The 144179-nt window shown below is 39.9% G+C and overlaps 1 protein-coding gene across 3 annotated transcripts; it reads left to right on the forward strand.

The window, feature by feature from the left end:
- Positions 1–3788: 3788 nt before the first annotated feature.
- Positions 3789–95809, forward strand: RYK (receptor like tyrosine kinase). 3 transcript variants are annotated; one of them, XM_033212636.1, is made up of 15 exons: positions 3789–4261; positions 32671–32792; positions 44197–44296; positions 45964–46098; positions 48253–48306; positions 52609–52753; positions 59404–59504; positions 62599–62733; positions 65661–65747; positions 71714–71783; positions 76805–76937; positions 78513–78622; positions 78785–78944; positions 93559–93695; positions 94671–95809. In XM_033212636.1, exons 1-15 carry the CDS (start codon positions 4021–4023, stop codon positions 94780–94782), a joined length of 1842 nt encoding a protein of 613 aa, XP_033068527.1. In that variant the 5' UTR covers positions 3789–4020; the 3' UTR covers positions 94783–95809. The 3 variants fall into 3 exon arrangements, with proteins under 3 accessions (XP_033068527.1, XP_033068528.1, XP_033068529.1); XM_033212637.1 differs by having other exon boundaries at positions 3821–4261; positions 62608–62733; positions 94671–95787; XM_033212638.1 differs by lacking the exons at positions 3789–4261; positions 32671–32792 and adding an exon at positions 39090–39206.
- The last annotated feature ends 48370 nt before the right edge of the window (positions 95810–144179 follow it).

Below are 144179 nucleotides of genomic sequence, written 5' to 3' on the forward strand. Positions count from 1 at the left end.
AGTGGGTAAGAGAGATGAGGGTGTATGTGGAGGGACATATTTATATTTTGCTTCATGTACTTCTGTGCTGCTTGACTCTTTTACAATGCAAATGGTTTAATATATTAGGTTTACAGCGAGAGCCACATTCCCAACTGCTCCTGGCAAAAGAAGAAGCTGATTTCAGGACTTGGAGCTACCCCTTCTCCAACCACCTGCCCCCACCCAGCTGAGTGGTCGGGTCAGGTCCACGTTGCTGAGTTGTCTCTGGGTGTCTGTCCTTGTGGGCACAAGGTATTCTCAGCCCACACCAGAGGTCAAACATGGAACACCCGTCATCTCTGTGTAGCTATGACCCCACGCTCCCACCTACCCATCTACCCCTTGGCATCTCAAACCCAAGACTGGCTTTTTAAAGTACAAGTCCTGCTGATGGTATTTCCTGGCCATGCTGAAATATGTCTCCTGGAGGAGGAGAATAAAGTCAACCACCGTGACAAACAAAAGCAAGAGTGGAGGGCCAGTGTGTGGATTGTGTTGATGACTGTGGCTTTCATTTCCCCAAGGCAAAGAAACCTCAGGAGGCAGTGGTCAGGGTTTCTCATTTTCATGCTGAGGCTTTTTGGGAAATTTCAAAAGTTGCCACCCCCACCTTGTTAGGGGAGGGAGAGGAAACTTCCTCTTCAGGATGGGTTGGGGATTGTGGGAAGACCTTTGTGTGAGACCAAGTGTCATGCAGAGACAGCAAGAGAGAGACTGGGAATCAATTCCTTCTCGAGGGTTTAATTAAAGTGTGGGGAAGTTTGCAATCTTATTCAGAAGTTAACATCTGAGTATAGATTTGAAGGAGGTAAGAGATAAAGCCATGTGGGTGTCAGACAGAAGAGCGTTCCAGAGACAGGGAACAGCAGTGCAAAGGCCCTGAGGTAGGATTGCGTCTGGTTTGTTGGAAGAACAGAAAGGAAGCTTTTGTGGCGTGGCAGGAGCTAAGGGAGTAGGCAGTGAGCAGAAGAAGACAAGGTCATAGGGAAGGGAGAAAGGTGGAGAGTGAGAACTACCTTGACATCTTGGAAAGACTTTGCCTTTTATTCTAGGTGAGTTGGGGAACCACTGGTGGTCTGAAAGCCAGAGAGTACATGATCAGGTTGACGTTTAACAGGATGCCTGTCTGCTGTGTTGGAAACAAACTGAGCGAGTAAGGGAGAAAGTGGGCAACTGCAGCCGACTAAAAGAGAGACAGGAGTGCTGAGATACTAATGGAGTGACCAGCAGCATCAGGAGGCTTGGGAAACAGATTGCTGGGCCCTAGTCCTGGAGCTGCTACCTGTTAGTATGGGGGGTGTCCAAGGAATTTACATTTCTATAAGTTCCCAGATGATGATGATACTGCTGGTCTGGGGGCCACACTTTGAGAACTTGTCTTTGTAGCACTGATGAAAACATTTGTTTATCAAAGTTCTCAAGGAAGCACATTGCTCGCTCCTGTGTCCCCAGCGCCTAGTGTGATGCCTGGCACCAGTCTTTATCAAGCTCAGGCTCTGGGCCATGCGTGGTGCTACTGAATGAGGTTCATGAGGATCCCAGGTTTGAACTGTTTGGAGGTAAATGGTGATGAAACTTTCACAGGAAGTGGTCATTAAAGGGAAAGGAGTCCTTGTAATAACAATAGCAACAGGTGTGACACCTACCCAGTGTCTGCCTAGGTGTTTTACTTGTATCTCTCTCCAATTAAATCCTGTAAATGCCCTGGAAGTCGGGCATTATTCTGGGATTTTTATGAATGAGAGAACCAAGGCTTGGAGAGTTTAATTTTCCCTGGTACAAGATTAATAAGTACCAGAACCCAGCCAGGCCTAAATGTTTAATCACAGGCCGCCTCAAGAAGTCACTGACAAGACCTAGTAATTAAAGAACCACAAGAAGATAGGAGTTTCTTTCTTTGAGGACTGAGAGCCTTTTTAAAAGTGCAAAGAATATGCCATCCTTTAAAAACAAAATGCTTCCCATCTAAATTGAGATTCCTGTTCACACACGTTTCGAGCCTCAAGCCCTTCCTGGCAGAACCCTGGTAGCAGTGGCCGTCCCAACAGAAGTATTTTTGCTTTTTTGCTGACTTTTGTGGCTTTTAGCCTTCTCTGATGGAGCACTTTTCCTTCCCTCTCCCTCTTCTCAGCCTCCTTCGGTAGGATGAAGGGTGTAAGATTTTGTGCTGAGGAGCTGAAGCTTGACAAATTGAGGTCTAAACGGAATCCGTGTATCTTGATAGGGAGGAAGAAAATCAAGTTCCAGCACTTCCCTCCTTATCCGCCTCTCTTTTTCCTTCTTGATAGGGAGGAAGAAAATCAAGTTCCAGCACTTCCCTCCTTATCCGCCTCTCTTTTTCCTTCTTGATAGGGAGGAAGAAAATCAAGTTCCAGCACTTCCCTCCTTATCCGCCTCTCTTTTTCCTACTCTTCCCTGAGGATAAAAATAGCCGCTTCCCAGGGCCTCACTGCAATCGAGCAACTGCGTGCTGAAGCAGGGCCTAGCGTGAGAGCAGCTGCTCCCCGAGGCACGGGCTCCGTGAGAGCCCTGGGGTCAGGACGGGGGCCTGTCCGCAGGGACGAGGTGTCCCCGGACAGGGCAGGGGCCCTTGGAGCCTCACCAAGAGATGGGCCACTGGTGCAAGTTTGACCCCGATGGTGGGCGGCTCACAAAAATACATCAGGAGGCCCGGAAGTCCATGCACTGGCCGGCTCCACCGTCTTTAAGTACACGAGGTCTATCTGCAGTTCTTAACCTCTTTGAGGGGACAAGGACTCCCTAGAACAAATGATGACATACCACCTCTCTGTGTGCACTCAAGCACATATACAACACACAGAAACATGGACGTGGACACAAATACACACGGAGACACATACATTTTTGCACACAATTTCATATTATTGGAAGGCTGTTGAAGCCTGGTGTGGACCACAGATTAACAACCCCAAAGGCAGGTGGATTATAGTGATGCCGAATGATTATTAAAAAATAACAATTTGGCCGGGCGCAGTGGCTCATGCCAGTAATCCCAGCACTTTGGGAGGCTGAGGCCGGTGGATCACGTGAGGTCCGGAGTTCGAGACCAGCCCAGCCAACATTGTGAAACCCCGTCTCTACTAAAAATACAAAAAACCAGTCGGGCATGGTTGCGGGCGCCTGTAATCCCAGCTACTCGGGAGGCTGTGGCAGGAGAATCACTTGAACCTAGGAGACAGAGGTTGCAGTGAGCCGAGATTGTGCCAGTGCACTCCACCTTGGGCGACTTCTTCCCAAGCAAGACTTCTTCTCAAAATAAATAAATGAAAATATGAAAATAAACAAAATTTTGTAACATGTAAAAATAGGGTTACTAAAGCGTGCTAAGATCTTTCTGGAAAACAAATGTACGTAGTATAAATTCTAGTAATAGATACGGAAATGATAAAGTTGATCACCGATGATAAGCTAAAGGATGGTTTCTATATAATTTGAGTTTTCCCACTAAACAGGAAAGCATGCTGCTCTTTCGCAACCAGAACGGCCGCATCCAGGCGTTTCCGGGGACCTGTGGCGCCCACTGAGCTGCAGGCGCGGCCGGTGGCTCCGGCCTGGCCCCTCCGTCGGGAAAGGAGGGTTAGACAATAGACAAGCAAAAATCTGACGCGGTGACCGCGTGGGGCGGGACCGGCTCTTGGGGAGAGGGTGACCCGAGCCCTTCGCCCGCCGAGGCACTTTAAAATCCCAGCGCGATGCCCAGCCCGGCCCGCAGAGAACGGTGCGTGCGCGCTCCCGGGGAGGCGGCGGCGCGCACGGGCGCGTCTCCGTGGACAGCCCCCTACTCCGGACGATGCCGCCGAGGAGGCGGCGGCGGCGGCGGCGCGCTCTGGAGGTCTGAAGCCACTGCTAGCTGCCACGGGCCGGCGGCGCGATGAGCTGGGCAGCCGCCCCCGGCTCGGGGCTGTGAGCGGCTCGGGGCCGGGGGTGGGCGGCGGTGCGGCGGGCGGCCGACGCTCCTCTTCGGCGGCGGCGGCGGCCATGCGCGGGGCGGCGCGGCTGGGGCGGCCGGGCCGGGGTAGCCTCCCGGGGGCCCGCGGCCTGAGGGCCCCGCCGCCGCCGCCGCCGCCGCCGCTGCTGCTTCTGCTGGCGCTGTTGCCTCTACTGCCCGCGCCTGGCGCCGCCGCCGCCCCCGCCCCACGGCCCCCGGAGCTGCAGTCCGCTGCCGCGGGGCCCAGCGTGAGTCTCTACCTGAGCGAGGACGAGGTGCGCCGGCTGATCGGTGAGTGGGGCCGCCGAGGCCGGGGCGGGCAGGTCGGGCCGGCGAGGGCAGCTTCCGGCCGCCGGCGGCTCAGTCTGCGCTCCGTGGACCGCGGGCGAGTGCCCTCCCCGCCCCCCGCGCCCGGATTTGCCTCGCGGCCGGGTCTCTGCCTGCCGTGCTGGCTGGGAGGTGTGGTCCCTACCCTGTCCCCAGCTCCGGGTCAGCCTTCGTGCCGCCCTCTCTGCCCCGCCGCGATAGACCCACATTCACCCCATCCCATCCTCCTTACTGCCTCCTTAGCCCTTTTCCCTAGAAGAGTCAAGCCCCCTTACAACTTTTCTTCCTTGCTACACAAAGTTTTTTTGACCCTTTCTATGCGTGTCACTCTAGGGTCCTCGATTTTGAATACCTCGAAATTTACGTTTTAGACTGAACTTGCAAACCCTTTGCTGTGGTTTTGATGCCCCAGTAGAGGCCACGGTCTGTGCTTACCCTTTTACAAAAAAAAAAAAAAAGAGAGAGAGAAGGGGGGAGGTTATAAGGGCACCAAATGTTCGTGGCAGCCTCCAAATCTTGGAACGTAGATTTGGAGCATATGCTTAGATTCTAAGCATATTTTTAGTGAATGAATCGCCAGGTAGCAGACCTTTTTAGTTTCAATACCTTTTTGGTTTTTGCATTGGGTGTGTTGGGAGTTTGGACTGATTCTGTACTTCTGGGCCACTCTCCTACTTTGAATACCTTGAAGGGAAGCAAGAACTTAATCTTGGGTCGGTTTGTGGTTCCATTTACTTGCTTAGCTTTGTTGTTTGGGGAATTAATTTGAAAAATTGCTGGGGTCTTATGTTAAGACTTTGTGGATTCTGGAAATGTCCCCTTAGAGGAAGATCTGACAGGAACGACCCCCCCCCAAAAGAAAGTCCTTGGTACCTAGACATTTGCATTCTTTTGTTATTATGGCAGTATCTTTATTTCATCTCAAGGTGGTGCTTCTGAGTGTTTGAGGGGAAAAGTTATTCTCTGTTGCATCATTTGTCAGTATTATTTTATTTTTTTAAGTAATAAGACTTTGTTGAGGTGTGTTGAGATTGACTCAATGTAGAAATGGAATTACTTATAGCAGACTCTTCAGACATTACATGTACGGATTTGCAGTTTTTAACCAAAGAAGAATGCTGTGTTTTTATAAAGTCGTGCCATTCTTAATCCTTCTTAGTCTAGCTGAATTAGCTGAATGTAGTTTAGCTGAATTAAAACTGCTAATTGGGGTAGTACTTGGAACACAAGACTAAGACTTAGGAAAAATAATACAACACGACTCATATCACATTAATTTTAGAAATATTACCGTATTATCCGGGCGCGGTGGCTCACGCCTGTAATCCCAGCACTTTGGGAAGCCGAGGCAGGCGGATCACGAGATCAGGAGATCCAGACCATCCTGGCTAACACAGTGAGAGCCCGTCTCTACTAAAAATACAAAAATAAATAAATAAATAAATAAATAAATAAATAAATAAGCAAGCCGGGCGTGTTGGTGGGCGCCTGTAGTCCCAGCTACTCCGGAGGCTGAGGCAGGAGAATGGCTTGAACCCGGGAGCCGGAGCTTGCAGTGAGCCGAGATCGTGACACTGCACTCCAGCCTGGGCGACAGAGCGACACTCCCCGACTCACAAAAAAAAAAGAAAAAGAAAAAAAATTAACGTATTATGCATGGTTTTGTAAAGGCTTTTTAGTTAAAAGCACTTATATAGCTTATGAGTTTGTTAACATGAGTAAACAAAGTCAGAGGTGAAGGTAGGGGACAGAGGACAACCAGGGACTGACATTGAATTCTTGCCATATACCTGCCCCTACATGCTTTATACACATAATTTCTTCTAAATTTCTCGTGGCCCAGTGAAGTAGGTGGCATTATTCCCATTGTAGAGATGAGGAAAGTGGGGTTTTTAAGTAACTTGCTCAAGGTCACACAGTTCATAATTTTTTTTTTTTAAGACGGAGTCTCGCTCTTGTCGCCCAGGCTGGAGTGCAGTGGCGCGATCTGGGCCCACTGCAACCTCTGCTTCCTGAGTTCAAGCGATTCTCCTGCTTCAGCCTCCCAAGTAGCTGGGATTAGAGGCGTGTGCCACCACTCCCAGCTATTTTTTGTATTTTCAGTAGAGACAGCGTTTCACCACATTGGTCAGGCTGGTCTCGAACTCCTGACCTCGTGATCTGCACACCTCAGCCTTCCAAAGTGCTGAATTACAGGTGTGAGCCACCGCACCTGTAATCGTTTTAAAAAACGAAACAGTGTTGACATAGGCAGCAAAGTTTTATTGAATGAAATGAAGATATTATCTATAGAAGTTTGATTATGGCATGGTGGAAAATAAATCATTGCTAATTAGCATTTGAGTTATGTATCTGTTACCTTATTTGGCCTGGAACTAATTTGCTTAGCAATATTTGCAGCAGAGGAAGCTCCTGATTGATGAGCATCCAATTTATGACCAGAAATACTGTTGCTGGGAGGGTAGGAAGCATTGTTTCCATTAACTCCCTTGTCTACCCTGGGGGGCAAGAGAGACTTCTAGTAGTATTTTCTCTAGTGCAAATAGGGTTGACCTGTTACAGAGGATCTCTGGTCACTTCATCCTGCCAGATTCACGTCGTTTGTTCTTTCCATCCCTTCCCATCTCCTCCATACATTCTACCTTTAAAATAACTCCTTGGCTCCTCCAGATAGGGAAGAGCCAAGTGGGTAGGACTGAGATGTATACGAGGCACTCCGAGTTCTCAGAATACAGTCTCTCACAGAAGCTGTTCTGATCCTTAAGGCTTCTTGGAATAGTAACTTGGCACCGTATTTTAGAATCACTATAGAGTTTGTGCCTTCTGAATGCTGGCATGGGAAATGAACCATTATTTTATAATATTTTTAAGACAGTTTAGAGCTCCAAGTAAGAAACTTAGAAATGAAGTTGACAGTGATAACTTTATAACTTGAACTAATTACCATTGATATGAGAATAAGTTGTTTTAATCCAATTAATATATGCATATAGTTTTAAGAAAACCCAGTAGCACTAAAAGGCTTTTTATTTTTTATTTTTTTGAGACAGAGTTTCGCTCTTGCTGCCCAGGCTGGAGTGCAATGGTGTGATCTCAGCTCACCACAACCTCTACCTCCCAGGTTCAAGCCATTCTCCTGCCTCAGCCTCCCCAGTAGTTGGGATTACAGGCACACATCACCACGCCCAGCTAATTTTGTATTTTTAGTAGAGATGGGGTTTCTCCATGTTGGTCAGTCTGGTCTCGAACTCCCAACCTCAGGTGATCACCCACCTCAGCCTCCCAAAGTGCTGGGATTACAGGTGTGAGCCACTGAATCTGACTTAAAAGGCTTTTGACAAACACAGCAGGCTCTTGCTTTTGTCCTTTTCATCCCCCAGGCTCTACTTTCCAGGGGTAGCTACAACCTCAACTAGGTCTGTTTATTTTTTCTTCCTCTTTTTTTACTTTTGTAATTCTAAATCAATGTAGAATAAGTCTTTGACTTTCTAGTATGGTAACTGAACTCTTTATCATTTCTCTCTTAAATCCTCCAATGTAGTTACATAACTTTTTTGTAAAAATAGTATTTACATTATTGTGTACACATGTATTGCTAAATAGGGACTTATAATTCTGTTTTTTTAATACATTTTTGCTTTTCCCAGAGCAAATAATTGCATTTTATCAAAATTGCATTTTGATTCATTATCTATTTATCTTTGGCTGTGTTCCCTCAACTACTCCAAGAAGTATGTTAAATGCCTTTTGGTTTTTTTTTTCTTTTTTTCCAGGTAGCACATTAAATCATCTGTCAGTTCCACTTGGTTTCCTCTTAGAGACTTCTTGGTCTGGAGCATTCCATTCTCTTGCTCCAATCTAGATAGTAGGATTATTTTTTCTGGGATTTCCTGTTACTTCTTTCCTGTCTGGGAACCTCTGTGTCTTGGATCTCCTGTCTTCCTTTTTCTTGGTTTGCTTCATTTTGCTACTACGTATGTATCCTCAGTAGCTTCTTAAGAAGGAATGATGGGCGATAAATTACTTGAGGCCTTGAATGTTTGAATATGTCTATCTTATCCTCATACTTTATAGATGGTTTGGCTGAATTTAAAATATTAGGTAGAAAATACATTTTTTCATAATTTTGATGGCATATTCACGGTTTTCTGTCTTAAGGGTTTTTGATGAAAAGTCCAAAGCCATTCTGATTCCTCTTTTTTTCTCTTGTTTTTTTGAAGCTCAGGTTCTTTTTCTCTGGCATTCTGAAGTTGTATAAGTTTTTGTGTGGTTGGTTGGTTGTTTCTTTCCTTCCTTTATTCCTTTTCTTTCTTGTATTACCTTAGTGGGTCCTTTCAATCTAGGGACGCCTATCTTTTAGTTTCCAGAAATGCCTTTTAAAAAAATTTTTTAAAAATAATTCCCACTCTTTATTTTTTCTCTCTCTCTCTCTGTGTGTGTGTGTGTATGTGTGTGTGTGTGTGTGTGTGTGTGTTTCTGAGATGTCTGTTGGTTTGCTTATTGAACCCCCTACAAGTGATCTTCAGATTTTCTTAACTAATCTCACCTCTTGCTTATTTCTTTGTACTGGAAAGAGTGGGCAGGGGGGGAATGGTTCTTAATTTTAATGATCATGTTTTTAAATTTTAGAATCTTTTTCTGTTTCCATTTCATTGCATCTTATTTTATGGATGTATTACCTTCACTTACCTCTGATGTGTGTATTTTTATTTTTTCTTTGTGTTTAATATGTTTTTAATATTTCTTCTGTTTCCTCCAGTGTGGCTGTTCATTTCAGGAATCTTTTCTTTGTTTAAATCATAAATATCTGGTGATCCTTGACTGTCTATAATGAAGAGAAAGATCCTGAGGAGTTGATTGCAAAGGAGAGAACATGTGTGTATTGGTGGTCTAGTGACTTGTGAGTTCAGGTGGACTTTTCATTGGGAGTCTGCCCTGAATATCAACACCTTTACATCTCGTTTGGGGCCAGTGTTTGCAACGAACAAACCGTCATCTCCTGCCTCTGGTATGAATGCTTGGTGATATGCCAGCTGCCAGGGTTTGGGTTACCTGGCTGAGGGAGGGTTGGAGGCTGTAGCCTTTGACTTCTGGGTACACTTTTCCTATCACTGTGATTCAGTTCCTTCAGAAAAAACTTTGGGTCTCCTGCTGGAATTGGGGGTCCAGAAGCTTTGAACACCTCTTTCAGTGGCTCCTGCCTTGTCTAGGCTGAGCCTCAGATCGGCCTTTGGCATCTCCTTGGTGCCTCAAGACGTGAGCCTCTTAGAGGCCCTGAGGGGCAGTGACCATTCCTTCAACTACTTTGCCATCTCGCAAAAGTTTGTTTAAAAAAGTATGTTGTCTTTCCTTTTCTGTTTGTCCTTGTGGTTTGATGTCTTTGTGATTTTTTTTTTTTTTTAAACTATCATTTTAGAGGAAGTTTGGAGGTAAGGGATTATGGTCATTTCACAATGTATAAATGGCAGTTAGGGTTTGGGTTTAACTATTGAAGATGATGTGTGTCTTTTTGTATGAACAGTATTAAGAATAGTTAGTGGTTGTAGTAGTAGTTGACACTTTTAAAAGCGCTGTCTTTTATCTGTGTGGGGCATAGAGGTCATCCCTGTGTTATGTACTGTCATTTCTATTTTACAGATGAGTGTTAGTCTGCTCAGGCTGCTGTAACAAAGTACCATAAATTGGGTGAATTGTAAACAACAGAGATTTATTTCTCACAGTTTTGGAGCTGAGAAGTCCAGGATCAAGGCTCTGGTAGATTTGGTATCTGCTAGAGCCCTGTTCCTGGTTTATGGATATGTCCTTCTCCCTGTGTTCTCACGTGGTGGAGCTCCCCTGGGTCTTTTTATAAGGGCTCTAATCCCATTCGTGAGGACTACTCCTATGAGCTAATCACCTCCCAAAGGGCCCTGCCTGCTAATACCATCGCCTTAGGGGTTAGGATTGAACCTAGAAATTTTCAACAGAGAAATGAGAAAACAATAATCTTAGAGTAGGTATGTATTAATAACTAGCCTGGTTTTTTGGTAGTAGCAGGGCACGCAGTCCTGATGGAAGTGTATCTGTTGTGAAACACCAAAAGTTTCGGGAGCTTTTCAACTCTGGTTGGCCTTCCTGTGTTCCTGGGCCCTGGTTCATCGCTTGCATTTACTTCTCTTAACAGGCTGCAATGTAGGCATTCATTTCTGCATTGTACTGATGAGGACCCTGATTCAGGGCCTTTTGGACAGTGAGTAGAAGGCCAGGTCTTGACTCAGTCCTGCCTGAGACCTGAATTCATACTGCTTCTTTATCAGCTCTGGAGGAGGGCAATTAACCAAAAACTCAAAGAGTAGAATCTGCAAGCCTGCAGGTGCTTGTTTGTGGTCTTTATTATTATGCTAATTATTCTCGCATCCTCCCATGTTCTCTAATTGATAATTTTCATAGTACTGAGCTCTGTGGAATTCCAGAACCTGTGAAGGTGGCATATGGCTGGGCAGTGCCAGAAGCTTGGGAAGAACATGCTGGTGGGTGGGGGGAATGATATAAACTGGTTATGGCAACAGTGGTGGTGGTGATAGGGGTCGGGGGGACTTTTGGGAAGAGACCCCATTTCCTACCAGCTAGAAATTCACTTTGGATAACTTGCTTCTCCTTTTAAAATAAATACCTTCTGAAAAAGTAAAGCATGTTCACATTTTATTTAAAATCAAGTCAATACTAGTTGGGATCACTGTGTCCCAAATCAGTCCAGAACATTTTTTTTTGAAGCTAAACCAAGTACCATATATTGTGGTAGAAAATGACAATTCAAAATTATTACATTCCTTTCCCTGAAGATCTCGGAATTTTGTAGGGGAGACTTGCATTTATGACTGCAACAGAGAAAAGTTGCTGATTGACATAAGTTATTGTAGGAGTACTTACTTTTGACTGTGGAAAGGGCGGAGGAGAGAGAGGCTTAGAGAGTTTACGAAAGTTGTCCCAGGGAAAAAAAAGACATTTGAGCCTCATCTTGAAGGATGAATTTGATAGGCAGCAAAGAGCAATTCATACCAGGCAGAGAAAGTAGTGTGAACAAAGGCATAGAGCTGTGGAAGCAGCTGTGTGAAATCGTGGGGTAGGAAAAATCTAATGTGGCTGCGGTGAAAAAATTAGCAAAGCCATGGAGTGTCACAGGATAAAGCTGGAAGGTAGGCTGAGGTTAGAGTAGGAATTTGAACTCTTATAGGTGAATTCTTCAGTGAGCTGCTGAAGAATGCAGACTAGGAGAGTGCGCAGTCAGGTCTGGGTTATAGGGAAGATAACTTTGGCCCCAGTGAAAAGGATGGTTTTGGAGAATGAAATGCTGGATCTGGAAAATGGGATAGAGCCAACCTTGTGATGATAAGAGGGGTCAACTAAGGCAGTTGAAGGGGTGGGATGGATTTGTGAGGAATTTGGTGAGTTTGGAGAAGACTTAGCAGAAGAGACTTTAGGGCTAAAGAAAGGGGAGGAGTCACAGAGGAATCTAGGGTTTCAGATTTGGGCAACTGAACCAAAGGACACTTTCCTTTTGGGAGAAGTGGTTGGTCGAGGGAAAGAGAAAGGAGACGAGCCATGTATTTCTCTCCTCCCAGCACCCCTGTTTCCTAAATCCTGGAGCCCATGCTTGCTTGGTGTGGGGGAGGGGTGGAGGGTTGAAGGCATCCTCTGCCCATGAGTCTGGCATAACCCACCAGAGGGCCCAGATGCTGGGTGGGTTGTTGGGAGGTTAGCACTCTGCAGCAAACCCTTAACCGTAGGCATTTTGGTGGAGTTGGTATTTATTTGAATTCATGTGTTCTTCATCGGGAGACAGGCAGAGACATTGTGCAATTGTGGATTTGAGGGTTGCTGTTTTTTTTCCTTATGCTACACATGTGAGAGAACTCTAACCAATTACAGCTAAACCTGTCCCCTGTGAGTCACATCCTGAGTTGACTGGTCAATTCCGAAGGTGCTGCCTAAAATGCTATTTGGATTTTAAGGATCACTTTTGGGACAAATCAAACATGTGGGTGTTTATTCAGGCACCCGAGTTGAGAAGTTCCGTAGCATTACTTTTGGTGTTTTGATGCAGTTATGCCAGTGTTCTGAAGAATCTTGCCAGCTACACATCCTAAAGCAAAACAAAAACTTGTACATGAAACAGAACCATTAGCTATTCTAAAATTATATCACACTTAAAAGTATACATTTTTGTGCATTGTTGATGTAAATCAAGTACAATCTTTTCTAATAAAAATTTTATTAAACAGCATTTATGTGTGCAGGACCTTTTAAAATGTGCCAAAATAAATGTGTATTGCTCAGTTACATAATAAACAGTTGTTGAATGATTATTCTTGTGTGTTCAGCAGTGGTAGTGCTGAGTGGATTTCATAGGTCTTATTCTTATCTTTTTTTTTTTTTTTTTTTGAGACGGAGTTTTGCTCTTGTCACCCAGGCTAGAGTGTAATGGCTTGATCTCAGCTCACTGCAGCCTTTGCCTCCCGGGTTCAAGCAATTCTCCTGCCTCAGCCTCTCGATTAGCTGGGATTACAGGCGTCCACCACCACTCCCAGCTAATTTTTTTATTTTTGGTAGAGACGGGGTTTCACCATGTTGGCCAGTCCAATCTCGAACTCCTGACCTCAGGTGATGCGCCTACCTCATCCTCCTTTCAGAGTGCTGGGATTACAGGCGTGAGCCACCTCGCCCGGCCTCATTCTCATTCTTATATAAATTTTAAGCTGGAATAGACAGCACACAAGTCTCTAGTTAGGGATCACCTGTAATTTAGGGAGGAGGAGGAAGAGTGTATCTTGCTGTATGCCAGGTACTTTACATGTGTTCTCTTTTATCAACCGTAGGTAGTCGGTGGCATTGACTGTTTTTTGTTTGTTTGTTTTTTAAGCAGATAAGGCTGAGACGCTGAGGTTGTGGGCAATTACAGAATTTGCTGTAGGTCACAGAGATGTGTGGGGTTATGTGACTGCAAAGTGCATGCTTTCTCTACTGTGCTGCCTTTGAAGGTTAACAATTTACTTAGTCTTTAACCAAAATCATCTGAGAAGCTTTATCAAAATACAGATTCCTTGACCTACCCCGAGCAGTTTGTTGAATTGGCCTGAGATGGGGCTCAGGTCAATTAACGTTTTGAATGCCATGTTTAATTGATTACAGGATGTACAGTTTTTCCACATTTGAACATCTCTGAAATCAGAGCCATGTTATAATCAGTGGTGAGTCATCAGGCAGTTGATAGCTTTTTTCTTTCTTAGTGACGCAAAAAATAATGATGTACTTTAGATTAAATGAAATATGATAGTATAAAAAGATGATACTGTAAAGGGAACTTAAATACATAGTTTGTCAGCTTTCTTCCTTTCTTTTTTGAGAGAGAGTCTTGCTCTGTCTCTTAGGCTGGAGTATAGTGATGCGATCTCAGCTCACTACAGTCTCTGCCTCCCAGGTTCAAGCGATTGTCGTGCCTGAGGCTCCTGAGTAGCTTCGGACTACAGGCATGCACCACCACGCCTGGCTAATTTTTGTACCTTTTTTTTTTTTTTTTTTGGTAGAGATGGTGTTTCACCATGTTGGCCAGGCTGGTCTCGAACTCCTGACTTTAAGTGATTCCCTCCCTTCCAGCCCCGTCTCGGCTTCCCAAAGTGCTGAGATTACAGTCGTGAGCCACCATACCAGGCCTCCACCTTTTTTGTGCGCGTATGCGTGTGCTTGTCACAACTTTCAGAATTGTAAAATTCACTGGTGGTATTTATTATTTGCTTATGGCAATAGCTGTGTAGTAATGCCCTTCCGGGGAAACCATAAAATGAATGAGATATTGTCATTAGATTAAGAGCAATACCAAGGTTACTTTTCAGCCAAGAAGCTGCAGGCAAGGAGAAATGTCAGTGGTTCTCAACCTTTTTTTGTGAAAGCCTTAGGCCCTTTCCCTAGAAAAAGGCGTGAATGTCCACACATACTAAATTTTGTATACTGTGCGAGGACCTCTTAGACTTTTGGGACCTTTGAGGGACTCCTGATGAAAAGCTTAATGGGTATACCTGAGTGTCACAAAAACTGGTATATGTCATATTCTATTTTACATCCTAAGATCTGACCTCCTACATGAATTTTTTAAAAATTTGCATATATTAAGATTTACTTTGTTGTAAAGTTATATAGGTTTTGACAAATGCATAGTGTCCTATATCCACCACAGTATCATAGAGAGTAGTTTGCACCTTTAAAAAATCCCCTGTGAATGGGGCATTTGTGTTTATAAATACTCCCTCCCTTTTATTTTAAATGAGGTGCTTTAAAAATGTATTTATTATGGAAAATTTCAAAAATTCAAAATAAGGCATAATAATATAATGAACTTCTATATACCCGTCATCCAGCTTCAGCAATTCTCAACTCGTAGCCAGTGCTGTTTCATCTCTACCACCTACTGTTTCATCTCTACTGCACTCATTTGCCCTCACTCTCCCTATCCTCTTCTTAGATTATTTTGAAGCAAATCCAGACATAATTTCATAAAAAATATTCCAATATGTATATCTGAAAGAAACTTTTAAAAAATCTAAACCATTATTGCACATTATTAAGAAATTAAGAATTTATAAATATCAAATATCTAAGCTGTTGAGCTTTTCCTGATTTATAAATATGTAAATGTATATATAGAGACTCTTGCCTACCACCGGGATCCACTTTTATCCCTGACCCTCCCTGCACCAGTCACTTAGTTCCCTTGGTGCCAGACTGCTGCTCACCCTGGAGTCTACATTAGATGACACCTCTGCCTAGGGTTCTTTTCCCAGATCTTTACATGGCTGGTACTTTCTAGATCTCAACTTAAAATGTCAATTCCCCAGAGAGGCTTGTCTTCCTAGGGTTGATCCTTAGGGCCTCTCTGTGCTATCACACTGTTTTAAGCATCCGATACTTTTTTGGTTGTTTCCATCTCCTTTAGTGAAAGTTCTGTTTGAATAGAGACTGTTTAGGTTGTTCCACTTTATATTTTTAGCACCTAAAACAGTACCTGACATGTAGTAGGTTTTCATTAAAAGTGGAAAAAATGAGTAAACGAATGAATCATACTTACAAAAAAATTCACTGTCCTGTGCCTTACTGGAGTCATCATTCTGTTCGTCATTTCCCATTGCCTGCTAAGTTATTATCCAAAAGGAAATTAGACTGAAGCTATACTTACTAATGGAAGTTTACATATGTTAATTTTTTATAGCTGCTTTTCTTTTTTTTTCTTTTTTTTTCTTTTTTTTCCTTTTTGAGACAGAGTCTCACTTTGTTGCCCAGGCTCGAGTGCAGTGATGCAGTTACAGCTCACTGCAGTTTTGATCTCCCAGACTGAAGTGGTTCTCCTGTCTCAACCTCTAAATAGTTGGGACTACTAGGTGTGAGCTACCATACCCCACTAATTAAACAGATTTTTTTGGTATAGATGGTGTCTCCCTATGCTGCCCAGGATGGTCTGAAACTTCTGAGCTCAAGAGATCCTCCCACCTTGGCCTCCCAAAGTGCTGGGTTTACAGGTGTGAGCCACTGTGCCTGGTCTTGATAACTTACTTTCTTTGGAGTTGCCTAATTTGTCTCTCCCATTCCCTTGCTGTCTCTGGTGCTCCCATGTCAACTTCCATAGCTCCATACCCTACATAAGCAGACCTGTATCACTGCACCCATCATATTCTGTCTCTCCCCTCCTGCACCAAGGCTACCTCATGGCTTGGCGCAGAGCAGTCTCTCAATAGACTGTTGGCCCACACTACAACTGGAGGATGTGAAATATTCAAGAGAGATTCTGGCAGAAGCCTTTATCAGTAATGAAAAGCTAGGAAATACAATTTCTAATTTTTTTTCCCCAAAATGCCTAATCTGCTATCCTATCCAGTCTATTTTCCATCTTATATACAGTATGGTTTTCAGCCCTAGAAATTTGACTTGGGTCTTTTTATGTTTTCCATGATTCTACTTAACTTTTTAACCATGTGAAGACAGACCATACAGGTATAATAGTTGTTTCAGTGTCCTTGTTTGTATTCTAACATTTGTGCCTGTTCTGTGTTGATTTTGACGACATATCATGTTTACTTCCTCAGGTGGCACAGTTAGGAAAGGTTCTTAGTGCCTGCAGATTCCTGGTTTTTCCTTGGGAGGAACAGGAGATTCCCTTCCATGTCTTCTTGAAGCTGATTTCTAAACCACCTATCAGCACCAAACGGGTGGGCCTACCTGCTTTTCCTTGGGCAGAAAGAAGGCAGTCTGAAGGAAGGAGGGGAAGACGGGGTATATTTATGTTGTCTGCTATTGTTGATCATGCATGTGTTCTTTCTCTGGAAAGCCCTTTTTAATCCTTCTGTGTGAACATACACTCTCAAGACAGTTCTATCAAGACACTTAGGGTTGCAGGACAAACGTGGAAAATGCTGAGGAGTGTGGCAGAGAATTACATGAAAAATCGCATTTAATCCACAGATTATTGCTTGAACAGCTATGGGATTGAAAATTTACGTGCTTATTCAATTATGAGGAAAGGCTGCCCCTGTTCTATCTACAGTCTAATATTTTAATTCCTTGTCTTATAATGTAGTTAAACATTAGGTCTCAGCTGATTTTCTAAGTATAATATGACCACAGCTAGATTTATTAGATTCTGATGAACAAACTGTTATTTTATCGATTTCAGCTTGTAACTTTCCATAACCTAAGAGCATTTGAAATGAGAGCACCTTGTTTATTTTCCTTTTAGCATTCATTAACGTGTGTTCAGTGGTTTAATACATGTTAAGTGATTTTGCTTTTCTTCTCTGATTAATGGTTCATATTACCACTGTCCTCAGAATCTAGAAGATTATCTAGACTAAATGAATTTTTACTTAAGGTTTAACTGGCATATGGCAACTGTGGATGATATAATAAAATAATAGTGTTTTGGCTGACACTAGGAAACCATGGATGATATCATAGAGTAATAGAATTTTGCGGCTGAGGAGGGACATTAATATCATCTGGTTTAACTTTTTTGTTTTGTAGTTGAGAAAATTGTTGCCTAGAGAGGGCGGTTAAGTAATTGGTTGCCAAAGGTTATTCAGCTACCTAGTAGTGAAGCCAGGGGAGGAGAAGTAAGAACCATGAACTCTGCTTTAGTTCTCTTTCTACAACATCACTTTTTTTTTTTTGCCTTAACTAATGGTTCTTGACATTTTCTTTAAAGTACCATTTTCTTTAAAACCCATCTTTGATGTAGTTGACTTTTACCGACAGCCAGCCGTTCATGCATCTAATAGTTAAGTAGTTACAAGTAAACTAAGACCCCAGCCTTGTTGATAAGATGTGCAAGGTAATAGGAAGATGGACATTTGAAACAACTCCCTGAAATATGTTTTGTTAAGTGCTATAAAGGTGGCTTTTAAAATAAAGAGAGATGGTTTGCTAATTTAGCATGAATGAACCATGTGTGCAGCTTTGAGAAACCAATAGTCAACTTTTAAAATCATTTGGAAAAAATTTTTGAACTGTTGAGTTGTTAGAACCTGAGTTAAACAGGCCAGTTCATGTGGATCACAGGCCTTGAAATAACTTTGAACTTAAAATCGTCTAGGGAAAAATGAATTTTTTTTGATGAGCCTTAAGAGTTTTGCAAGAATAACTTTGGTTTTTTAGCTTTGAATTTGGGTTGTTTAAAAAAAAATTATGAAAAAATGCCATGCTTTCTAACAAGAGAGCAACATTTTTACTTTGCTGGAATTGGCAGTGGGAAATTTAAGTCTGGTTAATGTAACTGAACAGCTGAAGTATTGTCATTCCTAAATCAGAAGTTAGAAATTCTATGCATTCTAATGACAAAATGCTACCTCTTTAGTCCGTGGCTGTCCATTCTTGTTCTTGTCTGCTTTCCAGCAGAGCCCCCTTTTCTCTTGGCATCCTTGTCAAAAATCAATCAGCCCGGCCGGGCGCGGTGGCTCAAGCCTGTAATCCCAGCACTTTGGGAGGCCGAGACGGGTGGATCACGAGGTCAGGAGATCGAGACCATCCTGGCTAACACGGAGAAACCCTGTCTCTACTAAAAAATACAAAAAACTAGCCGGGCGAGGTGGCGGGCGCCTGTAGTCCCAGCTACTCGGGAGGCTGAGGCAGGAGAATGGCGTGAACCTGGGGAGGCGGAGCTTGCAGTGAGCTGAGATCCGGCCACTGCGCTCCAGCCTGGGCGACAGAGCGAGACTCCGTCTCAAAAAAATAAATAAATAAATAAATAAATAAATATTAAAAATCAATCAGCCCAAAATATGTAACTTTATTTCTGGACTCTCAGTTCTCTTCTATTGGTCTACATGTCTGTCATGCCAGTACTACACTGTTTTGATTAAAGTAGCTTCGTGGTGAGCTCTGAAACCAGGAAGTGTGAGTCCTCCAGCTATGTTCTTTTTAAAAATTGTTTTGGCTCTCACAATTTCATATTAATTTGAGGATCTGCTTTTCCTCTTGTGCAAAAATGGGAGTCAGAATTTTGGTAGGGATTTTGCTGAATCTGTAGCTCACTTTGGGTGATATTGTCATATTAACAATGCTGAGTCTTCCAGTCCATGAACATGGGGTGTTTTTCCATTTATTTAGGTCTTTAATTCTTTCAGCAGTGTTTTGTAGTTTTCAGTGTACAGTTATTCCTAAGTATTTTATTCTTTTGGATGCTATTGTAAATGGAATTGTTTTCTAGTTTCCTTTTTGGATTGTTCATTGAGAGACCAGCTCTTATTATGCATTATACCCCTCCTTTCCTACTTGGATTGTTTTGCCCCAGGACAGTGTCTCAGCATTCGCTTCTCTTTTGATTTCTATGATCTTTACTTACATAACCTTTGACTCATTTTTGGAGTCACCAGACATCTACAAAATGATGCTCAGTGACTTTATTTCCCTGACTCTAATTTTCATTTATTCCCTCCCTTTATCCCAAAGGGATATTAGAACCTACCCTGATTTTTTTTTTTTTTTCCTTTGACCATGCTGGTGTCCCAGTTCCCAGTTTTCTTTTTTTTTCTGCCCCAAATAAGGTACTCATTGGAATGACCACCTTAGACTCAGCCGTTGGAATTTCCTAACTGTAGCACCCCAACCTTCCTTCTCAGTCACTCCCTTCTACTGGAACCAGGCTCTGTTTCCTGGCCTCATAAAGAGTTACCCTGCTCCTGGCTTGTCTCAGAACTGGTTCATTAAAGCATTACTGAATAAATTGTTTCCCTCACTACCTCTCTAATCATTTCTCACTACTCACTTAACCTCTGTGACGCTTAACACTCTCTGACAGTAATAACCCTTGCTGTCCACTATCCCTGCTTTCAGGCTGCTTTTGATTGCTATTGTCATCTTTGAAACACTAATAATTAATAGCAATTAGAAACAAATAGGTTATGTAGCCCCTATCTTTATGTGTCTTTTACTTTTCCTTGAAATTTTTTTCAAGCATATGATGGGGAAGGAAAGAAAAAGGAGTTAAAATTGAGAGATAAAGCATGATATTCTCTATAGATTTCATCTTTTTCTAAAAATAAATTTGTTTAAAATTCTTTTATTTCATTAATTTTATTCCCTGATTATTAGGGTAAAATATACTCATTTATAGACTATTTGGAAAATATACAAGAAAATATATAGACTGGAAAATATATTCATTATAGACTATTTGGAAAATATTTGTAAAGAAGAAAAATACCATGTATTATTTAACCATGCATTGACAATTTTTGATAAATGTATTTTCAATGTTTTTTTTTTCATATTCTTGTTTTTTCTTTATGTAGTTGAAACCATTTGTGAAGGTTAAGAATATAGATAACTCTTTGAGATAGATGGTACTTAAAAATGTATATGTTCAGTTTTGCCTCACTCCCTGCCTTCTTCCCATTGACTGGTGGTCATATTGTGGCCTATACATTTTCTCCTTTAAGAAATTGATTATGCTTTTCCTTATAGCTGATAACATTTTGTAAATATCTTACAGATGATTTGAAGTAAGTCACATTTCCTATAGAGTACCATCTTGATGTATGTATTAATTATGGCTATACCTATAAACGATATCTTTTATATGCTAATATCATTCATAGACTGATAGTTTTGTACCATGGTCATACTTATATTTGGTTCTCCTCATATTTCTACTATTTTGGTTTTTAAAATTCTTTATAGTTTGATACAGAACAGTGATGATTCATGATTATTATACCTTCATCCTAAAGCATATCTCTTCTCAGTGTAAAACAATTCTCTATCCCCTATTAATCTCTCAGTATGTTTTAGAGAAACTTTTTGGGGAGAATACATAATTGAGGTGTTTCCTGAGGCGTTCTGAGTACTGTTTTTGCATATGATGAGAGTTTGTCTGGAAATAGAATTCCTTGCCTGCTTCCTCTTCTCCTGAAAATTAAAGCTTTGTTCCATTCCCTGTCGTCTTCAGGGTTTTCTGTTATTCTCATTCAGATAGCATGGGTAACCCAATAATTTTATTTCAGTCCCATTGTCAAATGTTGCATGTGGAAACTTTTTCCAAGTTTTGGTCTTCTCTTTTGTTCCCTCTCTTCAGTTTATAGTACTTTGCCAAATTTTGCTGTTTGATTTAACTGGGTATTTTAAGGGAAAGTGGGGGAAGATCTTTTAATCATTAATAATTTATCATTAATGGCGTTAACATTAGTATACCAAAGATAATATCTTTACACATATGATTTTTTAATTGAATTTTATTTTTGAGGGCCTTTTCTCTATCTCTTATCAACCTTCATGGATTATTTTAGACAGTAGTTGGTTGTATTTTTGTATCAATGAGTTGTTGCAGCTGTATGCATATTTCTTTAAACACTTTTCTTGTTTTTCCAGTTTAACTTTCATAGAAAATTTAAGAGAAGAAAAAGAATAAAAGCATATAATAAAAATCATCCATAATCCACCATTTATATTCAACCACTGTTAACATATTTTGTTATTTTCCTTTTTTTTTAAAGTGGAACACAACATGCATATTAATATATGTTTAACTTTGATTCACTGGATGTTTATTGAAGACCTGTTACATGCATGAACTATTCTAGGTGCCAGACATTGTTGAAAATTTGCTGTATACAGTTTGTATGTTGTAATTTTCATTTACTGTTATAGTCTAAGCAAAACTCATTTTACTACATTATTTATAACAGCTTTGTTCATGGCGTCATAGTCTTTTTTCAGTGTTTTTTAGTCACTTATTTGGTCATTAAAACCTGTCTTCAAAGAAGAAGCCCAGTATGTTAGATAGATGAACAGGGAGCAATTTAGTTGAAAGGATATTATGACTTGGGGTATCACCTCTCTCCTCCAAAGAAAAACTATTGAAAACTGTTGTTCTCTCTTGTGGATGTATTATAGTTTATTAATCATTGCTCTGTTACTGGTAGTTTATATTATTTCTTTTTTTCAGTTTTAATTGTTTCTATTAATATATTTGTACATAAAAATTTGTGTCTGTCTTTCATTTCCTTAAGATGGATTTTAGTAATGGAATTACTGGGTCAAAGAGTATAAATGTTTATAAAACTTTATATAGAATCACAAATTACTTGTCGTAACCTGTATAACACTCAGTATTATTTTTAAATAAGATAAACATTTCTGTTATAACATCAAATGCATTCCATAAAAAACCCTTCAAGTTTACCTAGTCACTAAAAATAACAGGATTTATGAGAAAAGTAAGGTTAAGGGCAAACCACTCAAGACCTCTGCAGTTTTCAAAGCAGAGCACTAACAAAAGCGTAATTGGTACCTTATGAGATGACTTGGGCAGCCCAGTCAAACCATTTAGCATGGCTTGTGTTGCCTCAGAAGAGAGTGAAAGATACTAACATACAAGGTGTGGTCTTGAGACAGTACAGATGAAAGTCATTTTCTAAGCCAATGTGGTTGCCATAAAGGTGGGCACCAGAGGAAGTGCAGCTTGCTGTGCAAAGGATGGGAATGCTCCTTTGGGATTCCTGGGTACAGGTGCTCATTTTAAATATTCTTGAAATAGAGCTGAGAGGTCTCCTGCTTGGCAGCAGCTGAGCTGAATGAGGATCTTTTTCTTTCTCGCTGAAAGTTATATAATTCTATTCCTGTCATTCCAGAGCCCCTTGCCTAGGAAAATTAATATGTGAACCCACTTCCTTGTTATACTGGAATGATCTTATTTACAAACCACTTAAAAGCTTGTGTTACAGAAACATGTCTCACAATATAACAGACCGTATTTGCTAATTTGATGCGTGAAAATTTGAATAGAATTTTATTGGTTTCGTTCAAACCTTTTCAAACTGGAAATAACTACCTTAGCTGATAAAGAATGGAATATCTGTTTCAAAACATGTTTTCAAAACCTATATTCAGAAAACAGCAACTGTGTTTAATGATTGATTGTATTGCCATTTCAACACCTTAGTCTATGGTAGTGAATTTTAAATTTACAATTTATTTTGGTGGTCATTAGGTGTTCATAGAGATTTGGATCACAGGGCTTTAAATTGTCAGCAGCTTATAAATATTTGCTGAGGGTACAAGCATCATCTTGTAGTGAGTCATTTGTGGCAATGGCACTATCCAGAATTATGCAGCGTTCAATTATAGCACCAGAGAGGACAGGAAGTAGAAGAGTGAGTTCAAGATTGGGTGTCTTTTTCTGAGCGGATTGTGTGTGTCAGACGTAGGCTGTGGTGGGAGAAAGTGGAAACCTCCACTGCTAAGAAAGTAATTGAAGTAATTGAGGTTGAGGCCTGTAAGAAGAAACTGAGGAAATGATTGGTACAATAGAACGGGAGAAACAAGAGGATTATAGATACTGGAGACAGAATGACCCTGGGAGCAGCTGTTGTAATAGTAAAGGAAAGAGCTGAGTAACTACTTATAGTTCAAGATTTTAGAGGCAGAGTAATTCGCATATTGCTGCTGTCCATAGAAATGAGTTTCTTTGGTATGGATGAAGGTTGTTGGAGTTGAGGAATAAAAGGAATAAAAGAGTCATTGAAGGGCAGATTGGAAGTGGGTTAGTCTCAGGGACATTGGGAGTCTGTCCTAATGAGACATAGAAAAGGAATGTATAGAATTTGTATAAACTGGTCCCAGAATCCTCAGTGAATGAGGTAGCTGAGATACTGAGAAGGATAGAGCGTGGCATAGTTTGATGGCATGATTCTAAAGAAACAGAACTTTTGGTAAGGATGCTCAAGCATGACTTCAGTCATCTGAGTGGCCATGGTGATCCAGGGCATTGTCCACTGAGGGTAAGAGAATGGGCCCTTTGGGCTCCACAGGGCCAGGGGGAAGTTGTACTTCAGAAGGATAAGGAGGTTGGTGGAAGTCAGAGTGGTGTTAATGGGTGACAGTATAGAAGCAGATCACTGAAGGGGGATAAGGGGTGGACAGCCAGGGTGCTAAGCCTACCAGCACAAGTTGAAGTCCAACTAGGTTTTAGAAGCCTGAGAAAGTTGGCTGACTGCAGTCTTTGCCCTGTCTTCAGTTGAAATGTTGTGAAGTTGCTCTGATATGTTGAAAAAGAATATTCTTTACTTAGGAGGCATAGTTTCTGTTGAAGTTGGTAGTTTCTGTTTGGGCTGGTAGAACTAGAGAGACCTTGAGCAAATTGGGGAGAACAGATGTTCCCAGGAGGCTGGGAAGAAATTGGTTCTATCCATCAGTCTACTTGACAGATAAGATAAAATTTCTAGTAGAACAAAACCATGAATTATCAAATGACTGCATGTATGACTTAAGGACGTGCCTGCATTTTTTTTTTTTTTTTCTTGTCTGGCTGCTTACAGGTCCTTTTTATCTAGCTTAACATGGAGTTGAATTTACAGAACTCCTAGATGCTCTTGATACTTTGAACTGTGTCTGGAAAACTTATTATTTTTTGTTATTATTACCAGTAATAACAATAAATTGTTATTTATTAGGAACAGAGTTCTTTATTTTCCTGGGAAAGGTGTTTTGAAGTTTAAATATGGAAGTTGGTGATCACTTAAGATTAATTTTTTCTAAAATTTTTTATGTTAGTACAAGTACTATGATTTTGCAAGCTTCTTAAGATAAGCAGAGAGGTAAAAACCGTTGAGTTTTCCATCTTGTAAAAAATTTAGGTAAACTACGTATAATGAAATACACAGATTTTAAATGTCCTGCTGGTTGAGTTTTGAAAAATGCGTACACCTAGTAACTATCACTCCAACCAAGATATAGGACATTTCCATCACCACAGAAATTCCATGATGCCTCTTTGTAATCAGTTCAACAGTTTCCCTTCCGCTCTCCTTTCCAGGGTAACCATTGATCTGATTTTTGTCACCGTAAATTACTTTTGCCTATTCTATAACTTTACATAAGTAGAAATACTAGTATATACTTTCTTGTGTAGTTTCTTTCACTCATACAGTCTATGAAATTCATCCCTATTGTTACCAAGTCTATTTTCATTGCTGATTAGCATTCCATTTATATATATGCCACAGTTGGTTATCTGTTCATCTGTTGATGGACGTTTGTGTTGTTTCCAGTTTTGGCTGTTGTGGCTAAAAGGGCTGTGAACATGGCCAGGCATGGTGGCTCACACCTGTAATCCCAGCACTTTGGGAGGCCGAGGCAGATGGATCACTTGAGGTCAGGAGACCAGCCTGGCCAACGTAGTGAAACCACGTTTCTACTAAAAATAGAAAAATTAGCCGGACGTGGTGGCAGGTGCCCGTAATCCCAACTGCTCCGAAGGCTGAAGCAGGAGAATCGCTTGAACCTGGGAGGCAGAGGTTGAAGTGAGCTGAGATCCTGCCTGGGCAACAGAATGAGACACCGTCTCAAAAATAAAAACGTTGGGGGGAGGGATATGAATGTTTGTGCATAAGTCTTTTTGTGGACATATGTTTTCTTTTCTTTTGGATAATTACTCAGAAACGGAATTCTTGGATCATAGAATAGGTGTATGTTTAACTTTATAAGAAACTGTGTTTTCCAAAGTAGTTGAAAGTTTTTTACACTCTTAGCAATGTGTAAGAGTTGTATAATAGTTACCCCACCTCCTTGACAACGTTCAATGTTATTTTCTTGGGTGCTAGTGGCTCTCATTGTGGTGTTCGTTTGTAGTTCTCTGATGACTAAAGATGTTTAGCACCTCTTCATATGCTTATTGGGTATGTATATAATTATGAAATGTCTGCTCACATCTTTTGTCCATTTTATCTAATTTGGTTAAAAAAGTTTTGGTTCTTTATATATTCTAGAAACAAATCATTAAAAAAATTTAACCAACATCTCTGCCTTCCCCCAGACAAGTTCTTTCTTAGATATATGTGTTGTGAATATTTTCTCCTAGTTTGTGACTTTAATTTCATTTTCTTAATGTTTTTTGAGGGACAGAAGTTGTTAATTTTGATGAATTTCAGTTTTTAATTTTGATAATTTTTAAATTTTGATAAGTTTTTAAATTTTGATAAATTTCAGTTTTTTCTGGTTGCTTTATGTTGTGTGTCACCTGTCCAGGAAATCTTTGCTTACCCCAGGTTGTGAAGATTTTTCTGTCCTACGTATTTTTTTTCTCAGCCCGAAGGGGAGCAAGGGAGAGAGGGAAGGAAAGACAGAAAGGGATGGGAGAAAGAGAGAGAGAGAGAAAAAGAGAAAGAGAGAGAGAGAGCGAGCAAGCAATAGAGAGAGTGCGAGGCAGAGGGAGAAGAAGAAAGAGAGAGGGTGAGGGAGTCAGAGAGCAAGAACGACAGGGCCCCAGAGAGGGAGCGCTCTGCTCTGGCAGACATGGCCTCTTCTATCCTACGTTTTCTTCTAGAAGCTTTATAGTTCTGGTTTTTACATTTAGGTTTATATCTTAGATTGGGTTTTGTATGATGGGTAAGATAGGGGTCAAGGTTTTTTTTGTTGTTGCTGTTGTTGTTTTTATAACCCTAGGAAGAGTTTTTTAAACATTTATTTTTTAAATTTTTATTTACACATTATAATTGTACATATTTATAGGGTACAGTTTGGTGTTTTGATACATATCTCTGCTGTATAATGATCCAATCAGGGTAGTTAGTGTATTCATCACGTCATACATTTATCATTTCTTTGTGATAATAAACTTGAAAAGCCTCTATTCTAGTTATTTTGTGATATACCGTGTTTTACTGTTAACTAGTCACTCTACTGTGTGTTAGAACATCAGAATTCATTCCTCTTATCTAACTGTAAGTTTGTACCCACTGACCAACCTTTCCCCATCCTCCACTTTCCCCTCCCCTCCTCAGTCTCTGGTAATAATTACTCTGCTCTATTCCTATGATACTAACTTTTTTTTTTTTTCTAAAAAAGATTCCACATATGAGTGATATCATGCAGTATTTGTCTTTCTGTGTCTGGCTTATTTCAGTTAACATGATGTCTTCCAGGTTCATTCATGTTGTAGCAAATGACAGAATGTCCATTTTTTTAAAAGTTGAATAATATTACATTGTGTACATTTACCATATTTTCTTCATTCATTCCTTGTTGGACAGTTAGGTTGATCTCATATCGTGGCTATTGTAAATAGTGCTACAATAAACATGGGAATGCAGATACCTCTTTGACATACTAATTTCATTTTCTTTTGATGTATACACAGTAGTGCGATTGCTGGCTCATATGGTAGTTGTTGTTGTTGTTTTCCCCCTACACAGTCTTGTTCTGTCTTCCAGGCTGGAGTACAGTGACACAATCATAGCTCATTGCCGCCTTGAACTCCTGGGCTCAAGCCAACCTCCGATCTCAGCCACCCAAGTAGTGAGGACTACAGGCATACGCCACCATGCTTGGCTAATTGTAAACATTTTTTGTAGAGACAATGTTTTGCTAATGTTGCGCAGACTGGTCTCATACTTCTGAATGGCCTAAGTGATCCTCTGGTCCTGGCCTCCCACACACTGGGATTACTGGCCTGAGCCATCATACCTGGCCTTACTTTTAATTTTTTAAAGAACCTCCGAAGTCAGGCCGGGCACAGTGGCTCACGCCTGTAATCCCAGCACTTTGGGAGGCTGAGGTGGGTGGATCATGAGGTCAGGAGATTGAGACCATCCCAGCTAACACAGTGAAACCCCGTCTCTACTAAAAATACAAAAACAAAAGTAGCTGGGCATGGTGGTGGGCACCTGTAGTCCCAGCTACTCGGGAGGCTGAGGCGGGAGAATGGCGTGAACCCGGGAGGCGGACCTTGCAGTGGGCTGAGATCGCACCACTACACTCCAGCCTGGGCGACAGAGCAAGACTCGTCTTAAAAAAAAAAGGACCTCCAAAGTCTTTTTCGTAATGGTGTACTAGTTTATAATCCTACCAGCAGTGTAATAGCCATCCTAACTGGAATGAGGTGTTATCTCATTGTGGTTTTAATTTTCATTTTAAGGTGTTTTTTTTCCTGTATATTTTATGCATCTAGTTGCTTTACATCTCTTGTTGAAAATATTAAAATTAAATTGCTTTGGTTCCTCTTCCAAGGCATTTTCATTTTCAAGATTGTTGTTGGCATGTACATTTTGTGATTAATTTTTTCAAAAAATCTCTTGAGATTTTGATTAAGATACTTTGAATCTGCAGATCAATATGAGAGACTTGACATCTTAACAGTATTGAGGCTTATCTAAGGAGAATTGTACAGTATGGCTTTCCACTTTTTAAGGCCTTCTCTAATTTTCCTTAGCCATGTTTTACAGTTTTAAGATCTATGTAGAGATCTTACATAGCCTTAGAGTTATTCCTAGGTCCCTGGTATTTTTTAATGTTACAGTATTGACTTTTTAAGTTTTATTTTCTAGTTGTTGCTAATATAGAAATACAATTGACTTTAAAGTATTGGCTTTGTATTCGGAGACCTTGCTAAATTCACTAGTTGGTTTTAATAGTATTTTAGTAGATTTCACAGTGCTTTCTATACATACCATTATGTCATCTGTGAACAGTGACAGTTTTACTTCATCCTTGTGCTTTTTATGTCTTAATACATTGGCTAGGACCTCCAGTACAAGGTTGAATAGAAGTTGTGGAAGTGGACATCTTTGCCTTGTTTCTGATCTTAGGAATAAGGATTTAATAATTCACCATTGAGTATGACATTAGCTCTAGGGTTTTTTTTTAATGTTCTTTACCAAACTGAGAAAGTTTCTGTCTGTTCCTAGTTTGTTGACAGTTTTTATCATTAACAGGCTTTGAATGTTGTCAAATACTTTTTCTCTATCTATTGAGATGATACGAGTTTTTATTTTGTTAATGTGGTAAATTATATCAATTTTTAAAAGGTTAACCTTTCATATATACTTGGTCATGATGTGTTAATCCTTTTATGTATTCTTGTATTGAATTTGCTAATGTTTTGTGGAGAATGTTTTAATCTATGTTCATAAGAGATGTTGTTCTGTAATTTTCTTTTCTCATAATGTTTTAGTAAGTTTGTATCAAGATGATGCTGCTGGCCTCATCAGATGACTTAGGAAGTATTCTCTTCAACTATTTTCTGAAGGAGTTTATGTAAGATTGGTGTGGTGTCTTCCTTAAATGTTTGATAGAATTCACTAGTGAAGCCATCTGGACCTGGAGCTTTCTTTTGGGATAGGTTTTTAATTGTTTGAAATTTTGGTAAATTATGTTTTTAAAGGGTTCTTCTGTTTCATCTAATTTGTTTATTTTATTGTCAAAGTTGTTTATACTAATCTTTTTATCTTTTTAGCATCTATAGGATTTTTAGTAATATTTCATTTTCATTACTAGTATTGGTAATTTGTGTTTGGTGTTTTTTCTCTTTTTTCCTTGATCAGTCTTGTGAAGTGTTTAAATATTTTATTAATCTTTTCAAATAATACTCTTTTGGTTTCATCCTTATAGTTAATATCTTTATCATATGGTGTTTGATCAAGGAAGGTAGCCTGTATGATTTTGGTTTGAATCTGTTTTTATATTTTAAAAAAATGTAAATGCATGTGTTCTAATTCATGATTAATCCCCCTTACTTTTTCATGTCCCATAATTATATGTTCAGATCATCTATGTCCACACTCAATTTGTATCTGTTTTGATCTTATTTTTTAAAGAGAGAGAGTGTTGTGTTACACAGACGGGAGTGCAATGGTATGATCATAGCTCACGGTAACCTCAAATTCCTGAGCTCAAGCCATCCTCACGCCTCCTGAGTAGTTAGTACTACAGGTGTGCACCACCACTCCCAGCTAATTTTAAAAAAGTTTTTTATAGAGATGGGTTGTTGCTGTGTTGCCCGGGCTGGTCTTGAACTTCCAGCCTCAACTGATCCTCTTGCTTCAGCCTCCCAAAGAGCTGGGATTACAGGTGTAACACTATGCCTAACTGTTCTGATCTTTTGATTTCTGAGAGGATGTTAGTTTCCATTTGTGATTGTGGATTTGTGTATTTCTTTTTGCCTTTTTGTCCTATTGGTTTTTACTTCCTATATTTGAAGCCCTTTTTTTTTCAGTTGTACTACTGTATCTTCTTGTGTTTTTTATTAATATGAACTCATTAATACATTTTATGTTTATACATTTATTATGAAATCCTTTCAACTTGAGTTCTAGTTCATCTCATGTCAGTACTGCCTCGTGTAACTTTCTTCTTTTTATTTATCTGACATATATTTCTAAGTAAACAGCACCTATCTAGACTAGAGTAAGACCCAGACTTAAGAAAAAAGGCAAATTAAATTATTTACAATTTTTCCTCTAACGCCTTTCTCCAACACCACCAATCTTCCATTCCTGGATATTTGCTAACACTCCTGCCAGCAGGGAGAGGCTTTTGTAGAAGGGTCTACATTTCTCTCTCTGCTTTCAGTATCTTTTGTAGGATAAATAAAAGCAGTACTACCCAGCTAGTGCTGTGGGTGGCAAGCCACCCAGGTGCTGGGGCAAGAGACTAAAGGCACAAGCTGTTCCAGTATAATAAAGAAAATGTATGGAACAAGAATAGTTATACTAGAAATAGAATATAGATATGATTACATATGAATATTATTAATCATTAGTTTGTAGCATTACTCTTTATTCCAATATTATAATAATCTGTCTTCTACAATTATAACCTAGGAAAAACCAGGCCATACAGAGATAGGAGCTGAGGGGACATGGTGAGAAGTGACTAGAAGATAAAAGTGTGAGCCCTCTGTCATGCCCGGATAGGGCCACTAGAGGACTCCTTGGTCTAGCGGTAACACCAGTGCCTGGGAAGGCGCCATTACTTAGCAGACCAGGAAAGGGAGTCTCCCTTTTCCCGGGGGAGTTAGAGAAGCCTCTCCTCCACCACCTCTTGTGGAAGGCCTGACATCACTCAGGCCCACCTGCAGCCATCTGGAGACCTGAATGTCTCCCTGCGATGCTATGCTTCAGCGGTCATGCTCCCAGTCCACTTTCATGTTCCACCCTGTACACCTGGCTCTGCCTTCTAGGTAGCAGTAGCAGAAGCAGAATTAGTGAAAATATTAAAATCTTTGATTTCTCCGACAAATGCATAGAAGAAATAACGACGTAAGCTGGCCCCTCTCTGTCTCCACCTAGGCTACCAAATAGGGAAGGGCCCCCTGTTCGTTGGACACATGACTCACGTGACCTTACCTATCATTGGAGATGACTCACACTCCTTACCCTGCCCCCTTGCCTTGTGTACAATAAATAACAGCACAGCCAGGCATTCAGGGCCACTACCGGTCTCCGCATCTTTGTGGTAGTGGTCCCCTGGGCCCAGCTGTCTTTTTTTCTATCTCTTTGTCTTGTGTCTTTATTTCTATGATCTCTGGTCTCCACACACAAGGAGAAAAACCCACAGGCCCTGTAGGGCTGGACCCTACAAGTGCAGCAGCTTCCCCCTATGTAGCATGCCTTAAATTTCATTTCTGCATTAATGATTTTATTACATCCAGTTCAGAAACAAGAAAACGAATTTTACAGGATAAATACCTGTAGCAGAGTGATTTGTTTCTAGGTCTCTATTCTTAGGAGGCATGAGATCTCCATCTTGACCTCTCTGCATACTGTGAGGTTTCAGACCCCATAGTGCCGGCTCAGTAAATGTGAAATTTGCATTTTGGCTGTTGTCCTCGTATCTTTCCCCCTCTAACTTGTGGAATATATATGTCATGTATTACTAGAGGGACACCTGGATAGAACTTTAAATAACAGTAAATCAATTCAAGAGAAAGTTACTCCCTGCTTTTAGTCTTTCAGTTCCTTGGATGATCATGGGGAAATCCTCCGTGTGAGGTTTTTTTTTTTTTACATTTCTCAAATGCTTGATTATACCTCCCTCCTCCCTTTTTCTAAACAATGAGCTAGGCTCGAGCTCACTGCCTTCTTGGTAGGCACCAGAATTGAGCTAGAATTTAGTACATTTGTTTTGTTTTTCTTTTGTTTTTGGATAACTTTTTTTTTTTTTTAACAGTACCTGTTGATTTGCCACTGAAAAGTCGTGTTTAAATTTTGCCTTACAAATTTTTATTTTAACAAATTAAATGAGTTTTAAATAAAAATATTAAATACAGGTAGGATAAAAGGGTGTGACAAAATTGAGAGCTTAATACGTTTGGGAGATTGCATGTGCCCTGGTTGAGAAGGTGGTATGGGAGTGAGTGAAACTTGGGAGTCACTTCTCAGGCATTCCAGGCTCTTCATTTATTTTTGTTTTGTCTGTAGTACTAACCTCTTGGTTAACAAGTGTTTATGTTTTGTGCAGAGAGCTGTGGCCTGCAGATACCGTGAAAAACATAGTGTTCTTCCCTTTGTAGTCTTGGTAGGGAAGACAGCATGTGCCTGCAAGACACCTGGTGCAAGTGTGTACCATGGTAAATGCTATCAGAACAGCAAGGACCTTGTGTTGTCAGAGGAAGCAGAGGTTATCTCTGGCTGGGGGCTTGAGGCTTGGCTTGGGCTTACGTTTTATCTGAGGCTCCTTTCTCCCTTTCATTTTGAATCTCCCTTCCTAAGTCTACATAAATTTTTTGGGAGAACGGGCATTTCTTTATAGCTGTTATTCTAAGAAGCACTGTGTCCAGAAGAAAGAGCATCACACTGGCCCTCGGAAGACAGAGTGGCTGCCAGAGTTCTAGTTCTAGCACCCCTGTTTTCAGCTGGATAACTGCTTATAATTGTTTCAAGTCTCAATTTCTTCATCTTTCTTGGTGATGATAAAACCGTGTGTCTTTCTTGCTTCATAAGGCAGCCCATGGGAGGGCCATTTGTGATGTTCATTTGCTTATCAATATTATCTTCACTCTATTATTTGTATTTGAAATACCGATAGGGATGATTTTGAGGGTATTTTAAATGTTTAATTATTTTTTTCCCATTTTTTTCTAGGTCTTGATGCAGAACTTTATTATGTGAGAAATGACCTTATTAGTCACTACGCTCTGTCCTTTAATCTGTTAGTACCCAGTGAGACAAATTTCCTGCACTTCACCTGGCATGCGAAGTCCAAGGTAAGAGAGTGACTAACCACAGACATCATGACAGGGTCACCCAGCCACAGGGGCAAGGGCTGTGTTTGAGGACTGGGCTGCCATCTGTACCGAAGGGTCGGCCGGTGATGCGATATAGTAGTACTGAGTCTTTTCAGATTTATATTTCAAATACTTGGCCTATTCTTCTAAAATTTCTCGAATCCTTTAAAACAAAAGTGGCTGTCATTTAATTGATTGGCATATGACACAACACTTACATCCTTTTAGGCTCTTCAAACAGAGATCCAGACCTAGCTTGAAAAGGGTGAAATTGGACCCAATAATGACAGTGCTGCTGTGGTGAAATGATACGGGTGTAGGGGTGGGGATTGGTAAGACAGGCCTTTTAGACATGTTGGACAGAATGGATACAGTTCTCCCACTCATGGAGAAACGGTTTAAGAAAGGTACAGCAGATGCAGTCACCCATGTGTCCTGTGGTAAGGCTTCTGTACTCCTAAGGGCTAAATCCGATCACTTAAGAATCTCTTGACTGGGCTACTTGTTGCTGAATTCTTCACATTTGCTCTGACTGCCTGGGTCCCTCAAACATAGTAAGTTTTCTCCTAAGTCAGAGAGTCGGAGGCTGAGCCTGGAGGTGCCTCCTATACCCAACCAACTTCTGTTTCTTTTCTTTTCTTTTTTTTTTTTTTGAGACAGAGTCTTGCTCTGTCACCCAGGCTGGAGTGCAGTGGCGCGATCTCGGCTCACTGCAAGCTCCGCCTCCTGGGTTTACCCATTCTCCTGCCTCAGCCTCCCGAGTAGCTGGGACTACAGGCGCCCGCCACCTCGCCCGGCTAATTTTTTGTATTTTTAGTAGAGACGGGGTTTCACCGTGTTAGCCAGGATGGTCTCAATCTCCTGACCTCGTGATTTGCCCGCCTCGGCCTCCCAAAGTGCTGGGATTACAGGCTTGAGCCACTGCGCCCGGCCGAACTTCGGTTCCTTTTATCAACTTTGTATATAGGCTTTTGAATAGGATTTTATTTAGGAAATAAAAATAGTCTTGCTACTATAAATAAGAATACCTATTATAGAGTTTTTTTTAAAAAGTACTATAGAATAGTGTCTGTCATGATATTTGCTGCAAGTTATTTAAATTGGCCACTTTAATATAGATTTTTAAAAATCTTCATTTTTTTCTACTTAGAAAACAACAATGATTTTGGAAAAATTCAAATATTACAAAAATGTTTTAAGAACTCTAAGACTAGGCCTGGCGTGGTGGCTCATGCCTGTAATCTCAGCACTTTGGGAGGTCGAGACAGTTGGATCACGAGGTCAGGAGATCGAGACCATCCTGGCCAACATGGTGAAATCCCGTCTTTACTAAAAATATGAAAATTAGCCAGATGTGGTGGCACACACCTGTATTCCCAGCTACTCAAGAGGCTGAGGCAGGAGAATCGCTTGAACCCAGGAGGTGGAGGTTGCAGTGAGCGGAGATTGCACCACTGCACTCCCGCCTGGGCGACAGAGTGAGACTCTATCTCAAAAAAAAGAAAAAGAACTGTTAAGACTTTGCAGTTGTATATTCAGAAGTAATTGTTTATGGTTTGGTATAACTTCTTCAAGGTCCCCTTTTTTTCCCTTTTTAAACAAAAAAGGGATTTTTAGACATGTATGTTGTATAGTACTTTTTCCCCTACAGAATAACTTACCTAGGCATCTTTCTTTTTCTCTCACTCGTTCTCTTTAGTGGTTTTATAATATGATATTGTACGGATGTATGCTATATTGCTTTCTGTAAAGTACCTCATTGATGGGACACATGGATTTTTAATAGCATTTTATTATTTCAAACAATACTTCCCTTTACTGTTACATAGTTTCCCTCATTTCATTTTGTAGGCAAAATCTAGGTAATGGGATGATGAAAACAGTTGGTAGTTCATCTTTTATTGATATTTCTACCTTTGCTATTTCTTTTATTTAAAAATTTTTCAACCTTTGCTTTTGATGAATATAGAAACACAGAAAAAAATGTGTTAATGTGCATCCCTGTGTGTGTATATGTACATATATATATGTGTGTATGTATATAGATATGTTAAGAACATATTTGTTCAGAAGTTTTTGTGCACTTATGGCTTTATTTCTGAATAGTAAATTACTGCTAAGAAGTGAAATGGCTAGCCAATGCGTGTGCCTGTTTAAAACTTTGAAAGGTACTGCCAAATGTACCAGTGAATAAGTGCTTATTTTTGATCTTCATTTCCTAATACCAACATTTTAAGTATACTTGTTTGCCTTCCAATCTCCCTCTCCCTCCCGCTCCCCATATGTCAGTGTGTATTTTCTAAGAAAAAGGGCATTCTTTATACGACCAAAGTACAATGATCAAAACCAGGAAATTTGACATTATTATGTTATTATCTAATCTACAGTAGTCACATTTTATCAATTATCACAACAATGTTCTTCATAGCTAATTTTTACTAGTTGATGTCTCTTAGTTCCCTATCAGTCTGGAACAGTTCCGTAGCCTTTCTTTATGTTTTTTGACCTTAACATTTTTGAAACATACAGGCCAGTTATTTTGTAGAATGCCCCTCAGTTTGTGTTGTCTGAGGTTTCCTCATGATTAGATTCAGGAATATCTCTTTGGCAGTGATACCACAAAGGTGCTGTCCTTCCCAGTGCACAAGGTGCCGATTTGTGCCGTGACTGGTGGTGGTAACTCCGAACACTCTCCTCACCACATTTCTCCCGTCGAGTTTTTCCCTTTATAATTAGTGAGTAATTTGTGGGGAGATAATTTGAAACTATCTTTTAACAAAATCTCGTTCCTCATCACCCTTTCAACCTCTCCTTTTTGCATCTGTTTTTGAAACTAGTTTTATATTTCAGCCTGTGCGGTGGTGAGGGTCGTGTGTTTCCTCTCACTGGAAGAGGCCAGACCTACGCTGGATAACCAAATATTCAGTAAGGCTGTTGTAGAAGGAATTCAAGTATTTGTGGAGTGGTTGTTACTGAATTTTAAGTTCCCTTGCAACTCTGTGGTCCAGTGTTTCTCTGAACATCTTTCAGGCAGAGAAGCTTCTTATAGTCTCCAAAAAATTGATAGCTAATTCTTTGTTATTATTCTTACCTTTGATGTTGATACATATAAAAACAAATAATAGATGTATTTCAAAATGGTGAAAGGTTTATTAGAGAATTCTGTTCTAGGCACTTCTATTGACTTTGAACAGAGTGTGAATATTTCTGGGCACACTTAGGAAAAAAGAATGCGGATATGAGAAGGTTTCCTGGGCAAGTGTATGGGTAGTGATTTGTGAGTACAAAGGCAATGTGGGAAGTGGCAGTCAGGACCAAACAAAATAAAACCTTCTTTTACTGATTCCTTTAAAGCAGTTAATATACACTGTTTGTTATTTGGAGTGAGCGCAGGGCCCTGACGTTGCTGGTAATGGGTGTCTGAGTCTTAGGAGCCTGTTACAGGAGGATGTTGGAGTGGGAGAGAGCAGGTAGGAGGGGCTCAGGTGAATATATATGTTTGAAGGGAAACCTGTGTTAGCGTGGTACATTGTGGGTCAGGAGAAGCCTTGGTATAGCTGTAGTTGTACTCCCATATCATTCACATTATTTTATAGAGCATAATTTCCAGGTTACTTCTTTGGCAGGTATAAATATCATTGTTAGTGCACATTTGGGCTGCCATGTGGTATGATATTCTTTGTGAGGCAGAAGTTTCCTGATTTTTTTGGAGGGTATGACCATTTATTTACATGTCCAGGTCAGAAATGTAGAAGGGATCCTAGTTTCCTTCTCCTACACTTTCTAAATCTAGTTGATTCTCTCTAATAATTACATCTTAAATTTGTTTCCTACCTCTGTTGTGACCCAATGCCTCACCCTTAGTTTGGGCCTTCATTGTTTCTTGCTGGATTCGGAAGTGGTCTTCTAACTGGTCTCCTTTCCTCTGGACTGACCTCTCATTGCACCCTCCACAAAGCCACCCTAGGCTTCTCTGTTGCTACCAGAATAAAGCTCTTGATTTCGTAGGAGGCCTTTATGGTCTGGTCTCGGCCTTTCTTTTCTGCCTCCTATCTAGTCATTTAGAGTCATTTTTTTCTGTCTTGGAATTTCCTGAATGCTCTGTGATCTGTCACAGTGCTGCTGTTTGCCACAAATGCCCTTCATTCTTTACCTGCATAACTCCTGTTTATCTCATAAAGCTGTGACCTGGTGTCACCTCTCCTCCAATGTGTCAGGTGCCCTTTTCTGTCTGCACAGTGCCCTTCTCCTCTCTTATAGCCCTAGTTGTACTTTAAGAATATTGTACTAGTTTGATTTTCTTTTCTTTCTCCCTCCTATATGCTGAGCACCTTAAAGGGTATCCCCTGTGCTTGGTATAGCACGTGGTACTTACTGCAGAAGAGATGTGCAGGTAGAAGCCACGGGGCCCGGCTCAACAAATGGGGAACTTCTGAGCAGTTAGGGCTTTTCAGAGTTGGAATGTGTGGCTTTAGGAGTGGTGACTTTCCTATTTCTGGAAGTGTGAAAACATACAGGCTGGGTACACTCGACAGTAGTTGCACAAATGGGATGTTTCAGATATTTTACTCTTAATAGAGTGAGATTATAAGTTTGGAAAAATGAGTGGGTTGAATATAAACCTAAACTGATTTATACCTGTAACAGGTATAAAAATTTAGAGGAAAGTAACCATCTTATAATTTTTTTAAGTAAAAAACTAAGGAAATATGTCTGTGTTCATCTAGTTTCAGGCTTCAGACACGATTGCAGTTCCCAATTCTAGGTAATAATCTCTGGTGATTTTAACACAGTTGATTACGTTTATTTGTTTTAAAAATTAATCTTATGAGTAGATAATATATGCACATAGTAAACATTTAAAAAGCATAAAGGGTATGCAGTGAAAAGTAAGTCCCCTACACCTTCTGGTACCATCCCTGAGCAATCCAGCCACTTAGGTCCCCTTGCCTGAGTCAGCCAATGTTGCCTGATTCTTGTCTTTCCTTTAGAAATAGTTTGTGTGTATGTAAGCATCCATGTGTATATGTATATATACATCTTTCAACAACTAACATACCACATACTTTTCTGCAGTTTGCAGAGCACTGAACAATATCCTGGCCAAGGATCTCTGTCACTTGATACAGAGTCGTACTTTTTCCCCCTTCAAATGGCTGTATTATTTATTATTATATGGTTGTACTTTGGTTATTGATCAGTTCCTGTGAGCAAATTAAGACCCAGATTTGGAAAGGGACTTGCTTAAGGTAGGAGAAGTAGGGTTAGAGGAAGCAGAAGATAGAGATGACCTGAAATGGGAAAGTCACACATGAGGGCAGGGGAGGCTTGATGAAGGGTATGTCACCTGATCATTTAACCCTGAGGTGTAATCATGAGCTTTCAGAAGGAAGGCCGTGCCTCTCAAGCTCCAATACTTTATCGGAAACGCTCGGTTCTTTCTTTAAGGTTTTGCCAGAAGGTGAAATATTTGCTTCCAGAGATCTCCTGGCTCCCTGGTATGTGTCAGTTCACCATTGGAGATATTTTAACAATAGTTTTCACATATCACAGCTTCTGGTAATAGTGTTTCTCAGTGTTTACACCGTTTTGTCTTGCCGCACAGATTGTGGTCTCTTCAGAGGCTTGAAGCTGTCTTACTCTTAGTGCCTAGGTCACACATGCCTTAGCGAGTGGTCAGGAAAGACCATTGTGTTAATTGCATTTTGAGCTGGGAGTAGAACTCTGGTGTTGCTTGTTTTTCACAGGACCACACACTTAAAAGCAGGCTACTGAGAGGCTTTAACAGCTAATTAGTTTCTTCTGTATTCCAGCACATTCCCCAATATCCAGGAAAAACATGTAACTGTGTCTGTTAAGTGTCAGTAGCTTTTTTTTTTTCCTTCTTTGAGACAGAGTCTCGCTATGTCACCCAGGCTGGAGTGCAGTGGCGTGATCTCGGCTCACTGCAAGCTCCGCCTCCCGGGTTCACGCCATTCTCCTGCCTCAGCCTCCCGAGTAGCTGGGACTACAGGCGCCCGCCACCATGCCCGGCTAATTTTTTTGTATTTTTAGTAGAGACGGGGTTTCACCATGTTAGCCAGGATGGTCTTGATCTCCTGACCTCGCGATCTGCCTGCCTCGGCCTCCCAAAGTGCTGGCATCACAGGCACGAGCCACCGCATCTGGCCGTCAGTAGCTATTTTAGATAATCTGAAAAGCAAAAATTTGCCAGGATGTAGCAGAATATTCCCACTACCCACCCTCACCCCATGGCTGTTCTCTGCTTTCAGGAATTCATCATCATTTTCTAGGAGTTGCAGGAACTTGTCCAGAGTTCCAGCAGACACCGCTGGAGGCCAGCGGCTGTGTCCTGTGCAGAGAGAGGTTTCTATGAGAAAGGCATTACTTCTAGTAAGTTCAGAGAAATTAAAAGGCTATTTAGCTGTAGACAAGTGTATTCACTTTAAATCTGTACTCTCTGTGTTCCAGAAGGAAATGGCTTTACTTGCCAGCTTCCTACTTGTAATTGCCATTTGTTTCCAAGTAAGGGAACATAAGCAAAATGTTTATTTTTCAGTTTATTCAAATGTTTATATTTTTGGTAGTTTCTGTTTTTTTTTTTTTTTTTTTCTTTCTTTCTTTCTTTTTCTTTTTCTTTTTTTTTTGAGACTGAATCTCACTCTGTCACCCAGGCTAGCATGCAGTGGTGCGATCTTGGCTCACTGCATCTTCCGCCTCCCGGGTTCAAGTGATTCTCCTGCCTCAACCTCCCGAGTAGCTGGGATTACATGTGCACACCACCATGCCCACCTAATTTTTGTATTTTTAGTAGAGACGGGGTTTTACCATATTGGCCAGGCTGGTCTAGAACTCCTGGCCTCAAGTGATCCACCTGCATTAACCTCCCAGAATGCTGGGATTACAGGTGTGAGCCACCACGCCTGGCCTGTGGTTTCTTTTCTGAAGTATTTTGGCTCACTCTACATTCTGATAAACAACTGCTGTTCACATTGCTTTGTCCCAGTAGACTGTACATTTAACTTTTGAGCAGATCTGTTTCTTTAAAGGATGATTGGCAAGTGAGAGTCCTTACAGATTGATACATGCCCAACTAGAGAAAATTGGACTTCAATAATTGGCAATTTCTTCTCTAATCCCAGAAACTGCAGTTTTAAAATTTATATCCTAGACTGCAGAGGAAAAAGAGAACTACCTTGTGGAATGCCCCCCATTTTTAGACAGTTCCTCAAAAAAGGAGCTAGCAAGCAGGCTTCCGCAGTTTCATGCTTCATATTCCTCTAAGCTGCTGATACGACCAAAGGAGCTGCCTTCTCAGACCTCCTCCTCAGCCCTTTGCACCTCTCCCTGTGCCCTCACTGGCCAGCTACACTCACAACCTCATTTCCCTCCCTTCTCTCCTCCTTTTCACCTTGCCCCACTGAAATGCTCACGTACCAGTCTTACCCCTTTTTTAACTGCAGTTAGTGCCCTGGACCCCTCTGCTTCCTTCGGGGTTCTGGTCTCTGGTCTGCTGCATCTCTCCTTGTGATAACTGAGACCTATGATAAAGGAGACAGCAAGTTTCTGGGGAAATAGTAAGTGTGGCTTTGAATTTGTTAGGTTGGAAGGCTGTAGGGTAATTAGGTAGATTTGCTTAATAGGTAATTGGACACTTGGGAGGGATTGAAGGTAAAAGAGAGTGAGAGAAATGGATGATTAAGATATTCCATCAGTGGTGAAATGGGCTAGAACCTAGTGTACTAGGAGAGAAGGATTTACATTTGGAGAGGAAAATGGACCTTTCTTTGGGAGTGGAGTGAAAAGAATGGATGCTCTAACAGATCTGCCTGGGTGTTGAAAAGAAAGGTGAAAATGGAGTTCCTCTGTGCTAGTGGAAAGGGACAAAAACATTGAGTGTGAGGAGGTGGGGAAGGTCTGTAAGGTTGGAATAAGACTAGGGAAGAGAGGGTCAGTGAGGAAGGCATTGCTGAGCGGAACTAAAGGCCTCCCCTGAGACTGGAGGTCATCATTGTATAAGAGCTCCTTCTCTGTAGGATGGATTTCCTTCAGCAGTGCTGAGCAGCAGAAGTAGAGTAAGGGGTGGTCAGGATGCTGGAGCTGCCCTTTGAGAGTTTGGAAGGAGTAAACCAGCTGAAGGTGCCAATATGACTGTCAGTAATGTTGCCTTCTTTAGGGCTTAGGCTGTGGGAAACATGAAACTAGGTGTTTGTGGCTATACTGGAGAGAAGGGAAGTGGCTTTAACTGGCTACTGTATCCTGTTAGGAACACAGCTCCTGGCTCATAAATGTGCCTCATAAACTTTGGCTGACTTGGAGTGATGGAGTCAGAGAACTGGTTTTGTAGGAATCAGAGGTGGTGATGGGATCTTTGATAGAATGGCATTTTTGCATTTGTTTTGGTTATGAAGTAGTTCTTTAGTGTGTCAGGATATTGAATACTGAATATTGAAGCCAGGGAAAACATAGCAGGACACTAAGGCCTCTGCAAGTCCTGTGTAGGTCATTGGTGTTGATGGCATGAGAAGTAGCCATTATGAGTAGAAGCTGTGAGCTTCGGCTGGGCATGGTGGCTCACGCCTGTAATCCCAGCAATGTGGGAGGTCAAGACAGGTGGATCACTTGGGGCCAGGAGTTCGAGACCATCCTGGCCAACATGGTGAAACCCCCTCTCTACTAAAAGTACAAAAATTAGCTGAGCATGGTGGCGTGTGCCTGTAGTCCCAGCTACTTCGGAGGCTGAGGCAGGAGAATCGCTTGAACCCAGGAGGCGGAGGTTGCAGTGAGCTGATATCACGCCACTGCACTCCAGCTTGAGTGACAGAATGATACTCGGTCTCAAAAAAAGAAGTTATGAGCTTCAGAGTAGAGGGGATTTGCATGAGGGCATGAGGAAGGGATGTCTAGGAAGGACCTAGTGATCCTAAAGAGTGCTGAGCCTACTGCCTAGGCCCTGTGGGTCAGGTGTTATAGGAACTGAATGATAGGGGAACAGATGACTTCTGAGGAAAGCTAGGTTGTGGGAGAAGGTGGGAAGACATTTGTGAAGAGGCAGAGAGTGTAGGAGGTTGTTCTGAATAGGGAGGTTCTCAGAATGGGGAAGAAACAGAAGGCCTGCAACAGTGTTCTTGACAGACCCAGGAGGTTTCGTGTCAGAATCCCTGGGGCCAGCAGTGGGCTGATGATTATGAAGTGCAGCATGGCAGTAAGGTGGCTGTTCTGGAATGACTGCTGATGCCGCTGATGTCTGCATTTATCAGAGGAGACTTGTGCCAGGCTAACAGTTAGGTGTGTTACATTAATGATCCTCTTTGATCCTCATAACATGTATTACCCTCATTTTACAAAAAATGGAAACTCAGAGAAGTTACTAATTTACCTGAGGGTCACATGGTCTCATGTTTCGGAACCCAGTTCTTGCTGGCGGTGCTGATTTCTTTTGTGCACCTGCCCTTCATGTATAGTCCTGTTCAGAGATAGCATGGGTGTAGGGATGTATAATGAATGCATTCTTTGATGTTGTATTGCTGGAAAGCTTGCTCATTCCCTGCCCAAACTTGCTTGGCTGTGGCTCTCTAGCACCCCCTGGTGGCAGCAATGGTATTGTGCTATGCTAAGGTGAGTGTGAACACTTTCTTTTTTTTTTTTTTTTTTTTTGAGACGGAGTCTTGCTCTGTCTCCCGGGCTGGAGTGCAGTGGCCGGATCTCAGCTCACTGCAAGCAAGCTCCGCCTCCCGGGTTTTACGCCATTCTCCTGCCTCAGCCTCCCGAGTAGCTGGGACTACAGGCGCCCGCCACCTCGCCTGGCTAGATTTTTTGTATTTTTTTAGTAGAGACGGGGTTTCACCATGTTAGCCAGGATGGTCTTGATCTCCTGACCTCGTGATCCGCCCGTCTCGGCCTCCCAAAGTGCTGGGATTACAGGCTTGAGCCACCGCGCCCGGCCAGTGTGAACACTTTCTAGCCAAGATACCTCTAAGTCACTTGCTGCAGCAAGAACATTTCCTTTGTTGGGAATGTGGCACTTATTAAACACAGCCTTTAACAGTTGTTTATGTACCTATCTTAACTGCAGAGGAAGAATTTAATGTTTGTATACCCCTACAGTGTTTAGCTAAGAGACTAAATACAGTGTAAAAGGAGAAACCCCAAGGGGAATCAAACTCTAGATTGAGCCCTTCTTATTCATGGGTAACAACGCCTTCCACCTTAGCCCAAGCGTAAGGGCCATCCCTTCCCTTATATCTGAGATGATACTCTTTCCCTCTTTTCTTTCATCTTTATTATGTACCATTTCATTAGCTCTATTCACTAGCATATATACATATTTGAATATCTCATCTAAAAACGAAGAAAGAAAAGCTTTGGAACACCCCCCACTTCACCATCTGTCTCCCATTCTTCCAGTTAAGTTTCTTAAAGAATGGCTTATCGAATGTCTTTCTTCTCACTCTTTTTCCAACCTGCTGTCTCATGGCTCTGCGAATCTCAGTCTGCCACCAGTGACACCTTTTGTGACCACTGAATGGGAGAGGGATACCATACGTATCAAGAACCTGTGGGCAGGGCAGAGAGTGATGTGAACTATAGGACCTCATTGAAGGTCTTGATGCTGGCAGCCATTCTGAATTTCAGCTATTGCTTTGCAGTTTGAGCTGCTGCTTTCATGAACTCTCCATAGCAACAGAGCCATAATTATTGATGCTGGATTGGTTCTATTAAGCCACATTGGGTAGTCCAGGTATTGATAGATAATATTGGTGTTTTAGAGACATTTCATGGGTTGCCTCTCTTTCCTTCTGGATTCTGAATCACTTCTCAAGTTAAATGGAGATCTAAATATGAACTTTCTTTTTGGTGGGAGCAAGACTAGAGGATGTGACTTAGATATTCTATGAGAAATCTACCTTGGCATCTGCTTATTGTGTGAGTAGGTCTGTAGAGCAGACCTTCTTCTACCAGCCACAAGGAGGCCCTCCGAGCTTGTCTTTCATTTATCAACCAGATAAGACATTGGTAGCTATTTATGGTCTGCCAGTTACATATCTCACTGCTTTGGTTCTTCACATCTGGCTCTTCATGGCCTCTCTGTCAGTGCTGCATAGTCCTCAGCAGGATTTCTGACCCTAGATGGCAGGTTTTATGGAAGAGTGGTGGTCCTGTTCTGGACATAAAATAGAGGGTGGCTTACTGGGTTGAATTTTTATCCAACTGAAAATTCTTTGGACTATTTCTGACAATTTGGACTTTTTTATAGCTAGATTATTTGTACATGTGAAAGGCTCATGCATTGGTTAGTTAATGAGCTAATTAATGAAGTCAAGCTGATAGTATCTTTCTTCTTATCACAGGTCCATTTTGTTTATTTCTGTCTATTTTACAGGTTGAATATAAGCTGGGATTCCAAGTGGACAATGTTTTGGCAATGGACATGCCCCAGGTCAACATTTCTGTTCAAGGGGAAGTTCCACGCACTTTATCAGGTAAGTGAGATTCTTCAAAGACAGAGTTAACATACTTTTTCACCTGTATCCCCTGCATCCCCAAAAGGAAGTTTAACTACTGATGTGTAGTGTGTATTACTTTTTTACAAAAAAAGTAATTTTTGTAAATATTTGCACTGTGTTCTTAAACCATTCTCTCTTTTCTGTCCTTCTAGAACTCTCTGCTCAGCCCTCCCTCTCTCCTTTTCTGCATTGCTGGTACTTACCTCCACATGAGTCCCTGTGTCTGATCTCGTTTCACTTTGATTAGGCACCACATTCCACCCTGTGGCCCAGATGGTCTTTGCATGGTCATATTTGACCCTGTGACCTGAAGCCCATCAGTGCCCTCCACTCCCATCAACTGAACATTCCAGACTCACCACCTTGTGTCCTGGATCCTTTACCATCTGCCCCTGTCTGCCTATCTAGCTGTGTTGCTGCACTTGCCCCAGAGTTCTGGCAGTTCCAGACTACATGAAGTTCTGATCTTTAAGCCTTTGCATGTGCTGGTCTCAGTATTTGGGATCATCTTTTCCTCTTTTTGCTTGTGAACTCTATTAATCCTACTCATTCTGCAAGACTCAAGATCTACACTGTCTTTTTCCTGTCACCTTGTCTTCTTTCATTTGTTAACTTCTATTCTTCCTACCCCTTGGAACTTTATATTTAACTGTTTTTGCACTGATTACATTGTCTAGCAGTTCCCTTGATGCTTAGCATAGAGTATGGCACAGGATAGGCACTCAGTACAGTCTGAGTAAATGAATAAGTGTCTTATTTACACCAATTTAACTACTTTTGAACTAACTTCTTAGGCTCTTTAAGTTGTGGTATTTGTAAGAAATGGAAATTTTTAAAAATTGAAAGTATCAGCCACAATAGTGTTGTGAAACTTTTTCTGGCAGTCGTATTCACTGTTATCAGTCACATACATTAAGCTTGAAGAAGGCACAGGAAGGCTGCTTGAATTTTTATGGGCAGTAAAGGAATTCAGAAATGCCCATATCTTTAATGCACTCATACAGATGGTAGAATGATATGTTTTAAATTTGTAGGAAGAGAATCTTAAAGACTGGGGAAAAAAATTATATGCACTGAAGACTGTTATCCCATTGCTACAATTATGGATTAAAATCAGTTTCTATTGAGAAAGGTGTTGTTTTTAAACTCATAGCTAATTGATCAGATTCATTTACAGGTTTATATTTAATCTTTTTATGAAGAGCAGACATACTTGCATTTTGGTAGTGAGTTGTCTTTCCATTTGATCATGTAATTACTGTTGTTACTACTGCTAATGTGTCTGCTAAGGTTTGCCTGATGATCCTTTAGCTTTAGTGTATTGGAATAGCAGGACTTATGAGACAAAGTGATGTATTAAAAACGATGAGCAAAAGTTGAAAACAATTATCTCTTCATTGATGTCTTGGTTTGTTCTTTAATGCTAACTTTTATATCCATAATGAATTAAATGCTTAATGTCTAGAGGTGTGGTAGTCTGAAGATCTCTAAAAACTTTTGTTTAGTTACTTTATTTAAATGTATTATTTTTAGTTTTCTTGCAGCAAAAATAAGTAATTCTAAAATGTTTAAAAGAATCATTTTGGGGCATTAATGGTGATTTTTAGAAAATGTAAAATATTTTTCTTATCTCTTTTAAACAGTGTTTCGGGTAGAGCTTTCCTGTACTGGCAAAGTAGATTCTGAAGTTATGATACTAATGCAGCTCAACTTGACAGTAAATTCTTCAAAAAATTTTACCGTCTTAAATTTTAAACGAAGGAAAATGTGCTACAAAAGTAAGGAATTTATTTACCAAAATATGTTTTACGTATATGTGAGAAGGTGAAAAATAGAGTGTGTTGTTTTTTCACAGATTTAATTATGACCAACTCGTGATTATAGTTGCAAGTGAGAAAAGAACACTGACAGATGAAGTTTTGAGATAATCCCAGATAGTTGGTAGCCAAGAATCTCACTCAGGCCTCATTCAGTCCATGCTTTCTCAAATCTTTTGTCAGAATTGCTAAAATGTTTTCCATTAGGAATAGTGCTAAAATGGTTGAAGAGGTAAAGAAATAAGAAAAATCTGTTGGGACTTCTGAGTGACTATGTTAATTTTGTTTCCCTTGTCAAGTTACTTTTATGCAGAAGCATTGCTCTGGGGTGAGATAGACCTGGGTTGGAATGACAGCTCTGGTCTTTTCAGGATATTGGTACAAGTTACTTAATGTCTCTGAAGCTCAGTTTTCTTAATCTGTAAAATGGGCATAATACCTGTTTCAGAGGTTTGTTGTTTTTACAATTCATTAAATCTAGCCTAAAACTTAGAATACCATATGTGGGTACTTACCAAAGTTAGTTTTTTTTTGGTTTTGAATTATAAAGTGAAGAAATCAGAGTGGATATGAAAGAGTTCCAGTATGCTAGGTCATAAATCAAAGAATTTTGGAGTTCTCCTTACAAGTTTAGTCCATCTCACTCACTGTAAGTTCCATAAAGCTAAAGTGACCCAAATTTACAAGGTCACATAGGTAGAATTGGTTAGTATCTAAGATGGGGGTGAGGGGAAATCCTATCCCAAACCTTGAGTGCTTACTGTGTTCTAAGTGCTTGACAGATATTACACCTGTTTAATCCCTACAGCAACCCTAGGCAACGGGTTCTGTCATTGTTGTCATTTTCAGAAAAGGAAGCTGAGCTTCAGAGAATCTAGCTTGCCAAGATCAGATGGCTAAGTGGTGCAGCTAGGATGCAGACCTGTTCTGTCAACCTCTTTGTTAAACTGTCTTTTAATAAATTTCCCAATTGAAATCAATGCTGAGTGTTATGAAAACACCTAAGGCCAACAAGTGAGTTGTAATGGCTAATGTCTGGGTACATGCCAATAAAAAAGCTGCACTACATTTGAATAGACATCTTAAGAAAGAAAAGCTAGCATCTTTCAGCTTTAGTGTTTTGATACAATTTTCAGTTCTACTATATTCAGTTATGTACCAACTTCTATGTAATTTTAAAGACAAAGGACATTTCAGAGACTCTTTAGTCCAGTGTAGTCATTATATATTTGATATAAGGAGATTGGACCCTAGGCCACCTAGACTACCACACTAGCCAGTGACGAGTATAAAACATTCCGTTCGTGATCCTCAGAGAGACGGACATGACTGTACCATGGTGCTTCATGTTACTCTTAAAGGCAGAATGATAACCAGACATAGTGTGGCCTCTGGATCCCACCAGTGCTAATATCTGCTAAGGTTAATGATCATCTGATACTCAAAATGATCATATACCTTCTCCATTTTCTTTAATATGTGTGTGAAATTAACATTAAAATTCTGTGTTGGAGTAATTTTCTATTCTGTTTTAGACTTAAGTTTTTCTCTGGCCCTCTGTATTTGTTGGTCATGGTTTTGGCCACCCTAGTCACCCAGTTCAGGCTCATGACTCTTACTTTGTTATGTGATCCTAATGTTTTTATTTATCTGGTTTTCCAGCCTACTATATTTCAAAAACTGTCTGCAACAGAAAACATATCTGTACCATATGGAATGTTAGTAGGTGTTACTAGCAAGAAAAGTTTCCTTTATCATATGAGGATGGCAATTATGGGTTAGACAAGTTTTGTGACCCCATGACTCCTTTTAGTCTTTACATTCTAATGTTCACTGTGAACCTCCAAAGAGACACTATAGTATGTGACGTTTCCCAAACTTCTTGACCACAGGAACGTTTTCATTGAGCATCTAGAAGTAACACCCATTGGCTAACAGTGGTATAGACTATTGATTGATGACTGTAGTGGTGATTATCGGAATAGTAATGTAGCTTTCATTATCTTGCAACAAATACCTGTTGCTGAGTTCCAGCAATGTTCTGATAATTATTGTAATTAAGGATTTTCATGGAAAAGAATTTCTAAAGCATCATTTATCTCCTTTTAAATTCAGAACTTGAAGAAGTAAAAACTTCAGCCTTGGACAAAAACACTAGCAGAACTATTTGTAAGTGTTAATGTATTATCTTTATCCATTATTAGAAATGAAAAATGGTTGACTGCATATAAACATGATTGCATGAAGCTTGGAGGCCTCATGGTTTCCAGTTTGTCAAATGATAATGACACCATGCTGTTATTTTGCTGGTGCTTTGTAGACTGGTGGATAGGTCATGAAACTTAGAATATTGACTATTTTGAGAACTAAAATTTATATGTATTTTGTAACAAGTAAGCTAAAAAGTTATACAAGCAAGAATATCACATATTTTTGAGTAGTCCTAATTAAAGTATGACCATGAAATATATGTAAGATCTTTATTAGCAGAGGGTTAGAAAATCTGGCTTGCGGTCTGGACCTAATCTTAAGCTAATTTCATCCAGATGAAGGTGTAAGCTTAAAGATACTGTGTTACTTAAAACTACAGAGCAGATATGCAAAGTAGATTTTTATTTTTTGGTATTGGTTGTGTTTAGATACTATTACAAACTTCTTTTTTTCTTTTCTGACATGAAGACATCGTTGAGTCTTACTCTTCTTGGGGTTGTGTTAATAGCAGTATCTTAAAAGGATACTAGATTCTCTTCATGCAAGTAGACTTTTAAAAAATTGTTTTTTGAAAATTTCAAGTCTATGAAAGTTCAGAGTACGCTTTGATGAACTCCATGCGCCCATCCCCCAACCTCAGTAATGATCAACACTTTGCTATCGTCCTTCCATTGATTCCCTCCTTTTGTGCTGGTTAGGGGTGGAGGAAAGTATTTTCAGGCACATCCCAGGCATCACATTATTTCACCCATAAAATTTCAGGGTGGATCTCTTTTAAAAGGGCCTTAAAAAAAAAAACCCACAATCACCTAATACCTGTTCATTTTGACTTATCACATGTAACGAAATTAACAGCAGTTGCTTAATATCACCAATAGATAGTCCATGTTCAGATTAACCCGATTGTTTAAAAATGTCTTTTTTTTCCCCCTGAATGAAGATCCAAATGAAGCCTACACAACTGTTTGGGTGGTATGTGTTTTGTTTTAATCAGAAACCACCAACCCTTTTATTAATATTGCTTGTTTATTGAAGAAATTAAATCATTTGTCCCATAGAATTTCCCACATTCTGCATCTTCCTGAAATCATTGAACATGTTTTTTTTTTTTTTTTTTTTCTCTTATGTAAACTGGCAGGTAGATTTTGCACTTGATTAGATTTAGAACCATCTCTTTGGTAAGAATAGTCTATAGATGGTACTCTGTGCTGCCTATTTTGTCTTTTCATCACCTTGGGAGGCACAGAGTATCTGGATGTCCCGAAGTGGAAATTTTTTGCCTGTAAAATAATGTGACATATTGTCTACTTGCTAGAATATTTCTGAAAAGAAAGAAAAAAGCATTAAAAAAAGTCACTGTTGCCAAAGTTTACTTTTAAAATTCTGGTGACTTTGCCCATTTCTTTTATGCTAGTAGGATATTACTTCTCAGCAAGAGCAGTATTGCATATTCTTGGCCTCTGTCTGTCTCTTTCTTGCTCCTTCTCATCTTCCCGCCCTTTCTATTTATTCAGCCAGCCAACACCTATGGAGAGTCTGTGGTGTGTTAAGTGGTATGACTGAAGCAGAGAACTAACCTGTGAGCAAATAGACCCCATCCTCGGGGGTTTATAATGTAGTGGGAGAAATAGACAAGGCAATAGGCAGTGATAACAACATAGCATGGCAAGCTATGATATGGCAAGCACAGGGGGATGTGGGAACCCAAGGATAGCTTCCTGAGAACAGTGACAGCTCTTCTGAGAACTGAAGGGTGACCAGATGGTAGCAAATGGGGAATGGGAAAAATGCATAGAGAAGCCTGGAATTTGGAGGTAATTGAGCAGGGTGCATCTAGGGGGATCTGCCCAGCAGAGCTGTATCCTCGGCTCTGCTCTGGAAAGTGCTTGGACAGCGCTGCTAACACATGCCTCCAGAATTCAGAATTTTTTTCTACCCTTCCCAAGACTGAATAGCTTTCCCATGGCATAAGGTAATTCTTGATGAAAGTCATGCCTTCATTCAGGCTACAGCCAAGTCTAGCTGCCCTAGAAGTCATTTGGTCTCTTTGCGTTAATCTGTTCTGATTTATTGTTTGTTGATTGAAAGTTTAAATTTTAGAAAAGTTTTATTTTTCTTATTTCCATGTGTTTTTGAAAGCTATAACTTTTATCTTTTATCCCGATTTATTCCCAGAACTCCAAACTTGTGTATCTGTCAATTTAACATCTATGCATGGAGATATGAGGTACCTAGTTCGTAGACTAGGTACTCCAAATTTAACTTGGACAAAACTCTTGATTTTCACATCCCCAACCTGCTTATTTTTATCTTTGTAAAGGTACCCTTATCCAAGTTATCACTTAAGCCAAAACTTTTCATTCTTCTTTTTCTTTCTACTTTGGTACAATCCATTTGTAAGGTCTGTTGACTGTGTTTCCAAATCCATTTACTTCTCATCTTCACTGTAACACTCTTATTCAAGCCACTGCTGTCTCCTCGAATTACTCTGGTAACCTTGTAACTCGTTCCCTGCTTCTGCTCTTGCATTCTTCACACATCCTGCAGTCGTTTTTTGTTAAGTGGCCGTGTGAAATTGCTTTGCTTGAAACCTTGCAATGATCCCCCATCTCATTTAGGATAAACCCCAAATGCCTCAAGTTTTGTTCAGTAGAGTTATGATGTGAGTACTCGTGATCATATCTTGCATGAATCTCCAGGCACACCGGTTCTGCTTCGGTTTGCATCTTCCACTCTGCCTGCTTCTGTCATCTGTATTTTTGTTTCTGTGTGTTTTTTCTCAGTTTGCTTTGTGTGTGTGTGTGTGTGTGTGTGTGTGTGTGTGTGTGTGTGTGGCTGTGTCTATGTCATTGGGTTATTTTCCCTGTTGCTGAGGCTTTCTGTTTGTCTTATTTTATTTATTTATTTATTTATTAATTATTTTTGAGACGGAGTCTTGCTTTGTCGCCCAGGCTGGTTTGCAATGGTGCAATTTTGGTTCACTGCAACCTCTGCCTCCTGGGTTCAAGTGATTCTCCTGCCTCAGGCTCTTGAGTAGCTGGGACTACAGGTGCGCACCACCAGGCATGGCTAATTTTTGTAATTTTTTTTTTTTTTTCAGTAGAGATGGGGTTTCACTATGTTGGCCAGGCTGGTCTCAAACTCCTGACCTCAAGGGATCCACCCACCTCGGCCTCCCAAAGCGCTGGGATTATAGATGTGAGCCACCGCGCCCAGCCTGCCTCTCTCTTTAAAATAATAGAAAGCCGAGTATCATTTTATTTAATGAATAGAGTCTTTAAAAACAGAAAAGCAAAACAATTTCTATTACTCTCAAAAAAGAATAAATGTTTGTTTTTATAAACTTGTGGACCCTTCTGTCACTCAGTCTTCTGTGAGTCAGTGGTCCCTGGCAACAAAACGATGTCTGATCCCTCTAACCCAAACATCATTGTTGAAGAGATAGGAAGAATATATAGATCTGCACTGTCTAGTAAGGTGCCTGCTAGCCACATGTGACTTTCTAACTTAATTACAGTGAAGTCAAATTAAAACATCAGTTCCTCAGTTTTACTAACTACATTTCAGTAGCTTTAGTTGTATTTACATTTGAATGCTTAATAGCCACAGGTGACCGTGGCTACTGTATTGGACAGTACTCTAGAGAACATTTTTGTCACTGCAGAAAGTTCTGTTGGACAGCACTGCTATAGTATATTTTATGCACTGGTATGTATGTTTTATGTATACCACTTGTGAGTGACTATTATACTCATTAGCCAAAAATTCTATATAAAAAAAAATTTTTTTTTTTTTTTTTTTTTTGAGATGTAGTTGCGCTCTGTTGCCAGGCTGGAGTACAGTGGCGCGATCTCGGCTCACTGCAACCTCTGCCCCCGAGGGGCAAGTGATTCTCCTGCCTCAGCCTCCCGAGTAGCTGGGACTACAGGCGCCTGCCACCACGCCTGGCTAGTTTTCATATTTTTAGTAGAGGCGGGGTTTCACCATATTGGTCAGGGTGGTCTCAAGGTGATCTGCCTGCCTTCGCCTCCCAAAGTGCTGGGATTACAGGCGTGAGCCATCACACCTGGCCTAAAATTTTTTTTAAAACTACAACAAAAACATCAAAAAAATTTTGTGAATTTACACCAATATGCTACTGGTAACTGATCTTACCAAAGAATGGGCACGTGAAAAGAACAATACTTATTTGTGTATATTGGATCACAAAGCAGTCATATTTGTTTTAAAAGCTAAATGTGCTTTTTGTTTTTATTTCAGATGATCCTGTACATGCAGCTCCAACCACTTCTACGCGTGTGTTTTATATTAGTGTAGGGGTTTGTTGTGCAGTAATATTTCTCGTAGCAATAATATTAGCTGTTTTGCACCTTCATAGTATGAAAAGGATTGAACTGGATGACAGGTATTGTACACATTTTGGGAAAGAAAAAAAATGAAAGCAGTTATTTGTATATGTGTGGGAGCCCATACATACCAATGTGCAGTGGTGCAGGGGAAGGAGGGAGGATGACCAAGCCCCAGCCAAAGGAAAAATAAGATGACCTAATCACTGTCTCTGTGTTTCTCTGATTTTATTTTTATTTTTTAAAAGTTATGAAGTCAGAAATTTGTTTTTTAGTTGTTGGGGAAGAAGTGGAGAACAAGTATGTTTTTTCTATTCCTTTTGACATGACTCTACTTCAGACCATTGCCTTTTCAAAATAGCCCTGTTTCTTCCTTCTAGCTTCCCTTCATCATCCTCCCACCCTCTCTTCCTCCCTCCATCCAGTGAACATTTATTGAGCACCTGCTCTGATTTAAACTGTTGGTTCTCAACCTGGTTACACGGTAGAGTCAAGGAGAAGCTGTTAAAACATGCTAGTATTTGGGTCCACCTTGCAGAGATTTTGATGCAAGTGGTTTGTGGTAGTATTTGGGGATCAGTATTTTTCATAAAGCTTCCTGGATAATTCTAATGTACAGCCAGTTTGAGATATACTGGGTTAGATATTATGCTGAGTGCTGGGAACAGACAGAAATAATAATATACTTCATAGTTTCAGGATTTTAATCTTTTGCATTAACCTGTAATTACAAAAGTATGTAATTTGATGACTGTGATATGTATAGTAAAGTGTGTGAATACAAAAGGTGCTTGTCCAGCCTCAGTGAGTCAGAGATGACAAGGAGGATGTTATAGTCAAGTTAGGGTGAGAGGTACAGATGGAATGATAGGTTTATTTTCATAACACACACTTCTTACTTCCCTCCTCAGTGATTCCCAGTTGCTGACTGAAGACATGCCCCAGCTTTGTGACTTCTTTGAAAGGCCTGCTTTATGTGGAGATGTATCATCCGTACTCTTGAACCTTTTCTCCCCTTCTTGCTGTATCCTTCCTTTCGCTCCAGTCAAATGATTACTTATTCCTCACTTTTGCCCCACACTTTGCCCTTCAGAACTTTTGTTCATGCTTTCCTCTTCCCGTAGGCTGCCTCCATGCCTTTTCCACCAGTCCATACTTGGTCCACTCTTCAAATTCCAGCTCCATTGCTGTCTCTTTCATGAAGTCTTTTCTAAGCCTCCCAAACACCCATTTCTCTTTGTCTCTGTGCCTCTCTCGTGGCAGTTATTGTACTTTTTCTTCTATAATTTTTTGTGTAATTGTCTTACCTTTAGAATGTAAGCTTTTTCCAGTTAGGGAGCAGTGTGTCTTACTCCTTGTTGAGTCACCAGTCCTAATTGGTCTTAACATACAGCTGGGAGGCATATTTGTGGCATAAGAATACGAAGGGGAAGGGAGCTGGTTGGATTCAGTACTTGCCCCTAAGTACTCTTTGTCCCCACTGTTTTATTTTCCATTTCTGTGTGGAGAAAGAAGAGAAAAGGGATACGAATGAGAAGGAAGTACATATATGATTTGTTTCAGAATATGTTTTGTGTACATGGTGGTGGTGAAGTTAGGTTTAGATTTTTACAGGGGAAGAAATGGCATTTGGAAGCAATTAAGGGAACATTTTGATAGGACTTTGAGAGAGGATACAGGTAGAGAGGTGACTAAAGAGTATGACATTTGGAAGTCACTCTTGATATACCCAGAGAGTTGCATTTTCCTTGAATGCCTGCATGTGTGGCTAGGGCTGTGAGTCCACATAGGCCAGAATTGTGCAATAACTTTCAGATTCCGTGGGGCATCTACCTCTGCCTGCTGAAATAATTAGTTACCATCCATGAATTGGTGTTCCAGTTCTCTGTAGTTTTTGGGCAAAAGTTTCCAGACATTACCTGAGTGAAACCAACTTATATTATCACATATTTTCAGAGCATAGCCTAGTGGTCAAGAGTATGAACTCTAGAGCCAGACTATCTCTGTTCGAAGCCTGGCTGTTCTGTTTACTAGTTTTATGGGCTACATGGAGTAAGTTATGTAGCCTGTGTGTGTCTCAGTTCTCTTCTGTAAAGCAGAAATACACATCTAGTTAGGTATGTTGTGAGGTTTTAATGAAGTAATAGTGTAAGCTCTTAAAACACAGCCCTATGTATAGTAAATGGCATTTTTATTAAGTTTTTAATAAAGCTGCAGTATGCTAGTAGTGATGGACAAAGTTCTTCTTCAACCTTTTCCTGTCCTATTAACAATTATTTATTACCTGCCAGGCAGGCTAACAGTGGTGACCAGAAAGCTCCCATCCAGTTATCCAACAGCCTTTAAGAGACATTTGCTGCTTCTCACTCTATATAGGGACCACTGGGATTACCATATATTGAGTGTTTTCTGTTTACTAGTACTGTTCCAGGTACTTTATATATATTATCTTAACACTCACAGCCACCTAAAAATAGGCTTGAAGAGATTAAATAACTTTTTCAGGATTGCTCTTCTAGGAGCAGGGCAGAGCAGGTGGGACTCAGTGTTGTAATAGCTATATATTAATAATCCACTATTGTCATTGTATAAAGCACTTGCTGTGTGCCAGGCACTGTTCCCTGTGCTTTACATTTATGAACTCCGTTAATCCTCACACAGTCTGGTGAGGTTGGTTGGAGCCCATGGCTCCGTGGAATTCCTTAGAAAGGGATGATCGTGTTCTTCCATTCCAGGCACTTAGCAGCCACTGCTTGTTATAAACAGATCTCCTTAGAGGCAGAGAATAAACGCTGCCTGAGATGTGCTCATGCCAGGGCAGCTGGAGCTCATGTGTGTGGCTTTCCCTCTCCCAACACTGCAAATTGATCTTTTCAGTCTCTGTGTTATGCCAGATGAATCTGTCCTGGATAAGCAGAGCTTCTCTTTATATTCACCCTGAAGTCCTGCAGAAGGGTTGGTCTGCAGCGTGTCTCTACTGTAGTCTTTTCCTGTTAGTTTGTGACTGTGGGAAAGTTTATTACTCCTTTGTGGGATGCTTGATTTTTCTCTTCCAGTTTCCATTGTCCCCACCACTGCCCCCCTGCCCTTACTGGTGACAGTTTCCCTTTAAAATCTTTGATTTTATATCTAATGCCTAACAGTGTTGGACACATAGTAAAATACACAGTAACTATTTGGCTGAACAACCAATGAGTAGAGGCAGGAAAACAAACGTTTTGTTATACCAATCATTCTTTGGTTTTTTTCACAACAATTTGTGTCAAAAATGACCATTCAGTCTGGTTTATGTTTTCTGTTCCAGGGAAGTGTGGTTTTCTCTGTTCATTGATTGACTTAGTATTAATTGAGCTCTCACTGGGGCTCACCTTGGCCCACCTGGGGCTTCTTGTGCCAGGCACTGACTGGCTTAAGTACTGGGGAAGGAGAGGTGAATAAACAGGCACTTGGCCTGCCTTTGTGGAGTTTATAGTCTGATTGGGTGAGACAGACATTAAACAAACAAAAAAAATCCCTGCTGGAATGTAGGGTTCACAATCTTTGTCTGTTGCGTTCACTGCTATATCTCTAGCACCCAGTACAGTACCTGACATGTAGTAGATACTTAATAAATATTTGTGGAATGAATAGATGAAGTGGAGTTACAGAGAAAAACAGAAAAGTACAAATTGTAGTAAGTGTAAGTGTTTTGAAGGAAAATTATGATCTTTCCCAAAGTTCTGACTTCATTCTAAGACAGGGTTAGTATCTCCATACATAATTTTACTTGCTTTTGAAAATCAAATGAGATAATTTATTCAGATTGATAATTTATTTAGACTGGCTATAAACTATTAAGTGCTAGCAAATATACATTTTAATCTCATTTTCTACCTCTTGTGATACAGCTATGTAGGTGTTGACTTTAATGGTTGTCAGGAGTAGGTTCCCAATTGCTTCTTGCTTCACTCGTAACAGTAAATCTTGGATTCCCAAAAAAATTTTGTTCTGACCACTTAGCATAGTGCTTTGCTTATTTTAGGGACCCACTTAATATCTGTTGAGGGAGTGAAAAATTGACATAGATGTCCCTGTAACACCTTTGTGTGCCTACAGGCTTTTCAAAAATTCTGAGGTAGCACAAGAGTGCCACCTACTGTTCAGTTAGTGGAGAGAATGTGTCTGCGCACTTAGTCATCAGTGATGTTGGTTGTAGATATTTAAGTAGTATTTTCACATATCTCATACAATTTGAGCCTCACAAAAATCCTGTGAGGCATATTATCTTAATCCCGTTTATTTCCTTCCCTTTTGAGGATGGTAATGCTCCTCTTCCCTCCCCATTATTGAAGTCTGGACTTCTAACAGCTTTGATGTCTGGTTTGATTTTTGAGTGGTACTCAGCTGTAAAACAGAGTCCTGTAATTGCTTTTTGTTCTAAGGACTGGGGATGCATAATATTCACATAATTAATATAATTATAGTATACTATTGATTAGTAATAATAATTTATAAATATATGTTTGAGGGCCAGGCACTAAATGCTTTACTTACTTATTTTTCATGTAATCGTTTTAGCAGTCTTACCAGAGGATAGTATTATGCACATTCTGTCCACAGGGAATTTGAGGTTCCAGAGGATTAAATAGTTTGTCCTAGGCCGTACAGCTAGTAATCGATGATACTGGCAGTTCTGACTTCATGGTTTATGCTCTTCATCTCTTTTCTCTATTGACCTATACCCACTGCATTATAAACCCATATAGATCAATTCTGGAATAGCATTGAGCCTAAGAAGCTCTTCCAGCACTCTGACCAGATGATAGCATAATGAATCTTTATTATAGTATCTTTTGAGTTGCAAAGTATCTTCGCAGAGTTGCTGGGGAAACAGGGCTAACTGCAGCTTCACAAGAAGTATCAGGTTGGTGCAGTAATTCCATTTTTTTTTCATTAAAAGCAATGGCAAAAACCGCAATTTGCAATTACTTTTGCACCAACCTGATGGATAACCTGAAATGATAGACATATTCAGGGAAGGCACGTTGGAGGGGCATTTCGTTTGGCAGACATGTATCTTGAGATCCAGGGTGTGCTGAGCAGAATGGCTTGCATATTATAAGTGTGCTCTAAATGTTTATTGCAGGACCTTCCTATCTTAATTTTTGCTATGACTTTCTACAAATGTTTTGGTTACGATAGCAGGTAGTAGTATATTGTATTATTAGCAATAGAAAGGCTACATAAAGACTTACGATCCTCATTGCCTGGATGTTATATATTTACAGTTTTCAGATTTGTATATGGGCTCTTGAAATTGATAAAATACACTTTCATATATAAATGTTATAGATTATATAGCAGCCGTTTGTCATTTTGTGTGTGTGTGTGTGTGTATGTGTTTTGTTTCAGAGACAGGGTCTCACTATGTTGCCCAGGCTGGCCTCAAACTCCTGGACTTTATTATGTATTTTTAAAAATCACCAGTTTTTGAAAATACAGACCTATTATGTGGGAAGTGGTCAGTTAAAAGATTTTGCATATTAAGGAAAGTTGGAGACTTGATTGGGCACTGCTAATCCTGTAGCTAAGAGAGACATTGAAAGATCTATCCTGCCATCTGGTTTCACTCTTCATGCTGAATTTCTATGTTTCACGTCTCCACTGCTGCAAAATTATAAGAACTAAGGCAGTGAGACTGAAATGTACCCAAGAGACAAGGTTTCTCCCCCCTGAAAAGACAAAACTGCATGCTTGAGCAGCATTACTTTGCAGTAATCTTGAACACAAGGTTTACAATTATTTGAACCTATCATCTTCTTAGTGTTGTGTATTATTTAGAGAATATGGTGTAATGCTTCAAGTACTAGAGATTTCCCAGAAGTTGGATAAAAAGGAGGGATTGGGGAAGTAGAAGCAGCAAAATATATTGTGATTAAATGAACTTAAACCAAATTTGATACTTTTTTTTTTTTTTTTTTGAGGTGGAATCTCACTTTATCACCCAGGCTTTAGTGCAGTGGCGTAATCTTGACTCACTGCAACCTCCGCCTTCCAGATTCAGGCCTGCCTCAGCCTCCCGAGTAACTGGGACTACAGGCATGCGTCACCATGCCCAGCTAATTTTGTACTTTTAGTAGAGACGAGGTTTCGCCATGTAGGCCATACTGGTGTCGAACTCCTGACCTCCGGTCATCTGTCCGCCTTGGCCTCCAAAGTGCTGGGATTACAGGCGTGAGCTACCACACCTGGCCAATACTCCTTTCTAAGCTCTGAGCGTGTTGGCACATTTGACTTGGTTTGCTCTTCCTTTATCTGTAGGCCATTTGATATTGGACCGTCATTGAAAGAAGCCTGTCTTCTTCTTTTCTAAAAAGCAGTCTAATTGAGTGGCATGGGCTCTTTTTTTGAGAGATGATCCGTAGTTCCCTAACATATCTTTGTGTGAAGTTTAGGACAATTACCTGAGGTGTCTGAGCACTAGTACCTACATTTCTGAATAATTTTGATAAGATGAACTTGCTTAATGATTTTGAAGATAGAAATAAAAAAAAAATAGAGCTCTATAGGAGTTAGATTAAAATTTCAGTATGGAACATCATGAATTATTGTGGTCTCCATCAGGATTTTAGGTTGGTTATAATGGCTATGTGCATTTTGTATTTATGGAAAAAGGAAATTTCTCATTGAAACTGACTTGTCAAATATTTCTCTCAAAAATTGTTTGCAGCATTAGTGCCAGCAGTAGTTCCCAAGGGCTGTCTCAGCCATCCACCCAGACGACTCAGTATCTGAGAGCTGACACACCCAACAATGCAACTCCTATCACCAGTAAGAGTTAATTTAATTCTAAAGCCAGTTTACTAAAGCTGTCTATGCTGCTTCCCAGTGGTGTTGCATGGTTAGTGTTCTTGTGAGACATGTTGTGTAAATCGTATCTAAAGCATGCAAAATTAGATGTGCTCTTCAACTTTTGCTTTCTAGAGCATTGAATGAAACATTCTAAAATTGAGGTGTCAGAAATGAAATTTAAGTTTGCTAGAAATGGTGTGGCTTTGGGGAGATTTCCATAGATTTATTATACTAAAAGGGCTACTAAGTCACTTCTTTAGAAATTCAAAAGAAGATTTTCAGGTAACTATATTTAATTAACCATTGAGCTACATAAAGACAGACTTTAGATTGTAAGGAATTGTTTGATGGTCTTATGGGCCATGGTAAAGACTACATTGTTTTTTAATCATAATAGGAAGTTATTCTCAACTGGAGAGTTGAGAATGTCGGATCTGATTTCCTTTTTTGGACTGGCATTTATTCTTTAGTAAAATAAGATGAAGAATATCTATCCTCTACCCAGTGCCCTATTGTGGTTTTCCAGTACTGTCTCCCATGAAAAAGAACCAGGATTTTTTGGAGAAATGGCTGATTCCAGGTCTGGGTCAGGAAGTGAACAAGATAAGCCTGGGACATGTTGCTGAGTCAGATATCAAGGAAATAGCTAAGACTTGAAGAACTCCCACTGGCTAAAAATGGGACCATTTGATCATCAAAGTGAATAATGACTATAATGAATTAAGATGTAAAATGTGTAAAAATCCACAGATTTGTACCTTATTTAGCAAAATTGTTCATTATGAAGGTAACTAAGGCTCCAATGAATGCCTTACTCTACCAACTGACTACATGAACTGTATTTCAGAGTAACCAGATGGTGCTGGTGGATGAGAGAAAATGTTTCTTTACAGATAATTCTCAGCTAATAAATGTGGAAGGAATGATATAATTAGAAAAATCGCATGTGCAACTCCTGATGAAATAGTTGATTCAGAAAAAGATCATCAGTGATTAAAAGGAAAATGGGGAACTCTGCCATTGACTGATGAGGCTGTCACCACCTGATACACTGATGAACTCAGCGTTACTAAAAGTAGGGACCTAGGTATTTTGTACCCAAGGATATTATGTACCATTCATGGAGCGTTCTTTTCTCTCCCTACTGCACCCCCTACAAGTTAACCTGGATCTAATCAAGGTTATAGACCTGACTTACAGTTTATAGGAAATACTACTTGAAGAAGTAGAAGCCAAACATTTTCCAGGGTAGCCGACCCAGTTTCTTCAATAAGACAGTGGCAAGAAAAAAGGAGGGGGAGAATGATTAATGGAGTAAATGAAATTTAAGGGAGATAATAATGGCAGCTACTCTTCCCACTAATGAAGAAAGAAATATGCTTTTTAGGAAATACAATAGATGTGAAAGTAGTTTAAGCTACTCAGAACAGGCACATCATTGCATTTAATATTTAGATCTCAATCTTGGCTCATTAGAATGGATTCTTAATTGTTATATGTGACCTCAAAGAGGTAGGTAATTGTTGTTATATATGCTAAAATACTTTCTTAAAAAAGTCAAAGGGGCCAGGCATGGTGGCTCACGCCAGTAATCCCAGCACTTTGGGAGGCCGAGGCCAGCAGATCACGAGGTCAGAAGATCGAGACCATCCTGGCTAAGATGGTGAAACCCTGTCTCTACTCAAAATACAAAAAATTAGCTGGGCATGGTGACTTCCACCTGTAGTCCCAGCTACTCGGGAAGCTGAGGCAGGAGAATGGCGTGAACCCAGGAGGCGGAGCTTGCGGTGAGCCGAGATCATGCCACTGCACCCAGCCTGGGCAACCGAGTGAGACTCCATCTCAAAAAATAAATAAATAAATAAATAAAGTCAAAAGAAATAAATTTATCTTTTAAAGATTGTTGCCATCTATAAGAAATTTACTTGTTTGTAATTGTGGCCATTACTGTAAGGAACTAGATAATTTACTTACCATATATATACTAAAAACAAACACTTTTTAAAAAGGACAATAGAAATACATTTGTTTACAGATAGAAAAAGAGGAAGAAAAAATTATTTGAAGACATAGTAACCAAGAATATTCTAAGATAACAGAGCACAACAGATCACAGATCCAAGAAACTAAGAGAACTCCAAGTAGAATTAAACATAAACATTCACATGTACTCACACACCTAGATAGTCTATCACAGTCAAACTGCTGCCAATCAGTGGTTTCAGGTGGTGTCAGCCTACATCCTTTGTAAAGTTGCCCAGAACTTTTCATGTGGTTCTCCTGGCAACCATCGATGATCATTGCATAGGTCCACTAATTTTGAGGGGAGGTTTCTTCCCAATATCTGCTAAAGCTAATAAATCGTTAGAGATGCCATTGCAACTTCTACTTGCTAACACCAGATTTTCCTTTTATTCTAACATTTTTTTTCTTGAAATGAAAACTAATTTGTAACTGTAAATTCTGTTTTTGCTGTCATTGAATTAAGAATGAATGGGAATTAAAGGAACTTAATAAATTTGAATCTCACAATGGTTTTGCTAGGATGTGGTAATACCAGAATAATTAAATTGGTTATGTATTTTGTTTGAAAAAAGCCTTTGCAAACAAAAATAACTTTTTGTTTGAAACTTTTTGTTTGTTCAAACAAAACTTTTCAAATGAGATGTTTGAAAAAAATCTTCATTTGAAAAGTTGGTTTGTTATGAGATTATATTAGAAAATCTTTTGGGAGAAAAACTGTCCATAAAAGGGATTAAATGAAATTTCACAGGTCAAGCTTGTTTCATTTGGCTAAAAGGCAATTGAAGTGGTGGTCATGGTAATGCTATTTTTAGGATTTCTTGTTGCAGTTCAGAATTTTAACATTTTGGAGTAGTATTGTGGTGGGCGAGAAGACATTTCTTTAACATTTAGTGTGGCCTTCAAATAACTCTCCTAGTTCATATATATGCCTGTTTCCTTTTATGATTCTTACACTCATTCCTGTGACTTGAGTCCTGAGGTTCTAACTGAACTAGTTGACCCCAATACCATAATAAGGGTATTTATATTGCTTGGTTTGGCTTTGTTGGCTCCTTAGGTTATCCTACCTTGCGGATAGAGAAGAACGACTTGAGAAGTGTCACTCTTCTGGAAGCCAAAGCCAAGGTGAAGGATATAGCAATATCCAGGGAGAGGATAACTCTAAAAGATGTACTCCAAGAAGGTATTTATTATCTCAAAGTCAGTTTTTTAAGTATGATTTAATGTTATGACTATAAACACTTTTTTCAAAAATTTAAAAAATTTCATCTCGTTTTGTGTCTAAGATAAGGATAAGAAGCAATGTATGGTTTTTCTCTTACAAAAATTATTTTTATGTTCTCTTTATACTTTAATGTGCCTCATACAACTTTGGTGCAGTTCTTGATTTTCAAGTATATTAAAGCATGTGTATTATTGTTTGCTATGTTTAAGGTGTATTATCTGTTTAGTTTTTATTTAAAATGATTACTACCTGGCAGGTCTCTTTGAAATATTCTAAGTTACTTTCTCTCTGACAGATAACTTAGGGGTTGTAGTTTAAGGAGTGGACATGGGCTTTGGTTTTGGTCCTAAGTTCTAATCCCACATTTTATTCTCTGTGTGATTTTGGAGAAATCACGTAATGTCTTCAGTCTCCAGCTTCCTCTTCTATAAATTTGGACTGTGTTGTCATCTCTTAGACTAGTTATAAAAATGAGATGAAATTAGGTACAGTAAATGAACTAACATATAATAGTGTTTGCCGGATATTAGTATGCTTCCCTTCCCCTCTCACTGGGCCTTGCTTTCCTTTTTGAGTTGGAGGATATTGATTAGGGAGATGCTGAAAGAAGAGGACAGAAATTAATAATAAAATACTGCACTGAGCTCTTCATATTGTTAAATAGAGAATTACTTTTTTACTCCCACCGTAATTCAGCTTGGAATGCTTTGGATACTTATGAGTCCTTCTTATGTATTCCTTTGCTGGTTGGGACACATTTAGGTCAATCACAACTAAGTCAGGTACTTAAATTGTCCCCAGTAACAAATGGTAATTAATGGAAGCAGATTTTCTGGTATGTCTTAAAATGCATGATCGCCACTTGTTATAGTTGACTGATTTCTAAGCGTAACTAGTTTGCAGATCTGTTTGCAATCTGAAGAGAGTAAGTAGACCAGGTAGCATTTCCTGAAGAACAAAAAAAAGAGAGATCTGTTAATAATGTTATATTTGCAGTTTCTTTTGGTCTCTGAGTGGAATAGAATTGGCAATCTGTTGTAGTGGTATGATTTGAGAAGAAGGAATTCTGAACCAGGTAGAGTTTTTCTTTTTTGGTCTTTTCAGGCCCATAGTAGTTTATTTTAAAATTCTTTTGATTTCAGAAAAGAAAATATGGTGGCTGATTAACATTTAAAAAGGTGGTCAGGTTCACTGGAAATCTGATAAATGCAAAGAAAACAATAGTTACATGCGATTTTTTTTTTACGTTAGACTGTGAAAAAGTAAAAATAATTTCTAGGTTGACAGGTATGGAGGAACACACACTCTTTTACATTGCTGGTAGGAGTGTGAATTGCTATAACATTGTGGTAAAGTAATATGTACATACATATTTTTGTGTATGTTCCTTACATCCATTGTTTTTAAGTATATGTAAGTCTATGTTTGGGAGTAATATTTAGAAATGGGACTAGGTACTGGGAAGAGGAGACAGGAGACGGTGCTGCAGTGCAAGAGAGTTACGAAGCTCAGTCAAGCAAGGTGAACTTGGGTGGAGAGAGAAGGGAAAACCTTTGTGAGGAAGACAGGTCAGGGTGTGTCGCTCTATGTATTGACTACAGTGTTTGAAGGTATTTACTCAGCTTCAAGCAAAGTGTCTTAAATTAAGATTATCCAAAGTCTTTTCTGCCTCGAGCATACAAGTTACTCTGTCTCTAGGCCCCAGTGAGACCTGATATATGGATACAAACAACTCCACCTCATAGAGTGAAAGCATTAGAGCAAGCCTGTTTGTATGCATGGCATCCGCATCTAAGTGAAACTATTTGCAAGCTTATCTTTTAAATTGTGAAGGAAGGAAAGTAAACAGTTTTCTAGTGAGAAAGAGTAAAATGAGATTGATTTTCAATGATCATCTTGTTTGGGAGCTTTTTATGGGCAATTACAAAGTTGGTAATACAATCTAGGTGGATTTTCTTAGTTCATTTTTAATCACTCCTTCCCCAGCACCCCAAAGGTCATAACTAACTTCTCTTATTACTATAAGAGTTTTTTGTTTTTGTTTTTTGAGACGGAGTCTCTCTCTGTTGCCCTGACTGGAGTGCAGTGGCGCAGTCTTAGCTCACTGCAAGCTCCACCTCCCAGGTTCACGCCATTCTCCTGCTTCAGCCTCCCGAGTAGCTGGGACAACAGGTGCCTGCCACCACGCCCAGCTAATTTTTTTGTATTTTTAGTAGAGACAGGGTTTCACAGTGTTAGCCAGGATGGTCTCGATCTCCTGACCTCGTGATCCGCCCACCTCGGCCTCCCAAAGTGCTGGGATTACAGGCATGAGCCACTGTGCCCAGCCTCTTCTCATGCTAAGAGTTTTTAGGAACACATTTTACCAGTGAACCAAGAGTCTAATTGGCTTGTCTGAGACCTTCTGAGGAGAGAGTGGTAGAAGGAAAGGAACCTAGGACTATCTGGATCCAAAACTTGTACCCCTTGGCCTTCCCTTGAAGCTACTTTTTAAGGCTCTGCAGTAGAGAGGAAAGTTCATTTTTGTCTTTTCGTCATTTCTCTGAGGCTAAGCCTAGAAACTCATAAATGCCATTGTGGATACTTCATTACTGAGCTCCAGTGCTCCTGGCTATATCATTAGTTTATTTAGTATAATTCAGGGAAGTTTTCATATACTTAGTTTAAATATGGTGTTTCTGAAAACAAGGTGTGTAATAGTTACAAAAAACTTTTAACAGTCGTTAAAACCAAAGATTTTGGTCTTTTTACTCTAGAGCTAGAATAATGTTGTTGATCACATATGCCCTTGTTATTTTTGTTTTATGTTGTATTGTTCCAGAAAGTTTCATACTATAATTTTATGAAGGTTATATGATCTCATTAATTATTACTTTTCCTTTTAGGTACTTTTGGGCGTATTTTCCATGGGATTTTAATAGATGAAAAAGATCCAAATAAAGAAAAACAAGCATTTGTCAAAACAGTTAAAGGTAGGATCTTTTTTCCATAGTATTTCCATGATGCTCTTCTGTCTCAGGTGGCTGATGCCAGCAAAATTCTGTCTCAGTTCCCCAGTGTGTGCCATACCTTTTAAATCAATCCATGTTAATTTAGCTTAAAACAAAAATTATCTTATAGGAGCCTAATTGTTTTGGAAATTTGGGTTGTTCTCATTAATTATAGAAAAACAGGTCTGCTAAATTAAGACATGAGACATTTGTTAGATATTACTCAGTTAATTGCAAGTCAAACTGCATCCACTCAATTTCATTGTTACTATATCTAATGTTGGTATACTTTTGCAGGTATAGCCATAGTTGGAATTGCTGGCCTAAGGGTGTGTACATTTAAAATTTTAATAGAGCCCAGGTGCAGTGGCTCATGCCTGTAATCCCAGCTACTCAGACGGCTGAGGCGTGAGAATTGCTCAAACCCGGGAGGCGGAGGATGTAGTGAGCCGAGATCATGCCACTGCACTCCAGCCTGGGCGACAGAGTGAGACTCTGTCTCAAAAAAAAAAAAAATTAATATTGTTAGATTGTCCTCTAAAAGATAGCACTGGTTTATATTGTCATGAACGGAATACCTGTTTTCACTAAATATTCTTCTTTTGGGCCATCATTTGAAATGTGATGCCTAATTTTTAATTTACTGATGTATATAAGTTATTTAATTAAAGATTCCCTATCGAGATACTACAGTGTTGCTTATGCAGGCATATGGCTTATTTCCTAAGACTTTAAAAAAGATTAGAATTGTAATTACTTACAACAGATACTTGTAAAAGCTTAAATAATTCTGAATTAAGAGCTGCATACAGTGACTCACAATTGTAATCCCAATGCTTTGGGAGGCTAAGGCAGGAGGATTGCTTGAGCCCATAGGTTCAAGATCAGCCTGGGCAATATAGCAAGACCCCTGTCTCTACAAAAAAAAAAAGTAGCTCGGTGTGGTAGCATATGCCTGTGTCCCAGCTGCTCAGGAGGGTGAGGCAGGAGGGTTGCTTGAGCCCAGGAATTCAAGGCTGCAGTGACCCCTGATCATGCCACTGTACTCCAGCCTAGGTGATAGAGCAAGATCCTGTTTTAATTTTAAAAAATGATAATAATAATTCTGAAGTAAGTCTTATTTGCTTATTTAGAGAGAAAGAAAAACGTGATAATTTATAGGGTACTTAATGTCTGTCAGGTCTGATGTAAATTGAGAAGGCATGGTAATAATTTCTAAAAACAAATCTGGCACTTTCCCTTCAGAAACTGAAGGGAAGACTAAATTCAGTTTTATGAGTAAAAAGCGATAAAATTTTACAGTTTATGAAGTTAATTTATAAGAATTGTTTCTAAATTTACTTAAAGGAATACATGGAAAGTACGAAGGGTTTATATTTATTGTTTGTAAAAAGTTGGCTTGTGCCAATCTAACAAAAAATCTTTGGAATTGGTTTTAATTGAACAAAATTGTTTGTTTAAGGCTGCTGCAAATACATCCATACACACACACCTCTTTGATCTTGTCTAAACAAATGGTTTAACTTACTGTATCATTCAATATTTATTTTATTCATTCACTTCTTCCCAGCACCAAAAACACTTTTAAAGGGTAATCTTTACATTAGGTCCATCCCTTCTTGTCCTTTGACTGAGACCAAGTGTAAGTTAGGTCCCAGTAGGTTTTCTAACTGGGAGAGTTTACATATTACTTTTTGTAAATGTAAAATTTGAGCCATAAGGTTATTAAACAACAGCCTTTTGTTACTCTTTTCTCATTTTTTTTTTTCCTAAGGAGTCTCCTTAATTCAAATATTTCTTCTGGGGTTTGTAAGTATTCTATAGACTGTGTGGAACTGAGCTATTATTGACTTGTTCTGAATTAAGGCAGGAGGTTTTTATACAAAGTTGGGTTGATTTAGGATTGGAAGGGGAGATAAAAGGAAATAATAGTGATAAGAAAACACAATGAGTATACTTGGACTATTTCACAAGATAAGACTTCTCTTTCCATATATGCTTGACCTGTAGTCACTGGTTGTTTCTGTGCTTTACCTCTGTAATGATAATGTTCTTTGTGAGTTGTGCGGAAATAAGAGAAAGCACAGTGAGTCCTTGTGGGGGACAGAGGGGAAGTGCGTTGACCAGGGTGCTTGCCTCGAATTTATTAGAGAGAGAGCACCACATGACTGTCTCTGAGATTGATTATTTTGGAATGTTGTTTTTAGGTTTAGTTGTAGCCACGTAGAGCTGACCAAAGTCTTTCACAAATCTGTATGCTTTGTTACATGTTGCAAAATTAGAAGTGTAGCATAAAATACAAAAAAAAAAAGTATTTTAGAAAGCACTGACCTTTGCCTTTAGGCATAAGTAGAAAATTGGAGTTTGACTTTTAAAAATATTCATAATTTTATACAGAGACTTCATAGATACTCCAGTATAAATTTCTGGAGATTGAAATTAGCAGCCTGAATCTTACACAGTAAATATTGTGAAATTGAATTCCATAAAATAAGTGAATCAGTTTGGGTTTATTGGTATTAAATTCTTATTTTCTTTATTATAGCTACTAAATTTTTATAGTTTTGTAAGTAAACAAGTGTTTGTTTTTAAAAATCATTTTGTGCATCCTTGTAACTTTTAGAATATATTTAATTAGTACCCTTTTCAAATGTATACATCTTGAAGATAGACCTTTCATTATGTAAAATTAAAAGACTATTGAGACTGGGAAAGGAATCCAAGAAAATAAGTTTTTCTTACTAAATGGATAAAGTTATTTTATCTTTGAGTTTTCTTAGATCATCATTCAAGCATCCTTTGCTTTAATAGAACATGCTTATCAAAATTAAAAACTTGAAAAAAGTAAGTACAAAATGACACATTCTGAAATTACCATTTGTTGTACTTAGATCTCCTTACCAGTTGAGGGAATGGTAAAGTCTTTTTAACTGGGCGGGGACCTCCAACTATTACTAGTTTTCAGTCTTGAAAAGATCCTACTAGCCCCCAGCAGTCCTGGCCATAATTTCATTGGAAATTATTTAGGTTATAGAAAGAGTAATAAAGGCACATTCTGCCATTTACTAAGAAATCTCACATTTTAAGCAGTTTGTAGACACGTAGAGTTTATTCTGGCAGACATTGGTATGAAGCACCTTTTCCAAAGAAGTACCGAATGTTTCAGATCCTTGGCTTTTTGTCTACCCATTTTACGTTCTTACAATAGTCTTAACTAAGAGAAGCTGCTTGGAAAAGGAACACTTAGTAGCAAGTAATAGAAGTGAAGCAAGAGGAAGTGAAGCAGGAATGAGATTCCAATGGGTAGATGTGGAAGTAAATGAAATTTGAGATTTCTCAGCTTTGACAGTTCCACATTTAAAGACCAAACGTGACAATCATAGTATCTGAATTCAGTGGGTTGGGTTTTATTGTTGGTTCAGCATTTTCCTAGGTGGGTCTAGAATATGAATCTTGGCTTTGCCAGTCTTTTACATTTCTTTCTGCCTCTTATTGCATTGGTCTGAAGCTTTATAAATTTTTATTTAACTAACTAATTAATTTATAGCCAGGGTCTCACTTTGTCGCCCAGGCTGGAGTGCAGTGGCATAATCATAGCTCAACCTCCTGGGCTCAAGCAATCCCCCTACCTGAACCTCCTGGGCTCAAGCAATCCCCCTACCTCAGCCACCTGAGTAGCTGGGACTATAGGTGTGCGCCACCACACCCTGCTTACTTTTTTTTTTTTTTTGTAGAGATGGGGTTTCACCATGTTGCCAGCCTGAGCTTTACAAATTGTTATTGCTGTTTTTACTACTGATGTAAAAATTCATTATGGGTTTCTTTGAAAGGGTTTTTAAGAATAAATAGTTTTTTTTTTTTTTTTTTTTGAGACGGAGTCTGGCTCTGTCGCCCAGGCTGGAGTGCGGTGGCCGGATCTCAGCTCACTGCAAGCTCCACCTCCCAGGTTTACGCCATTCTCCTGCCTCCGCCTCCCAAGTAGCTGGGACTACAGGCGCCCGCCTCGTCGCCCGGCTAGTTTTTTGTATTCTTTAGTAGAGACGGGGTTTCACCATATTAGTCAGGGTGGTCTCGATCTCCTGACCTTGTGATCCGCCTGTCTCGGCCTCCCAAAGTGCTGGGATTACAGGCTTGAGCCACCGCGCCCGGCCAAGAATAAATAGTATATTATACTATTAAGTTTGTTTTAACATTTAAAAACTATTTTTTGAAATTCAAACTCACTTCTTATTTGTTTATTATTATTATTTTGGGAGACAGGGTCTTGCTCTGTTGCCCAGGCTGGAGTGCAGTGGTCCAATCATGGCTCACTGCAACCTTGACCTCCTTGGCTCAAGCAATCCTCTAGCTTCAGCCCCCTCAGTGGGTGGGACTGCCAGTGTGCACCACCATGTCCAACTAATTAAAAAACTTTTTAAAATAGAGATGGGGGCTTGTTGTGTTCCAACTCAGGCTGGTCTTGAACTCCTGGCTTTAAGTGATCCCCCTGCTTCAGCCTCCCAAAGTGGTGGTATTACAGGTGTGAACCACTGCACCTGGCTGCATTTTCAATTTTATAATAAGAAATATTCTTTTCAAGTAGTGGAGAAATTCCTTTCTACTATTAAGGTTGTGGTCCCTACAAGATGAGGAATCCTTGTGGATTTGTGCAACTATTTGAAGGCTTAAAAATTCCTTTGGAGATGTAGACTTAAAGATATTGGTAAATTGCATTATCATGTTTTTGTTTCAAAAACTTTGACCTAAAAGTTAATTTGTTCTGTTTTGTGACTTTGGACCAAAAATCATAAGTTTAGAAGCTAAAACTAAAATGGCATAGTTCTAATTTTGGTTATCGTATGAAAGGTAACTAATTTTTACTACTGTATTATTAGTTCTTCTTGTTTGTTTTTAACCACAGAGAAGTAAAAAGAAGAAAGCAACAGAATATGCCATAATCTCCAATCATAACTTTTGTAGTCATTTTATACCTGTAATGTTTGTTGGGTTAGAAAGTATAAACAGAATAGAAAATGTAAATTCTCCCATCTTGAAAAGTTGCCATCATATATAAACAATTCCTTAATTTGTAAGAAATATTAAGATATGTAAACACAAGTTGTACCTTGTTTTTGAAATTTAATATACCTTAGAGATCTTCCTCTGTCAGTACATACAGCCCTATCTCATTTTTTAAAAGTAGCCACATAGTATCCCATTGTGTCAGTTTAATTAGTTCTTTGTTAATGGGTACTTTGGTGGTTGAGTTTTTTGCCATTGAACAGTGCTCTTGTTACATTATACATAGATGAGCTTTTGTGACTATTATCTGTAACAATGGGATTGATGATGCAAGGTATATCTGCATTTCAAAATTTTGTTACATGTTGCTTTCTCCATCTATCCAAGGTACTATTGATGAGCCTGTTTTCTCACACTCTTGCCAAAACTCTCAATAGTAGATAGTGGGATTTTTTGTGTCTCAATTTGACAGGGGAAATGGCATCTACTGGTTTACTTTGCATTTCTTTACTTAGGACTGAGGCTATGAGTCATTTTGTATTGTGTGTCATTTGTTTTTTATTTTCTCAGTAAACTGTGTGTTTATATCCTCTGCCTCTTTTTCAGATTTTTTCCTTATTGATTTATATGAGCTATTTAAATAGGAAAAAAGGAAGTTAGCAATATATATGCCTTATGTGTTGCATATATTTTTCCAGTACGTTATTGCATTTTCTGCTTTGTTTATGGAAACTTAATTGATTTTAATATAAAAATTTCTGGGAAAATTGACTTGTTTAATGAGACTGCAGTAGAATTTTTATCTAGATCTATTTAGATTTACCTGTAACTTATAATGAAAACCTACCTACCTTATAGTCCAAGATAATTATTTACTAATAGCAGAAAATGTTAATGCCATATATGTAGTATTATTATTCAAGACAATTTCTTTTCTTTATATATAGATCAAGCTTCTGAAATTCAGGTGACAATGATGCTCACTGAAAGTTGTAAACTGCGAGGTCTTCATCACAGGTGAGAGGAGAAACCACCAGCATTTTGGTGTTGAGCGTGGCAACACTTGATGCTGCATCATTTTTATGTGCAGGACATTGTGATGACTTCTGAATTGAACGCTTTGTGGAATAGCTTAATTTTTTTTTTCTGAATATAAAAGTGAAATGCATTCTCATTGCACAAAACTTAACAAACACAAAATATAAAGAAAACAGTAGTATGTAAGCCCACATCTGGATAATCATAGCTAATCTGGCTAATCTTTCCAGAAATAATTTATACATATTTATGTGCATATTTCCCTTTAAAAAATAGGATGATTGTTTACATATGTTAAAAAATATTTGTTACGAGATTTTGAACATATAGGACCTCAAAGTCAAGTATAATAAACATGAATAAATCTTCCTTCTAGATGCAGTGATAGTTAATATTTTGCCATGTTTTCTGTGTTGTGTATGTTTATGAGATTTCTATCTTTAGATATTAGTATCTATATATTTGTGTATATAAATATTTTACAACAAATTAGACATCTGAGTACTTTTATTGCATGTCCAGCATGTATTTTCAGTAAAAAGAATATATTTTTCTTTATAATCATAATACCATTGTTGTCTTTGACAAAGTTAACATGCTTCTTAATTTAACAAAACAATGTATCTGACTTTTGATGTTGGCAACTGTAAATCCATGTAGCCATTTAAAAAGGCTACATTTAAAAAGTCCACTGAATGGATGTACAACATTTTATTTAACTAATTTCTGGTATGCAATCATTATGCCATGGCATGATTTAAAAAAAAATACTTATAGTTCTGTATGAAGACCTTTTTTTTTTTTTCTTTCTTTTTGAGGTGGAGTCTCGCTCTGTCACCCAGGCTAGAGTGCGGTGGTGCGATCTCAGCTCACTGCAGTCTCCGCCTCCCTGGTTCACACCATTCTCCTACCTCAGCCTCCTGAGTAGCTGGGACTATGGGCGCCCCCGACCATGTCCGGCTAATTTTTTGTATTTTTAGTAGAGACGGGGTTTCACCGTGTTAGCCAGGATGGTCTCAATCTCCTGACCTTGTGATCCACCTGCCTCGGCCTCGCAAAATGCTGGGATTACAGGCGTGAGCCACTGCACCCGGCCATGAAGACCTTTTTTAAAAGCTTGGTATTGGTGCTGTTCACAGAACTATAACAAAAACTTCTACCGTTTGAGCCAGAAGCAGCTTAAATAAACATCATAATGTGTGACAGTATCAACATTACAGCAAATTTTTTTTAAAGCACTATGTAGAGTCAACATAATTTGTATGTCTGCTGAAAAGCTGATCACATATGTTTAAAAATAGAACTGTGGTCATCCCTGTTGGAAGATGTTTATGGGCTTCTGAAAAAATCTATTTTAGTTTCTGTATAATTTAGACAGTTCCTTGAGTTCTGCTGAAAAATAAGGTGGCTACCCAGAGCCTTACTTTTGAATTTGGTTATATTTTGGTTCATATTCAAAAGAATTTGAGGACCTAAAAAGAAGGCAGCCACAGTAAGATAAATAAAATGATAATGAAAATGAAACTGAGTTTTTTGGCATTGTGGTGGTAGAAAAGAAAACCAATAAGCCAGCAGTAAGGAGAACAAATATTTTTACTGTAACTAAACATAAAACATCTCCTAGCTTCTGGGCAACCAAGGGTGAAGGAAACGCTAAAAGTTGATAATCGCAGTAGCAGAAGGGAAAGAAACAGTTGGAATATTGTCCTTTTTGGCAGTGTTGAAAGTGCTTAATGGTCTATTACACTGACTCTAGGGAGAAGGGCCAAAGGTGTTTAATCCTAGTGTATAATGTTAACCTATTACTTAGGTACCTAGCCAATGTTCTTACCCCAGTGAAAGGTTTGCATCACCTCAGCACAGACGTGAGTAGCAGGGATAAGTGTAGAGAAAGCCAGAATTTTCCCAAGAAACAGTTTTATATTCACTGTAGCCCTAAAGATGCCTTGGCTGAAAAATGCTCACAGCAAGCATTTGCCGTGTTGTGTCTCATGCAGTTTTTGATTGTAAGGTTTTGCAGCATCCCACCAGGATGAATTAGTAGTCTCAGGAGGTCCTTAGGGAATGACATGACATACTAAATTGGGGTTATTTGATACTGGACATTCAGTCCTTGAGGAAAGTCTTGTAAAGGTAGGTTATAGCTTGATTATGCTTAATAGTTCTTCCTTCTATGAGGTGATAGCAGGACTCCTAGTTACAGTGAATAAAACACATTGTCAGTATGTAGAAAGTATATTATTCTTTCCATTCGCTGTAGCAGTTCATTTCATTTTTGAGGTGACCAGGGCCTATCACACATTTGGTTTTGATCCCTGATATGTATAGACTATTCATAGCTATACTTATGTATTTGTTTGTTCATTCTTTTATTCTAATTCATTCAGTACCCATTTTGCACTTGGAACTGTATTAGGTAGAAAGAATGAAAATGAAATGATCTTCAGAGATCGTATTATAGAATTTATCAAGCAAACCCAATACATTCAGCAAGAAAAGACACCTGTTTTCAGATTTTACCTTTGTAGCTGGTTGTGGTATGTAATACAGCATGTTTGCTTCATGTTTTAACATTCCATGGTTAAGGATTTTACAAGTATTGAAGTGTTTTAAAGCATTTTGAAATCCTTTCTTTTCACACATTTTTCCCCTGGAGTTTATGAAAATAATTTTATTATAAGTGAAAATAGCTGTATAAATAAAAGATATCAACCTATTCTAATTTCATTAGAAGTGCTTCATGTCAAAGTACTCTTGAGCTATTTCTGCTTGTGGTTTGGCCCAGGGATGCCTGATGGTGAACATTTCCACCAAATGCCTCACAGCTCTCCCTCTGCAAGTACCCTCAACAAGACTGAGAATTAGAGGCAGTTCTTACGTCAAGCCCCACAGAACCTACCCTTCCTCTACCTTCGTTCTTCTCTATAACACCTCCTGCTTTCATTTACTCTTCTTAGAGATCCAGACCTTCCCCTTTATCCTCCTTTTCATTATAAAATGGGCAGAATAAAAAACAGCCATTTGTACTTTGAAACATTTTCATGAAGTTTGTTACCTCTACCAGTGGATTTTTAATCCTATGGTAGTGGAATAAAAGATTTGACCTCATCCAGCAAATCTAATGGATAAAACGTCTTTAACTCTGCTAAATGAATTTCAGTCACAAAGAAAGAAACAGAAGTAATCTTTGGTGGGTTAAATAGTTTGGGCAACAGTGTTTACCCTGAAATCATGGTATGCCCAAGTTAATCCTGAGTGTAGACCCGTAGTCATTTTAGTGCTCATGGGAGTTGGTGGAAAGGGGCTCTGTAATCTCCCATGTGATCTCCCTTGCTCCTCTGGAGAGAAAGTCTAATGGTCCAGGGGAATGGAAAGATTATTGAATCAGATGAAGATTGTATTTTTTCCTCCGTGTACTTGCTCTTTGTCCTTGGCAGGTTACCTAAACTTTCTCTCCCAGCGTGGATTTCCTTGCATATAAACTGGAACTCCTAATCACTGCCACTCGAGTGGTTATAGAGAGATTGCCTGTTACTGATCTCTAAGTCCTCATTTTCCCACCTCCTCAGGGTCAGTGCTTTCCACGTTAGTAACTTCCGCAAATATGAGGGGAGCACACAGCTTTGCCACTTGTGCATTGGTGATTGTGCCACGGTTTTATAACTGGGGTTTAAAAAGTGATACATGCTCAATTAAGGTAATTTTTAGGAAATGCAGAAAACAAGGCTGAAATTATTTATAGTCTCACAACTTAAAGCAACTAAACTCTTTGCATATTTCCATGCAGACCTTTATTATTATTTTTTCCATTTTTATAATTATCTTGCAAATGTGAATTTTGTATCTTTCTTATAAGATAAGCTTTTACTCATATTCTCATATTGTGACCAATTGTGACATATTATCCTGTTATTCTTTCATTACTTTTGAACATTCAAGCTGTTTGCTACTTTTTACTAATATCACATTAACTATCCTTGTTCATTAACTAGCTTTTTTATGTTTGATGTATTTCCTTATTAAACATCCTTAGAAGCAGAATTTCCTAAGTTAAGGAGTAGGAATGTTTTAAGGCTATTTGTTACTGTTATTTGTTATTAAATGTTTGTTTTATATAGCATAGAATACGAAGTGTTGGGTGTATAAATTGAGTTTACCTTAGTTTTTGTCTTCTAGCAATTTTTAGCTTAGTGGGGAAGATGATATAATTATGTAAAAAGTTATATAACCTTGGGAAAAATTAGCAGTTATTTCCAGATGTCAGTGGAGGAGGTATTATTAGACAATAGGATGAAATGTACGTATGTATGCCATAGAAATTAAAATAGGAACAGGATTGTCCACTACATGCTTGGTTTTATTTTGCACATCACAGCAACCTTGTATGGTTGGTGGGGTCTCTATGTTATAAGAATGGAAACCAAAGCCAAGAGACAGATGGTCACTTAGATAGTAACTGGTAAATCTAGGATTCAAAAATCCGTTTCTAAATCCAGTGTGACCAGCTAAGGACTTTTTGGCTTTTGTGGCAGTTTCAGCATTTTAGAGACCTTTTTGATGATCATATTCTTGACCACAGTCTGGATTGGGCCTTTTTTTTTTTTTTCTTTTTCATGTGTGATATGGAGTAAGTGGGATTTTATTATCATAATACACTCATGGGCAAGTCAGTTTTTAGATGTCTCTGATGAATTGCCCTTTGGAGTAAAGATACAGTGTGGTTAGAGTGTGCCTTCAGATAATCCAGCCCACGGGAAGCAACTTTGAGTTTATGACTTTGCCCTACCAAGAATGTGCATATATGGTGATATATGCACATACATGGGGAACACTTAAGTCTGGTTTAAAATACAGAGCACTTATAATTTTACGTTTTTAATGGTAATCATGTTTTTAAGTATTTTGGGGATTTTGTTTTGTTTTAGATTATTTTTATTAGAAGTAAGCCCCTAACATTTTGGATTCCTTTGTCTTTCTCCCAATTTTTTATTATTTTATAGAAATCTTCTTCCTATTACTCATGTGTGTATAGAAGAAGGAGAAAAGCCCATGGTGATATTGCCTTACATGAATTGGGGGAATCTTAAATTGTTTTTACGGCAGTGCAAGTTAGTAGAGGCCAATAATCCACAGGTGAGAAAAATTTGCCCAAATACCAATTATTTACCAGTAGTTTCTGATAATGTCTTTGAAAGTAGATATTAACATTCTTGAATATAAACTGTTTAAAGGCCTGCAAAAAAGAACCTCAAATGAACCACAAGATATTTATAACCTGTTGGTTTAAAGGAAAATGTTGGCTTATGTTCCCGCCTTGAGGCTTACACTGTGCTGATGCTAAAGTTTTCCTTATATTTTCATTGTGTACTTATTCATAATCAACTCAAACCCTTTGTAATGCCATCTCAGGTGTTTTCCTGATAACTGAGGGTACTTGTCCTAGATCTTCCTCTTAGGAATGGAAACAGACTTTCTAGAGCCATTTGGTTCATACTATATATACCAAAGGCTGGTGATGACTGCAGGTCTAGATTGTAGGAGGTAATTGGATGTATTGTTAATATGCTTGGCTGTAAGATGACAGTCATCTAAGAGTGTTTCTCTTCCCTGCTTGTGTTTATACTGTGAAGCAAAGGTCAGATACCATGCATATTATGATGGTAGTGGTAGTAAAGCCTAGTGGGTTTTTTGCTGTCTGCTGTATCTTGTAGTCCAATTAAGTTGCTTTAGGATTTATAGTAGTATATTTATTAGAGTTGCCAGGAGAAAATGGGTTCAAAGGCTGCATTGAGTATTTGGCTTAATATGTATAATATGCTTTATAAATTGACAAGACTAAAGCTGGGATTCTCAACAAGTGGTTAGAACCTGTGGCTCATCTGCATTACCTGGGGAAGAATTTTATTCCTCCACCCCAAGTACTGTCATCCACCTAAAGAAGCACGCCAGCAGAAAAAGCTAGGGGCTTGTACTTTGGGATTTTTTGTTTTTTGTTTCGTTAGACAGGATCTCAGTCACTAAGGGTGGAGGGCAGTGGTGTGATCACAGTTCACTGCAGCCTCAACCTCCCATATTTAAGCAGTCCTCCCACCTCAGCCTCCTGAGTAGCTGGGACCACAGGAACATGCCACCATACCTGGCTAATTTAAAAAAAAATAATTTTGTGTAGAGACAGGGCTTCAGTATGTTGTCCAGGTTGGTCTCAAACTCCTGGACTCAAGTAATCCTCCCACCTCAGCCTCCCGAAGTGCTGGGATCATAGGCATGAGCCACTGCACCAGGCTTAGACTTCTGTTAATTTGAAAATAATCCTGAGGAGAGAATCTCCTAATAAAAACTACTGTTTTGGGGGGAAAAAAGATTACTGAATTATAAACATTTGAAATATTACCTTGAGAACTCAGCATTCACTGAACAGATGTATTGAGCAGCTGCTCTGTGTGCTGGATATTGGGGAGACACATCTAACAGATGAAAGGAGACAGAGAGTAAATGGTAGATTATAAAATAATAAGGACTGTAGTTGATATAAGTACAGGGATATATGGGAACATATTCTTGGTAAAGAAATAGCTTTTAAAAATTCAGTGTGTAGGTTTAAAGCAGTATTTTTGGATGGAGTAGGATTGTGGAATGAAATAAGAAAGTAAGAAAGTGCCATCATATTTGTGTGCTATTTGCAAACCATGTCATTTTTTGTTACCACAGGCAATTTCTCAACAAGACCTGGTACACATGGCTATTCAGATTGCCTGTGGAATGAGCTACCTGGCCAGAAGGGAAGTCATCCACAAAGACCTGGCTGCTAGGAACTGTGTGTAGGTGCCATGAGCTTTACGCTGTCACTTGATGTAGAGTGCTTCCTGGATTTCGGGTTCTCTGCGAGTCACAGTGGGACTTGTGTTGTATTGAAGGGTGGGGGTAATCCCTACTTTTTAATACTCTTGATTGCATTTGATGTTCATGTCTTTACTTTTCAGCATTGATGACACACTTCAAGTTAAGATCACAGACAATGCCCTCTCCAGAGACTTGTTCCCCATGGACTATCACTGTCTGGGGGACAATGAAAACAGGCCAGTTCGTTGGATGGCTCTTGAAAGTCTGGTTAATAACGAGTTCTCTAGCGCTAGTGATGTGGTAAGTGCTGAGACCCCCAGATAGCAAAAGAATAGAGAAATAGCTTTCTGTTTCTAAATGTTTTACTGTTTTTGTCTTTTGGGTTTTTAAAAAATCTGCTAGCTGTTCCTGGAAATTTTTATCCAGAAAGCAAGTGTAATTAGCTGCCAATCATCCAGTTTATGGAAAGGAGCTGTGACCCAGACCATAGGCCAGCACTGTGTGTAATCTCATTTCATCCTCACAGTACTGCTCTGACAGAAGCACTATTTTTTTTTTTTTTAAGACGGAGTTCCACTCTTCTTGCCCAGGCTGGAGTGCAGTGGCGCCATCCCAGCGCACTGCATCCTCTGCCTCCCAGGTTCAAGCGATTCTCCGGCCTCAGCCTCCCAATAGCTGGGATTACAGGCATGTGCCACCATGCCCAGCTGATTTTGTATTTTTAGTAGAGACTGGGTTTCACCATGTTGGCCAGGCTGGTCTTGAACTCCTGACCTCAGTTGATCCACCTGCCTCCGCCTCCCAGAGTGCTGGGATTACAGATGTGAGCCACCATGCCCAGCGACAGGAGCACTATTAACACTAGGAGGGAGGCTGTGGTATCCCAGTTTTAAAGGTGAGGATTTTGAGACTCAGAGAGGTTACAGTAATTTCATTATTATTTTTTTTCTTATTTAAGAGACAGACCAAATTGTTTCCAGATCATAAAGGTGTTTTCTTTTTTTCAGATGACCTCTTCTAAGTGTTATGGCCTGTAAAATGTGTAATTCCCCACGCCATCCTCGTCCTTTTGTCAAGTTCCTTTGTACTTAGTGATGTATAGTTTCAGAAGCCACGTTCACTTGTGGGTATTTTAGAGCCATTTAAAATTTCTGTCACTTGATTTCTTAGTCTTATTTGGAAAACTAAGCATAATTTAATTTCCTGTCTATTTCCTGTTAGACTTTATTATTGTTGCAGAATATTTAGGGATTAGGTAAAACTTCTGCTTATAGGGTCCCACCTATGTTCACTCAGTGATAATCTGTTTATGTTACATGTAAAATCCTATAGAATAATTTGCTTCTAAGCTTCAGCTGTAAGAATTGGGCTTACTGTATCATTATTTTGTGTCTCTATATTTTATAATTTAGGGATACTCTTTTGCTTCAAAGTGTGTATGTTTTAAGGATTAATCTTTAAATCATGTATTACTGTATGCTAATTAATTATATTAATTGGTATATACTCGTTTCCTTGGTGTATGGGTTTTCTGTGGCTGCTGTAGCAAATTACTACAACCTTGGTGGCTTTAAACAATAGAAGTATAGTCTCTCGTGGTTCACTTCTGAGGCCAAATGTCTGAAATCAAGGTGTAGTCAGGGCTGGGCTCCGTCCAGAGGCTCTAGTGGAGAAGCAGTCCTTGCCTCTTTCAGCTCCTGGTGGCTGTTGGCATTCTTTGGCTTGTGGTTCCATCTCTCTGTTCCAAGTTCATACCATCTTCTCCTTCACGTATGTGTTGCAAACTCTCTCTGCATATGATTTAGAACCCACCTACATAATCCAGGATAAACTTTTCCTCTCAAGGTCCTTAACTTAATCACATTTTGTCATATAAGGTAATTACAAGTTTTGGGGATTAGGACATAGACATATCTTTGGGGCTACCATTCAGTTCACTGCAGTCAATAATTGAAATGATCTAAGATTTCTTTACTGAAAGCCTTATGGAGAGGAGCTGTGACCCAGACCCAGATTTTCTGATTAAAAATCCTTAAAATAAGAATAATTTGAGAAAGGGGAAAAATCCTTTCATTAACTCTAACTACTAAGTAAATTTTTTTTTCCTTTCTGGAAACTATGTGCTATTTGATATTGATATGGTTTGGCTATGTCCCCACCCAAAATCTCATCTTGAATTGTAATTCCCATAATCCCCACATGTCAAGGGTGGGACCAAGGGTGGAGATAATTGGATCATGGGGGGCGGGTTCCCCCATGCTGTTAGAGTCTCACGAGATCTGATGGTTTTATAAGCATCAGGCATTTCCCCTGCTTGCACTCACTCCATCCTGCCACCCTGTGAGGAAGGTACCTGCTTCTCCTTTTCCTTCCGTCACGATTGTAAGTTTCCTGAGGCCTCCCCAGCAATGCAGAAATAAGTCAATTAAACCTCTTTCCTTTATAAATTACCCCGTCTTGGGTATTTCTTCATAGCAGTGTGAGAAGGGACTAATACAGATATATTGCTCCTTTTACATATGAAATATTTTGATAAAATGTGTTCACTTAATGTAAATATGCAATTTACTTATACAAATTTTAAACCTTTTTTTTTTTTTTTTTTTTGAGACAGAGTCTCGCTCTGTCACCAGACTGGAGTGCAGTGGCGCGATTGCGGCTCACTGCAACCTCCACCTCCTCGGTTCAAGCGATTCTCCTGCCTCAGCCTCCTGAGTAACTGGGGCTATAGGCGTGCACCACCATGCCCAGCTAATTTTGTTAACAAGGTCTTTCATTGTATGTATCTTCAAAATATTTTGTTTTAACTCAAGATAAACTATTCTCAAACAAATAGTTTATCTGACACTTGTGAGATGAACAAAGTAAATATGAATGATTATGAGAAGGGATGTGATCTGCTTCACAGAGCAGTCTCAGAAGCTAACACTGAATGACAACCTGTTTCATGTTGTCCACAGCCTCTCCTAGCCAGAGAGGCATGGGGCATGGTGAGCCAGGATGAGGAAAATAAAACCAGACTCTTGGACACTGAATCCCAAGGTTCAGCTTGTAGAGCAGTGGGGTACTAATCCTGGTCTGTTTTTCCAGAGCTTTGATGATAAAGAAAAAATGTCCCTCTAGCGTGAATGTCTAGAAGTTAAACATACCAAGTAAAGCAGTACAAATATGCAAAGCAGCTTAGATACTTTTAATGGCTATCTAATGAGAACCTGGGCTTTTTTTTTAGGGAGAGAAGGGTTACATTTTTGGTTTTGATTTTGATTTTTTTCAAATGACATATGAAAGGAAAGCTGAGTTTGATTTTGGACCAATGCACAGCTGCTGTACTAAATGACAGGAAGGACTAGTTCTACCCTTTGATAAGGTTTTGGTTTTAGAGTTGCCAAATCTTTATTCAGAAATTTTGAATTGTATCTGGAACTGTTTACCAGTTCTACATTAAGCAAAGCTATTTTCATGGAGTGGGAAGGGGGCAGGCAGGAGGAATCGGTTTGGCTTTGGTTGTAGAACGTAATTTTAAAACATAATGTCAATTGAATTAGAGCAGCGTGGTTCTCAAATTTACTCCTTTAATGAAAGCTCACATCTAAACATTTTTAAATGTAGAAAAGTAAAAGAAACTTTTCTTAAGTGTTTACTTTGAAAATTTTATTCCATAGTTGATTTAAAAGATGGATTCACTTGTCTCTTTGGGATGTTAATTTTTTTATTTCCAGTGGTTGATTTAAAATTTTTATTTTGCTATTTATTGAAATATAGTATAGTTGCCTTTGCTGAAATGAAATGGCAGTTGTTGTGGTGAACCAAAACTAGTTCAATGGGCAGAAAATGGAAGGTAATTCTTAGATGATAATCTATAAGTATTTCGTGTAATATGAAGAGGTTGGAAATTTTTTTATTATTCTCTTAGAAAAAGGAGCATTGATAGCTTGTATTTCAAAGGGGTATGCAAGATGATGAGTAGTGCTATTTGCTTGCACAGTGGAGGCCCCCAAAATATGTATTACTTTTTTTTTTCCTTAGACACAGGGTCTCACTCTATTGCCCAGGTGAGAGTGCAGTGGTGCAATCATAGCTCAGTGTAGCCTTGTACTCGGGGGCTCAAGTGATGCTCCTGCCTCAGCCTCCTGAGTAGCTAGGACTACCAGTGTGTGCCACCACACCTGGCTAATTCTTTTATTTTTTGTGGAGATGGAGGCTTGCTGTGTTGCCCAGGCTGATCTTGTACCCCTAGGCTCAAGCGATCCTCCTGCCTTGACCTCTCAAAGCACTGGGATTATAGGTGTGAGCCGCTGCACCCAGCTTGTATTACTTCATTTAATGTATTTCGGTGTAGGTATACCATCGTATAATTAAGTGATGATAGGATTTTTTTTGTAATATTTATGATCAAATATTTTGCAGGACCTACAGAGTGAAAATTAAGTTAGATAATATACTTTCAACAAATGAGGCTATAGCTAATAATACATCTCCAAGCAAGATGCTCCTAGAGCATTGAGTCTCTTCAGCTGGGTATTAACTGGCAAAGTTCATGTTGAGGATACATGGCATGGTTTGGTTAGGCAGAACATTTCAAATTATATCAGAAATAGTTATTTTTATGGTGATGACATTTTGCAGGAGTTCACACATTTTATGTAAGAATCTGCCATCATCAGAATGCAGTTATACCAAATACTTAGTTGCTTGTTCATGTGGCAGCTTTATTTTTAAATATCACCATTAACTTAATGGTGATCAGCTTCACAAGAGAGTTACTTTAGTTAGTTAGTTATTACAGATAAAGTTTTTTATTCATTATCCTCCTCCTCCGCCTCTTCCTCCTCATCATCTTTGCCTTTCTCCTCCACCTTTGTCCAGACAACTTTAGCGGGACCCTTTGCGCCATCAAACTTTCCTTTAGATTTGCAGTTAGCAACATCCTTCTCATACTTCTCCTTCAGCTTTGTTGCCTTTGTGATGCAAAGCTGCTTTTCAGTGTCACTTAAATTATTCTACCTCTCACCTAGCTTTTTTGCCACATCACCAATAGAGATGCCAGGGTCTGAATTCTTGGGGCGGAATTCTGTACAGAACAGGAAGAATCTGGACAGTGACCTTTTGGGGACATTGAGGTCCTTTTTGTTTTTTATTTTTTTGTTTTGCCTCCCTTAGATGGTCCATAATCCTTCATTTCTGAATCATAGCATATTTAATCCGCTTTTGCCATTTCATCAGATTTAGACTTCTCTTTCCCAGACATTGTCTTCCACTTCTCAGTGTACTTTTTGGTCAATTTTGCAAAATTGACAGGGATCTCTGGGTTTTTCTTCTTAGGTTCTCTGCATGCCTGCACAAAGAAGGCATAAGCAAACATCTTGCCTTTTGGTTTTCTGGAGTAGATTTTAGCCACCCTGACTCAATTGTTCACGAGTCTGGGCAGCATAGGGCATGACACATAGCTTAGCGATTCCCCAGCCTCACGCTAGCTGCCCCTGCAAGAGGCACCTCAACAGGAGAATGACTTTAACATCATAATTACTTTCAGTGTGTTTTGGCATAAACTTACTTGAAATAGCTGTGTGACCCAAATTTTCTGAGCTATACTTAGCATGTGATGTTAAAATATCCTTTGATTTGCATTTAACTTGATTAACTCCTAGAAAATGCTCACATTTTTCTTTTTTAGATTATTATAAATTTGTTTCCGTATATATGTATGTGTGTATATACAATCCCACACACACATATGTATGTATCACCTTTGCTTTAGATAATTGGAATTGAAAGGACTAGGAACACCCTTCTGTTTTCCATGACTATGATGTGACTATTCATGTAAAAATCCTGCCTTTTAGTTTTTTGGGATTGAATTTTTTTTTAATTCTTAAAATATTTTAAAGTGCACATGTTGAAAATTGCTTTTTAACATTTGGGTTGGAAATGCGTACACACAGTCATTATGTTCTGTTACCACTTTTTCTTTATGGGTGAAGTTGGGGGCTTAAAAGTTACATTTAATATTCTATTTTTGGACACTTCCACCAGAGTCTATACACATGTGAAATACATATTTTTAGATGTAAATGTAGCACCCAACAAATGATACTGCTGCCTTGGAGGGAACATTTTCTCTGTCCTTTAAGGCATCCTTAATATTTTTGCATTTCTTTATAATTAAAAATTCTACATGATTTATTTAGAAATACATTAATGTTTTCCATCATAAAAATAATACATTGCATCTCTAGGTTGTGTTTTCAGAATTTCTACTGAAAGGATTCAATATTTCAGTATGTCCAGATTCTTATGTTAACATCAACTTTTAACTGTTGAGCTTGAGAACTATGCACATCAAGATTTGACTAGTTATAAATGTCTAATATTATTCTAAGATATGATATCATTGTAGGCATTCTTAAGAATTTCTGGATATTGTTTTTATTGTGTTTTCATCAGATGTGGATACCACCATAAATTTTTTTATGTGACTTTTCCTTTTTTTGAAAATAGAGCTCTTGATTTACATGTTCTTTGAATTATTTAGCTAATTATAGTAGCTAACGTAATTCTGCTCTTAAGAACTACTTTCTATTAGGAGATTACTAAATGTAATCAGGAGTCCGCAGTTATGAATTTCTTTCTTATTGGTTTTCTTGTCTTTGTAGTATTACATTGTGTTTAAGAAGCATTTTCTTAAGAAAAACAAGTCAAGGAAATAACTTCCATGCCAAATATTGTCAGCATGGTCTATGGCAATGAAGAGATCCTTTTAAAGGTACAGTTTTTAGGGGATAGGACACACCAAAATGTGTTGCTTGTGCCTTTACATAATTTATTTTGTGAATGTTAATGATTACCTAGAAAATAAAGGGAAATCTGAAGTTATCCAGAGACTGCATCTGCAGCACATTGCTAACATATGACTCTTTAACTCCCTGTTTGCCCAGTGCTGTGGAGGGAGCCCAGTGCTTGTTGTATCCCGAGCAGACCTGAGCACGAGAGTCTGACATTTATAATATACCCATGAAGAGTAGTCTGCTGAACTACTGTGGTATCAAAGAGAAAGCTAGAGTTATGGAGGATGCTTATTATTTTTTAAAGTATAGAAAACTTTATTCATTATTAATTTTAGAGTAAGGCGTAGATTCCTAATATTTGTTTCCTTTATAGTTGCTGATTTTATATACAATAATCTTGGAACAATTATTTAAGTATTAAGTTTACATTAAGAGGAATAAATATTAAAGACAGGAAAAATCTAGAGGTGCAAGGATTATTTCAGACTTGAAGAAATAAAACTTTTAAATTTAATATTAACGTTAAGATATTTAGTTTTATTTAATGGTATTGTTTTATTCATCCTAATATTTCCTTAGAATGAGGAATAAATGGATTTACTTTAGGAAGAGTTGCTGTATTTTCAGAGGTGAGCACTTGCTGTCCTGTGATCAAGTAGTTGGCCTGGGTATGTTTTCTGTCGTTGGCTCTCCCTCAGGATAATTTACCGATAAAATCTTGTAAACAACTCTTTACATTCCTTTAAAGAGATTTGTTCTTATTCTGTTTAATATTCCCTTCAGATAGCCCCAGTGTTCTGATGGAGTAATATCTGTGCATCTGATGCAGTGACAAAAAGTGCCACAAATAACAGATGCGTGTAATGGCCTGGTTAGCATCCAATGTTGGCTCCTCTGTCTTTCCTAATCACAGATCATAGGGCAGGTTCATAGCAGAAGTAGTCACTTTTCAATCATGTATAACACTCTGCTTGAAGATCGCTGATGTTTGAAGTTGAATTGGTGTCTTAGTGTATTGGGGCCACTATACCAAACTGCCGTAGACTGGATAACTTAAATAACAAACACTGAATTCTCATAATTCTAGAGTCTAGGAAAGTCCAAAATATAAGGTGCCAGCAGGTTCGGTGTCTGTTGAGAGCCTCTTTCCTGGTTCGTAAATGTCTATCCTCTCTTTGGGTCCTCATGTGACATAAGCGGTGAGGGAGCTCTCTGGTGGTCTCTTTTATAAGAGTACCAATCCCATTTATGAGGGCTGCACTCTCATGACCTGACCATCTCCCAAAGGCCCCAACTCCTAATACCATCACTTGGGGGTTAAGGTTTCAGTATGTGAATGGTGGCAGGGACACAGACATTCAGTCCACCACATTCTGCCACTGGCCTTCCAAAATGTATGTCATTCTCACATGCAAAATACATTCATTCCATCCCAACAGGCCTAAAAGTCTTAACTTATTCTAGCATCAGCTCTAACGTCTTAAGTCCAAAGTGTCATTTAAATATCATCTAAATCCAATATGGATGAACCTCAAGGTATAGTTTATGCTGAGGCAAATTCTTCTCTAGCTCTGAACCTATAAAAGCAAACAAGTTATGTGCTTCAAAAATACAGTGGTGGGACAAGTAATGGGTAGACATACTCATTCCAAAGGGAAGAAATAGGAAAGAAGAAAGGAGGAATGTGTCTAAAATAAGTTGAAAACCTAACCGAACAAACAATATTAAACCTTAGGACTCAAGAATAATTCTCTTTGGCTTAGTACTCTGCTTTTCAGGCCGCTTGGGGTGGGAACATCATCTCTCAGCTAGGTGGGAAGGCACCTCAGTGGCTCTTTGCCAGGGCCCCACTCCAGAGGCACTGAGGTCCTTTTTTGGCACTTGGGACGCACCAGACCTGAAGAGGCATCTAAGAGGAGGCATGTCCCTCTGGACATCTGCTCTAGACCTGGTAAAGGGCATCTACAGAAAAACCTATAGCTAACATATTTAGTGGTGAAAGGCTGAATTCTTTTTGTTTAATATCAGGAACAAGACAAAGTTGCCCACTATTATCACTTCTGTTACTCAGCACTGTCCTTGAGGTTATAGCCAGTGCACTAAGGGAAGAAAAGAGTGGATAGAAGAAGGTAACTATTTGCAGAATAGTATGATAATTTATGTAGAACATTCGGTATGATATAGAAAAACGCTACTAAAACTAATAAGTGAGTTTAGAAAGATTGCAAGATCAATGTACAAAAATAAATTGTATTTTTAAACAATGAAAAATAAGAAATTAAAGTTTTGAGAACGTTTATAAGAACATCAAAAATATGAAATTCTCAGGAATAAATCTGACAAAAAATGTGAAAGAGCTGTACAATACATTGCTGAGAGAAATTAAAGAATACATACACAGTAGGAGAGGTACACCGTTTTTGCCTTGGTCAGAAAACTCAAGATAGTCTCTCCAAGTTTGAAAAATATTATCAACATTATTAGTCATTCATTAGGGAAATGCAAAATTAAACCACAGTGAGATACTGTTGGTTTGGCTAAAATTGAAAAGTCTGACCATACCAAATATTGACAAAGATATGAAAGAACAAGAGCTCCTTTACACTGCTGGCAGGAATGTAAAATGGTATAGTTACTTTGGAAAACAGTTTGGCAATTTCTTAAAATTAATATATATGTACCATATTCAGTCATTTTGCTCTTAGAGAGATGAAAACGTTCTTACCAACACTGTACACAGATGTTCATAGCAGCTTTATTTTTAATAGCTAAGTCTGAACATAATTCAAATGCTTATCAACAGGCAAATGGGTAAACTGCAGTATTCATATGACGAGCTATACTACTAAATAAAAAGGAATGAACTGTTGGTACATGCTACATCATGATGAATCGCAGAATCATTATTCTGAGTAAAAGAAGCTAGGAAAACAGTGTACAGCTTGAATAATTATATTTATATAATTCTAGAAAATGCCAACTATATAGTGACAGAAAGCAGATTAGTGGGTACTTAGGGATGGTAGTGCTGGTGGTAGGGAGGGATGAAGGGAAAGGATCAAAACAGAATCTTTCGGAGGTGATAGATATGCTCCTTATCTTGGTTGTGGCAGTGGTTTCAGGAGTGTTTATGTATGTCAGAACTTATCCAGTTGAATACTTTATGTGCAGTTTCTTGTGTGTCAGCTGTACTACAATAAAAATAAATGAAAACTGTCGTTGCTGTCTGATCACTGCTGCTAACATATCTAAGAGTACTTGCTAAATTTGCCCATTCTTAAGACCCACCAAGGACTTTTGTTTAAAGTGATATGATCCAGGCCTGTCATGGTGGCTCATGCCTATAGTTCCAGCACTTTGTGAGGCCACGGCGGGTGGATCACTTGAAACCAGGAGTTCGAGACCAGCCTGGCCAACATGGTGAAACCTGATTTCTGCTAAAAATACAAATAAATAATTAAATAATGTGATCCAGGCTTCAGAATTATTGAGATAGGAGTGGGGAACTGTACTTTTTAGCAAGCACCCCAGATAATTCTTCCCCTTCTTATAAAACACTTAACCCAGATTCATTTAATTGCACTTCAGTAATCTGCAGCCATGTCTTCAGATGAGAAAGAGATATAAGGTTTCTAATATGAACAGAAAGGCCTAGCCATGGAACACCTGATGATACTTCCACTGTGGTCAGATAAGATAATTTACAATTGAATGGAATTATTTTCTTTTCAGTTTATAGTTCACTGAAGTGAGCCTTGCACTATAAGTTCCTGAAGTAATGACTGGAAATGTCTTAATTCAGTAGCCCCATCTTTAGTTAATGCTGCACTAAAAGAAAAAAGGAATTTTACTTATATAATATTTGACAAGTCATATTCATATATGTTTTAGTGGAAAAACCATTTTACATCTTATATATGGAAGCTATAAAATAACACATGTTTTGGGGAGAGGAATAAGATGAATAGAATAACATTGTAATTCTCTAAGTGTTCTTTAAATGGAGATAGCCACAGCCTTTCATAAAACTCTGGAAAGAACAGCATGACCTTCTTATTGCCCCCTTTCCACCGACGTCAAACAGAAGGAAATTATAGAATAAGTCTGTCTAAAGTTTAAATGGTTCAGTTATCAGAAGACTTTAGAGAGCAAGTTTTCCACAAATCATTTCTGTGCCATTTTGTCTTGATTATTTTTTTAAGGGTTGGTTTGCCAACATGTAATTAATCACTTTTGTTAGTTTTTAAGGAAATGAAACGGCATTGTTCCCTTTGGCTTAACTGTTCTTTTCGATGGCATCTTTTAGTGTTGTAGTTGTAATATAAAAACCTTAGGTAAATGTTAGGCAGTAATAATGTGAACAAAACAATGGGAAGGGAGTAATTTTTGAAAACTTGTATACATTGCTGCTGTGATACTTACATTCAACTCCAGATCTCAAATACCACCAACATTACTATCAAAGTCCCTTATAGTCAGAAGGTGTTATAATGTCAGTGGATGGGGTTATTCCCGGTGTACAAAGGGTCAAGATGCACTTGTCACCAATTCCCAGAGTTTCTTCTTCCAAAATCTAGTTTGAATGGATCATTTCATCTCAGGAGGAAGGGATGGGAGCACCCTTCCGACCAGTTTCATTTCTTTGGGCTCTGTTCCATCTGTACAGGGAACTACCTTCTCTATGGAAATTGGACACGATTTTAAAAATAAAGCATTACATTTACTAATGACTGTCAGTATTGAGATTTCATATAGATCTTGTTACTTCTCAGAAAAAAGTTTCGTATAGAGTAAGGTTTTAAAGGTAGGCAAATAACTAGATGTGAGCAGGCACCGTCCTTTAACTTTTATTAATTTGAAATCATTTTTCCATTTTTAAGCAGACTAGAATGTCCCAGTAGGTGTAAGGGAAATTTTAGTAGCCTCCAAGACTCTGTGGAGATTTTGAAACCATACACACTTCTTCATCTGTCCCCTGCCCCCTCCTCCCAAAGCATAGACTTCAAGGCTAAGCTTTGCTCCGTGTTAATGATCACTGTTAATGAAAAAGATAATAGTTTCCAAAAGGCCGAGCCCCTGGTTTTGGTATTTAGGGTAATGCTGCCGTCAGAGTGATTGAGATATACTCCTTCCTCTGTGTTCTGAAAGTTTATGTAGGATTGGGTATGTAATGAATGGGTTGAATTGTGTCCTGCCTCTCCGCCAAAAAAAAAAAAAAATTGGTTGAAGCCCTAATCCCTAGTACCTCAGAATATGACCTTATTTGGAAATAGGGTCATTGCAGATGTAATGTTAAGATGAGGTCATACTCAAATTAGGATGAGCTCTAATACCCCCTAAGACAAGAGACACACACATGAGGAGAAAATGTCATGTGAAGATAGAGGCAGGGACCGCAGGGCTGCAACTGCAAACGAAGGCACACCAGGGGCTGCCGGCAACCACAGGAAGCTGCGAATAGGCAAGGGAAGATTCCCCCTCCAGGTTTCCGGGGAAGCACAGCCCTGCTGACACATGGATTTGGACTTCTAGCTATCAGAGCAGTGGGACAATACGTTTCTGTTGTTTAAGCTACCCGTTTGTAGTATGTTATTATGGTAGCCCTAGGAAACTAATACAGATTTGTATTTTCTTTCAAGTTTGATAGAATTCACCAAACAATGTTGAGTTTTCTTCGTGGAAAAGTTTTGAATTGTGAATTCAGTATCTTTAATAGATACAGGGCTATACAGATGTTCTGTTTATTCCTGTGTGTTTTGGTAATTTGTATTTTAAGAAATTTGTTTATTTCATTTAAGTTACTGAATTTATTGGCATAAAATTGGATTGTTCATAGTATTTTTTGATGTCCTAAAGGATGATGTGCCCTCCTTTATTTCTGATATTTAACATTTTTTGTTGTTGTTCAGTCTAACACAATGGTTCCTAACTGGGACAGTTTTGCTCTGGTTAAGGGCATTTGTCTGTGCCAAGGGACGTTTGGCTATGTCTGGAGGCATTTTGGGTTGTCACAGCTTGGAGGATGTGCTACTGTCATCTAATGGCTATGCCCAGGGAGAATGCTATACATCCTACAATGCACAGGACAGCTACTCACAGCAAAGAATCCTCCAGCCCACAATATCAGTAGTGCTGAGGTTAAAAAACCTACTCTAGGCTTTACAATGTAAACCTTCTATTTTCCAAAAATATTATATCATTTCATGTTTAATATAGTGTTTCCATTCATCCCCTTCCAGTCTTCAAACTGTTTGTGGGCATACCTTTTACTTCTCTGTATATTATTAACCCCACAATATATTGTTGGCTGTTTTTCCTTTAAATAGTCTCTCAAGGAAATTTTAACATAAGAGAATATGTTCAGTTGTTACTAATATGTTTTCAGCACTCTTTATTCTTTGTGTTGACTCAAATTTCCATGTGGTATATTTTCTTTCCACATGAAGAACCGCTTTCATACATCTTACAGGTCTGCTGGAAACATAGTCTCTCTGCTTTTATTTGTCTGAAAAACTGTATTTTATCTTCATTGTTGAAGTATATTTTGGTTCTATATAGAGCTTTCTATGACAGTTTTTAATGTTTTCTTTTTCTTTCTTTGAGACAGTCTCACTTTGTTGCCCACGCTGGAGCGCAGTGGCACAATCTCGGCTCACCACAACCTCCGCCTTCTGGGTTTAAGCAATTCTTCTGCCTCAGCCTCCTGAGTAGCAGGGATTACAGGCATGTGCCACCACGCCCAGATAATTTTATGTTTTTAGTAGAGATGGGGTTTCTCCATGTTGGTCATGGCTGGTCTTGAACTCCCGACCTCAGGTGATCCTCCCAAAGTGCTGGGATTACAGGTGTGAGCCACTGTGCCTAGCCCTAAAGTATTTTAAAATATGTCATTTCATTGTTTTCTTGTTTGCATAGATTCTGGGGGAAAATGTAGCTGTTGTTCACTATTATAAGGCTTTTTAAAAAATCAGTGTATTTTACAAATTAAGTATTTTGGGATTTTGTTACTATTGAAAAATAACCTAAAATTTAATGCAACATGCTTAGATTTTATAAACAGACTTGTATTTAACTTGTGTTTGGTATTTTTCTTTTTTCCTTTTCTTTTTTTCACTTTTTTCTCTTTTACTCATTAAAATATGTATTTTGGGGCAAGCTATTTCTCTGAGCCTCAGTTTTCTCACCTGTAAAATTGAGCTACCAATGATTCTCACAGGTTTATTGAGGAAATTAAATGTATTGAAGGATGCAAAATGCCTCGAACTTGTAGGTACTTGTAAACCTGATACTACAGTACACAGATATCCCCCTCCTCATCCAAGTTCAGTTGTTCTGACCTTAGGGTTCACACTTGGTGGCAGATCAGTGGATGTACCAGATCTGAGTCCTTCCCAGCCATGTGGCAGCAGCTCTGTGTAGACATGTTGCCTGCCCCCGCCTCCTGCACGCTCTCCAGGAGCTGAGTACAGCCAGGAATTGGCCAAGATGGGGAGCTCCAAACAGACCATGAGTGGACACTGTTAGCACTGTTTACTGTTCCTGTTCCTTTCTGTATTTACATGTTGATTTTAAATAAATCTGATCGCTTACTCAAGCAAGGTTGGAAGTTATTTTAATCCTTTAATTTAAAACTTTAAATACAGTAAAAATTCATGCCTTCTTATATTTTCCCTCATTTGCATATTACACTTAGGATGCTCTTCCCTTTAATTAGACTAAAATTCTGTTCATTTTCCACTTCTCAATCATGCAGACTAGCTATAGTATTTACAGTTACAAATTCTCATATTAGAAGAATCTTTCATGCAGACTAGCTATAGTATTTACAGTTACAAATTCTCAGAAGAGTCTTAGACATAATTCATAATACATAACTTGTAATCAGCAGTAAACTATTACTTCCAATGGATCCAATTACTTAGAATTTATAATATTAATATTGGATGCACTCTTTTTTATCTTAGCAAGGGAAACTAACTGTGTATGATAGACTTCTTTTTGTAAATAACATTTCACTTTTCCAAAGCATGAGTTGAGCTGCTGTTTTTTGTACTGTAGCTGGCTGTGGGCACTGGCCCCCTGACCGTTGTTTTAAATGTCCCCTCATTGTGTTCCTGCTCCTTTCCTAGTGGGCCTTTGGAGTGACGCTGTGGGAACTCATGACTCTGGGCCAGACGCCCTACGTGGACATTGACCCCTTCGAGATGGCCGCATACCTGAAAGATGGTTACCGGATAGCCCAGCCAATCAACTGTCCTGATGAATTGTGAGTTTTTTTTTGAGCTTGAAGGCATGGGTTTTATTCAATTTACTATATTGGAATAAAGGGAAAAGAGCAGGTTTCCATATTCACATAGAGCCTTCCCTTTTGAGAATAATGACTCTTTGGATTTAAATTAGACTCTTATAAAGAACCACAAAGTCAGGGAGATGCATTCACTCTTTCATGCATTTGGTATTAGAATGCCTTGCATTTTATTTTATAGTGCATAATCTAAGCACTATAAATTAGTCTGAGAGAGCGTACTAAGAAAATTGAATACTATGTCAGTTTTTCTATACAGAGTACCTGACTTTTGTAGTTATAAAGTAATTATAAAGGACATAGTAGTTATAAAACCTTTCTTATTGTCATTTTGCCTTGCCAGTTAGTATCAGCTGATACAGGGAAGATGATCTGGACTAGTAAGCAAAATAGTTGCTTTCTGTTTCCTGCTTCTATCATGTAGCTTATCTTGCCATGTAATGAGGATGGGATAAACAGGAGGCTCTTCAGGGTGATTGGTTGTACAGATGAGTATGTTCTCAGTTCCAGAACTCCCTGAAGGTTTCTGCATCGTGACAAGGTGGCAGCTTTTGTACTGATTTTACTCTAGATCCAGGGTTCATAGAACTTAGATAAAACTTTCTCTTCCTCCAAGTTCTTTTTCTTAATTTAACTACAGGAAAACACAGGTTGTTCTTTTTTGACTGTGTTTTAGGTTTTTACATGAACTCTCTGTATTTGCTGAAATATTTTGATATGCTGTCATGAAGAATTGAAATTCACACATGTAATCCAAATAATTTCTTTTAGCTTCTTTATAGAGCTGCCAACAGATAGTAAAATGAATCCGTTTTTAATATATCATCCTCTCCATACCCACCTTTAGACAGGCAGCATAACTGGCATAAAACTGACCAAAAGTTTAGGAATACTGTATCCTTACTAGTCCAAATTTTCATTTTTGTCACTCTGCAGGTTTGCTGTGATGGCCTGTTGCTGGGCCTTAGATCCGGAGGAGAGGCCCAAGTTTCAGCAGCTGGTACAGTGCCTAACAGAGTTTCACGCAGCCCTGGGGGCCTACGTCTGACTCTTCTCTCCCAATCCCACAGCATCAGGAGGAAGGTGCCTGTCGCGGCTCACTTGAAGCCTGTCATGGATGCTTCATATCTAACACAACGCCAACAGAAGCACATTGGTCTTCCAGAACACCGTGCCTTAGGAATGCTTTAGAATCTGAACTTTTTAAGACAGACTTAATAATGTGGCATATTTTCTAGATAATCACTTTTATTAGGTTGAACTGAAAGGGTTTTTGTAAATTTTTTGGCCAAAATTTTTTAAAACATAGTTACTTTGGACTAGGGAGGGGTACATTCTTACAAAATAAATAAACAGTTTTTAAAATTGTTTAGACACAGATATTTGGAATTAGCTATCTTAGTGCCAACTGCTTTTTATTTTTTTACTTCATCAAGGTGATGTAAGTGACTCACCTTTAAAGTTTTTTTAACGTTATTTTTTGTCACTATGGGAAATGGTTTGTCTTCAAAATGCAATGCTTTTCTTAGGAAAGGAAAAACAGCATTGAAAGATACCTGGTTTGCCTTGTACAAGAAAAGGCAGTATTAGAGGAAGAAAATTTAAAGAAAAGCTAGAGGAAAAAAGCGATTTTTTTAAATACTTACTAGAAGCAAACTGCCCTTGCATGGAAAACTGTTTATTTTTTTCGGTGAAAAGGAATTCTGCTTTCGTATGTTTTGGGAAAGCAGGAACTGAGTTCATTACATCTTTAATTTGGCAGAAATTAGCCTTTCTGTGAACCAGAGTGGTTTGGGGCAGATCTGTAGTAAACAATGGTGATTTTATTTATTTTTACTCTCTGGAAAAGGAGATAATACAATTCCAGAAAGTGAACTCATATTTCTAAGGTTAAAATTCGCTTTTATTGCACCTAGAATAGTGCTATGCACAGAGTGGGTGCTTGAGTTGTTGTCATTCTTTTTTTTTTTTTTTTAAATGTAAACTGGTAAATTTTGTGCTTATCTTCAAGGCTGGCTTAAGTATAAAATTGTTTTTTTAAACACTTGAAAAATTAAAGGATTTGTTTTATATTATGACAGTATTGAAATTATTTTTCATAATGAATGATTGGTTATTGCGTCTGGTCAGTCTTTGAACATTCAACAGCTGGACATGTGTGTTTTATTTCATGATGTTTCAGTCAAGTTCCAAAGCCCTAACACAGTTACAGCTGGCTCAGTCTCCAGGTTCTAGTAAAAAGTTGGAATTAATGTTATAAGAATGTATTAAAACACTGAAACATTTCTCCAGAACCAGCAAGTAAGGGGTATGTATGTATTTATGCTCAGTTTTAGTTGGCCTAAAGCAGAGTTGAATGGGCCTCCTAAATAGCTAGGCCTGCAGGTACTGCCACTACTCCCATCTTCACAGATATATGAGGGAGAATGTGCAGCAGTTGGAGGCTTTCGCTGTTTTTAAAAAAGCTTTAGGAATCAGCAACACACCTGGAAAGATAGCTCACACAGTGCCTGGTTTTCCACAGGTAAGCTAAGGGCATGATTTTCTGTGTACATTTGTTAACAGTTCTTTGGTTTTATGAAATACTCATATGAAGCCAGTCCCTGGAGGACTGTTTTTTAAAAAGTCCCTTTGAACCATTTGTAAATTATATTTTCATTCATAACCTGCATTCTTAGAAGGCGTTCAGTCAACATTTATAGCACTTACTGTGTATTTTCCACGTGGAGTTGTTCAGCTCAAGCATCCCTTCCAGTATTCAGGGCAGTCTTATTTTGTGTTCAAGTGAGTGCATTGTTTAAAAATCACAGTTTATTAACACGTACATGATCTATTTTTAAAAAATAAGTACAGACACTTGACTTCTATCCTCAATTAACAGATAGTAAGAAATGTCCTCAGTTTGGTGGATGGTGTGGTGCTTGTAACCTTATCTTTTTGTGTTTGTGAGCACTTCTATTTTATGTGTGTGTTTTTATTGTAGATTTTTCTTGAGCTACTTGGAATCTTTGACATGGGAAGGGAAGAGCAGTTATAAGATTTCCCTGACTCATCTTCTTCCAGTAGTTTTGTTGTAGATTGTGAATGTTACTGAAGTTTTACATTTTACTGATTTTGCAGAAAACATAATTTTTATGGAAAAGAAACAAATTGACAAAGCACTGTTGTGGTATTATAAGCTGGCTCTGGTGACCTAGAAGTGCATTCTATTCTGTTCTTTCTTGTAATCCTCCTGTTGTAAGAATTTTTTTTTTTTTTTTTTTTTGATAGAAGGAGGATTAGGTTGCTCATTCAGTGTGTATTTATTGAGCACCCACTGTATCCTGACTGTCGGGATAATGCAGGGAACAAGATAGATGAGGTTCTTCCCTTTCTAGATTTTGCATTCTAGTTAGGAAAAGCAGGTAATGAACATAAATAAGATTTTGGTAAGTGCTATGATAGAAATAATAGAGTGATATTAGAGAGTGTAACTTTAGATGTCATAATTAGCCAAGCTTCCCTAAGCAGGTGGCATTTGAATTGTGATCTGAATGGCAAGAAGCAGCCAGCCATGAGAACACAGAGGCAGAAGGCACATAATTGCAGAAGCCTTAAAGCAGAAGCAAGCTGGCCTCCAATCTCAGCCCTTCCCATTCATTCTCTAGCTGCTGCTGTTAGAAAAAGAGAAAGGTAGCTAGCGTGGCTAGAATGTAGTTAGTGAGGGGAGTGGTACAAAGAAACAGGTCTTTGTAAACTGTGGTATACAGTTTACATTTTTTGCTGAATACAATGGGTATTCATTTGAGGATTTTTCAAATAAGTAGCAATGTGATCTGATTTGTCATTCTGAAAAGGTTGTGCCAGCTCCTCTGAAGATTGGATTGTGAGAATTCAAAGGAATAAGTAACGAGACCCTTTAAGAAGCTATTGTGTAATTCAGGAAAGTAAAGATAGTGGTTTGGACCCTTTGAGCAGTGAGAACATACAGAGAGAAGGGGCAGATTGGAGATACGTTTTGAAGATACACCAGGACCTGGATCCATTGGATGTTGACGGTGGGGTGAAGAAGGAAACGGGGAGGTCAGGAATGACTAATTGGTTTGGGGCTTGAGCATCTGGTTTTATGGCCAAGCTATATACTGAGATGGGGAAAAGTCTAGGAGAAACTGGATTTTGCATTGGCCAGATAAATCCATAATTTGGTGTAGACTGTGTTTGAGATGCCAGTTGATCATCTCTATGGAAATTTTTGATTGACAGATGAGAGTCTGCAGCTCAGGGAAGGTCTCACTGAACATACGAATGTAGGAGTATAGCATATAGACTATTTTTAAAGCCATGGTACTGGATGGAGTTGCTAGGGAGAGAGTGTATAGATGGAGAGGAGATCCTAGGACTGAGTCTTGAGCACTCTAACCTTCAGTTCCATCTAGTGAAGGAAGAAGAGATAACAAAGACTGAGAAGCCACTGTGATTGATAAAAGCAACGACAAAAAAGTGAAAATGAGGAGTTGCAGGAGCCCAAGTAAGGTCGTCTTTCAAAATGGAGACGCCTCCATCAGATTTGGCAATATGGAGTTAACTGGCAGGAGCATGGGGACTGGAGCAAGTCGAGTGTGTACACAGGTGGGTACGTAAAGGCCTACTATCGTCAGCCCTGCTGTGAAGGGAAATGGAGCAATAACTAGAGGAGATGAAAGGGGGGTTTTGGGAGAAGAGGGACAGGGACGAGAGTGTTTTCCAGATGAAGGTACAGTGCCAGAAAATGTTTCACGGGCTCATGGGAATGATCCAGTAGAGGGAGAAAAATCCTCTGGGGTATGGGCCACTGCTCTTCCTTGCCATTTGGTCCACAAGCATGAAAGACTTTCACTCTGGCCTCGAGCCCTTTTGTTGTGTAAGGGTTGTGTGTTTATTGGGGGAGAAATGTGAGGGAGGTAAGGTAAGGGAAGTGGTACACAAAACTCTCATGGTCCCATTACCCAACAGCCTGCCTCTGCTGAGGGGCTTTCCTGGGACTTCAGACTGGCACCCTCATTGTGCTTGCAGCTGTCATGTTTCCTTGTCCAGATTGCCCCATAGCTGCTTCCCTGGCCTTGGCCTTGAACCCCTCTAGCCAGCAACTGCCCAGGTAACACTTTCTAAAACTGAGCTGCTGTCCCTGCTTGCTTGGAGCCTTCAGAGTAGACTTCAGACCTAGGCGGAGTATCCACTCAGCTCTGCCATTTCTCCTGCTCCCCACTTCGGGCCTGAGTGCATCCCACCGCTCTGCATGCTCCTTCCCCTTCTCCGAGAATGACGTGCTCCCCGCACCCCCCACATGCCCGCTGCTGGGGCCCGGGAACCGAGAAGGTGCCTCTCATACCTTACTGCTCTCCACCAGGCTTCATGGTTGCTTTTCAGCCTTTTTCCCTGGGTTTGAACTTTAACAAAGGTAAGATGGAGGTTTATTTTTCACCGCTTGGCTGTGAGTTCCTTGAGGATAGGAACTTGTGTTTTACTCAGATCTGAATCTCCATTGCTTTAGGGTGTGCTCAGTACATGGTAGGGGTGAATATTTAACGAATGAACGAGTGAAGATACCTATATTTTGCACAGGAGAGCAATTAGAGAGGCTTAAACAGAAAGGAAGTCTTCTAATTCCTTAAAAGCATTATCTCATATTTGAAGAGTTCAAGTCTGATGCAACATAAACTGATAAAGTTTGAAATAAAAAGAGACAGGTTGGTAGGAAAGACCATCTGTATCCTATCCCCAAACTGGCTTAAGTCCACTCCCACTGCCCCCAGCTACCACCTTTTTACTTCATTCTACCTGCTTTTTCTTTGGTCACCGGAATAATAAGCCTGATGTAAATTCTGTTTCATACTCCCACAGGTCAACCTTTTTTGGAGTTTGACAATAATTATTCCAAGTCAAGTAATTCATTGATTTTAGTGGAAGATTGTTTTTCAGGTGTTATTCTTCCATGCGCCTCATCCCCAACTCATACACTAGAAAAGAGATGATTTAATTTATGGGTCTAGAAAATAAAAATGTAATTACTTGCTTGTTAAATTAATAATTTTTTTCTACCTTCATTTTTGCCTTTAATATTTCAAGATAATATTGGACTTAATTCTCTGGGACACACAAACATCCTGCATAAGTATATTGACAACATACATTTTATATGTAAGTGAACCGTGTGGGTGAGCCTCTGCTTTCTCCCTGACAGCGCTGTTCTTTAAGAAATTAAGGCTAACCAAGTCTATAGGGTTTAATGGGAGATGTCTCCTAACTTTTCAAAGACCAGATGTTCTTGTTATACTGGTAAAAACTTACTTAAAAAAAAAAGAGGGATTGATGATGTTCAGCGTTATTCTCTTTGACAAATACATCGTTTGTTCATACTTGGTTTCTCAGTCTTTCAACACTAAAGCATATTTTAATGATTTGTCTTTAGAAGGGTGAGCACTCCTCTGGGGATATATTACAACTGGGAAAAAAAATAGTTTGAAAATAACTGTTTACCCTTAAAGAGGTTAACTCTATGGTGCCTTAAGTTTACATCTGCAATAAACTTTTTTACATCTTTCTGAGTCTTTTTTTGCTTTTTGCCTTCTTGGTTCTGAGAATAAGCATAGGCTGATATTAGATAGGTTTGTATCATTAGGGATAGCATTTAGCTGCAAATAATGGAAAAATTCAACCATAATCACTTAACCACATGCGGGTCTATTTTTCTCCCATAACGGCTCCAGAGAGAGAAACCAAGGCTAATGCAGTGATCCCAGGGTGTCATCCATTGTCAGTCTCCTCCTGTTTTGCTGCTCTGCCATCTGTAGCATGCTGTGGCTCTTAGGGACCCCAGGGGCCTAGAGCTTGCTCCAGATAGGAAGATGAGCAGGGGCAAAAAACAAGAGGCATAAGTTAGTTAGCTGAGTCCTTTTTGTGAGGAAACTACTAACTTCCTGTCGTATCCACCAGCAACTTAATATTCTGAACGCACGTGAGCACTTCATGTAGTAGGTATGCCAGAAAATTAGATTTTGTTATTTTTTGAAAACAGCTTTATTGAGATATAATTCTAGCATCACCCATTTAAAGTGTATAATTCTCAGTGATTTTTAGTGTAGTCACAGAGTTGTATAATCATTACCACAATCTAATTCATTTTTATTACCCTAAAAAGAAACCCCATGCCCATTAGCAGTCACTCCCAATTCCACCCTCACCCTCAGCCCTAGGCAACCACGAATCTACTTTTTGTTCGTATAGATTTGCCTGTTCTGGACCATTCATATAAATGGAATCACACAACGTGGTCTTTTGTGTTTGGCTTCTTTCATTTAACATAAGATTTTCCAGATTCCTTCATGTTGTATCTTGTAACGGTACTTCGTTCTTTTTTTTACTGACAAATATTCCATTGTATGGATATAAATCATTCAACAGTTGATGCACCTTGTAGGAAATTGAGTTTTGAGTTGGCCATGTTCTCGTTGTGAACAAAATTGGGCTTCTGTTGGTAAGGAAGGGGCGATGGCTCTTGGTGAACAGCTAGCAGTGTCTGCCCCTTTGCAGAAATGTGCTGGTATCTGGCTTCCTTCAGCAATATATTTAATGCTTCAAAAGTTCTGTCAGAGAAAGTACAGTGATAGTGAAGAGTCTTAGTGACTGTAGGGAGTGTCCACTCAGCTTGGTGTTTTAAGTTGGTGAGTCCTGCCATTGTTTGAGACGAAAGCCTGATGGGAATTACTACCTTACCTTTACCTTCTAAGTCTTTGTCCAGAAAACTCTACTGCTATATTCCATTGTGAATGCTGTTACTTTGGCCTCTGGCCCACTGTTTTCCACCTGTTCATAATGTTGCCACCACCTTATAGATTTGAGCTTGCAAAGTTATTTATGTTTTCTTCAATATTTGGCATACAGTATCTACCACCAGGTACCTTTTTGCTAGCTTCATGATCTGACTATTTAGGGCCTTTGGAGGTAAGCCAGAGATTGGCTGTGTGTCTCCATTGAAAGTCTTATTAAAGAGCTTAAAAAATATTTATTTAATTATCTATTACGTAGATTTATTGTACTGTATTTCATATGTCTTTAGACAATATTTGCATTCATACTAGGTTTTTTGACTTTTGAACTGATACTATTTGGTCACAGCATTACTTAATAGGCATCTGAAGAACAGTTTAGACATTGTCTGCCTAATTTAGAGAGCAGGATACCGTCCTGGAGACTCTATGACGAATTGGTTGTGGGCCCTCATTCTAGAAAAACACTAAAATTAATATCCTGAGAAAATTCCTCTAGGCCAATGTGGTTCAAGCCAGAATGGGTTTGACTTACCCATAATCTCTTTATCAGAAAGTACAGTGCTTGATAAATCTGTGTTTAAGTTTTGTGTTGGGATCTCTAGGCAGTGTCCCTCTGGCCTTTGCTCTTCCTCCTGTCCCAGTCCCCAGAACGGCCCACAGATAACTTAGCTTAAAGGAGAGGGGCAGCTTTATTTGACCTGACCAGCATTCTTGGCCAGCTGAGCAGACTTGTCTTGTGGTAAGTATTCCCTTGGGGTCCTTCTCACCTCTTCTGGGAAGGCAGGAAGAGGAAGAGACAGGAGCTTGGCACTGCCGGGCTTCGTGGAAACCTGGACTGGCTCCCACTGAGGGGCTTCGCCTTCTCCATTTTCCTCTGTGTCCACTCTGGACCTTTTATTCTTTCGTGTCCCTTTGTTGCCAGCCTCACCGTCTGGCTCTTGTCCTTATGTCCCTCTTAAAGGAACTTCGTTCCCTTTCCACAGGGTGTAGTACTTCAAGTGCATTTAAACAAGGCATTAAGACTTAAAGTAGATACAAAGAGTAGTTTTTTCCACAGCCACCTTAGCAGGGCATCACATTTTAGAGATGAAAGGAGGATTACCTGTTTTATTTTACAAATAAAGTGAATTCCTTTTTTTTTTTTTTTTTTTTTTTTTTTGAGACGGAGTCTCGCTCTGTCGCCCAGGCTGGAGTGTAGTAGCTGGATCCTGGCTCACTGCAAGCTCCGTCTCCTGGGTTCACGCCATTCTCCTGCCTCAGCCTCCCAAGTAGCTGGGACTACAGACACCCGCCACCTCGCCCGGCTAGTTTTTTTTATGTTTTAGTAGAGACGGGGTTTCACCGTGTTAGCCAGGATGGTCTCGATCTCCTGACCTCGTGATCCGCCGCCTCGGCCTCCCAAAGTGCTGGGATTACAGGCTTGAGCCACCGCGCCCGGCCGACAAAGACTCTTTTTTTTTTTTTTTTTTTTTGAGACGGAGTCTCGCTCTGTCGCCCGGCCTGGAGTGCAGTGGCCGGATCTCAGCTCACTGCAAGCTCCGCCTCCTCCCGGGTTTACGCCATTCTCCTGCCTCAGCCTCCCGAGTAGCTGGGACTACAGGCGCCAGCCCCTCGCCCGGCTAGCTTTTTTGTATTTTTTAGTAGAGACGGGGTTTCACCGTGTTAGCCAGGATGGTCTCGAACTCCTGACCTCCTGATTCGCCCGTCTCGGCCTCCCAAAGTGCTGGGATTACAGGCTTGAGCCACCGCGCCCGGCTTCCATATCACTTCCTAGATATGAGATTGAAAATAGGCTCTTTTTCATGTTGGCATGTTTTTAGGAGGTAGTTGGAATTCCCCAGGAAGGGAAATTAATGTTGAGTACTAACCAGCACTCATTTGACAGACATATATTAAAATGCCCGTCAAATGAGTGGAAGTTGATAATAGATTTGTGGGGAGTTTAGTATTATCAGAGCATAGTGTTTAAAGCACAGGGCGGCAGACGATTTGAACAGTAAATGGCAGACATGCTGTGAGAGCCTAACATATTAAGGACTTTAGACTTTGTTCTGGAGGCTTTGGAGATTCAGTAAAAGGCTTTCATCGGGCAGTGATGCAGTCACATTTGTTTTAGCAATGTTAGTAGCAGGTGGTCATTGCCTACTATACAGGCCTTGTACTGATTGCTGTACATGCATGATCTCATTTAATCTTGACAACAATCGTTACTAATTTCCATTTTACAGTAGAGGAAATGGAAGTTGAGATAGATTGCACAGGTCATAGTGGAGCTGTGATTCTCATCTAGGGAGTCTGACCAGAGCACACACGGGATACCTGGTTGGGATGAGAGGAAAGAATTGCAGGATGTGTTAGGAGAGCCTACTTGGTGTTGTCAACATTTAATAACATAAGAGACGGTATTGTTGGTTCAGAGTGAGAGGTGTTGGATAGGAGTCTGTAAGTATGTAAGAGTGTGAAGGTTTTTCTAAGGGAAATCTGAAAGGGAGCTGACCTGAAACAGTGCAAGTGAGGTCAGCTGAGGGTGGAGCAGGAATTTATAGTGGTACTGCCCTGATGGGTTATGGCATTCTTCTCCATGAATTTGGCTGCAGTAGAATCTGCTGTAACACAGAGTGGATTACATAAGATGAATGTTCTTTCTCCTATATGACAGTCCAAAGGGAGGAGAGTGGCCCAGGCTGGTGGTGTGGTTCATGTTCCGGAACCATTCAAGATCCCAGTTCCCTTCCATCTTGTTCTGTGATCCCATGGCCATGTTAATGTGGCTGCATGGCCAAGGCTGAGTCTCTGCCACATCCCAGCTTCTGGGAAGGGGCAGGGGCAGAAGTGAAAAGCAAGTGATTTCCTTTTAGACAAATAATAGAGATGTTGTGCACATCAACTTTGCTCACATTTTATTGTCAAGAACTTGGGCACCTGGCTGCAAGGACCTCTGAGAAAGGAGTCTGGCTGGCATCCAGGTTACCAACTAAAACCATTACTATGGAAGACGAAGATAATGGATTTGAGGGGCCAGCTAATAGTCTGCTACAAAAGAGAAGACTGGCTGTGGAGGACTGGAGTTTTTCTGGACAGGTGTGAGGATAGTGGTGCAAGAGAGTTTTAGGATATTGGTGAGATGTAGCTCAGGTGGACAGCCATGAGCTCCAACTGGGCGTGGTAGTTAGGTCAGGAGATTGAGGACCTGGAAGCCTGCAGCGTAGATGTGGGACTAAGGGAGAAAGTGGTTGGAATGGGATTAGTCATTTGTGGCTAGAGTAGGATCTGGGTTGAAGTCCAGAGGTGGCCGAGTTCTGAGAGATGACAACACCTGGAGTGAAGCCATGGTTAGGGAAACCAACCATGGTGAGGTGGAGGTTTCCAGAGTTGAAGCAGGCACAGAGCATGTTTGGTGTTCCTGCACAGCAGTCAGACTGCCTACACACATACTCTTCTCATCATATACTTGTACCACACCCCACTTCGTGTCCATCTGGATATCTCCTCCTCACCTACAAAACCCACTTCCCACAAAGCTGTTCTTGATCCCTCGGCTCTTAAAATCTCCACTTTGTTTCTCTGGCTACCAGCTGGCATCTTTCTCTGCTTCTCTGTAGTTTGTAACTTAAGCTTACATATGGCCAGTTGTATTAGGGTTCTCTAGAGGGACAGCACTAATAGCTATATACATCCTATTTTATATATATATGTATGTATGTATGTATATAAAATGGGGAGTTTATTAAGTATTAACTCACATGATCACAAGGTCCCAGTAGGCCGTCTGTAAGCTGAGAAGAAAGGAAAGCCAGTCCGAGTCCCAAAACTGAAGAACTTGGAGTCCGATGTTCGAGGGCAGGAAGCATCCAGCACAGGAGGAAGATGTAGGCTGGGAGGCTAGGCCCATCTAGTCTTTTCACGTTTTTTTTGTTTGTTTGTTTCTGCCTGCTTTATATTCTAGCCACGCTGGCAACTGATTAGATGGTGCCCACCCACATTAAGCATGGGTTTGCCTTTCCCAGTCCACTGATTCAAATGTTAATCTCCTTTGGCAACACCCTCACAGACACACCCAGGATCAATACTTTGCGTCCTTCTGTCCAATCAAGTTGACACTCAGTATTAACGATCACAACAGTTCCAGCCTTTCTAAGCCACTACATATACACTACATATCTGCTGCAACCTGGCAGTTGCTGTGCTTATTTTCACACCAAATTCCCAAGACAGGCAATCTAATTGGCCCCACTCATCACATCTTTTCACACTGGACGATAGCTAGCCTGTCACTTGCAGGACAGAATGGGAGATGGCTGCTAACCCAGCTGCTCCCCGAGCTGGGTTCAGTGCCAAGCCTATGACCCTGTGGGTGCAGAGGTGCAAAGGAATACAGCCCTATCGTTGCTTTATCTTCCTGCCAGCCCTTGGGTGTGGGAGGGGTTTTTAGAGAGATGCAAGTTGGCTGTGTCTCCTTGCTACTCAGAACAGTAAGTTTATACTATACCAAAAGGGATTTGATCAGCTGGTTGAGAATTCAGTCATCATCGGTCTGTTCATTAAACTAGAACAGTTGAGGAGCTCTGCCAGGCCCTGGGAATGAAGAAGCCAAAGAGGCCATCCTGTCCTCACTGTTTGGTGGGGGTGGTGGGGAGGACCTGTAAGGTGGGGGTTTGGGACACATAACCAGCCAGTTACTGCACAGTTTATGTGGGAGGAGCAGCTCTGAAGCTGTGGCCACCTCCAGGGTTTCAGCCCCAGAGAGCCTTCCCCAAAGGGCTGGTAAAACCTAGGAAGCCGAAGCACATGGGGAGGGCATCTCCAGAAACATGGGTGATCCCTGGATCGGGGGCAGCCCCCTACCCTAAGAGGGAACTGCTTGAGCTGCTGCCTCTAGGACAGGAGTGCTGCTGGAGTTTGTGTGTGGTAACAGGACATGCATGGCCATCTGTTCGTGCAAGTGGCCATGACATCTGTCCTTGGGTATGGCTTTCTCATTGGACACAGTAGAGTGGTGAGAGATTGCATCTCTGAACCTCATACTACCCTGGTCTCGGTGTGACTGCAGCTTTGCACACACCCTGGAGTGAGCCTCACCTTGAGAGTAAGGAAACCACTTCTGGCATCAACTGGAAAAGTTTTATTTTATTAAAACTTTATTTGCAAAGCCCAATCTTTTAATCCAAGAATCAGTTTCTTGGAAAACAAATGCTTTATTTCCCGGAGGTAAAAACAAAAAATGCTCTTGTGGAAAACTGTGTCATATTAGGTCAAGGAAAGAGATTTTATTTTATTTTTTTTAGGTTAGTGAGAAAGGTCTGGCCCGTCCTTCAGGTCCAGATGGCTATCATTGCTTCTAGGGCAGGAGTTGGGAGATGGGGGACTGGAACCAAGGTGGTCCCACCAGGATGGGCCTCCTAAAGCCACCACAGAACTGGGCTCAGACTTTGGCTCCAAATGTCTCAGGGAAGTTCCTGCAGAGACTGGACCTGAGAAATGGCCCCTCTCATGCCTCCATCCTGTCGTTCAGAGGCTATGTTCACCTTCCATCCCCTGTCAGGAAACCAGACATCCACTCTCTTCCCTGAGATTTCCCAGGCTTGGAGAAAACACACTCGGGTGTCACACTCTCACCTAGTGCACTTTTTATTCAGAAGCCTGTCATCCAGATGACAACATCCAATGTCACTGGCATGAGACCAGCCTTGCTTTCTCTTTCTCTGACCACATACTAAATCCACTACTTACAAATTTGCCTCTGCATCTCCGTCTTCTCTTCACTCCATCACCATCCCTCTGGACCACACAACCCTTCCTCACAGGGCTGCCTCCAACCTTCCCAACTCTAGCCTGTTCTCACAGCTGTCAGAGCCATCCCATCATGGGGGCATCCAAGGGCCTGTCTGGGTCATCACAGTGGGCAGGAATGGCACAGCTTGTCTCTCCAGGACAGCTAGAGACTCCCACGAGGCTGGGCAGGAATTCCAGGAGGAATTGCACAGGAAACATCGCCTCACTACCCTGGAAGTTGTGGGTGAGGGGAGGAAGCCTCAGAAACAAACCAAGAAGCCAGAAGGACTCACTGGGTTGGGGGTTGTGGGGAGTGTTCCCAGAAGAGAAGCCGCCATTAGCTGGGTGGTTGCCTCCTAGACCTCAAGGTCTCCACGGCTCTAGAAAAAGGAGGGCTGACCCCAGCGCGACCTCAGGTTCATTTTCTAAGCAGCAGGTGAGGCCGGGGGCCCTCTTGAGTTTGTGCTGTGGTCTGTCCAGTTGGTATCCAACCCCACAGACTCTCATCACTGTCATCTTGTCCTCTCCCTCACCCTCTGACCCTGCCTGGCCCCCTCATCCTCTCCTCTCGCTCTCACCCTCCTTTTCTGACCCTCCCCCTGTTCCCCTTTAACCCTGCCTTGTCTCAACTCCAGTCAGCAGCTCCAATCTATCCAGGGCTCCTAGTCAGCCCGCTCCTCTTTCAGAAGAATGTTCTTATCCCTCTGTCCCTCCTGTGACTACTACTGGCCCCTTCCACCCTGGATTCCCAGACCCTGTTCTATTTATGGTCTTTTCTAACCATGATTTTCCCATTGTTGGTCACTCTCTTCTTGTCTACGTGTGAGTGGGGCCATGAGGGCCCTCCGCCCTCCACTCCCCTGACCTGGGGCCAGTGCTGTCACTTTCTGGAGCTGCTCCCTCTGCAGGCTGCAGACTACAGCTGCCAGATTCGATGACCTTTTCTGTCATTCTCCTGACTGCTGACCACATCACCCTGTTTAAAACCCTCTCTTCCTTCAACACCTCTCTTGGGGCTTTTCTTCTTCTTCTCACTTTATGCACAGGCTTCCACCTCTCTCCCACTCCCCAAAATATCAGGGGTTTCTAAGGTTCCTTTCCCAGTCTTCTCCCTCACATCTATCCCTCAGTGACTCCATCTGTGCTCAGATACCTGCTCTGTCCCCAGCACCCCACATCTGGTCTCTGGCTCAGGACCTCTGGACATCTCTTCGTGACATTGTCCCCCTGGTCACACAGCCACCTCAGCTAAACTCATCCTCTCCCTTCCCTGCCCTCTACCAGGGCCACCCAGGAAGCCACCTCCACTCCTTGCATTGTTTTTCCGGAGTCATCCAGGGGTAGAGCTTGGGGTCTCTCTGACAAGCTCTGTCCAGCCCCCAGTCCTCTTGAGAGTGCCTGCAGGGTTGATGGGGCCAGTCTCTCCTACCCTCTCCACTCCCTTTCCCAGACGTTGTCAGTAACATCCTGTTTGGGCCTCCTGTCCCCCATTTTCCTCCATGCTACACTGGCTGCCAGAGTTACTTTCATTTTCCTGTTCTGAATATCACTCAAGCGTTTATTTCAGACATTCGTAATACTGTCATGAGAAACGTTTTCCTTCAACAAGTGTGGATGCATAAAATCATGTGAAAAAGACTGTTTTTTTTTTGTTGTTGTTGTTTTTTGCCTATTTTATGTTGTAAGCTCCCCAAGGAAAAACGAACCACTCCACCCACTTCTTTGTGACTTCCTGTAGCACTTAGGCTTTATTAAATATAATGATTTCTGGGAGTGACAGAGTACTTCTACTGACCAAAGAAAGTTAATCCTACCACAGCTTACCCAGAAATATATATATATATATATTTTCTTTGTCAGTTCCTACTGACAAAGAAAAAACCTAAATGCATTCGAGACTTGGAGAAAGATCTGCCAGAGACAGGGTTGGTTTCCAAGACACACATTCCCAAAAGAAGTACAGACATGGGCATATCCTTAATGTTTACACACAGGGCGAGATGGCCATGTGTTGGGGGTTTTTACACCAGCCCCACGGATGGAGTGCCCTTCCCCCAGCTGTGTCCACATGGCAGTGCACAGGTTTGTGGTGTTTATTTACTCAACCTACACTTATGCATGTGCGTGATCCAGCCAGAGTCCCAGAGTTGCTTTTCTAGTGGTGGCAACAACTTCAGCCCAATGGCCTTGACCTCTGGACCCAAACCTGAGACCACAGGGCGCCGGCTGGGGTTGGGCTGCAGCCTGTGACCATGAGCCACTAAGGAAGTAACCCATGAAAGAATCGCCAACTCCTTGCTCTATTTCGCCAGCACGAACATCACCTAGAGTGTTATTAAGAAGGTTTGACACTGTTGGCTGACCTACCATGAAAGGGAGGTACCAACAACTGTGAAGGTGATTTCATGACAAATGACACTTCTGTTATTCTTTCCCACCTCAGGAATTAGATTCCTTGATTTATTTTTAAGTTAAAAAAAATTTCTGCGGTGAAATTCTAAAGTACACAGTGCCTTTGTTACAAATACACTGTCTTATCTAAGCACAGGATACCAGGAAGTTGCGCTGAAATTGTTTTTGAAGATCTAAGGAAAATATTATTTTATAACTAGTGCATTGCTACAATTAGCATTTGATTCACTTCCTGTTGTCTAAGAGAAAATGTGGAGCTGTGGGTTTAGAATCAGAGTTTAGTGCTGGGTTAATTAAAGCCTAACAATAAGAGAGAGAAAACAAGTATTTTTGAAAGCTGATATTGCTCCTTCCTATTTTATCTTCCATATCTCTTAACCTCTTTTTAAAAAATATTTTTCCTCTTTTTAACTTTCTATGCTGCATTCTAGGTTTACTTTTTATAACCTACCTTCTGATTAATCAGCTATTTTTTTCAGTTTTGTCTTTCTACTGTTTAATGCATTCGGGTTTAAAGTTCAATGTGTATATTTTTCATTCCTAAAAGTTTTCTTTTAAAACTTATCTTTTTAATCTCAGTAGTCGCTTTTGTTTTTATAGCATTTATTGTTTCTTTAATCATTGTAAACATGCTTTCTAAACATTCTAAGTCTGTTAATTACATTTCTTAAAGTTCTTTAATTTTTTTTTTTTTTTTTGTGGAGTCTCGCTCTCTTGCCCAGGCTGGAGTGCAGTGGTGCAATCTCGGCTCACTGCAACCTCTGCGTCCCGGGTTCAAGTGATCCTCCTGCCTCAGCCTCCTGAGTAGCTGGGATTACAGGTGCTACCCACCACCCCAGTTAATTTTTGTATTTTTAGTAGAGACAGGGTTTCACCATGTTGGTCAGGCTGGTCTCAAACTCCTGACCTTGTGATCTGCCCACCTTGGCCTCCCAAAGTGCTGGGATTACAGGTGTGAGCCACCGTGTCTAGCCAAGTTCTTGGAATTCTAAAGCTGCTTGTGCTTTTGCTGACTCTCATTCATGGTGGCCTCTTTTCTCACATGGTCCATAAGCTTGACTGTGACCTCACATTCTCCCTGGCCATGTAATTGTGCAGTTTTAAGTGAGTTTCTTAATCTTGAGTTCTAATTTGATTGCACTGTGGTCTGAGAGACAGTTTGTTATAATTTCTGTTCTTTTACATTTGCTGAGGCATGCTTTACTTCCAATTATGTGGTCAATTTTGGAATAAGTGTGATGTGGTGCTGAGAAGAATGTATATTCTGTTGATTTGGGGTGGAGAGTTCTGTAGATGTCTATTAGGTTCACTTGGGGCAGAGCTGAGTTCAAGTCCTGGATATCCTTGTTAACTTTCTGTCTCATTGATCTGTCTGATGTTGACAGTGGGATGTTAAAGTCTCCCATTATTATTGTGTGGGAGTCTAAGTCTCTTTGTAAGTCTCTAAGGACTTGCTTTATGAATCTGGGTGTTCCTGTATTAGGTGCATATATATTTAGGATCATTAGCTCTTCTTGTTGAATTGATCCCTTTACCATTATGTAATGGCCTTCTTTGTCTCTTTTGATCTTTATTGGTTTAAAGTCTGTTTTATCAGAGACTAGGATTGCAACCCCTGCTTTTTTTTTTTTTTTTCTTTCCATTCGCTTGGTGGATCTTCCTCCATCCTTTTATTTTGAGCCAATGTGTGTCTCTGCACATGAGATGTGTCTCCTAAATACAGCACACTGATGGGTCTTGACTCTTTATCTAACTGGCCAGTCTGTGTCTTTTAATTGGGGCATTTAGCCCATTTACATTTAAGGTTAATATTGTTATGTGTGAATTTGATCCTGTCATTATGATGTTAACTGGTTGTTTTGCCCATTAATCAATGCAGTTTCTTCATAGCATCAATGGTCTTTACAATTTGGCATGTTTTTGCAGTGGCTGGTACCGGTTGTTGCTTTCCATTAGCGCTTCCTTCAGGAGCTCTCGTAAGGCAGGCCTGGTGGTGACAAAATCTCTCAACATTTGCTTATCGCTAAAGGATTTTATTTCTCCTTCACTTATTAAGCTTAGTTTGGGTAGATATGAAATTCTGGGTTGAAAAATCTTTTCTTTAAGAATGTTGAATATTGGCCCCCACTGTCTTCTGGCTTTCTGCAGAGAGATCAGCTGTTAGTCTGATGGTCTTCCCTTTGTGGGTAACCCGACCTTTCTCTCTGTCTGCCCTTAACATTTTTTCCTCTGTTTCAACCTTGGTGCATCTGACAATTATGTGTCTTGGGATTGCTCTTCTCAAGGAGTATCTTTGTGGTGGTCTCTGTATTTCCTGAATTTGAATGTTGGCCTGCCTTGCTAGGTTGGGGAAGTTCTCCTGGATAATATCCTGCAGACTGTTTTCCAACTTGGTTCCATTCTCCTGGTCACTTTCAGGTACACCAATGAGACAAAGATTTGGTCTTTTCACATAGTCATATATTTCTTGGAGGCTTTGTTCATTTCTTTTTACTCTTTTTTTCTCTAAACTTGTCTTCTCACTTTATTTCATTAATCTGATCTTCAATCACTGATATCCTTTCTTCCACTTGATCAAATCAGCTATTGAAGCTTGTGCATGTGTCATGAAGTTCTTGTGCCATGGTTTTCAGCGCTCTCAGGTCATTTAAGGTCTACTCTACACTATTTATTCTAGTTATCCATTTGTCTAACCTTTTTTCAAGGTTTTTAGTTTCCTTGCGATGGGTTGGAACATGCTTCTTTAGCTGGGAGAAGTTTGTTATTACTGACCTTCTGAAGCCTACTTCTGTCAACTTGTCAAAGTCACATTTCCATCTAGCTTTGTTCCATTGCTTGTGAGGAGCTGCGATCCTTTGGAGGAGAAGAGGCACTCTGGTTTTTAGAATTTTCAGCTTTTCTGCTCTGGTTTCTCCCCATCTTTGTGGTTTTATCTACCTTTGGTCTTTGATGTTGGTGACCTACATATGAGGTTTTGGTGTTGATATCCTTTTTGTTGATGTTGATGCTATTCCTTTTTGTTTGTTAGTTTCCTTCTAACAGGTCCCTCAGCTACAAGTCTGTTGGAGTTTGTTGGAGATCCACTCCAGACCCTGTTTGCCTGGGTGTCACCAGCAGAGGCTGCAGAACAGCAAATACTGCAGAACAGCAAATATTGCAGAACAGCAAATATTACTGCCTGATCCTTCCTCTGGAAGCTTTGTCCCAGAGGGGCACCTGCCTGTATTGAGGTGTCTGTCGGCCCTAACTGGGAGATGTCTCCCAGTTAGGCTACACGGGGGTCAGGGACCTACTTGAGGAAGCAGTCTGTCTGTTCTCAGAGCTCAAACACCATGCTGGGAGAACGCTGCTCTCTTCAGAGCTGTCAGACAGGGACATTTAAGTCTGTGGAAGTTGTCTGCTGCCTTTTGTTCAGCTATGCCCTGCCCACAGAGGTGGAGTCTATAGAGGCAGTAGGCCTTGCTGTGCTGCAATGGGCTCCACCCATTTCAAGCTTCCCAGCCACTTTGTTTACCTACTCAAGCCTCAGCAATGGCAGACACCTCTCCCCCCGCCAGGCTGCAGCCTCGCAGGTTGATCTCAAACTGGTGCACTAGCAGTGAGCAAGGCTTCATGGGCATGGGACCTGCTGAGCCAGGCACAGGAGAGAATCTCCTGGTCTGCTGGTTGCTAAGACCATGAGAAAAGTGCAGTATTTGGGCGGAGTGTACTGATTTTCCAGGTACAGTCTGTCAAGGCTTCCCTTGGCTAGGAAAGGGATATCCCCCAACCCCTTGCACTTCCTGGGTGAGGCGATGCCCGCCCTGCCTTGGCTCACCCTCCATGGGCTGCACACACTGTTCAACCAGTCCCAGTAAGATGAACCAGATACTTCAGTTGGAAATGCAGAAATCACCTGTCATCTGTGTTGATCATGCTGGGAGCTGCTGAATGGAGCTGTTCCTATTTGGCCAACTTGGAACAGACTCCTCTATATATACCACATTTTCTTTATCCATTAATCTGTTTGATGAAAAGACCCAGGTTGACGACATATTTTGACTATTGTGAATGATGCTGCAGTAAACATGGGACTGCAGAGATCTCTTCAACAGAATGATGTTGCAGTAAACGTGGGACTGCAGAGATCTCTTCGACATACTGATTTCCTTTCCTTTGGACAAATACTCAATTGTGGGATTGCTGGATCATATGGTTGCTCTATTTTTCATTTTTTTGAGGAAACTCCATACTGTTTTCCATAATGGCTTTACTAATTTACATTGCCACCAAGACAGTATAAGCATTCCCCTATCTCCACATCCTCACCAGCATTTATTGTTTTTAATCTTTTTGATAATAGCCATGCAAATTAGGATGAGATCTCATTGTGGTTTTGATTTGCATTTCCCTGACAATTAGTGATATTGAGCATTTTTTCATATAGTTGGCCATTTGTATGTCTTCTTTTGCGAGGTATCTATTCAGATCATTCACCTGTTTTTCTTAAGGTGAATTATTTGTTTGTTTGTTTGTTTTTTGCTGTTGAGTTGTTTGTGTTTGTGTATATTCTGGATATTAGTCCCTTGTCAGATGAATAATTTGCAGATATTTTCTGCTATTCTTTGGACTGTCTGTTCACTCTGTTGATTGCTTCCTTTGCTGTGCAGAAGCTTTTTAGTTTGATGTCATCCCTTTTGCCTATTTTTGCTTTTGTTGCCTGTGTTTTTGAGATTTCCATAAAATCTTTGCCCAGACCAATGTCCTGAAGCATATCCCTATGTTTTCTAGTAGTTTTACAGTTTCAGGTCTTACATTTTAGTCTTTAATTCATTTTTACTTTACTTTTATATTATATATGTTGTAAGAAAGGAGTCTAGTTTCATTCTTCTGCATATGAATCTCCAGTTTTTCCAGCACCATTTATTGAAAAAATTGTCCTTTCCCCAGTTAATATTCTTGGCACTTTTGTCAGAAATGAGTTGGCCGTAAATACATAGATTTGTTTCTGGATTCTCTATTCTGCTCCATTGGTCTATGTGTCTGTTTTTATGCCAGTACCATGCTGCTTTGGTTACTATAGCTTTGTAGTATATTTTGAAGTCAGGTAGTGTGTTGCCTCCAGTTGTATTCTTTTTGCCAAGGATTGATTGATTAGCCTATTTGGTGTTAGTTTCACTTTTAATTCAAGAACTCAAACTTCAAATTGACCCTCATTTTGTTAGGCAATTTCAATACACCTTATATCTGTCTCCTCAAACATTTTCTTAAAGTTCTCCTCCCCTGCCTCACTTTCAGCCTCACCTTATTATTGTGGATAGTTTAGAAGACATAGGAAGGAAACTTATTTTTCCTTTGTACTATCAAATCTATAAATCCATCTGTACCCATTTTTATCATTTTTGCCTTTTCTCCTGCTAGAATGGGAAGGTTTCCCTAGTCTTAGAAAGGCCTGCCTCTCTATTTGTTCTCTAGTTCTTACTCCCTCTTGCCTTCTCAAGAACTCCTTTTTCCCTTCCAAGTAGATCCAGTGGTCCTCAAACTTGAGTGAACATCAGAATCACTGGAGGCCTTATTAAAATACAGACCGGCCGGGCGCGGTGGCTCAAGCCTGTAATCCCAGCACTTTGGGAGGCCGAGACGGGCGGATCACGAGGTCAGGAGATCGAGACCATCCTGGCTAACACGGTGAAACCCCGTCTCTACTAAAAATACAAAAACTAGCTGGGCGAGGTGGCGGGCGCCTGTAGTCCCAGCTACTCGGGAGGCTGAGGCAGGAGAATGGCGTAAACCCGGGAGGCGGAGCTTGCAGTGAGCTGAGATCCGGCCACTGCACTCCAGTCCGGGCGACAGAGCGAGACTCCGCCTCAAAAAAAAAAAAAAAAAAAAAAAATACAGACCATTAGGCCCCAGCCCCAGAGTGTCTGATGAAATAATGTGGGCTGGAACCCCAGACATTTTCATTTTAATAAGTTCCCAGGTGAAGCTGATGCTACTGGTTGGGGATGACATTTTGAGAACCACTGTTCTCATGTATGTCTTTCCATTCTCTGATTGCTTTTTAAATGTTGACAATTACATTTTTAATTTCTAATAACATTTTATGATTTTCTCTTATTTTTTTCTTGTCTGTGGAAGAATAACCTAGATTCTCACTAAAGATACACAGAAGAATTTTTTTTTTTAAGTTATTTCCTAAACTATCTCTATTTCTCCTGGGTTCACTTTTCTATTTATCTTCATTCTTTTTTTGTTGGGCTGTTGGTTTTACTGAAAGATCTAAGGATCCTTGGCTGTCCATTTATATCTGTGACTGTAGGATTTGTGGTTTAATATAGATGGCTGGTTTTCTCTACCACCATGTGGATTGTCATGTGGAGAGGGATTCAACAGCCCTCTTCCCTAAGTGGGAGGCTTGGGCATATTGACCTGTTGGATTCCATTAAGAGGCCATGGCCAGGACCTCCTGATGCACCCATGATAAAATACAGAAGCCTTTTTTTGGGATGCCAACACAGGCATCAGAAGCCCTAGTCTTCCTCGGGAATCCTGTCTAGTATCTATAAGAGGGCACCCTCTGATTTGACCTGGGCTGAATGCCATCTTAGTCTGTTGTTCTTCTTCCTTAAGAGAGGGGCAAGCATAGCGTGGATATGCTCTTTGATACAACTCTTTGCATATAGCACTTCCAGGACTCACCCTGACTTTTCCTCCCTGCTGGCTCCTGCTCTCTGTGCCTGTACCTTATGACCACGAAGTCTCCCTAGGACCTTGGTGAGCAGCAGCTCTCACCACCTGCAGGCACCTCCAGCACCTTTACTTGTTGCTTTCTTTGCTCCACTTAGTCCATTAGGATGGTTCTATCTGATATTCATCAAACCCTGCTGAGGGTTCCCTCTTCCATGCTTAGTGCTGTAATATTTATTTCCATTTGCTATTCTTTACTAGTGTAATAGATGTTAAAATGGGGCTCTTCTTATCCTGTTCAATTTGACTAAAGCAGCAATGTGACAGATTCCAGGCAAGTCTGAGACAGATCACCACATGTAGAATTTCCAATAAAATGTTCAGATAATGTTCCATTTCAAGAATATGAGGGAAGGGTGAGGAAGAAGGCATTTGGAGGATTTCTTTGGAGGTAATCTTGTTCTGAATTCCTACCCACTTGCCTACATGCCAGCCCCAGAAGGACTGAGGCCAGTGAGCAAGAGGGAGGGAGGGTGAGGAGCAGAGAAAGAAAGAAGCTGACTAGCCCTCTCACCCCAGTCTTTCCCCACTCTCTGTCCCCTTTCCTACCTCTGGTCATTAGGAGATCCAGGGAGCAGCTGGTCCCCACCCACTCTGCTCTCTGTATTCTCACTTTAAGCTTGTAACCTGGGAGGCGGAGCTTGCAGTGAACTGAGATCCGGCCACTGCACTCCAGCCTGGGCGACAGAGCGAGACTCCATCTCAATAAATAAATAAATAAATAAATAAGCTTGTGAATCCTGATAGATTGCCCTTCACTGTCTCTCCTGCACAAAATGGTTCTGTCTCTGGTTCTCCACTTCCCCTTTCTTCCTACCCTGCCTCTTCCCTTTTTCTGCTTTTATTCCTTGCCTCTGCCCTTTCTTATTTATTGCACATAATACCAACCTCACATTGGTAAATTCTCATCACCATTGATACAAGACAATTATATTCCTTTCTCCTCCCCTCCTTCCCTTCCTTTCTTCCTTCCTTTTTCCCTTCCTTCCTCCCTTCTGCCCTCCCTTCCTCCTTCCCTTCCTTTTATTCAACAAACACCACTTCTGAATGTGATGGTGGATCTCAGAAAATAAGAAAACACAAGCCCAAATAGTAGTCAAGCAGCTTGGTGGGTATGGGGACTCCAGACTCAGCATGGGGTTGTCAGGAAGGCTTTCCGAGAGCTGAATTTTTAGAGAGGGTGGAGTTGGCCAGGAGAAAGGGATTTGGGAGTAGTGTTCCAGCTGGAGAGCATACTGCAGAGTTCTGGGGAGATGCCACAGGGTACACATTCAGGAAATGACTTGCTCAGCCTCTTTATCCTCTTTATTGTACATCTCAGCCCTGTGAGATAAGCAGTGCAGGTGGTAATACCTCCATTTTGCAGGTTAGAGAACAGAGAATCCATCCCACAAAACACTTCCAGAACACCAGTTTTTGCCAGGCAGTGTAGGAGAAGCTGACAGTAAAGAGACCTAGACCCACTGCAGGCTCCTCAGGCTGCAGCAGGCCTGAGCCGAGGAGGAGAGAAGCCTGATCCTTTAACAGAGTTTGAGGTTTTGATGATTGCACTGGACTGGTCATCTTTATTATAGGATTTTGAAACTAGAACACACTGGAAGGCTTTTTATTCAAGAATGGCTTGGAAAGCCATGGGACCTACTGGAGATTTAGGGACAGGAATAAAAATGTTTTCTTCTTGTACCCTCTGTTGTCGCACTTGTTCAAAGTAAGGGGTAATTAATTATAACAAATAATAAATAGCACTGAAAAGTATGCAGTGCTCTGAGGACAAAAAATGCACTGATCTGACTCCCCATATCAGCACAGAAGGTCTGGGTGGCATCTGAACGGACTGGAGGACTGGTCATGAAACTGGGTTAACATAGCAGCATTCTCTTTCTTTGATTCACAAAGAAGCACAGATCCACAAAAATAGCCAGGTTTTCTAAAGGTATCTCATGCCATCCATACCACTGAGAAAACATCTGTTGTCACATATGATTATTTGAGATGAATTGGGAAGCGTTATGGAGATAGGGAGCTTGAGGCCATCTAGCTGCCCTTTGGCACTGACCCTTAGCCCAAACTTGGCCTGAAGATAGTAGATGTGACAGCTTCTGAGTTGGCTGTGGGACTCAGCCATGGGTGGAGCTGGTGAGGGCCTGCTCTGCTGGAGGCCAGCTGGAAGCCTGGAAGGAGGCTGGACAAGGAGGCTTGCAGACCGGTCATGACTCTGCTGGCTCTGGGAGCTTGGGCAAATCCCACGACCACCCCAAGCATCCTCACTGTGAGAATGGATATAGTGGTGCAAATCATCCAGATTATTAATAGGATTTGGTGTAATGGTGTCAAACAGCACTGTCATACTTTTCCTTGGAAGCAGCCCAAGAACCTAGTGAGGTAAGCCCTTGGGGGTGAGGAGGTATGCAGCTAAGAGTCCCTGGCAAGCTTGAGAATTCTCAAAGCCTCTGCTTTAAGGAAGTTCGCTTTTACTTTATATTACATCTGTATTTAACATTAAAATGTCACATAACTTTGTCCTCCTCCCAAATCTTTGAGCAAAAACGGATGTCAAAATTAAAAGTGCTCTGGGCATGGAGCTGGGGGAAGGCCCTGGGATGTGGGCAGCCCAGTTCAGGAGCTCAGTGATAGGAGGGCCTTAGTAAGCCATAAAACACCATACATGTTACTGACTTTTATTGCTACAACGCAGAAGAGAGTGGTATGAGAGAGAGAGAGATTGGCCAAGTTTTACTTGAGAGGTGAAATAGGACCCAGGTGAGCAGATCAGTGATACTTCCTGGGAGGTGTGGCCAGGCCTTGAAGGATGGTGCAGAGCTCCTCATTCTGCTCACTCACAACCCCCAGCCCTCCCTGGAGCTGACACAGCCTCTCCGTGCCAGGTCTGCAGGGCAGCCTGGCAATCCCAACTCCTGAATGTCACTTCTGCCAGCACCAAGCCCTGAGACTGAACCCCTCCTCCTCCTTTCAGCTGCAGCAGTGTGCTTCTGTGGAATTAGCAGGCCAATTCCATGTAGCCCAGGAGGGCTGAGCTAGGTTCACACTGTGCTAGGCCATGCAATTTTGTATAAAGGTGTCCTTACACAGTGAGGTAATGGCCTTGTGGGGCAGGGCCCAGGTAGGGCCTGGAGTCTCAGACTACCTTCCTCCAAGGCCCTTTGGACTATGAAGTCTGTGACTCATGGTGGGACACTGAAGAAGCACCAGGCATTCTTGTTTCTTCCCAGGCAAGTGTCAGAAGTGTCCCCTTCACTCTCCAGATGTTTCTGCAAGCCTCCTGGCTAAGATAGTTGGATGCCTAGCTGTGTGGGACTGCATTTTGAAGGGCTATGGACCATGCAAGCAGAGGGATACCATAGGGGATGAGTGCCAGTGTGAATGACAGTGATGCCTGAACTAAGACAGAGCCTATACTCATACTCGGCTCCCTGGCAGGTAGCACGGGTCTCTCTGGGTTTCTTTGTCCTAGCCATTGTGGCCTTGATGGACCCAGTCACAATTTTCCCACTGGGGTAAAGACTTTTCTATCACCATCTCCACCAACCACCTGCCCTCACTTGCCTCCACTCCTACAACATGCCATCATTGTCATGATCAACTTTTTTCCTTCCTTCCTCCATTAACCATTACTGCTATCATCTCTACCAATTCTCTTCTCTTCCCACACCCCTACCATCAATTAGCATCATCACAACACGACCGTCATCGTCGCTGCCATTCATTGAGTGCCCATTACACCCTGTGCTATGGGAAGGCTTTTTTCTGCTCTCTTGCCTATTCTGGAATTTCCTGCCTCCTACTGGTCCAGGTCCCTACCAGGAAGCCCACATTTGTCCCTAGCTTCCAAAAGTAGGAAACCTCTACCAGAGTGTTTAGATACCCCCGACCCTTCTACATGCACACTTATAGGAAGAGATAACAATGCTCCAAATTGTATGACAAGTTGTCCATTTGCTTGGATTAAAATGCAAAACAACTGGTTCCACTGGTTTCTCTGTAGATTGCCTTAGCACCCAAAAAATAACCATTGCAAGCCCTTCTCCCATTATATTTCAATTAGTAACAATCATCAACTCATCACACATTTTGAGCAGGAGTTTTGCTCAGAGAACGAATTGGTTTTAAGCAGTTAATAAAAGGCTACCTGGTCCTCCCTGCCTCCCACTGTGAAGGGCTCATCTCAGTGCCTGGGGCAGAGAGAACCCTTCCCAGTGCCCATGTCAGGAGAATTTCCACACCCTTCATGGAGGCTGAATCAAGGGCTTTGGGGAGAACCCATGGGAAGGGATTTCAGGGCTCTCCACTTCAGTCTTCAGATGTTGTTTCCAGAAACTAGACCAGTTCCCGAAGTGCTGTTTACACTTGCATCTGTTTCCACATGGGATAACATGGCTCTCTACAGTTAGGCAGACTGGCTGTAAGCCCATAGTTATTACAGCGTGGCCTGATCGCTCCCATCCTAGGTTATCACCATTGTTTGTTTAGTATGTCTTATGTCCTGCAGCTTGATCTTTTCACATTCTACCATGCATTGGTGACTCTCTCTTTCTCCATGGTCTTGTGAAACTTTTATATTTCAGCCAGTCATGTGGGGGTATAGTAGTATCTCATTGTGTTTACTAATGAGGTCAAAAACCTTTTTGTCTCTTTTTCTGTCATTTCAATATCCTCTTTTAAATGCCCATTCGCCCCTTTTGCTCCTTTTTCTGTTGTCTGCCTTTTCCTTTACGAATTATAGGAATTCTATATCAGGTATGCAATCCTTTTTCCAGTTATATGTACTACAGATATTTTCTGCTATACTGTACTTGCCATTTCATTGCCTTGATGGCATCTTTTGCTGAACAAATTTCTTTCCTTAAGATAGTCAAATATATCAATCTTTGCTGTTATGGTAGTGCTTTTTGTGCTCTAAAAATCTTTATCCACAGTTATATTCTTCTACATTACCTTCTAAAATCTCTATTGTTTTGCATTTTACATTTAGGTCCATATTCCACCTGGAATTGATTTTTGTGTGTGGTTTGATACAGGAGTTAAATTTCATTTGTAATTCATATGGTATCTTATAGTTCCAGAATAATTTACCAAAAAAGGCCATTCATTCTCCTTTGTTTTGTGGTGCCACCTTTGTCTGGAATCTAGTCTACTTATATATGTCTTTTGGCTCGGTATTCCATTCCACTGGCTTGTGCTTATGCCACATTGTCTGTACTGCTATTGCTTTGCAGTGTCTTACTATCTGATAGAGCAAGTTTTTAAATATACTTTCTGTTCTTTAAGAGATCTTGGCTCTGTGTAGCCCTTTGTATTTTCTGTGTGCATTTTAGAATCAGCTTGTCAAGTTCTACAAAACAACATTTTAAAAAACTCAGTGGTACATTTTGGTTGAGAACATATGAATCTAGAGATCAAATTGGGGAGAACGGACATTCTTCACATATCTCAAATATTTCATTTCTTTCTTTCTTCTTCCAGTATTCCTGTTACACATACGTTGCACCCTTTGTAATTGTCCCACAATTCTTGGAGGCTCTGTTCCATTTCTTCTCATTTTTTCTCTTTGCTTTTCAGTTTGGGACGTTTCTATTAACATATTTTCAAGCTCACTGATTCTTTCTTCAGCCGTGTCCAGTCTACTGATGAGCCAAAGGCATTCTTCATGTCTGTTGTAGTGTTTTTAATCTCTAGCATTTCCTTTTATTACTATCTTAGAGTTCCCATCTCTCTGTTTACATTACCCATCTGTTCTTGCATCTTATCCATTTTTCCCAGTGGAGCCCTCAACATATTAATCATAGTTATTTTAAATTTCTGCTCTGATAATGCCAACATCTCTGCCATATCTGAGTTGAGGAGCATCTGGATTCCTACCAGTGTTGCCTCCAGCTGCAGGCTTCTCCTTCTGAGCTTCTCCTGGTGAACTGTGGTTCTCTGTATCCACCTGTCTATCTCTCTAGTTTTCAAGGCAGCAGTTTGCCCTGTGACCTCAATTCTCTGAGGAATCTAAGAAGAATTGTTAATTTTGAGTTTGTTCAACTTTTTTTCTTGTGTGAAGATGGGGGTGACAACTTCCAATCTCTTTGTGTGACAAACCAGAAACTGGAGGTCCATCCTTTCAATATGTGTTTTCCAGCCAGTGAACATGGCATTTCTGTTCAGGTCTTCTGAATTTCTCTTTAAAAAGTTTTATTATTTTCTCTAAAGAGTCTTGCAAATCTTCTATTAGATTTATTCCTAGGTACTTGATATTTGTGTGTTATTATAAATACATCTTCTTTCAAAGTTTAACTATTGCTGGCATATAGAAATATTGATTTTTAACAGTTTTATTGTGACATTTGCATACTATAAAGTTAATCCATTTGAAGTGTACAATTCAGTAATTTTGTTCTATTTACAGCGTTGTACAGCCATCACTATAATCTTAGAATATTTTTGCTGTACCAGAAAGAAACTCTGTACCTATGTCAAAGATAAACAAAGTTAGACAGTAGTTAAAGTGATAAGGACAAGTTTTAATCAGTAATAACTATTGTAATAGGGAAAAGAGTCCAGTGTGAACTAAAAACTTGTAACAGAGGTGACTGGGCATTTTAAAGAACAATGAGAGAGTAGGGACGGGGGAACTCAGGGGAGTCAGGGAAGTGAAAAATTACAAAAAAGCTGGAAGGGGCACTGGTCCATGTGAAACTCATCTGGGTTTGCTAACTGGCACTTATTGAACAAGTTAGACTCCTACTCTCCCACAGAGGCTGGGAGACAGGGGCTGTATCTTTAGGCGTTGCTGCAACAACAGTAAATTTGTTTGCCAGCCTTGACTTTTCTCAAGCAGGCACTTTATAAGGGGGTGCAAGGTCATCCTAGAGACATGGCCTTGAGCTGTTGGAAACCATGTTAGTGTTTAATTCAAGTCTGTATAGGCCAAGGTGGATGCCTAGTTGAGAAGAGGGCTCAGAGGAGCCTGACTAGAGAGTTTGGTTGAGGAGATAATCTTTGTTACCCAATAGCAATCATTCCCCATTCTTCTCCCTCACAGACAACCACTAATCTACTTTTTTGTCTGTACAGATCTGCCTATTCTGGACATTTCTTATCAATGGGATCATACTCTACAGGAGTCCCCAACCCCTGGGCCATGAATTGATACTGGTCCAATGGCATGTTAGGAACCAGGCCACACAGCAGGAAAGAACAAAGCTTCATCTGTATTTATAGCTGCTCCCTATCAGTTGCAGCACCGCCTGAGCTCCACCTCCCATCAGATCATCGGTGGCATTAGATTCTCATAAAAACATGATTCCTATTGTGGACCGCACATGTGAGGGATCTAGGTTGCATGCTCCTTATGAGAATCTAATGCCTGATGATCTGTCACTGTCTCCCATCACCCCAGATTGGGAGTGTCTAGTTGCTGGAAAATAAGCTTAGGGCTCCCACTGATTCTACATTATGGTGAGTTGTACATTAGCATTATATGTTACAACATAATAATAATAGAAATAAAGTGCACAATAAATGTAATTTGCTTGAATCCTGAAACCACCCCGCTACCCACCACACCATCTGTGGAACAACTGACTTCCATGAAACGTGTCCTTGGTGGGAGAAGTTGGGAACCACTGATGCCTTCTTTCTCTTAGCATAATGCTTTTAAGGTTCATCCATTTGTAACATGTATCAGTAATTCGTTCCTTTTTATAGCTGAGTAATATTCCTCTGTATGGATCTACTATATTTTGTTTATCCATTCATCATTCGATGGACATTTTGGTTGTTTGCACTTTTGGCTATTATGAATAATGCTACTATAAGCATTTATGTACAAGTTCTTGTACTTACAAGTTCTTCTTGTTGGCAGCCTTGACTTTTCTCAAGCAGACACTTTATAAGGGGGTGCAGGGTCATCCTAGAGATGACCTTTTTCTTTCTTTAGGGTAGATATCTAGGAATGGAATTTCTGGCTCATGCGGTAACTTGGCATTTTGAGAGATTGTCAAACTGTTTTCCAAAGTGACTGCACCATTTTACATTTCCACTATGTACAAGGTTTCGATTTTACATTCCCACTATGTATAAGGTTTCCAGTTTCTTCACATCCTTACCAATGCTTGTTACTGGCTGTCTTTTCTTTTTTTCATCATAGCCATATGATAGGGGATATGAAGTGGTATCTTACTGTGGGATTGATTTACATTTCCCCCTAAAATCCCAGCACTTTGGGAGGCTGAGATAGGAGAATCCCTTGAGTCCAGGAGTTTGAGACCAGCCTGGGCAACATAGTGAAACCCCATCTCTGTAAAAAAGTCAAAAAAATTAACCAGACATGGTGTTGCATGCCTGTGGTCCCAGCTTCTTGGAAGGCTGAGGTGAGAGGATTGCTTGAGCCTAGGAGGTGGAGGTTGTAGTGAGCCATGATTGCACCACTGCACTCCAGCCTGGGTGATGAAGAGAGATCCTGTCTCAAAAAATAAAATAAAAAATTTAAAAAATGATCTACATTCTCCTAATAACTAATAATGATGAGCATCTTTTTCATGTGCTTATGAGCCATTTGTATATCTTTCTTCAAGAAGTGTCTCTTCAAATCTTTGCCCGTTTTTAAATTGGGTTGTCTTTTTATTATTGAGTTACAAGAGTTCTTTATATATTCTGTATATCAGATTATTATCATATATATGATTTACAAATATTTTTCTCAATCTATGTTTGCTTTCCTACTTACTTGATAATGTTCTTTGAAAATTTGATAAAGTCCAACTTATCAATCTTCTTTTTTAATAATTGTGCTTTTCACTGCATATAAGAAATCATTACCTAACCCATGATTGCAAAGACTTACTTCTGTGCTTCCTTCCAAGAATTTTATAGTTTTAGTTCTTAATATTTACATCTGTCATCCACCCTGAGGTAATTTTTTTTTCTTTTTTTTTGAGACAAGGTCTCACTTTATGACCCAGGCTGGAGTGCTGTGATGCAATCATGGCTCACTGCAGCCTCAACTTCCCAAGCTCAAGCACTGCTCCCACCTTAGCCTCCTGGAATGATTTTCTTTATCTCATTTTCAGAGTATTTATTGCTAGTGTATAGAGATGGAAATTGATTATTGTACATTGATCTTGTATCCAGCAACTTTGCTGGAGAAATGTAACTGATTTTTTTTTTATTATACTTTATGTTCTAGGGTACATGTGCGCAACGTGCAGGTTTGTTACATATGTATCCATGTGCCATGTTGGTGTGCTGTACCCATTAACTCATCATTTACATTAGGTGTATCTCCTAATGCTATCCCTTCCCTCTCCCCCAACTCCACAACAGGCCGCGGTGTGTGATGTTCCCCTTCCTGTGTTCAAGTGTTCTCATTGTTCAGTTCCCGCCTATGAGTGAGAACATGCAGTGTTTGGTTTTCTGTTCTTGTGATAGTTTGCTGAGAATGATGGTTTCCAGCTGCATCCATGTCCCTACAAAGGACATGTACTCATCCTTTTTTATGGCTGCATAGTATTCCATGATGTATATGTGCCACATTTTCTTCATCCAGTCTGTCATTGATGGACATTTGGGTTGGTTCCAAGTCTTTGCTATTGTGACTAGTGCCTCAATAAACATACGTGTGCATGTGTCTTTATAGCAGCATGATTTATAATCCTTTGGGTATATACCCAGTAATAGGATGGCTGGGTCAAATGGTATCTCTAGTTCTAGATCCCTGAGGAATCGCCACACTGTCCTCCACAATGGTTGAACTAGTTTACGGTCCCACCAACAGTGTAAAAGTGTTCCTATTTCTCCACATCCTCTCCAGCACCTGTTGTTTTCTGACTTTTTAATGATTGCCATTCTAACTGATGTGAGATGGTATCTCACTGTGGTTTTGATTTGCATTTCTTTGATGGCTGGTGATGATGAACATTTTTTCACGTGTCTGTTGGCTGCATAAATGCCTTCTTTTGAGAAGTGTCTGTTCCTATCCTTTGCCCACTTTTTGATGGGGTTGTTTGTTTTTTTCTTGTAAATTTGTTTGAGTTCTTTGTAGGTTCTGGTTATTAGCCCTTTGTCAGATGAGTAGATTGCAAAATTTTTCTTCCATTCTGTAGGTTGCCTGTTCACTCTGATGGTAGTTTTTTTGTTTGTTGTTTTTTTTTTTTTTTTTTTTTTTTTTTGCTGTGCAGAAGCTCTTTAGTTTAATTAGATCCCATTTGTCAATTTTAGCTTTTGTTGCCATTGCTTTTGGTGTTTTAGACATGAAGTCCTTGCCCATGCCTATGTCCTGAATGGTATTGCCAAGGTTTTCTTCTAGGGTTTTTATGGTTTTAGGTCTAACATTTAAGTCTCTAATCCATCTTGAATAAATTTTTGTGTAAGGTGTAAGGAAGGGATCCAGTTTCAGCTTTCTACTTATGGCTAGCCAGTTTTCCCAGCACCATTTATTAAATAAGGAATCCTTTCCCCATTTCTTGTTTTTGTCAGGTTTGTCAAAGATCAGATGGTTGTAGATGTGTGGTATTATTTCTGAGGGCTCTGTTCTATTCCATTGGTCTATATCTCTGTTTTGGTACCAGTACTATGCTTTTAGTTACTGTAGGCTTGTAGGATAGTCTGAAGTCAGGCAGCATGATGCCTCCAGCTTTGTTCTTTTGGCTTAGGATTATCTTGGCAATGTGGGCTCTTTTTTGGTTCCATGTGAACTTCCAAGTAGTTTTTTCCAATTCTGTGAAGAAAGTCATTGGTAGCTTAATGGGGATGGCATTGAATCTATAAATTACCTTGGGCAGTGTGGCCATTTTCATGATGTTGATTCTTCCTATCCATGAGCATGGAATGTTCTTTCATTTGTTTGTGTCCTCTTTTATTTCATTGAGCAGTGGTTTGTAGTTCTCCTTGAAGAGGTCCTTCACATCCCTTGTAAGTTGGATTCCTAGGTATTTTATTTTCTTTAAAGCAATTGTGAATGGGAGTTCACTCATGATTTGGCTCTCTGTTTGTCTGTTATTGATGTATAAGAATGCCTGTGAATTTTGCACATTGATTTTGTATCCTGAGACTTTGCTGAAGTTGCTTATCAGCTTAAGGAGATTTTGGGCTGAGATGGTGGGGTTTTCTAAATATATAATCATGTCATCTGCAAACAGGGACAATTTGACTTCCTCTTTTCCTAACTGAATACCCTTGATTTCTTTCTCTTGCCTGATTGCCCTAGCCAGAACTTCCAACACTATGTTGAATAGGAGTGGTGAGAGAGGGCATCCCTGTCTTGTGCCAGTTTTCAAGGGGAATGCTTCCAGTTTTTGCCCATTCAGTATGATATTAGCTGTGGGTTTGTCATAAATAGCTCTTATTATTTTGAGGTACGTTCCATCAATACCGAATTTATTGAGAGTTTTTAGCATGAAGGGCTGTTGAATTTTGTCAAAGGCCTTTTCTGCATCTCTTGAGATAATCATGTGGTTTTTGTCTTTGGTTCTGTTTATGTGCTGGATTACGTTTATTGATTTGCATATATTGAACCAGCCTTGCATATCAGGGATGAAGCCCACTTGATCATGGTGGATAATAAGCTTTTTAAATGTGCTGCTGGATTCAGTTTGCCAGTATATTATTGAGGATTTTTGCGTCAATGTTCATCAGGGATATTGGTCTAAAATTCTCTTTTTTTGTTGTGTCTCTGCCAGGCTTTGGTATCAGGATGATGTTGGCCTCATAAAATGAGTTAGGGAGGATTCCCTCTTTTTCTATTGTTTGGAATAGTTTCAGAATGAATAGCACCAGCTCCTTCTTGTACCTCTGGTAGAATTCGCCTGTGAATCCATCTGGTCCTGGACTTTTTTTTTGGTTGGTAGGCTATTAATTATTGCCTCAATTTCAGAGCCTGCTATTGGTCTATTCAGGGATTCAACTTCTTCCTGGTTTAGTCTTGGGAGAATGTATGTGTCCAGGAATTTATCCATTTCTTCTAGGTTTTCTAGTTTATTTGCGTAGAGGTGTTTATAGTATTCTCTGTTGGTACTTTGTATTTCTGTGGGGTTGGTGGTGATATCCCCTTTATCATTTTTTATTGCGTCTATTTGATTATTCTCTCTTTTCTTCTTTATTAGTTTTGCTAGTGGTCTATCAATTTTGTTGATCTTTTCAAAAACCAGCTCCTGGATTCATTGATTTTTTGAAGGGTTTTTTGTATCTCTATCTCGTTCAGTTTTGCTCTAATCTTAGTTATTTCTTGCCTTCTGCTAGCTTTTGAATGTGTTTGCTCTTGCTTCTCTAGTTCTTTTAATTGTGATATTAGGGTGTCAAGTTTAGATCTTCCTGCTTTCTCTTGTGGGCATTCAGTTCTATAAATTTCCCTCTACACACTGCTTTAAATGTGTCCCAGAGATTCTGGTATGTTGTATCTTTGTTCTCATTGGTTTCAAAGAACATCTTTATTTCTGCCTTCATTTTGTTATGTACCCAGTAGTCATTCAGGAACAGGTTGTTCAGTTTCCATGTAGTTGAACGATTTTGATTGAGTTTCTTAATTCTGAGTTCTAGTTTGATTGCATTGTGGTCTGAGAGACAGTTTGTTATAATTTCTGTTTTTTACGTTTGCTGAGGAGTGCTTTACTTTCAACTATGTGGTCAGTTTTGGAATAAGTGTGATGTGGTGCTGAGAAGAATGTATATTCTGTTGATTTGCGGTGGAGAGTTCTGTAGATGTCTATTAGGTTCGCTTGGTGCAGAGTTGAGTTCAATTCCTGTATATCCTTGTTAACTTTCTGTCTCGTTGATCTGTCTGATGTTGACAGTGGGATGTTAAAGTCTCCCATTATTATTGTGTGGGAGTCTAAGTCTCTTTGTAAGTCTCTAAGGACTTGCTTTATGAATCTGGATGCTTCTGTATTGGGTGCATATATATTTAGGATCGTTAGCTCTTCTTGTTGAATTGATCCCTTTATCATTATGTAATGGCCTTCTTTGTCTCTTTTGATCTTTATTGGTTTAAAGTCTGTTTTATCAGAGACTAGGATTGCAACCCCTGCCTTTTTTTGTTTTCCATTTGCTTGGTAGATCTTCCTCCATCCCTTTATTTTGAGCCTATGTGTGTCTCTGCACGTGAGATGGGTCTCCTGAATACAGCAAACTGATGGGTCTTCAGCTCTATCAGGTCATTTAAGGACTTTTCTACGTTGGTTATTCTAGTTAGCCATTCGTCAAATCTTTTTTCAAGGTTTTTAGCTTCTTTGAGATGGGTTCGAACTTCCTCCTTTAGCTCAGAGAAGTTTGATCATCTGAAGCCTTCTTCTCTCAACTTGTCAAAGTCATTCTCTGTCCAGCTTTGTTCCGTTGCTGGCGAGGAGCTGCATTCCTTTGGAGGGGCAGAGGCGCTTGATTTTTAGAATTTTCAGCTTTTCTGCACTGCTTTTTCCCCATCTTTGTGGTTTTCTCTACCTTTGGTCTTTGATGATGGTGATGTACAGATGGGGTTTTGGTGTGGATGTCCTTTCTGTTTGTTAGTTTTCCTTCTAACAGTCAGGACCCTCAGCTGCAGGTCTGTTGGAGTTTGCTCGAGGTTCACTCCAGACCCTGTTTGCCTGGGTATCAGCAGCGGAGGTTGCAGAAGAGTGAATATTGCTGAACAGCAATTGTTGCTGCCTGATCGTTCCTCTAGAAGCTTCGAGTCAGAGGGGTACCCGGCCGTGTGAGGTATGAGGTGTCAGTCTGCCCCTAGTGGGTGGTGTCTCCCAGTGAGGCTACTTGGGGGTCAGGAACCCACTTGAGCAGGCAGTTTGTCCGTTCTCAGATCTCAAACTCCGTGCTGGGAGAACCACTACTCTCTTCAAAGCTGTCAGACAGGGACATTTAAATCTGCAGAGGTTTTTGCTGCCTTTTGTTTGGCTATGCCCTGTCCCCAGAGTTGGAGTCTATAGAGGCAGGCAGGCCTCCTTGAGCTGTGGTGAGCTCCACCCAGTTCGAGCTTCCCGGCTGCTTTGTTTACCTACTCAAGCCTCAGCAAGGGCAGGCGCCCGTCTGCCAGCCTCGCTGCCACCTTGCAGTTAGATCTCAGACTGCCGTGCTAGCAATGAGGGAGGCTCTGTGGGTGTGGGACCCTCCGAGCCAGGTGTGGGATATAATCTCCTGGTGTGCTGTTTGCTAAGACTCTTGGTAAAGCACAGTATTAGGGTGGGAATGACCTGATTTTTCAGGTGTTGTGTGTCAGGGTTTCCCTTGGCTAGGAAAGGGAATTCCCTTCTCCCTTGCACTTTCCGGGTGAGGCGATGCCTCACCTTGCTTCAGCTCTCACTCGGTGGGCTGCACCCACTGTCCTGCACCCACTGTCCGACACGCCCCAGTGAGCTGAACCCAGTACCTCAGTTGGAAATGCAGAAATCACCCGTCTTCTGTGTCGCTCATGCTGGGAGCTGGAGGCTGGAGCTGTTCCTATTCCGTCATCTTGGAACCACCCCCCGATAAATGTAATTGATTTTTTTATACTGAATTTGGACCCAGCAAATTTGTTAAACTCTCTTATTAATGGTATTACTTTTTCTATAGATTATTTTGGATTTTCCATATAAATAATATTATCTGCAAATAATGACAATCTTGTTTCATCTTTTCCATCAACACATTATATAAAAAACTTTATTGTGGCAAAATACACATAACATAAAATTTACTCTCTTAACCAGTTTTAAGTGTCCAGTTAAGTGATATTAAGCACATTAGTATTATTGTGCAACCAGCATCACCATCCATCTCCAGAACTCTTTTCATCTTGCAAAACTGAAGATATACATCCATTAAATAACCCTCCACCATTTTCTCCTCTCTCCAGTCCCTGGAAACTACTGTTTTGCTTTCTGTCTCTATGATTTTGACTACTCTAGGTACCTCATATAACTGGAATCATGCAGCATTTGTTGCCCAGGCTAGTCCTGAACTCTTGGCTTTAAGTGATACTCCAACCATGGCTTCCTGAAGTGCTAGGATTAGAGGAGTGAGCCACCTCACGCAGCCTCTGTTCTTTATATATATATATATTTTTTTTTTTTTTTTCGTTTTATTCTCTATGTTTTTCAGATTGGATAATTTCTACTGACCTATCTTCAAGTTCTCTGCTTTTCCTCTCTATCCTCTACGTTCTTTTGCTAAACCCAGAACGTGGATTAGTTCTGTTATTGTATTGTTGGTTCTTGTATTGTTTAGCTCCAGACTATCCATGTGGTTCTTTATATCTGCTACTTTTTTGTTGTGGTTGAGACTATCTTACATTCATTTTAATAGTGTTTATCCTTACTTTTATAGCATATTATAATAGCTATTTTAAGGTTTTTGTCAGATAATCTTAATATTTATGTCATATTGATGTTGGCATCTGTTGACTGCCTTTTTCCATGAGAGTTGAGATGTTCCTAGTTTTTTTTGCATGCCAAGTGATTTTTATTGTGTCCTGGCCATTTTCAATATTATGTTATGGAATTCTGAGTCTTATTTAAATTCTCTGGAAAATATTGATACTTTGTTTTTAGGGGCAGTCAACTCAATTGAGTTCAGACTGCAAGTTTTAACCAGGCTTCTATAGTTTGTGGTTTCAAATGAGTTCTATTTACAAAACCTTTGCAGGGCTATTCAGATTTGTCCTGCATGTATGCCACCCAGTGGGCAGTCTGGGTCCTGGGAAGCAGTCTATCTCCTAATTTAGTTCTCAAATTTTTTGGTAAGCTGTTTATTGTGGCAAAATACACATAACATAAAAACCGTGCGTGCATAGTTAGAGGTGAGCCCAGGATTTCATAAACAACTCTGTGGGGTTGATTTCCCAAGTTCCTACCTCTCTGCAATCTCCCTTATACTTCCTGTTTCCCCAGGATTCCTCATTCTGCTTCTCTGGCTAGGAAACTAACACTAGGGCTTTAGTTACCCTGCTTCCCATAACTGCACCAAAATCTTAGGCCAAGTGGCAGGAGGACAGAAAGAAGACAACAACAATGATAGGAGTTTACCTCACCCTCTTGGGACACTTTTGGGACCATAGATATTCTAATGAAAGAGTAAGGCTCCTCACTTCAAAGTTTTAGGCTTATCTAAATATCCTTTCCTGGAGTTTTCTATTCATAACCTTTGCCTTTTTTTCTATTGGGTGGCTTATCTCTTTTGTCTCTTCTTTTCACTGTAGTTCATTATATATTCTGAATGTTATTTGTTGTCTAGTATGTATTTGTACTTATTATGCAAATATTTTCAGTCTTTGATTAGGTTTTTTTAACTTAGTTTTGTTATGGTCAAATTTTTCAGTTTTTTCCTTTTTGTAGTTTTTGCACTATGTCCTAAGAACTCCTTCTTCTCTGCTGATTATAAACACAGACTAACTTTTCTCCCTGTACTTTTACACGTCTTATTTGTTTTCTATTTAGTTTTTAAATTTACCCACGATTTATATTTGTGAGGAGAAAAGGTAAATTTATTCTGTTTTGCCCTTCTACAATAGGTAGCTATTTGTCCCCAAATCATTGACTGAATATTCCATCCTTTTAAAAACTCATTTGCAATGCTGTTTTTACTATACTCGATTTCCATACATGTATGAGTTTATTATTATCTATTTTGTATTTAGTTTATCTATTTATTGATACCCAAATCAGTACCATGTAGTTATAATTATAGTTTGATAGTATACTTTTTAATATTATAGAATATATTCCTCTCTTATTGCTTTTTTCTTTTCTTTTCAAATAATTTTGGCTATTCTTACACATTTTCTCTTTCGGGTGAATTTTGGAATCTCTTATAAAATTTCTTTAAACATTTCTATTGTAATTGTAGATAATAATTACATTTTAGAGAATTGACATGTTAACAATTAGAATCATCCTATTCAGTATCATAGCACATTTTCCCATTATAATCAACTTTTTAATGTTCTCCAAAATTTTATTGTTTGCTTTATATAGGTCTTTAATAATTCCAAATTTTATTATTAGCTATTGTTATGTTATACTAATACATTATGAACTTAGAAATAGAAATTTTATAGATTTTTGAGAAAATGGATGGGGATTTAAAAAGTTATTGCCCTAGAATTGGTTTTCTGGTATAAAAGTAAATAACTAACTTTTTGATTTGATACTAAGCTCCCTCACTATACTCTCTTACTTGTTCTAACAATTTAACAGTTGGTTTTATGGAATTTTCAATGCATATGGTTATACTGCCAATAGATAACAGTTTTGTCTGTTTATATTTTGTCTGGATTTATATGTTATTTCTTTTTTCTCTCTTGGCAAATACATTCAGGACAATCTTTAATATTGGCAGTGATAACTTTCATCCTGCCATTGTTCTTTACATCAGTGGGAACACTTCCACGGTTTCACCACTTACTATGATGTCTTCTGTAGTTTTCTGGGAAATCCCCCCCTTTTTTCCCCCAATTTCATCATTCTTAATATCAAAGTTTCCATCAGAAAGAGATTTTGAATTTTAAAATTATTCTTACAGGAGAGGGATCAAGATGGCTGCTAGACACAGGTCGTATGTGCCTCCTCTGAGGAGAGGAACCGGAATAGTACAATACTCACATTTCAAACAGAGCATCTAGAAGAGTATGCCAGGATTCACCAGAGAAGAGATTGGAATCACCAGAAGGAAGGAGAGGGTTGGAGTCAGGCAGCTTGCCTGGTAGAGCACTGACGGAATCGTGAGAGTCTCCTGGATGCAGGGAAGCAAAAAGACAGAAACCCCCAGGGCTTGGCTTTTACAATCTTGGCCACAGTAGAAACCCACTAGGAACTTGGGCGTAATATAAGGAGCTGCCTAAAGATTGCAGAGAGATGTTGCTCCAGAAAGGGAACTCTCACAGGCATCTGAGCCCAGAGCAGCCTCAGCTGGGCACCATTTTGAGAGCTTAGATACGAGGGACCTACAGATGATGGCTGTTGCCATTGCATTGCTCCAAGGAGGGTGCGGGGGAGACTAGGCACTCCCACACACCCTTGGGAGGGTCTCTATCACCCTACTGAGGCTGCTGCTGAGAATGGAATGTGAGCAGACTGCACTCCCTACAGCTGCTTGCCTGGGAGGGACCCCGCCTTCTCTAGTCTCAGGCCCACGGTGCCACCTTGAGGGTTTGACACTGGGCTGTGACTTGCCCTCAGGCTGAGTTCAGACTTACCTGGCAGTACCTGTTGCCTGGCCAAGGAAGGTCAGGGAAACCAGGCTCTTCTATGCACATCTGGGACAAAACCCACTGCCCTACAATAGGTGGCTGTGAAACTGAGACATGAGCGGTACTGTGCTTTCACAGCTTCTTGCTTATGCTGTTTGCCTGAGAGAAGCCCCACCCTCCCTGGTGACAAGTCCACAGCTGGCACCATTTTGAGAGTTTAATGTTGGGCTATGCCCTGCCCTCAGGCAGAGTTCAAGTTGGTGAAGCTGCAGCTGCCACCCATCTGAGGAGGGACAAGAAAACCCAGCTTTCCTGCATGTTCCTAGGACAATACCCATCACCCTGCTATAGGCTGCTGTGAGACTGAGACTTGAGTTGGGCCACACTGTCCACAGCTTCTAGCCTGTGCTACCCACCCTAGCCTTTCAGAAACTCACAGCTGGCACCATTTTGAGTTTAATGATGGGCTGTGCCCCATCCTTGAGCCAAGTTCCAAGTGATGCATTGCAGCTGCCACCCAGCTGGGAAAGGGACAGGAGAGATTAAGCTCTCCTAAGAGCATTCAGGACAATATCCACTGCCCTGCTACAGGAGGCTGAGGACCTGGGGACTAGCCCACCCAACCCATAGCAGCTTCCAGCAACACCAACACAGACTGCTTGGATCCCAGTTGGATGTTCCATCACCACTACTGTCACCACCCACACAACACCAGCTGCCCATTGGACTGAAAACCCACCCACACTCCTGGCCCACCACTGTCACTACTAACTTCAAAGCAAGCCACCTGGAGGCCAAGAATCAGCTCTCTAGAACCCACTAACACTAGAGCCAGTGCAAGCTGCTCTGGAGCCTACAAACAGGCACATTCACCCCACTGCTGCTGCTGTTGGGTGAAGACTAGTTCCGTTGGCATCCAAGTCCCCAGAAAACTTCACCACAACCTCAGCTAATCACTGTACCTGAAGCCACCAAGGAAGTCACAGATACCATGGACCCTTGTACTGCCAGATAAGCCATACTAAGGTCACACTATCGCAGGCACCCAGAATCAAAGCCAAAGTATCATCATATTCAACCAACTACATACATACATTTTCAGGAAAAATTTCTACCCTATGAAAGCAATTTCAAAAGCTGGAACAAGAGACTACTACACCAGATGTGCAGATATCAATGGAAGGACACAGGAAACATGAAAAAGCAGGGAAACATGATGGCACTAAAGGACTGCAACAATGGTCCAGCAATAGATCTCAATAACAAAGAATTTCTCAAAATGCCAGGTAAATAATTCAAGCTATCGATTTTAAAGAAGCTTAATGGGATGCAAGAGAAATCTGAAAATCAATACAAACAAATCAGAATATCAATTCAGGATATGAATGAGAAATTTACTAAGAAAATATCTCTTTTTCAAAAAGTAGAAATTTTGGAATTAAAAAAATCATTGAAGGAAATACAAAATACACCCAAAACTTCAGTAATAAACTAGACCAGAAGAAAGAATGTCACAACTTGAAGACAAATCTTTTGAAATAATCTAGTCAGAGAAAAATAAGGAAGAAAAGAATAAAAAAGAATGAACAAAGGCTTTGAGATGTCTAGGACTGCATGCAGTGGCCAAACTAATGAGTTACTGGTATTCTAAATAGGGAAGAGAGATCACAAAGTTTAGGAAATCTATTTAAAGAAGTAATTGATGAAAACTTCCCAAGTCTAACAAGACAGACATCAGATACACAAGGCCCAGCAGTCCCCATGCAAATACATTGCAAAAAGGACTTCACCATGGAATATTATATTCAGAACGTCTAGAGTTAAAGTGAAAGAAAGGATGTTAAATTACAAAAAGAAAAGCACCTAGTCACCTATAAAGAAAACCTCATCAGACTCACTTTTCAGCAGAAACCTCACAGGCCAGAAGAAAATGGGAAAGCATTTTCAAAGTGTTGAAAGAAGAAAAAATCAGCAAAGAACTTTATACCCTGCCAGAATACGCTTCGTAAGTGAAGGAGAAATAAAGTCTTTCCCAGACAAGCAAATGCTGAGGGAATTTGTCACCACTAGAGAGGCCCTACAGGAAATGCTTAAAGGGGTCTAAAACATGGAAATTAAAGGTCAATGTTCACCATTATGAAAACACATAGTATAAAACTCACAGTTCTTTTTTTTTTTTTTTTTTTTGAGACGGAGTCTCGCTCTGTCGCCCAGGCTGGAGTGCAGTGGCCGGATCTCAGCTCACTGCAAGCTCCGCCTCCCGGGTTCACGCCATTCTCCTGCCTCAGCCTCCCGAGTAGCTGGGACTACAGGCGCCGGCCACCTCCCCCGGCTAGTTTTTTGTATTTTTTAGTAGAGATGGGGTTTCACCGTGTTAGCCAGGATGGTCTGGATCTCCTGACCTCGTGATCCGCCCGTCTCAGCCTCCCAAAGTGCTGGGATTACAGGCTTGAGCCACCACGCCCAGCAACTCACAGTTCTCATAAAACAATTACAATAAGGAGGAAGAGATAGGAATCAAATGGCAACATGACAAAATTTCATTAAACCACAAAGACAAAAAGAGAAAAGAAATGAAACAAGAATTTATAAAACAACTTGAAAACAATTAACAATATGACAAAAAGAAAACCTCACATATAAAGATTAACCCTGATTGTAAATAGATTAAATGCTCTACTTAAGAGATAGAAATGGGCAGAATGTATTTTTTAAAATAATAATGCAACTATATACTGCCTACAGGAAACTCACTCTACTCATAAAGACACATATAGACAAAGTAAAGGGGTGGAAAAAGATATTCCACACAAATAGAAACCAAAAGCAAGCAGGAGTAGCTATACTTACAGATAAAACAGACTTTAAATTAAATATGGCAATAAAAGACAAAGAAAATCATTATATAATGATAAAGGTATCAATTCAACAAAAGGATATAATAATCATATATATATGTATGTGTTGGATATATATATCTCCAACATTAGAGCACACAAATTCACAAAACAAGTGTTACTAGACCTAAAGAAAGAGATAAACAGCAATAAAATAATGGTAGGGGACTTCAACATCCCACTCACAGCACTAGACAGATCATCAAGACAGAGAATTAACAAAGAAACATTGGACTTAAGTTAGACTTGAGACCAAATAGACTTAACAGTCATTTACAGAACATTCTACCCAACAAGTACAGAATATACATTCTTCTCATCAGCCCATGTAACATTCTGCAAGATAGACAACAAGTTAGGCCACAAAACAAGTCTTAAGAAATTTTTTAAAATGATAATTATATCAAGTATCTCCTCAGACCACAGGGGGATAAAGTTAGAAATCAATACCAAGAGGAACTTCAAAAACTATACAAATACATGAAACTTAGACAGCGTGCTCCTGAACTGTCACTGAGTCAATGAAGAAATTATGATGGAAATTTAAAAAATTGAAACGAATGAAAATGGAAACACAATATACCAAAACCTCTGGTACAGAGCAAAAGCAGTGCTAAGAGGGAATTTTATGACATTAAATGCCTACATCAAATAAGTAGAAAGAGCGTGAATTAACAACTAAATATTGCACCTCAAGGAACTAGAGGAACAAGTACAAACCCAAAGATAGCAGAGGAAAAGAAATAATGAAGATCATAGTAGAACTAAATGAAATAGAGACCAAAAAATAATACAAGGGATCAACAAAATGAAAAGTTGTTTCTTCAAAAAGATAAACAAATTGATAAACCACTACCTAGACTAACCAAGAAAAGAAGAGAGAAGATCCAAATAAACACAATCAGAATTGGAAAAGGAGACATTCCAACTGATATCACAGGAATACAAAATATCACCAGAGACAATTCTGAACAATGATACACTCACAAACTAGATAATCTAGAGAAAATGGATATATTCCTGGAAATGTACAACCTCCTGAGATTGAACCAGGAAGAAATAGAACTCTTGAAGAGACCAATAGTGAGTAGCAATATTGAATCAGTAATAGAAAAATTTCCTCACACACAAAAAAGCCAGGGACCAGATGAATTCACAGCTGAATTCTACCAAACATACAAAGAAGAACTAATACCAATCCTCCTGAATCTATACTAACAAATCAAGGAGGAGGGGTTTCTCCCTAGCTCATTCTATGAAGCCAGTATCACTCTGATACCAAAACCAGACAAGAACACAACACAAATAGAAAACTTCAGGCCAGTAACCCTGATGAATATCAATGCAAATATCCTCAAGAAAATACTATCAGGTGGGATTTATCCCAGGGATTCAAGGATGGTTCAACATACACGAATAAATCAATGTGATACATCACACAAACAGGATTAAGGACAAAAACTATATTATCATCTCAGTGGATACAGAAAGAAGCTTTTGATAAAATTCAGCATCTTTCCATGATAAAAATCCTCGACAAACTAGGCATAGAAGGAATATACCTCATTATAATACAGGCAGTATACGACAAACACACAGCCAACATTATGCTTAATGGGAAAAGTTGAAAGCATTTCCTCTAAGAACTGGAACAAGACAAAGAAGCTCACTTTTACCACTCTTATTCAACATAGTATTGGAAGTACTTGCCAGAGAAATCAGGCAAGAGGAAATAAAAGCCATCTAAATTGGAAAAGAGGAAGTCAAATTATTCCTGTTCACTGATGATCTTATATCTAGAAAAGCCTAAAGACTTCACCAAAAACAAACAGACAAACAAAAAAAACCTCCTAAATTTGACAAATGAATTTAGTGAAGTTTCAGGATACAAAAGTAGTATAAAGAAATCAGTAGTATTTCTATACACCAATAATAATCTAGCTGAGGACCAAATCAAGAAGGCAATCCCACCTACAGTAGCTACAAAAAAAATAATAAAATACCTAGGCATATATTTAACCAAGGAGGTGAAAGATCTTTATAAGGAGAACTGAAAAACACTGATGAAAGAAATCATAGATGACATAAACAAATGGAAAAACATCCAGCGCTCATGGATTGGAAGAATCAATATAATTAAAATGACCATATTATGCAAAGCAATCTGCAAATTCAAAACAATTCTATCATCAACATCATTTTTCACAGAACTAGAAGAAACAATTCTAAAACTCATATGGAACCAACGAAGAGCCCAAATAGCCAATGGAATCCTAAGCAAAAAGAACAAAGCTGGAGGCATCACATTACCTGACTTCAAATTATACTACAAGGTTGTAGTAACCAAGACAGCATGGTACTCACATAAAAATAGACACACAAATTAATGGAACAGAACAGAGAACCCAGACATAAAGCCACACACCTGCAACCAATTGATCTTCAACAAAGTCAACAAAAATATACACTAGAGAAAGGACACCCTATGTAATAAGTGCTGCTGGGAAAATTGGATAACCAGATGCAGAAGAATGAAACTGAACTGATACCTCTCATCATATACAAAAATTAACTCAAGATGGATTAAAGACCTAAATGTAAGACCTGAAACTATAAAAATCCTAGCAGAAAACCTAGAGAAAACTTATGGACATTGGCCTAGGCAAAGAATTTATGACCAAGTCCTCAAAAGCAAACACAACACAACAAAAATAGACAAATGAGACATAATTAAATTAAAATGCTTCTGGATAGCAAAAGAAACAATCTACGGAGTAAGCAGACAACCTGCAGAATGGAAACAAATTTTGCAAACTATGCATCTGACAAAGGGCTAATATCCAGAATCTAAAATGAATTCAAACAACTCAAGAAGAAAAAACTAAATCATCCCATTAAAAAGTAGTCACAGGACATGAACATATAGTGTTCAAAAGAAGGCATACAAGTGGCCAACAAACATTAAAAAAATGCTCAATATCAATAATCACCAGAGAAATGCAAATTAAAACTGTAATGACTTCTTGTCTTACGCCAGTCAGAATGGTGATTATTAAACAGTCAAAAAACAACAGATGTTGGTGAGGATGCTGAGAAAAAGGAATGCTTATACATTGCTGGTGGGTATATAAATTAGTACAAGCTTTGTGGAAAACAGTATGGAAATATTTTAAAGAACCAAAAATAGAACTACCATTCAATCCAGCAAGCTCACTGCTGAATATATACCCAAAGGGAAAGAAACTATTGTATCAAAAAGATATCTGCCCTCATGTTTATTGCAGCAAAGATATCAACCTGGCCGGACACAGTGGCTCACGCCTGTAATCCCAGCACTCTGGGGGGCCGAGGTGGGTGGATCATAAGGTCAGGAGATCGAGACCATCCTGGCTAACATGGTGAAACCCCATCTCTACTAAAAATACAAAAAATTACCTGGGCATGGTGGCGGGTGCCTGTAGTCCCAGCTACTCAGGAGGCTGAGGCAGAATGGCATGAACCGGAAGGCAGAGCTTGCAGTGAGCCGAGATCGCGCCACTGCACTCCAGCCTGGGCAACAGAGCGAGACTCCATATCAAAAAAAAAAAAAAAAAAAAAAAAAAGAAATCAACCTAAGTCTATCATTGGAGTATTAGATAAAGAAAATGTAGTATTATATATTATGGAATACTATTCAGTCATAAAAAAGAATGAAATCATGTCTTTTGCAGCACACATGGGTACAACTGGAGGCCATTATCACAACTGAAATAACTCAGAAACAGAAAGTCAAATACCTCACGTTCTCACTTATCAATGAGAGTTAAACCGTGGGTTCACACGGATATGCAGAGTGGAATGATAGACACCGAAGACTCCAAAAGGTAAGAGATTTGGAGGGGGATGAGGGTTGAAAAGCTACCTGTTGGATACAGTGTTCAGGTGATGGGGTACACTAAAAACCCAGACGTCACCATTATGCAATATATGTATGTAAAACTCTGCACTCGTATTTCCTACATATATAAAAATTGAAATAAAGGGCGGGACGTGGTGGCTCACGCCTGTAATCCCAGCACTTTGGGAGGCCGAGGTGGGTGGATCACGAGGTCAGGAGATGGAGACCATCCTGGCTAACGCGGTGAAATGCCGTCTCAACTAAAAATACAAAAAATTAGCCAGGCGCGGTGGCGGCCGCCTGTCGTCCCAGCTACAAGGGAGGCTGAGGCAGGAGAATGGCGTGAACCCAGGAGGCGGAGCCTGCAGTGAGCCGAGATCGCACCACTGCACTCCAGCTTGGGCGACAGAGCGAGACTCCATCTCAAAAAAAAAAAATTTTTTTCAAATAAAAATGAACTTAAAAAAATTTAAATAAACAAGTTTTGTGGCTTTTTTTTTCTTTTTCAAGACAGAGTCTCGCTCTGTCACCCAGGCTGGAGTGCAGTGGCACAATCTTGACCCGCTGCAACCTCTGCCTCCTGGGTTCAAGCAATTCTCCTGCCTCAGCCTCCCGAGTAACTGGGATTACAGGCGCCCACCACCATGCCCAGCTAATTTTTGTATTTTTAATAGAGATGGGGTTTTGCCATGTTGGCCAGGCTGGTCTTGAACTCCTGACCTCGTGATCCGCCAGCCCCAGCCTCCCGAAGTGTAAATAAACAAGCTTTTAAAAAAAGAAACCCACCAATAAAAAGTAAAAGTAAAAAAATAAATAAAACGAGCTTACAGCATCTATTGAGAAGAGCACTTCCTCTTTCTTCTTCTATCTATTAATAGAGTAAGTTGATTTTTAAATTATTTAATTTTGAACCACTTGTATATTTCTGGAGTAACTCTACTTGGTCACCCAGATTTTATTTCTTAACAATTAAAAAATTAAATCTAAGTTCATAAGTGCACTTACTCTATACTCACATTCTATTGAACTACACTTGCTATTTTTGATTTCAGGGTTATATAGGTAGAGCATCCCAAATCTAAAAACCCCAAATCCAAAATCTGAAACTTTTTGAGTACTGACAGGACCCGTAAAGGAAATGTTCATGGAGCATTTTGGATTTTGGATTTGGGGATTTGGAATGCCTAACCAGTATAACGCAAATATTCCAAAATCCCAAATCCAAAATGCTTCTGGTTCCAAGCATTCTGGATAAGGGATATTCAAGCAGTATTGAGAAATTTGGAACATTTTAAATAACTTTGTAAGCTCATAGTTATTGTCATCTGTTGTTTTGAGTTTGGTAGATTTTTCTCTGCGTAGTGAGCCTAGTGCTTTTGTAGAGGAAAAGAGTTGAAGGATAATAAGTTTTTATTATTTATTTTTTTTGTTTTTTTGTTTTTTGAGACAGAGTCTCGCTCTGTCGCCCAGGCTGGAGTGCAGTGGCGCGATCTCAGCTCACTGCAAGCTCCGCCTCCCAGGTTCACGCCATTCTCCTGCCTCAGCCTCCCGAGTAGCTGGGACTACAGGCGCCCACCACCTCGCCCGGCTAATTTTTCATATTTTTTAGTAGAGACGGGGTTTCACTGTGTTAGCCAGGATGGTTTCGATCTCCTGACCTCGTGATCCGCCCGTCTCGGCCTCCCAAAGTGCTGGGATTACAGGCTTGAGCCACCGCACCCGGCCCATGTTTTTTAAATTAAAGTAAAATTTAAAGATTTTAGGGGTTTATTTTAATGAGTTTTAATAAGTATATATACACTTGTGTAATTATTGCTCAAAATGTTTTCCAAAAAGGTTTACTCATTGATTTTAATATATGATCATGCTTAGAATACTTTAATAATTTTAAAAAATTTCTCTTTACAACTTATATTTCATATCTTGTTCTTGATACTGTTTTTAAAATTGTTTTCTCATTTTTTCCCTTTGATCATAGTAGCTAAAGATTTGTCTTTTATTATTGGTCTTTTTAAAACAACCGGTTTTTAGTTTTATTGAGCATTTCTGTTTTTAAATTTTTTCTTTTTAATTTGTTTCTGCTTTTATTCACTTTAGTATGTTTCTTCTATTATATTGGGTTTATATATTATTTCTTTTTTAGCTTTTTGTTGAGTTTAGAGCCTAGTTCATTGATTTTCAAACTTTCTAATCAGTGCATTTAAGGCTACAAATTTTCCGTTCAATATATTTTGGCTGCAAATCATAGGCTTTATTATGTTGTGAGTGCTCTCATTTTTATTCATTTGTAAATAGTTTTTTTTTCAATTGAAGCAAAAAACATGTACATGAAGTGTATCATCTTAACCGTTTTCAAATGTAGAGTTCAGTAGTGTTAAGTATATTGACACTATTTTGAAACAGATCTCCAGAACTTTTTTTATCTTGCAAATTTGAAACTCTATACCCATTAAACAATTGCCCTTTCTCCTCTCCCCACAGCTCCAGGTAATCACCATCCTACATTCTTTTTCCTTAAATTTGACTACTTTAGATACCTCATATAAATGGAATCATACAGAATTTGTGCTTTTGTGACTGGTTTATTCTACTTAGTATAATTTCCTCAAGTTTCATTCGTGTTGTTGGCATATGACAGAATTTTCTTCTTTTTTAAGGCTGAAAAATATTGTGTATATTACTACATTTGTTTATCTATTCATCCATTGGGCTGCTTCCACCTCTTGACTATTGTGAATAGTGCTGCTATGAACCTGAGTGTGCAAATATCCCTTTAAGATTATGCTTTCTTTTTTTTCTTTTCTTTTCTTTTTTTTTTTTTTTTTT

Source organism: Trachypithecus francoisi, unplaced genomic scaffold, assembly GCF_009764315.1.
Source record: "Trachypithecus francoisi isolate TF-2019V2 unplaced genomic scaffold, Tfra_2.0 Lachesis_group0, whole genome shotgun sequence".
NCBI lineage: Eukaryota > Metazoa > Chordata > Mammalia > Primates > Cercopithecidae > Trachypithecus > Trachypithecus francoisi.

Excerpts from the sequence above, each read along its gene's own strand:
- RYK (XM_033212636.1), top strand. The coding sequence starts at position 4,021 with ATGCGCGGGGCGGCGCGGCTGGGGCGGCCGGGCCGGGGTAGCCTCCCG. Across the intron at positions 48,307-52,608 it reads AAACACTAGCAGAACTATTT|ATGATCCTGTACATGCAGCT; the intron begins GTAAGTGTTAAT and ends TTTTTATTTCAG. Across the intron at positions 62,734-65,660 it reads AAAAGATGTACTCCAAGAAG|GTACTTTTGGGCGTATTTTC; the intron begins GTATTTATTATC and ends TTTTCCTTTTAG.